At 42.8% G+C, this 144,179-nt stretch overlaps 1 long non-coding RNA gene across 1 annotated transcript; it reads right to left on the bottom strand.

Annotated features, from left to right (window-relative positions):
• Positions 1-47,233: 47,233 nt before the first annotated feature.
• On the bottom strand, positions 47,234-112,855 carry LOC130358068 (uncharacterized). The gene is made up of 3 exons (XR_008889398.1): positions 112,825-112,855; positions 52,761-52,873; positions 47,234-47,644 (listed from the first exon to the last, which is right to left on the bottom strand). It is a non-coding gene; the product is annotated as an uncharacterized LOC130358068 (long non-coding RNA).
• Between the last annotated feature and the right edge of the window lie 31,324 nt (positions 112,856-144,179).

The following is a 144,179-nucleotide window of genomic DNA, read 5'->3' as shown; positions in this document are numbered from 1 at the left end:
TAACTAAACTCAGCAGATTGCAGCTTCTTGACACTGTTCTCATTTAGTCATATCCCCTGTCGAATAAGGTTGCATGCTCAAAAGCCTAAGCAAGGCAACTCCGTGTACGGTATATATAGGTCAATTCTAATGCTTTTAGTCCGCGCTTGTGGAATAAATATCACGCCGCGCTTGATTCAATTTCTCCGTCCGCACGTATTAATGAAAACTAGAGGTTTTAATTTCTCCTCAATAGCCAATTTGATGAGTTACACTTTTTTTCCGCTCGAGATGGGCATTGTTTAGCAATGTAGGTAATTTCTCTGTTCAACTCAAAGTGCCGTAATATTAGGTTGTCATTTTTGATAACACATGGCTTTCATTGCCGCCTAAAGAAAAAGGAGTTTGATTAAAAGCCTGTGGAGGGATGGAAGCAAATAATATCCTAAAGAAATATAAAAAAGTACAGCAAAAATACTTAAAAAGACCATAAAACCTGCAGAATAGATCCTAGCCCCGGGACATTCCACTTATGGGTTTACACTGAACTTATGAGAATGAACAGAATACTTATTTTAAAAAAAAAAAAAAAAAAAAAAGCTTATTTTTTTTATGAATTGGCATTAGAATTTTTCCAAGGTCCACTAGGTGGCAATAATATTCTGTTTTTAAAACTTTTCCTAACTTTACATTTTTTTTGTGTATCACAGAAACAAACGGGATTTTTTTTCATACTAACTATATTGAGGTTCTTTTGAGTATAACATTTTGTGCAAAGCTCTTCAAGTTCTTTAATCTGGATTTCACCTGATGATCTAAAAATTGGAAATTGATCCTATCTTAGAATAGCACAATGCAGGGACAGCTTTTCTTATAACAAATAAATAAATAAAATAATAATAATAATAATACATATAAAACTCATTGTAAGGATCTTAGGATTCTGCTGAGAAATTTTTTTTTCGGGATACATAATCATGGTTTATGATTCATAAGCAATGCATAAAAGGTTTAATAAATTACATAGAAAAATGTGATGCTGCATTTATAGGTTTCAGAGCATTAAGCTATGAGAAATGCAACATTGGGTTAACAAAAACAAACACATGTCTCCACATGTCTCCAGGACAACAAAGGTATAAGATAATTCTCTACATAGGATAATACCATATACCTCTAAAAATAGTCATGTAGTTATCAAATAATACCAGTATGCAAGGAATAAATATTATACGCATACCAACAATACCAATAATACCAGTATATATAGGATTAATAATCCAGGAACACCAGGAACTCACATTACCATCACACAGTGACTGCTTAATGCACCATACTGAATAAAAACACGGTACCCAACCAGTTTCCCCTCCATACAGAGGTAGATACCTGCTGTACACGGGATCTGTATACCATATACATGGTTTTATGCAGGACCATATAGAGGTATATACCAGCACTGAACAGAATCATATAAGTGATTACAGTTACTATCTAGAGACTCACAAGTGACAGCTTCTCTTATCACAGTCGTTCTCTTTCCTTTTTTTCTCTCCATCTGGCTCAGACTACCATGACAACTTATTTCAGCCTCAACTCATCTTTTTAGTATCTGCTGAAAAAATCTTCTTCCCATCTCTACACAATCTCCTGATCTGTAGTCCCCCAAATTATAATAATATCCCCTATAGCGTCCCACACAGCAAAATTAGGTAGGTAAGTAATTGTATTCCCCATAGTAGGCCTGTAGTTCCCCTATTAGGTATGTCTACCCCCATCTTGCATTATAGTTATTATATGTTCCCCAAAAGGGATGTATATCCCCCACATTAGTTTGGTACTTTACTTATTAGGTAGGTAGTAAGGTATAAGGTATGTATGTCCTTTAGTAGGTAGATTTCATCCTCCACTAGGGAGATATGTCCAAAGATAATCCCCACAGTAGGAAGCTAAATTCTTAGGTAGCACCCCAAGTAGGAAGGAATGTCCTTAGGTATAATCCCCCCCCCCCCATTAAGCATGTATGTTCTTAGGTAGTTAACCTCACCGAATAAGCAGGGATGTTTTTAGGTAGCCCTCCCCCCCCCACCACCACCACCACCAGTGTGCAGGTATCTCCCCCCGTCTCCATTTTGACCCTAGAGGGCATTTTATTGTGCTCATTACGCTTCTTCAGGTGCGTATTTGTCCCCAGTGTATCTTCCTCTGAGTAGTGTGAAAGGAATATGTCTATGGTAATCTCAAAATGTACAATTGGTGATAAAGAATAGAACTAGATGTGAATAGAAGTGCTTGATTAAAACTTACCATGGGATGTCTGGGGTGGTAAGAGGATGAATACTTATTTACCTCTGATAAATTAGACAAGTCCATTATTATTAATTATTATTATGGTCCATGGTTATAACCCATTAAGTTATCCATGATAAGATAATTATTGCATTTAGCATATGTGTAACATATTCTTATTGTGAGAATAAGGGAGTAATCATATTGTCTGATTTGTCCAGTGAATAATGTCTGAATATAGGGATATAAATTTATTAGGGTGGTAGACACTAAGAGACTATTCATACTAAGGGTGTCTGGGTTTTTAGTGATTCATTGTGCTTATCTCAAATAAAACATTAGTTGATAGAAAATATGTGTTAATTTCTCTTATCTCTAAACTTAAACATGTATTGTGGCTCTCAGAGACATAAATGTCACTTAATGTGATATAATGAGCAGCTGACTCCATGTTGTCTCAAACAAGGTTTAGATAAGCGTCAGACTTAATCCCAAGTACATTGTTTATTGACAATTAAAGTGAGATATTGTTGACATAAAGTGGATATTTTCTTATTTAACCCTTCATTAGCCAGCAATGGATTAAAAATTAAATTAGTCAAATAGTCAAGAGTGCTTCTCCTGGTTAAATAAGTCAGTCATGTGACACCCATCAGATTCTTAATTGAGGATCTCCTATCAAAGGGGGTGTGTATAGTAGATGACAAAAAAAAGTGACTACATCAAGCAGTTTGCCCTAGATGCCATTTTGAAGAGGCAGATTTTTCACATATTATGTGGGATAGCCCTCCTATTGCCTCATATTGGAGGGAATTAATTTATTTTTTAAACGTTATTCTAGGACAAGAGTTAGGTATTACCTTTATGCATGCTATATTAAGGGGCTCGGTAGAGAACACGCAAAATAGTGCATTGTTATTAAAATTACTCTTTTGTGCTAAAGTTCTCATACTAAGGATATGGTTATCAGAAAGGGTGGTTGAATATGATTGCTAAGATCAGAAACTATGAAATTCTTTCTGTTAAGGGTTAAAGGAAAAGGGAGAATCAAGCCAGAATTAAGAAATTGCTGACATTTGTGGAGTTTTTTTTCCCTCTCTCTCTGGCTCGATTAGGGTGGGTTGGAATGGGGGGGGGGGGGGGGGGTAGATGTGTTATGGTTATTCTTCTTTATATAAACTGTCATTTGGATTTTTTTTTATTCTGTGTTATGTAATTTTATGATTTGTGAATTTACAAAAAATAAAAAATAAATTGAAATACTACAGGGAGATTACACAAATCTTATACTCCACAGATCTTTTACACTCTAGAGAACTATTCCAGAACTATTCTATACTCCTAGAAGGTACCTGAGGGGCAGAGCCATGAAAAATTGGGTGGGAATCCTTTCCAATACAGCTACTCATCTGATATGACTGCATGGTAACAAAACAACGACTACCAACTGAGTTCCTGCCATCCTGTGCACTTATCCTTTAATAGATTCTATATACCCAGCTTAACTGTGTACAGAAGTTATGTCTTTCATGATTCTGATAAGATACAAATGGTTCTTATTTGATTAGGATCATTTAAATATAAATATGTGGATGAATTTATATTAAATAGCATGGTGAACAGATCTTTTTGATCTCCATACAGAGATTGTAAGTCTGGCAAATGGACCATTTCTTCTTCTTCTGCAGAGAACAGGGCATGTTCTATCCATATCAATGCATTCACATAATGCATTATAGCTTAGTCTATGTTTAATTCTTCACCATCTTATTGATATTAATGATATTACCATGAGGAAACATAAGTTTATCTCCAAATTTAGAGCACCATAGATTATATATTTTGCACCGTGTCTCTAAAAGTACTTGCCAGAGTTATGTGTGGTAGTTAGAAGTGGGCAGAATGTTGACATATCACTTCCATTTATATGTCTAAAAATTAGATGTTGCCCATTCTTGATATCATTTGATGTGGAATTCTCTTTTAGAATAATATCTGCATGTAAAATCTCAACAAACCTTGTAACTGATATTATTTGTGACAGATACTAACTTCTATGATTTGTAGTTTTTATATGTAGTTACTAACATAAGCTTATAATGCTTCATTAATATTTTTTATCTTTATATCTGACTAATATGTCATAAATATTTTTACATTTCAGAAAATAAATCTGGAGAGTTAATAGCCTGTACTGTACATCTGTATATTATTTCTGGCATATCTAACAATGCATAAACTGACTTTAAAGCAATAAAACAAAATGGACACTACATGAAACATCTTCTATTCATTTAGCACTGGACACATGTAATAGTACTCTTAGGCTTGAAGTAGAATATATAAAATAAAACACATATAAAATGACACAGAACTATACACACAATCATGTCATTATTCTGCTGTTATTCTGGTCTTTATCTTTCTTTTTGGTAAAGAACACTTTAATCTTCTCCTCAAAACTAGGACACAACTTCATAAGATTGTGAAGTTACTTTGAAGTTATTTTGCTTTGTAGTATAAGATGCACTGTATCAATAGAAATTCTATTTTGTTTTGTTGGACAGATATGCAGCATATACTTGACAAATACTGGTCAATTATTATTATTATTATTATTATTATTTACATGCTGTCAGCACTGTGTGATAAATTAGTTTATTTAGTAATTTACCATTATATTTCTTCTCCATGTTAAATGAAAATATATTATCTAAGAACAATTGCAAACATTGTCAGAGCCACTAGAATAACAAATACACAGCTCCTACAATCACAGGAGTCCCCAATGGTTTCTTACTTAGTTCTGTAGTCCCCTAAAATTGTCATGGATGGAGTAGAGCTTACCTATCAGGATCAAGGGTTTCTCTGGTCCTGATAGTCAGAGCTAGAGATGGTTCTGCTGCAACAGCTGAGCTCTAGCAATACCCATCATGGGAGACCTATGCCAACTTATTCCAACCCCACCATGAAAAGGTGTATTAGTTGGAATAAGGCCCCTTAGTGACCACCATAAAAAAGGTTTTTGGCAGGGGTTAATTAAGGGGTTAATATATCTCTACTACAACATCAATAAAAATGATATAGCCAATAGTATATGGACACTGTTTAGGTTTTTTAGCCACTCCCATTGTAAAGAGGTGCAAAGAAAGTGGAGCTGGAATGTCTATTGAGAACCTTCACAAGGTCTTATTCATACCATCTATTGACTTGCGGTTTTAACATGTATAAATTTAACCTGTATAAATGCCTTTTTGTGACTGCTATAAGAAGGTCACATGTATGCTATATTGCTTGTTACTTCTTGTTGAAATTTCTTGGCATTTAAACAAAATATAAAAACAAAACAAATATATATTACGTTTACATTTATCTGTTAGGTCACATAAACTAACAATTTTTCAATTAAATAAAAAAAAGTTTAAAAAAAAAAGTCTCCTTTGTCAAGTTCAGATAGAACAGCACCCTGTGCAATATCGCTGGTGGGTGATAAAAGAGTCTGTCAAATAGGGGTACTGATAAAATAGTACACCTACCAAGCTGCAGTACTGACTAGGGTTTACCAAAAATGGAGCCTTTCAAAGTAAAACTATGTGAAAGGACAATAACGTGGTTCCCGTTGTCCTGCCTTATATAAATCAGTAAGTGGATTCACATCCGGCAAAACATGTGTTATAATCCCCATTTCAAGACAAGTGTGGTGATTACAGTGTTTGACCCCTTAAGGTCCCAGCCAATTTTCACTGTAGGACAAGGCCATTTTTTGCACATCTGACCACTGTCACTTTAAGCATTAATAACTCTTGGATGCTTTTACCATTCATTCTGATTACAAGATTATTTTTTCATGACATATTCTACTTTATATTAGTGGTAACATTTTGTTGATACTTGCAGAATTTCTTGGTGAAAGATTCCAAAATTTAATGAAAAAATTGAAAATTTTGCTATTTTTTTAAACTTTGAAGCTCTCTGCTTATAAGGAAAATGGATATTCCAAAAAATTATATATTGATTCACATATACAATACGTCTACTTTGTATTTGCATCATAAAGTTGACATATTTTTACTTCTGGAAGACATCAGAGGGCTTCAAAGTATAGCAGCAATTTTCTAATTTTTCACAATTTTTTTTAAATCAAAATGTTTCAGTTCAGTTCTGTTCAGTTTTGAAGTGGATTTGAAGGGAAATACCCCATAAATGACCCCATAATAAAAACTGCACCGCTCAAAGTATTCAAAATGACATTTAAAAGGTTTGTTAACCCTTTAGGTGTTTCACAGGAATAGCAGCAAATTGAAGGAGAAAATTCAAAATATTCATTTTTTACAATGGCATGTTCATGTAGACCCAGTTTCTGAATTTTTGCAAGGGGTAATAGGAGAAAAAGCCCCCAAAAATTTGTAACACAATTTCTCTCGAGTAAGGAAATACCTCATATGTGTATGTCAAGTGTTTGGCGGGAACAGTAGAGGGCTCAGAAGGGAAGGAGTAACAATGGGATTTTGGAGAGTGAATTTTGCTGAAATGGTTTTTGGGGGGGCATGTCACATTTAGGAAGCCCCTATGGTGCCAAAACAGCGGTAAAAACCCCCACATGGCATACCATGTTGGAAACTACACCCCTCAAGGCACGTAACAAGGGGTACAGTGAGCCTTAAAACCGCACAAGTGTTTGACAACTTTCCGTTAAAGTCGGATGTGTAAAAAACTTTTTTTTTCACTAAAGTGCAGTTTTTTTCCCCAAATTTACCATTTGTATAAAAGGTAATGGGAGAAAATGTCCCCCAAAATTTGTAACACCATCTCTTATGAGGGGTATAGTGAGCCTTAACACCTCAAAGGTGTTTCACAACTTTTTGTTAAAGTTGGATGTATAAATGAAAAAAAAAAATTCACTAAAATGCATTTTTTCCCCAAATTTTACATTTTTACAAGGGGTAATAGGAGAAAATGACCCCCAAAATTTGTAACCCCATTTCTTCTGAGTATGGAAATAACCCATGTGTGGACGTCAAGTGCTCTGCGGGTAAACTACAATGCTAAGAAGAGGAGGAGTGCCATTGAGCTTTTGGATAGTGAATTTGTTTGGAATGGAAGTCAGGGGCCATGTGCGTTTACAAAGCCCCCCTTTGTACCAGAACAGTGGACCCCCCACACGTGACCCCATTTTGGAAACTACACCCCTCACAGAATTTTATAAGGGGTGCAGTGAGTATTTACACCCCTCTGGAGTTTGACAGATCTTTGGAACAGTGGGCTGTGCAAATGAAAAATTACATTTTTCATTTTCACGGACCACTGTTCCAAAAATCTGCCAGACACCTGTGGGGCGTAAATGCTCACTGTACCCCTTATTACATTACATGAGGGGTGTAGTTTCCAAAATGGGGTCACATGTGGGGGGGGGCATTGTTCTGGCACTATGGGTGCTTTGTAAACACATGTGGCCTTCAATTCCGGACAAATGTTCTCTTCAAAAGCCCAATGGTGCTCCCTCTATTCTAAGCATTATAGTTCACCAGCAGAGCACGTTACATCCACATATGGGGTATGGTCTTACTCAACAGATATGGGGTTACAAATTTTGGGGGGCTTTTTTTTCCAATTTTCCCTTGTGAAAATGAAAAATTTAGGGTAACACCAGCATTTTAGTGAAATTTTTTATTTTTTTTTCCCATCCAAATTTAACGAAAATTCGTCAAACACCTGTGGGTTGTTAAGGCTCACTATACCCCTTGTTACGTTCCGTGAGGGGTGTAGTCTCCAAAATGGGGTCACATGTGGGAATTAATTTTTTTGTGTTTTCTGTCAGAACCGCTGTAAAATCAGCCACCCCTGTGCAAATCACCAACTTAGGCCTCAAATGTACATAGTGCACTCTCCCTCCTGAGCCTTGTTGTGCATTTTATGCCCATATATGGAGTATTTCCGTACTCAGGAGAAATTGTTACAAATTTTTGGGGGTCTTTTTTTCCTTTTACCTCTTGTGAAAATAAAAAGTATGGGGCAACACCAGCATGTTAGTGTAAAATGTTTTATTTTAGGGCCATTTCTTTCCTAGCAGCCTCCCAGTCTGACTGAGAGAGCATGGTAAGTGAGCTATTACACCTTGTTCACACTGGTGTGATGCTGTGCGGCGTCCGTTGCTGCCGTGGGGCCGTGTCTACGGGGAGGTGCGACCCATAGATTGGTTTGAGTGGCATTGAGGCCGCTCTGCCGGTGGGTCGTTTCCCCCCCGTGGGCACTGGTGTCGCGGCGGTGGTGGTCGCCGCCCAGTGCTACGCCATTTTATGCTAGGGACGTTAGGGACCCACTCTAAATAGGTGGCCTTGACGTGGCGAGTGGGCTTGTACATTTTGATCAAAAATGTATACTAACAACCTGTTAGTTTTTGATATTATGCTGAGAAGCAATCAGATCATTATACAAGATTGTAGATGTGCACCATGTCTGTTTTCTACCCGAATTCACGTTTTATTTTTTTACACTAAAAGGCTGGTGTAGCCCCCAACTTTTCTTTTTCATAAGGGGTAAAAGGAGAAAAAGCCCCCCAAAATTTGTAGTGCAATTTCTCCCGAGTACAGAAATACCCCATATGTGGCCCTTAACTGTTTCCTTGAAATACGACAGGGCTCCGAAGTGAGAGAGCGCCATGCGCATTTGAGGACTACATTAGGCATTTCATAGAAGAGGACATTGGGAATCACTGGCGTGGAATACCCCTAACAGGGTGCATCCAGCTGTTGCTAAACTCCCAGCATGCCTGGACAGTCAGTGGCTGTCTGGAAATGCTGGGAGTTGTTGTTTTGCAACAGCTGGAGGCTCTGTTTTGGAAACACTGCTGTACAATACATTTCTCATTTTTATTGGGGGGGGGGGGGCAGTGTAAGGGGGTGAATATGTGGTGTTTTACTCCTTATTATGTGTTAGTGTAGTGTAGTTTAGTGTTTTTAGAGTACAATCGCACTGGCGTGTTATGGTAAGTTTCCCACTAGGAGTTTGCGCAGCGGCAAAAAATTTGCCCCAGCTCAGACTTCAAGAAACTTACTGTAAACCCGCCAGTGTGAGTGTACCCTGTACATTCACACATTCACATGGGGGGAGGGGGACAAACCTCCAGTTGTTTCAAAACCACAACTCCCAGCATGTACTGGCAGACCGTGCATGCTGGGAGTTGCACTTTTGCAACAGCTGGAGGCACACTGGTTGGAAAACCTTCAGTGAAGTTCTGTTACCTAACTCAGTATTTTCCAACCAGTTTGCCTCCAGCTGTTGAAAAGCTACAACTCCCAGCATGTACTGATTGCCGAAGGGCATGCTGGGAGATATAGTTATGCAACAGCTGGAGGTACGCAGCTACAACTCCCAGTGATCTTCAAACTGTGGCCCTCCAGATGTTGCAAAACTACAAATCCCAGCATGCCCAGACAGCAAACAGCTGTGTGGGCATGCTAAAAGTTATAGTTTTGCAAGATCTGGAGGTCTACAGTTTAGAGACCACTGTATAGTGGTCTCAAACTGTAGCCCTCCAGCTGTTGCAAAACTACAAATCCCAGCATGTCCAAACAGCTGTAAGTTGTAGTTTTGCAACATCTGGAGGTCTACAGTTTAGAGACCACTGTATAGTGGTCTCAGACTGTAGCCCTCCAGATGTTGCTAGGCAACTCACCGGCTTCCATAGAATCCAGGGAGCTGCGTCGCCGTCCTCTTCTGCCGCTGATCTCCGTCACCAATCGTCGCTCCGCTGCCACAGATGGGTAATGGGACTTCGGCGCCGGTCCCCGTCAGTTTAGCTGTTCTGCCCCGCCTACAGTGGGTGGGCAGAACGGGAAAACCGAAAGTTAACCCCCCGCCCCCGATCTGTTATTGGTCGTCGCGTCTATATGACCAATAGCAGAGATAGGAGGGGTGGCACCCCTGCCACCTCACTCCTATACCTTCAGGGGGACCAGGGGTGTCTTGGACAACCCCGATCCCCCTTATTTTCCGGGTTAGCGGGTCACCATAGACCCGTATGATCCGGAATTGTGCAAATCGCAGGTGTGAATACACCTGCGATTTGCTGCGATCGCCGACATGGGGGGTTTGCACGGGATGCCTGCTGAATGATTTTAGCAGGCATCCCGGTCCGATCCCTGCCCGGCGCGCGGCGGGGACTGGAATTCTCCATGATATACGCGTACATCATGGGTCCTTAAGTACCAGGGTGTCATGACATAGGTGTACATCAAGGGTCCTTAAGGGTTTAAAGAATAGATGCCATTTAAGTTTATGTTGGAAAAGATTTAGATCTTTAACCCCTTAATGACGAAGGACGTATCTTTACGTCCTCCACCGGCTCCCGCAATATGCTGCGGGGTCACGAGGTGTCCCCGCGGCATATCGGGTCGTTCCCGGCGGCTATTAACGGCCAGGACCCGCGGCTAATACAGGACATCACTGATCGCGGAAAGATCAAAGCTGACCGCCGCGTCTGAAGTGTAAGTGAAAGTAACCCGGCTGCTCAGTCGGGCTGATCGGGACCGCCGCGACGTCCCAAACAGCTTACAGGACACCAAGAGGGCTCTTACCTGCCTCCTCGGTGTCCAATCGATGAATGACTGCTCCGTGCCTGAGATCCAGGCAGGAGCAGTCAAGCACCGATAACACTGATCACAGGCGTGTTAATACACACCAGTGATCAGCATAAGAGATCAGTGTGTGCAGTGTTATAGGTCCCTATGGGAACTATAACACTGCAAAAAAAAAGTAAAAAAAAGTGTTAATAAAGTTTATTTAACCCCTTCCCTAATAAAAGTTTGAATCACCCCCCTTTTCCCATAAAAAAATGAAACAGTGTAAATAGAAATAAAAATAAACATATGTGGTATGCGTAAATGTCCGAACTATAAAAATATATTGTTAATTAAACCGCACGGTCAATGGCTTACACATAAAAAAAAAAAGCGTATTTTTGGTCACTTTTTATACCATTAAAAAATGAATAAAAAGTGATCAAAAAGTCAGATCAAAACTAAAATGGTACCGATAAAAACTTCAGATCACGGCGCAAAAATTGAGTCCTGTACGTGGAAAATACCGCCCTGTACTTGGAAAAGTAAAAAAGTTATAGGGGTCAGAAGATGACATTTTTAAACGTAAACATTTTCCTGCATGTAGTTATGATTTTTTCCAGAAGTACGACAAAATGAAACCTATATAAGTAGGGTATCATTTTAACCGTATGGACCTATAGAATAATGATAAGGTGTCATTTTTACCGAAATATACACTGCGTAGAAATGAAAGCCCCCAAAAGTTACAAAATGGTGTTTTTTCTTCAATTTTGTCACACAATAATTTTTTTTCCGTTTCGCCGTGAATTTTTGGGTAAAATGACTAATGTCACTGCAGAGTAGAATTGGTGATGCAAAAAATAAGCCATAATATGGATTTTTAGGTGGAAAATTGAAAGGGTTATGACTTTTAAAAGGTAAGGAGGAAAAAAACGAAAGTGCAAAAACTGAAAAACCCTGTGTCCTTAAGGGGTTAATCCTTCCATGTAAACACATTAAATGATAACCCATTCTGAAGTACTGAATTTTCAACGAGTGATAACATCCTGAAAGATAGATTAACCATTTGCAAGCCATCAGAATACAACTATGTCGCTCAGTTCTTTAACTTTTTAGATGCTACTTTAAAATTGAATGGCTTATTATCAAGGTGAATCTGCATTAGGTGAAATAAACCTTCAGCAGACTCTTGTTCCAATCTTTCAAGAAGACATGCAAAACAAAGTCAAGCAACAGGTAATCTCTGACGCTTCAATCCCCCAAAGACAAATTACTCTTTTACCAGGACTTAATTTTATTATGATAACTGAAGACAGTGTCGGGGGAGAAAAAGAGGAATTTTATGTCTGACAGGAGGCTCACATAATTTGCAAATCTTTCTTTACTGGCTCACACAGCAGCGAAGTAGTTAATGAAAGATTACAGGTAAGGAAACAGGTGAAAACAAACACTATTGGTAACAACAGGTGAATCAATCTTGCTTGAGGACAGGTGATAAATAATTTGCTAAGTGTAGCTCCACCCTCTTTCTTTGCTGCACACTCAGAGATATGTATCACTGATTGTTTCTCTCAGTAATATTTATTGTATTGCCATTTATCCTGTTGTTTTATATATTATCTATACATTTCCCCAGTTCCATAAACACTACTGTTACCATTGCACTTTCCCTCATATGCCCCCATCCCTACACATTCCCTTTTCCCCTTTTAATTTCCCACTTCATAAGGCTATTCAATTTACATTGTTTACCAGTTCTCTGCCACTACATTCCCCGTCTTTACGCCATCACTCCGCGCTAGTTCCACATGTCCTCATCCTTTGCCGGCAGCTATCTCGCATATCGCAAGACTTCCGTTACATACACTGTACCTCACGGCGGCTGCACTCTTTCTCCCCAGCCTGCTCTGTCAGTCTCCCACTGCAGCACTCGCTACATACCCGTGTCTGCCACTGTCCTGTCATACTAGTGACAAAGAGTTTTTTGCCCCAATACCTAAGGAAAGTTTACTTTTACTACATATATATATATATATATATATATATATATATATATATATATATTTCCTTATCCATTACTGGATATTTTTGCATATATTGGTCATTATCATTCAGAATTTACCCAATATGTCTACTGAAAGCAAAATATTTAGAGAGGAACACTCCTCTGTCACTAATGAAGATGACATTTTTGACCAAAACATGATTAAAAATATGGTAGACCAATCTATCTCCAAATCAGTTAATTTAGCTATAAAATTGGCCTCTATGTCCTCTATCCGTGACTCCATTTCTGACTCAGTAGCAATGGCCATTTCCCATTCAAAACCAACTACTATTCATACTTAAACTCCATCTGACAACTTCTGGTCAGCAGAGGAGTCTACAACTGATTTAGCAAAGGGACATAAACGTCAGGGGAAATGCACACAGAAAATACATTTTGTGCAAATGAGCGACCAAGAAACCCCTACTAAGTGATATTCTCACATTGGGTTAGGTCAGGTGCTTACAGAAGACTCAGCTATGGCTAGTCATCATAATGATGCCAATGCTAAGCATCCCAGACCCTCTTCCCAAGAGGAAGATAAAATTATCCGGGCTAAGAAGGCTCAAAAAAGAGCCAAACCTGACTCATACGTGGTCCCTTCCTTATCTTCAGATTCAGACTCATACTCAGATGATGAAATGGACTATGAAGAAGGTGAAGTTTCTGATAATTATAATGATGCAGAGACTGGAACAGCCCCAGATTCTGCTATGCTTAAAGGGGTTCTTTGGATAGGGGATAAGATGTCTAAGCACCGGAGAACCCCTTTAATCTTGCCACAAATGAGCTGCAACATTCTTCTGAAGGTCTCCTATTCAGAGATGCTTTTATTAAAGAAGTTGAGAAGTTTGCTGGTATTTTAACATCTCTCGATAAGGCCTTTGGGAGGAAGACTCCAACATTTTCTCCACACTTGGTCTTCCATAACATCAGACCATTGGATTCTAAACACAGTGTCAGGTTTTCAGATAGATTTCTTATCTCCTCCAATTCAACATTCTTTCCCTCATCTGATCCATTTTTCACACACGGATCAAAAACTCATAGATCAAGAAGAGATCAAGGATCTTTTTTCTAAAGGAGCAATTACTCCAATTTCAAATTATACACAAGGCTTCCTCAGCAATCTTTTTCTAGTAAAGAAAAAAGTTGGAGGACACAGACCAGTCATCAACCTACACCTATTGAACAATTTCATTCTGTATCAACATTTCAAAATGGAAGGGATTCATCTTCTCAGAGAAATTTTGATTCAAGGGGATTGGTTAGTGAAAGTAGATCTAAAAGATGCCTACCTCACAATTCCCATTCATCCTTCTCATCAACAATACCTACAGTTTCTTTGGAAAGGTCAAAAATGGCAGTTTACTTGCCTGCCTTTTGACCTATCATCAGCTCCGTGGTGTTTTACAAAACTGATGAAGCCCATAGTATCCATTCTTCGGAGCAGAGATGTTCGTCTAATTATATACTTAGATGACATCCTCATCCTGGCCCAGTCTCATACGACCATTCTTCGTCATCTTCAATGGACATTATCCCTGCTCATTCCTCTAGGTTTTTCCATCAACAACAAAAAATCAATTCTGACCCCTTCAAGGGAAGCAGAATTTTTGGGATTCATGATATATACCCAAAAGACTATTCTAAGTCTGCCTATAAAAAACTAAAAATGATTTGGAAAGAAATCTGATCCATTTTGAGCAAACAGATGATGTCATTACGGATTCTTGCTTGCATAATAGGCCTATTATCAGCATCAATTCAAGCTATCTTTCCAGGCCCTTTCCATTACAACAAAAAATGTGGTCTCAAATGGCTGGAGGTGCTCAACCCAAAATGCAGTTGTGCATTTATACTGGGGGAGCAGATCCTGCCCTTGTAGTCCGTTGCTAGGGGCAATCCCCAGCATAAAAATGCATACAATGGAGGATGCCTGCAGCGGACCACAAGCGCCACAACAAAATCCTACACCAGATAAACGGTGTGGATGTGTAACAATTAGAATCATACAATACAGAAATTTAGGTGCACTACTGTGGGAGATGTATACAATGACATTGGCTATCCCTCAACCCCAATGTCAAAATTGAGACATTCGCCAGCGTATCCCCATATGAAGGACACACCAGAGCCCGCACACCAAGGCTCCTCAAATGGCACGGGACCCAACGCTAACCTACCTGTGCGTAATAAGCAAAAACCAGGGGCCAGTGGGCAATTACAGTAGCATTAGGCCGACATGCAGCCTGCTTCCAGTTCCCTCCAGTGTGACTGAGCACACATACAGTGGGAGGAGGAAGAGACAGGCTACAAGCCCCACCTAAGTTGGCTGATATAGGTGCATGGCCTCACAGGTGCAACCTTAATGCTGCCTGGAAAATGTTCAAGGTGCATTAACATATGGAGTTTACACACCTCCAAGTATAAATTTTTAAACAACAAAAAATGTGGTCTCAAATGGCTGGAGGTGCTCAACCCCAAATGCAGTTGTGCATTTATACTGGGGGAACAGATCCTGCCCTTGTAGTCTGTTACTAGGGGCGATCCCAGCATAAAAATGCATACAATGGAGGATGCCTGCAGCGGACCACAAGCGCCACAACAGAATCCTACACCAGATAAACGGTGTGGATGTGTAACAATTAGAATAATGCAATACAGAAATCTAGGTGCACCACTGTGGTAGATGTATACAATGACATTGGCTATCCCTCAACACCGATGTCAAAATTGAGACATTTCTGTATTGCAGCCCCTTTACATTACCGATGTCAAAATTGAGACATTTCTGTATTGCAGCCCCTTTACATCTCAAAACATCTCAAAATCCAACATTTGAGACAAGGCATCGACTATTCAGACATGATAACGCTATCCTCTAAAGCAAAAGAGGAACTCCTATGGTGGCTTTATCATATACAAGCTTGGAATGGCAAGACCATTTTTCATTACACTCCAGATATCATTATAGAGTCAGATGCCAGCCTTATAGGTTAGGGAGCTTGTTGCGGAGCACTCATCACAGGAGGAAAAAGGTCAGAAAAAGAAGCCAATCTTCATGTCAATTGTCTGGAACTATTAGCAGGTTCCTTCACTCTGAAGAGATTTGCAAAATACAGATCACACTGCTGTATTTTACTTCGTATGGACAATATCTCAGCGTTTCACTACATCAACCGTCTGGGAGGTGCAACATCCAAAATGTTATCAAAATTTGCAAAAGATTTTTGGCTTTCTGTTTGGAAAAGAATATCATCTTAAAAGCAGAATACCTGCCTGGTCTAGCCAACTCGATCGCAGACTATAACTCTCGCTTCCTTACAGATTCCAGCGACTGGAAGCTAAATTCTTACATTTTCTCTTCTCTCAGTTTCATCTGGGGGTCCCTCTATATGGATCTATTTGCTTCTCGCTTGAACAGCCAACTACCTCTGTACTTCAGCTGGTGACCAGACTCGGAAGCTCTAGAAATAGGTGCTTTTCTACAGATTTGACCTCAGGAAACTCTATATGCGTTTCCTCCTTTTGCAATGATTTCAAGGGTTCTTTCTCAGGTGGTAACTCAACGATCGACCATGGTATTGATAACTCCATGGTGGCCGTCACAGCCTTGGTTTCCCCAAGTACACAGCTTATTCCTGGACATTCTGAAGATGTTGCCTATGTCCTCTCTTCTTCTTCAGGATCCTTCAGAGAATCCACATCCTTTAATCCAATCAGGCTCCCTGTCTCTCATCACTTGGTTGATCATGGGTCAATCTCAGTTGATTGCGAACTTTCACAGTCAACTAGAGAAATCCAGGCACCCATAAAGCTTACAGATTGGCCTGGCGGCTTTGGGTTCATTGGTGCTCTCAACGAACTTTGGATCCCATTCGACACCTATCACCCATATTCTGAATTTTCTTTCAGATTTCTTTGATTCAGGGAAAGCCTACAGAACAATAAACCTCTATTGTTCCGCCATTGCAGCAGAACATGAACACATTAATTATTTTCCAATTGGCAAACATCCTCTTGTATGCCGTCTACTTAAAGGAATTTGTTTCAGGAGACCTCCTTGTCCCAAATACGAATCCACCTGGAATGTTTCCCTTATTCTCAATCTTTTTTCCTCTTGGGAAGACAATGATCTTCTCCCTTTAAAAATCTTATCTATTAAACTTACCGTCCTTCTCTGTCTCATCTCGATCAAGAGAGTTTCCGATGTGAAAGCTTTGGATATATCACATAGATCCGGAGTTCATTTCACGCCGCACCAAAACCAATATTCATTCTAAATAATGAATCATCCCAAACTATGTGTGGTCAGATGTCTAAAATCTTACTAACTTAAAACAATTTCTCTCCGTAATCATTCCTATTCCCAACTTCTCATCTCATACTGCAAACCTCATCTGCCTGTTACATCGGCTACTCTAGCAAGATGGGTTAGGCTAGTCATGAGTATTGCTGGAACTGAGATTTCTAAATTTGGTGCCCCTTCTACTCGAGGGGCCATGTCCACTAAAACTATCCAAGCAGGAGGTTCACTCTTTGATCTTCTTAAAGAAGCCAATTGGTCATCTGAATCCACTTTCAAGACCTTTCATTTCAGACCAGATTCTCATGTTTCTATGTCCATACTATAATGTATATGATTTATTATTTCATAATATTGTTACAGCTTTAAACTTGCATATATTGTGAGCCTCCTGTCGTTAATAAAATTTATATTTTCGTCATTAAAACTAGGAAAATCTTCAATGAAACATTAACAACATGGATAAGATGAGTTACACATGAAATAACGCATGTGAATCAGATACAGAAAAAAAAACACTATCAATGATAATAGAGACAATAATAATAATCAAACACAACCTAACTAAAGCTCCATGCAGTGGAAGATGCAGACAATCTAGACTACTGCAAAAATGATTTCCTAAGTGGCTACTGCTCTACAATCTGGCATACATGGTAAGGTAAAGCAATGATGATCAACACTATGATGTTCATCACCGCGTTGGGGGAATTCCTGATATTGATCATAATGTATTTGTTATGTCTAGTAGGGTTCAGTACAGATAAGTGCTTGCCCCAAGAATTGTCCAAATCTACTTGGATGATCAGCCTTAAATGGCAGCCCACAACTGGGTTAATATTCCAACACTTGGCTAAGTGCACAGGGGTGTCAGAAAGGCAAGGTGAAAATACACGGGCAGATAATGTACAAAATCAGAAGACAATGGATTAACCAGGAACAAGCCAGAGAGACAGAAAAGGGGCAACAAAATACCAAATCTAAACCAGAATCTGGGCAACCGATGGTCAAAGCTAGAAAGCAGTGAAGTACAAAATCAGAAGACAAAGGCAAAGTCAGACAATAATTAGAGGTCAATAAAACCACTATCGTGAGCATGGGCTGACACATAGACCACATTAAATATCCTGCCTCTAGAAGCCATGAGTGCCAGCACCACAGATGGTTGGCTTGACACCCACACATCCTAATTGGATGGGCTGGCCATCACTAGGACCACCACCTTCGGACCCCTCTGGGGCGGCTGGCAGCAATTCTCTTTGCCTTAGTCAGCCAACCCGGGTAGGTGCATTACAGTAGTAGCCAGGGAACCTAGTAAACATCACTCGGGACTTTATACGTTTTGAATTATCTATAAGGTTCTTAAAGTATTGGAACTTTCCTGTGTTCCCTGCACCATGCATTATGAATAACAGATCTCAGCTCTAATTTCACTCACATTGTATTGTGCAGTCTCTACCACAAGAGAATTCGATACTGGCACTCTACAACAATCTATGTGCAAGTACCTGCGGCACAAAGTAAATGAAAATTTAGACATGTAATAAAGATTTTCAAGTGAGCCACTTTAAAATCTATAATATTGTCAGATGTTACAATTGTACTTGGTTCAATAGGATCAGGATTGCAATCAGCCATGATTCATAATAAATGTTCAATTAGATTTGTAGAGGAAAATGTGAACAGTTCTTTCTCTTGGATTCGGATGGAATGAGCTGATAAGTCTTGAAACCTGAGGTCATGAAAAAGTTTGTAATAATAATTCAATAAATAATGACTTTCATTGTTTGTTGCCTTTCCAGGATGTTAACGTACAATTTACTAGAAACTTGTAACCATGTACTATCACAGTCAGATCTACAGCGTTGACTGAAGGAAATTGCAGCTACATGGAATATGCTTTTGTTGAATCAAGGTCAATATTTTTTTTTTGCATCCCCTATTTTCATTTTTCTTATTTAAACAAACCCAATAAGGGAGAAGAATAATATTGTATTTTAATTTTGGGTCAATACACATGAATGCAAAAAGGGGTGTAACTATAGTGGATGCAGAAGTAGCAGTCACATCAGTCTAAAGGACCCCAAGGTACCTTAGCCAAACAAGAAGATACCAGTATCATTAAGGGCTCATGGTTAAAGGAGTACTGTGGTGGAAAACAACTTGTCCCCTATCCAAAGGATAGGGGATAGGTGTTTGATTATGTGGGCTCTGATCCCCTGCAATCTCCTGCTCAGCACCCAGCTCCCTGCATGAACCGAGCTGTGTCGACACCCCCCCTCCGCACAAAGGAGTTCAGCGTTCATGTATCTCCTGCTCTCCCATAGAGATACATGAAGGGGGGCAAGTTGACCACAGCTCCGTGCCATGGTCGACACAGAGCAGTTGCACCTCTGCGATCATTCACTTATCTATCTTTTGGATAGGGGATAAATTGTTTTCCACCACAGTACTCTTTTAATATGGGGCGTTGTAACAGGTTTTGTATTAGGGCCCAGAATCTACAAGTTATGCAACTGAGTGGCAATTGTCCGGTGACCAGGAGGCATTACATCTAACTTATATTGGATGAATATTGCAGGAGAATAGGTTTAACTAGATATTATTTTCAATTTTTCTAGCAATGTAACTTTGTTCTATTACTTTATTAGAACAGTATTGTTGGGTGGTTGGAAGCTGTTTTTAGCACTGTGATCATTTATTAGACTATTTCCCACAGTCCAATAAATTAACATGTATTGGTAAATAAAGTCAATGTATTATTTTTCTTTAGTGTTTCATGCTTTCCTTCTGCTATTGATGTAAATTGTCTGCTCTGTTGTCTTTATTGTCCCATTTATAGTTTAGTGTACATCCTGTAACAGACGTTTTATTCCTGTTGCATTAGCGATGAATTCAGCAAACTCTATCTATCTACTGTGGGTGTAGTGGGCAGAGTTTTAGACAACATTGTGCAATTCGATTTTCTTATCCAAATTAAAAACAGAACATGAGAATCACTCACCAACCATACAGTCCACATGCCATTTGTTTATCAATGGTGCACATTATAGATTTCCAACCAGCGGGCATTGGAGCAAGCAAAAACAGGTTACAGATGTTTTAGAAACATCTAGTCTGCCCAACATTCTGAATTCTGAAACTCGCTCTGTGCGTAATGACAGGTGATACAGGAGCCGGAGCATCGTGATGTCACGGTTCAGCCCCTCGTGATGTCACGGTCCAACCCCTTAATGCAAGTCTATGGGAGGGGGTGTGATGGTTGCCACACCCCCTCCCATAGATTTGTATTGAGGGGGTGGAATGTGACATCACAAGGGGGCAGGGCCATGAAATCACGAAGCCCAAGCCCCTGTATCGCCCGTCATTACACACAGAGTGAGTTTGCTCTGTGCAGTGATGACAGTGGGGTACCGCAGCCAAGATCACGGTGGTCCCCAGCGGCAGGACCCCTGCGATCAGACATCTTATCTCCTATCCTTTGGATAGGGGATAAGATGTCTGGGGGCAGAGTACCCCTTTAAGCATAGCCTTATACCTACTGTATTTCTATGCTATATGAAGGATAACCTTATGCTTATCCCATGCATGCTTAAACGCCTTCACTGTATTTGCAACTACCACTTCAGCAGGAAGGCTATTCCATGCATCCACTACTCTCTCAGTAAAGAAATACTTCCCCATATTACTTTTAAATCTTTGCCCCTCTTATTTACAACAATGTTTTGTGTGGAGAACCACACTTTCTCAGACCTGTTGATGAGTTTGAGGAAGCGTGAATCTGAATGCTTAACATCTGAAACCTGTCTTTGCTGGCTCTAATGTCTAGATGTACATTTGTAATGTGCACTTTTGAAATTAATGGAATGCAGACTGCATAGTTGGTGATTTTTCTATTTTTTGTTTGGCCCATGAAAATAAAATTGTCCAACGTAGCCTTCCACACAGTGGGAGGGAGATAGTGTTAGCTGAATTCCCAGCTAGAGTGTACAACGGGAACAGGAAATCTGTTATAGATTGTACACTTAACAGTTCTGTTTGAACTGTTGATTTATTTTGCTGAGCACCTGTATGTCTATATCTACCAGCGAGCATCTACCTGTGACCCAAAGCACCGTTTTTTGTGTCTTTTTAATAGCCATTGTGTAATGCTTAATTTTGCCTTTGGTTGTGCTGTGGTGCCAGGTTTGCTCTGAAATAACAGCTGATAACAGGGGAGGGGGGAGGATGGACCCTTCTGAGAAGCAGGGGCTGCACAAAGCACATATATTGTCCTCAATTTTTTGGTATCATGCATTAAGAAACTGTAAAAAATGAATTAATTTACAATAAAATGTTCAAAAGTATTGAGAAGTATAATTAATAGGTGCCAAGGAATCCATGAAATTCGTACCAAAATCTTAAATGCATTCTAGGCCATTGAAACAGGTATATTATATTTTCCTTTCTTCCCTATCCTGTATATAAATAATTCAGGCTTTATTTTGAGCTCACAATATAGTCTGTAAAAAAGAATGATGGGGATTAAAGCAATCTACAGCTACGCAGAAAATAAAGCGGTATAGGCCTGGCCTGGAGCCACCCGCAGTCATGGCTTGTTCCGTTCCTTCTACAGTTGGTGTGTTTTGCATGAGATACATGAAGCTTACAGACAGTTTACTATCATGTTACCTTAAAACAAGCTCAATATTTGCTTCTTTTTTGCTATTACAAAATTCTGCCAAATGTTGTGCCAGGATATGATAACAATGAAAGCAGTCACAGTGTGGAGGATAAAGGATTCTTCTTTTAGGATGTCTTCCAAACCGTCTGACTTACTTGGAGGCCATTGCATTCATATGCAGAAATGACATTTTCTATCTGCATTTCTGAAATATGAAGCTATAGTCTTATAAGTTGGCATGAATAGGAGAATTTATAAACAACATGGATAAGAGCTCTTGGTATCTTAAGACATAACAAAATGAGTCAGCCAATTAGTGTTTTTGCCACTACAAATTCTGCCTTAGGTGAGAAAGAATTCCAGGCCAGACCTGCTGTTTTTCAACACTTTTTAGAGCATGACAACTATTAAAGTAGTCAGTTTTTAAAGGAAATCTGTCACCAGTGTCACCTGCACTAACCTGTCAGTACCGACAGATAGTGCAGGTGACAATGATGACAACGGTACTCACCTTGTCCTGCTCCGTGGCGGGGATCTTCGGTAATCTCCTCCATTACCTCCGCTCCATGCAAACTGCTTGGGGCATGGGCGGAGCTTACTGATGTCACTGCTGCTGATCTCTCACAGCGGGATCCAGCAGGGAGCAGCAGTGGTGATGTCACTAAGCTCCGCCCATGCACCAAGCCACTGCTGCTCTCTGCAGGATCTCACAGCAGCTGTGATGTCAGGTAATGGAGGAAATTACCAAAGATCCCCACCATGGAACGGGACAAGGTGAGTACCGTTGTCATCAGTTTCACTTGTGTGAGTATCTGTTGGTACTGACAGGTTAGTGCAGGTGACATTGGTGACAGATTTCCTTTAAGCACATTCAGCATGGTCACTAATACATGAATAAATCTGGAATATTTTTCCTTATAGAATTAGTAAACATTCAATAGATAGATACTGTTGATAGATAGATAGATAGATAGATAGATGGATAGATAGAGCAGGCCATATGGTCAAAAGTATTGGGACACCTACACACCTCTAGTAGCTTTTAGAACAACCCATTGTAAATCAATAGGCATTAAAGGAGGACTATCATGTAGAAAAACTATTCCCACATCCAGTAGTGAAACCCCCACAATCTCCTGCATGGGACCTAGGCTCTTTCTGGGAATGGGGTGTGTCGACCCCCGAACAAAGCGAAGGCTGACACACCCCCTCCATGTATCTCTATGGGAGAACCGGAGATGCAGCATTCAGCTATCTCTTGATCTCCCATAGAAATACATTAAAGGGGTGTGTCGACTGACGCTTGGTGCAGGGGTTGGGTTGACACCCCCTGTTCCCAGGTAGAGCCAGGGCCCATGCAGGAGAATACAGGGGGGCCCAGCAGTCTGACCTACCACAATCTAAAACATATACCTCCCCCTTTTTTAGTTTTGAGCTAATACCCGACTACCCCCTGAACACACACACACACAAATATATTCCCATCCTGTGGGAAAAATTTCTACGAGAAGAAAAAAATGTATCAATATTTGGTACAACTGACCTTTTTCTCAAAACAGCATCAGTTCTAGGTACACTTACTTATACATAGTTTGCAAAGGAACTTGGCAGGGAGGTTGTTCCATGCATGTTTAGGAGGTAACAACAGATCTTCTTTGTATGTAGGCTTACTCAAATCCTTCTGTCTCTTCATATTATCTCAGGCAAACTAAATGATGTTGATACCCAAGCTCTGGGGGGGGGGGGGGGGCTATATCATCACTTCTCAGACTTATTCTTTTTTACACTGCAGGAGTCTGCAGGATTTTTTGGCCATTCATTTCAAATGAGCATTTGTGAGGTAAAACCCTGGTGTTGGATGAGAACGCCTGGCTATCAATCTCCATTCTAATTCATTTTAATGTCTTGGATGTGGTTGAGGCCTAAGCTCTGTCTAGTCAGTTAAGTTCTTCCTAACCAAACTCCCCCAACCATGCCTTTATGACTCTTGCTTTGGAGACTGGGGCACAGTCATGCTGGAATAGAAAAGGGTCAAACCCAAACTGTTCTCACAAAGCTGGAAGCATACACTACAAGCCAAGACTTCTCCATCAGATTGCTATGTAGAGATGGGTGATCTGTCACTTCACAGAACACATTTCCACTCATCCATAGTCCAGTAACACCATGCTTTTCACCACTCCATCTCATACTTGGCATTGTGCTTGGTGATGCAGCAGCTTGGCCATATAGATTCTTGCCATGAAGCTCCCAGTGGGCACAGCTTTGGTTGTGGTTTTAATCCCAGATTGGTCTCTGTAGTTATTGAGTCAGCAGAGAGTTGGTGACTTTTATGCACTATGCCCTTCAGCACTTATGGATCCAGCTCTATAGTTACATGTGATCTCCACTTTGTTGCTGAGTTTCTATTGTTTCTAAAGGCTTAAACGTCTAAATAATAACTCACATCGTTGGGAAAAGATCTAGAAGAGGACATTTTTCAGAAACTGACTTGTGGCAGTGGGGGCTTCTATTACAGGACCATGCTGGAATTCACTGACCTCTACAGAATATCCATTCTAACAAACATTTTTGTAAAGTTGACCGCACAGGAAAACATTCACATGCTCATCAAGTTCAACCAAGGAGGTAAAGGAAAGGGTATGGGGGATTAAAGGGGAAGGGATGTAATTCTATATTTCTACATAGTTAATCATATCCCCCTCCCTTAACCCCTTAAGGACGCAGCCCTTTTTCACCTTAAAGGGGTATTCCAGGCAAAACCTTTTTTTATATATATCAACTGGCTCCGGAAAGTTAAACAGATTTGTAAATTACTTCTATAAAAAATTCTTAATCCTTCCAATAGTTATTAGGTTCTGAAGTTTTCTGTCTAACTGCTCAATGATGATGTCACGTCCCGGGAGCTGTGCATGATGGGAGAATATCCCCATAGGAACTGCACAGCTCCCGGGACATGAGTCATCAGAGAGCACTTAGACAGAAAACAACAACTCAACTTCAGAAGCTAATAACTATTGGAAGGATTAACATTTTTTAATAGAAGTAATTTACAAATCTGTTTAATTTTCCGGAGCCAGTTGATATATAAAAAAAAGTTTTGGCCTGGAATACCCCTTTAAGGACTGAGCCCTTTTTCGCAATTCTGACCACCGTCGCTTTATGAATTAATAAAGCGAAAACGCTTTTACCGAATATTCTGATTCTGACAATGTTTTTTCGTGACATATTCTACTTTATTTTGGTGGTAAATTTTCGGCTTTATTTGCATCCTTTTTTGGTGAAAAATCGATAAATGTCATGAAAATTTTGAAAATCTAGCATTTTTCTAACTTTGAAGCTCTCTACTTGTAAGGAAAATGGCAATTCACAATATGTTTTATTTTTATTCACAAATACAATATGTCCACTTTATGTTGGCGTCATAAAATGGACATATTTTTGCTTTTAGAAAAAATTTGAGGGCTTCAAAGTAGAGCGGCAATTTTAAAAAAAATTCATGAAAATTGCTAAATCTGAAGGGACAGATGTTACAGAACTACAACTCCCAGCATGCCTGGGCAGTTCAGGCATGCTGAGAGTTGTAGTTTGGCAACATCTGGAGGGCTACCATTTGGGCACCACTGTAACAGTGGTCTCCAAACTGTGACCCTCCAGATATTGCAAAACTACAACTCCCAGCATGCCCACGCAGCCTTTTGCAGTCTGGGCATGCTGGGAGTTGCAGTTTGGCCTTCCTAGTGGTTGCCACAGTAAAGATCACTTTACTTTCACTTTCAATCCCCCCCCCCACACTGTAGTTTCCCTACCTAACCCAGGATCCAGCAGTGTTCAGCGACGATCGGGGATCTCCAGGAATCTTCTCCTGCAGGAACCGGCCTCCATCTTCTTCCCACGATCACCTCGACATCCAGGGGTGGGCAGAATGGGGGGGTTGCCATGACTTGCTCTTGCTCTTCTGAGTGTTGCTATGTAAGAGGGGGTGTGAAAGAGGAGTTTCAAAAACAGGAGTTTGAAACAGAAGGTTGAGATCGCTGTGAGTGTTAATTTCTGAACCCACAAGGTCTACAAAAAATTTGAAGTGTAATTTTGACTGTCTGTTTTTGCCTATACATTTGTGAAATCCCCATAACTAGATGGCCTCCATGTTGAAAAATGCAGTCCAATGTACATCCTGTTCAATGTATGCAATCCTTGAACAACAGTTTGAGGGTGCATATTGTTGTGCGAGATGTGTGCTAGTTGTTCGTTTGGAAGCCCAGATCCTGCATCTAGAGGAGCGACTGGCAACAATGAGAAGCATTAACAACATTGAGAGGAGTCTCCTGCTCACTGAGCAGGCACTCTCGGGAGTAGAGGTAGGGGAGGACAGTGGGACGGAGTTGCAGGACAGTCAGGCAGTTAGCTGGGTTACAGTTAGAAAGCTGGGTAGGGGAAAAAGTGTCAGGGAGGCTAGTCCACAACTGGCACACCCCAACAAGTTTGCCCACTTGGCAGATGAGGGGGATGCCATTGCAGAGCTAGCAGAACTGCAGCAGGATACTGCCTCTTACCGCCAGGGGGGGTCTGCTCCAGTAAGGAGGAAGGGAGGAGTACAGGGCAGGCCAGATAGGTACTAGCGGTGGGGGACTCAATTATTAGGGGGACAGACAGGGCGATCTGTCACAAAGACCGGGATCGCCGAACAGTGTGTTGTCTGCCTGGCGCACGAGTTCGGCACATCACAGATCGGGTTGACAGGTTGCTGGGCGGGGCTGGAGAGGACCCAGCAGTCATGGTACATATTGGCACCAATGACAAAGTAAGAGGTAGGTGGAGTGTCCTTAAAAATGATTTCAGGGACTTAGGCCGCAAGCTTAACCTCTTAAGGACGCAGGGCGTATGGATACGCCTTGCATCCCGAGTCCTTAAGGACGCAGGGCGTATCCATACGCCCGTGGGAATTCCGGTCCCCACCGCTAGCCGGTTGGGGACCGGAGCCGGATGCCTGCTGAAATCGTTCAGCAGGCATCCCGGCATATCGCCCAGGGGGGTCATTATGCCCCCCCCATGTCGGCGATCGCCGCAGATCACTGGACAATTCAGTCCAGCGATCTGCGGCGATTCCGGGTCAATCGGGTCTCCAGTGACCCGGTGACCCGGAATTACTGGCTGTTCGGGGCCGTCTCTGACGGCCCCGAACAGCCAGAGCCTGCAGGGGTGAGGTGGCACTGGTGCCACCTCACGATCGCCCTGATTCGTCGGCCGGATTACCGGCCGACCAATCAGGGCGCCTGCTGCGGGCGTCTATCCCGCACCCGCTCCGCCCCTCTTCCAGAGGGCGTGAGCGGATGCGGGAAGACGACCCCGGGTGCTGGGGACCCCGATCCCCGGCGTCCATGTTGGGATCGGGGCCCCAGGAGCGACGGCGGCGAGGGACAGCCTGCGATGGAGCAGCAGCAGGAGGTGAGTTACAGCCTCCTGCTGTTGCTTAGCAACAGCTCCCAGCATGCAAAAAGGGCATGCTGGGAGCTGTAGTTATGCAACAGCAGGAGGCAGACCACCACAACTCCCAGCATTCCCTTATGGGCATGCTGGGACTTATGGTTTTGCAACAGCTGGAGGCACATTTTTTCTATGGAAAAGTGTACCTTCAGCTGTTGTATAACTACAACTCCCAGCTTGCACAAACAGCTAAAGTGCATGCTGGGAGTTGTAGTTGTGCATCTGCTGGTTGCATAACTACAACTCCCAGCATGCCCGTTGGCTGTCGGTGACTGCTGAGAGTTGTAGTTTTGCAACAGCTGAAGGCGCACTGGTTGTGAAACTTAGAGTTTTTTTTTTTACCTAACTCAGTGTTTCACGACCGGTGTGCCTCCAGCTGTTGCAAACTACAACTCCCAGCAGTCACCTTACACCATGCACCGTACATGCTGGGAGTTGTAGTTTTGCAACAGCTGGAGGCACACTGGTTTTTAAACACTGAGTAAGGTCACAAACTCCGTGATACATAACCAGTGTGCCTACAGCTGTTGCAAAACTAAAACTCTCAGCATGTACAGTCTGTCAGCGCATGCTGGGAGTTGTAGTTTTGCAACAGCTGGATGTCCCCCCCAATGTGAATGTACAGGGTACACTCACATGGGCGGAGGCTTACAGTAAGTATCGGGCTGCAAGTTTGAGCTGCAGCAAATTTTCTGCAACAGCTCAAACTGCCAGCAAGAAACTACTGTGAACCCCCGCCCGTGCGACTGTACCCTAAAAACACTACACTACACTAACAAAAAATAAAATAAAAAGTAAAAAACACTACATATACACATACCCCTACACAGCCCTTCTCCCCTCCCCAATAAAAATGAAAAACGTCTGGTACGCCACGGTTTCCAAAATGGAGCCTCCAGCTGTTGCAAAACAACAACTCCCAGTATTGTCGGACAGCCGTTGACTGTCCAGGCATGCTGGGAGTTTTGCAACAGCTGGAGGCACCCTGTTTGGGAATCACTGGCGTAGAATACCCCTATGTCCACCCCTATGCAATCCCTAATTTAGGCCTCAAATGCGCATGGCGCTCTCACTTTGGAGCCCTGTCGTATTTCAAGGCAACAGTTAAGGGTCACATATGGGGTATCGCCGTACTCGGGAGAAATTGGGCTTCAAATTTTGGGGGGTATTTTCTGCTTTTACCCTTTTTAAAAATGTAAAGTTTTTGGGAAAAGAAGCATTTTAGGTAAAAAATGTTTTATTTTTTTTACATATGCAATAGTCGTGAAACGCCTGTGGGGTATTACGGTTCACTTAACCCCTTTTTACATTCCCCGAGGGCTCTAGTTTCCAAAATGGTATGCCATGTGGGGTTATTTTGCAGTCCTGGCACCATAGGGGCTTCCTAAATGCAGCATGCCCCCAGAGCAAAATTTGCTTTCAAAAAGCCAAATGTGACTCCTTCTCTTCTGAGACCTGTAGTGCGCCAACAGAGCACTTTTCACCCCCATATGGGGTGTTTTCTGAATCGAGAGAAATTGGGCTTCAAATTTTGGGGGCATTTTCTGCTTTAACCCTTTGTATAAATGTAAATTTTTTGGGAAACAAAGCATTTTAGGTAAATTTTTTTTTTTTTTTTACATATGCAAAAGTCGTGAAACACCTGTAGGGTATAAAGGTTCACTTTACCCCTTGTTACGTTCCCCGAGGGGTCTAGTTTGCAAAATGGTATGCCATGTGGTTTATTTTTGCTGTCCTGGCACCATAGGGGCTTCCTAAATGCGGCATGCCCCCAGAGCAAAATTTCCTTCAAAAAAGCCAAATGTGACTCCTTCTCTTCTGAGACCTGTAGTGCGCCAGCAGAGCACTTTTCACCCCCATATGGGGTGTTTTCTGAATCGGGAGAAATTGGGCTTCAAATTTTGGGGGGTATTTTCTGCTATTACCCTTTTTAAAAATGTTAAACTTTAGGGAAACCAAGCATTTTAGGTAAACATTTTTTTTTTTTTTTACATATGCAAAAGTCGTGAATCACCTGTGGGGTATTAAGGTTCACATTACCCCTTGTTACGTTCCCCGAGGGGTCTAGTTTCCAAAATGGTATGCCATGTGGGGTTTTTTGCTGTTCTGGCACCATAGGGGCTTCCTAAAGATGACATGCCCCCCAAAAATCATTTGACGCTCCTTCCCTTCTGAGCCCTCTACTGCGCCCGCCGAACACTTTACATAGACATATGAGGTATGTGCTTACTCAAGAGAAATTGGGTTTCAAATACAAGTAAAAATTTTCTCATTTTTACCCCTTGCAAAAATTCAAAAATTGGGTCTACAAGAACATGCGAGTGTAAAAAATCAAGATTGTGAATTTTCTCCTTCACTTTGCTGCTATTCCTGTGAAACCCGTAAAGGGTTAAAACGCTTACTGAATGTCATTTTAAATACTTTTGGGGGTGCAGTTTTTATAATGGGGTCATTTATGGAGTATTTCTAATATGAAGACCCTTCAAATCCACTTCAAACCTGAACTGGTCCCTGAAAAAAAGCGAGTTTCAAAATTTTGTGAAAAATTGGAAAATTGCTGCTGAACTTTGAAGCCCTCTGGTGTCTTCCAAAAGTAAAAACTCATCAATTTTATTATGCAAATATAAAGTAGACATATTGTATATGTGAATAAAAAAATTATTTGGAATATCCATTTTCCTTACAAGCAGAGAGTTTCAAAGTTAGAAAAATGCAAAATTTTCAAATTTTTCATCAAATTTTGGGATTTTTCACCAAGAAAGGATGCAAGTTACCAAAAAATTTTACCACTACGTTAAAGTACAATATGTCACGAAAAAACTATCTCGGAATCAGAATGATAACTAAAAGCATTCCAGAGTTATTAATGTTTAAAGTGACAGTGGTCAGATTTGCAAAAAATGTCCGAGTCCTTAAGGTGAAAAAAGGGCTCAGTCCTTAAGGGGTTATGCAAGGACCTCCAAGGTAGTATTTTCTGAAAAACTGAAAGGACCACGAGCCGCACCAGAGAGACAGTGGGAGATCAGGGAGGTAAACAAGTGGCTCAGAAGCTGGTGTAGGAAGGAGGGGTTTGGGTTCATGGAGAACTGGGCTGACTTCGCTGTCGGTTACGGCTCTACCGAAGGTACGGGCTGCACCTCAATGGGGAGGTTGCAGCTGTGCTTGGGGAGAAGATGGCTAGAAGGGTAGAGGAGTGTTTAAACTAGGGACTTGGGGGGAGGGAACCTACAGCAAAGAGGGGGAAGATAGTGTAGATAGAGAGGTGGGAATTATAAATGTACCTGGGAGGGAACGGATGGAGGGGTTAGAATAGTTAATAGGAATAGGCTTCATAGGAATATAAAACTTACACCCTTGAATCCCATTAACACCGTTAACATAAAGGATGAAAATGTAAAGTGCATGTTCACAAATGCCAGAAGCCTAGCAAATAAAATTGGGGAGCTTCAGGCCTTGATACTGGAGGAACATATTGATATAGTTGGGGTCACTGAGACATGGCTGGACTCCTCGCATGACTGAGCTGTCAATCTGCAGGGGTTTACATTGTTTCGCAAAGACAGAACGAACAGAAAAGGTGGTGGAGTCTGTCTGTATGTAAGAAGTGGTATGAAAGTCAGTGTGAACAATGCCATAGTGTGTGATGATTCTGAGGAGGTGGAATCATTGTGGGTAGAATTACAAAAGGAGGGAAATACTGAAAGAATAATACTTGGTGTAATCTACAGACCCCCTAATATCACTGAGGAGATAGAAGGTCGGCTGCATAAACAAATAGAGAGGGCCGCCCGGGCAGGTACAGTGGTAATAATGGGAGATTTTAACTATCCTGATATAGATTGGGGTCCGGGGTTGGCTAAAACTACAAAGGGGCGACAAAAATCCTAAATTTATTGCAGGATAATTTTATGGGCCAGTTTGTGGAGGACCCAACAAGAAGTGATGCCTTGTTGGATCTGATCATTTCCAACAACGCAGAGCTGGTTGGTAATGTAACTGTGCGGGAAAACCTTGGTAATAGCGACCACAATATAGTTACTTTTGACTTAAAATGTAGAAAACAAAGACAGGCAGGGAAGGCAAAAACATATAACATTAAACATTAAAAAGGCAAACTTCCCTGGGCTGAGAGCTGCACTACAGGACATAGCCTGGGGGGAGGTATTCTCAAATACTGATACAGAAGGTAAATGGGACATCTTTAAATCAACTCTAAATAACTATACAGCTAAATATATACCAAAGGGGAATAAAAATAAACAATTAAAACTAAATCCTACATGGCTGACAAATGATGTTAAAAGAGCAATAAACAACAAAAAAATAGCCTTCAAAAAATACAAATCTGATGGGTCAGATATAACATTTAAACAGTACAAAGAACTTAATAAAATCTTTAAAAATGTAATAAAAACAGCAAAAATTCTAAATGAGAGACAGGTGGCCAAAGAAAGCAAAACTAATACTAAATATTTTTTTAGATATATAAATGCAAAAAAACCAAGGACAGAGCATGTAGGACCCCTTAATAATGTTAATGGGGAGGTTGTCACAGGGGATAAAGCGGAGCTACTGAATGGGTTCTTTAGTTCTGTATATACTAAGGAAGAAGGAGGAGCTGACATTGGCCAGGTCAGTGCTGGTAACACATCATGTAATAAACTGAACTGGCTTAATGTAGAGATGGTACAAAGTAAGTTAAGTAATATAAATGTAAGCAAATCTCCAGGGCCAGATGGATTGCACCCAAGAGTTCTTAGAGAACTAAGTTCAGTAATATCTGTACCCCTGTTCATGATATTTAGAGATTCTCTGGTGTCTGGTATTGTGCCAAGGGACTGGCGCAAGGCGAATGTGGTGCCAATCTTCAAAAAGGGCTCTAGGTCTTCCCCAGGAAACTATAGACCGGTAAGTTTAACGTGCTTTGTGGGTAAATTGTTTGAAGGACTTCTAAGGGATTAATACAGGAATACATAGGGGATAATTGTATTATAAGTGATAGCCAGCATGGGTTTACTAAGGATAGAAGTTGTCAAACCAATCTAATTTGCTTTTATGAAGAGGTGAGTAGAAGCCTTGACAGAGGAATGGATGTGGATATAGTGTTTCTGGATTTTGCTAAAGCGTTTGATACTGTCCCTCACAGACGTCTGACAGGGAAGTTAAGATCTTTGGGTTTGAAAATTTTAGTTTTTAACTGGATTGAACACTGGCTCATGGATCGTACCAGAGTAACTGGTAGAGAAGGATCTGGATGTACTTGTAGATCACAGAATACAGAATAGCATGCAATGTCAGGCTGCTGCTTCCAAGGCCGGCAGGATATTGTCATGTATAAAAAGAGGCATGGACTCGAGAGACAGGGACATAATACTCCCCCTTTATGAAGCATTGGTACGGCCTCACCTGGAATATGCTTTTCAGTTTTGGGCACCAGTCCATAAATGGGACACTGTGGAGCTGGAAAGGGTGCAAAGACGCGCAACTAAACTAATATGGGGCATGGAACATCTTAGCTATGAGGAGCGATTAAAGGAGTTACAATTGTTTAGAGAAGAGACTTTTAAGGGGGGATATGATAAATGTATATAAGTATATTAATGGCCCATACAAAAAATATGGAGAAAAACTGTTCCAGGTTAAACCCCCCCCCCAAAGGACGAGGGGGCACTCCCTCCATCTGGAGAAGAAAAAGTTTAGTCTCAAGGGGTGACACGCCTTCTTTACCATGAGAACTGTGAACTTATGGAACAGTCTACCTCAGGAACTGGTCACAGCAGGAAAAATTAACAGCTTTAAAACAGGATTAGATACATTCCTGGAACAAAATAACATTAAAGCTTATGAAGAAATATAAAATCCCATCACTTCCCCAATATCGCGCCACACCCCTACCCTTCAATTCCCTGGTTGAACTTGATGGACGTATGTCTTTTTCAACTGTACTAACTATGTACCTATGTAACCCAATGTCCTGCTCTGCCATTGGTCAGAATCAGTTCTGACCAATGGCAGGGGATAGGAGGAGATTGCAGCTCTGCGACCTCACTCCTAGCTCTCAAGATGATCGGGGCTGTCCCTGACAGCTCCGATCATAGCTATTTTCCGGGTGATCGGGTCACCAGAGACCCGATCAGCCCGGAATAGCAGAAAATGCCCACCCCTATGCAATCCCTAATTTAGTCCTCAAATGCGCATGTGCTCTCTCACTTTGGAGCCCTGTCGTATTTCAAGGAAACAGTTTAGGGACACATATGGGGTATTTCCGTACTCGGGAGAAATTGCACTACAAATTTTGGGGGGCTTTTTCTCCTTTTACCCCTTATGAAAAGGAAAAGTTGGGGTCTACACCAGCCTGTTAGTGTAAAAAAAAAAAAATTTTTACACTAACATGCTGGTGTTGCCCTTTACTTTTTATTTTCACAAGAGGTAAAAGGAAAAAAAGACCCCCAAAATTTGTAACGCAATTTCTCCTGAGTACGGAAATACCCCATATGTGGGCGTAAAATGCTCTGCGGGCACATAACAAGGCTCAGGAGTGAGAGCGCATTATGTACATTTGAGGCCGAAAATTGGTGATTTGCACAGGGGTGGCTGATTTTACAGCGGTTCTGACATAAATGCAAAATAATAAATACCCACATGTGACCCCATTTTGGAAACTACACCCCTCACGGAATGTAATAAGGGGTACAGTGAGCATTTACGCCCCACAGGGGTCTGACAGATTTTTGGAACAGTGGTCTGTGAAAATGAAAAATTAAATTTTTTTGTTTGCACAGCCCACTGTTCCAAAGATCTGTCAAACGCCTGTGGGGTGTAAATGCTCACTGCACCCCTTATTACATTCCGTGAGGGGTGTAGTTTCCAAAATGGGGTCACATGTGGGGGGGTCCACTGTTCTGGCACCATGGGGGGCTTTGTAAATGCACATGGCCCCCGACTTCCATTCCAAACAAATTATCTCTCTAAAAGCTCAATGGTGCTCCTTCTCTTCTGAGCATTGTAGTTTGCTCGCAGTGCACTTGACGTCCACATATGGGGTATTTCCATACTCAGAAGAAATGGGGTTACAAATTTTGGGGGGCATTTTCTCCTAATACCCTTTGTTAAAAAAAAGTAAAATTTGGGGAAAAACCAGCATTTAGTGGAAAAATATTTTTTTTTCATTTACACATCCGACTTTAACAAAAAGTTGTCAAACACCTGTCGGGTGTTAAGGCTCACCGTACCCCTTGTTACGTTCCTTGAGGGGTGTCGTTTCCATAATAGTGTGCAATGTGTTTTTTTTTTTGCTGTCCTGGCACCATAGGGGCTTCCTAAATGGGACATGCCCCCCAAAAACCATTTCAGAAAAACTCACTCTCCTAAATCCCATTGTTGCTCCTTCGCTTCTGAGCCCTCTAGTGCACCCGCCGAACACTTGACATACACATATGAGGTATTTTCTTACTCGAGAGAAATTGGGTTACAAATTTTGAGAGGATTTTTTTCCTTTTACCCCTTGTAAAGATTCAAAAACTGGGTCTACAAGAACATGCGAGTGTAAAAAATGAAGATTTTGAATTTTCTCCTTCACTTTGCTGCTATTCCTGTGAAACACCTAAAGGGTTAACACACTTACTGATTGTCATTTTGAATACTTTGAGGGGTGCAGTTTTTATAATGGGGTCATTTATCGGATATTTCTAACCAGAAGACCCTTCAAATCCACTTCAAACCTGAACTGGTCCCTGAAAAATTCCGATTTTGAAAATTTTGCAAAAAATTGGAAAATTGCTGCTGAACTTTGAAGCCCCCTGATGTCTTCCAAAAGTAAAAACTCGTCAATTTTATGATGCAAACATAAAGTAGATATATTGTATATGTGAATCAATACATAATTTATTTGGAATATCCATATTCCTTATAAGTAGAGAGCTTCAAAGTTAGAAAAATGCAAAATTTTCACCTAGAAAGGATGCAAGTATCGCCGAAAATTTACCACTAACATAAAGTAGAATATGTCACGAAAAAACAATCTCGGAATCAAATTTATAAGTAAAAGCATTCCAGAGTTATTAATGCTTAAAGTGACAGTGGTCAGATTTGCAAAAAATGCTCCCGTCCTTAGGGTCATAATGGGCTCCGTCCCCAAGGGGTTAAAGAGGTATTCTGGTGGAAAACTTTTTTTTTTTCATATCAACTGGCTCCAGAAAATTAAACAGATTTGTAAATTACTTCTATTAAAAAACCTTTATCCTTCCAGTACATATCAGCTGCTGTGTAGTTTTTTTTTCTGTCTGACCACAGTGCTCTCCGCTGACACCTCTGTCCATGTCAGGAACTGTCCAGAGCAGAAACAAAGCTCCATAGCAAACCTCTCCTGCTCCGGACAGTTCCTAACATGGACATAGGTGGCAGCAGAGAGCACTGTGGTCAGACAGAAAAGAATAACTCAACTTCCTTTGGAGCATACAGCAGCTGATAAGCACTGGAAGGACTAAGATTTTTTTTAATGGAAGTAATTTACAAATATGTTTTACTTTCTGGCACCATTTGATTTGGTAAAAAAAAATAAAAAAAATTCTCCGGAGTATCTCTTTAACCCCATAATGACCAAGCCAATTTTCCCCTTAAAGGGGTATTCCAGCAGTTGTTTTTTATTTGACTATGCTACAGGGGCTGTAAAGTTAGTGTAGTTCATAATATAATGTCTGTACCTGTGTGTGACAGTTTTCTCACAATTCTTCTGTGATTTTAACTCCAATATTTATTTTTATTAAAACAAAATTAAAAAATATGCCCACCTAAACCCTATGCTCTGAATCATCATTCTGGAAATGTGATGTGTGTGGCCGCCCCTATTCTGTTGGTCCCTGATGATAGTGACTCAGTGACTCATGACCCATTTTTGAAAAAAATAGCCCCAGAAGTATTATCAGTTTTTTTTTTTTTTTTTATAAAAGAGTTTTTTTGGGCAATTTAGTGGCTTATGGGGTTAAAATTTGGAAAGTAATTGGTACATAGGGGTCAAATTATAGGAAATTAAAATGAAACGGGAAAATTTAGTACTGCATGGAAGTGTGATACTCCCTGAAGCAGTTTTTAACACAGAGGCCCGGTTGATTAGGGCAAGTGTCACACTGAGTGGTGGTGTCCTTCCGAATCCCCCTCCTGTTACACACTCTGCATTTTTTCTGGGATCGTCCCTTCTTTCCAGTGTGGGGGACCTCACCTGGAAAGTGCTGGCCGGGGACGATTCTGGCACCTATAACTCCAGTTTCTTGGGAAGTCCGGCCTGCTCTTTCCCGGTCTCCAAAGATCAGGGCCCTGAGGATTTCTTCTTGGAACTGGAGGAATGTCCCTGTGTTGCCAGCATACTGGGACAGTACAAAAGAGTTGTACATGGCAACCTGTACCAAGTAGACAGCAACTTTTTTGTACTATACCCGGGTTTTCTGCATGGCCATGTATGGCTTGAGGACTTGATCAGAGAGATCAACACCCCCCATATACTGATTGTAGTCCAGAATACAATAAGGCTTGAGGACCGTTGTTGTGGTACCTCGCACAGGGACAGGTGAGCTCCTGTTACCATGAATAGTGGTCAGCATAAGGACATCCCTCTTATCCTTATACCTGACCAGCAACAGGTTTTCATGGGTATGGGCACGGGACCCTTGGGCGTAGATGTCTGCAGAAAATTTAGAGGGAGGCCTCTCTGGTTCTTCCGCACAGTCCCACAAGCGGACGTGGATCTGGTGGCAAGGGATGTGAACAGAGGGATGCTGGTATAAAAGTTGTCCATGTACACGTAGTAACCCTTATCCAGCAATGGGTGCACAAGGTCACAAACGAGTTTCCCGCTAACACCCAGAGTGGGGGGACATTCTGGGGGTTCAATACGGAAATCTGGTCTGTCATATACTCTAAACTTGAAAGTATACCCGAAGGTACTCTCGCAAAGTTTGTGGAGTTCCACACCATACTGCGCCCGCTTCGATGGAATATACTGGCGGAGAAGTGTGTATGTGCTTGGTATATACTATATATAACGGTGTGTGATTAGAAATCACACACCATTATAATAAAAAAATAAAAAAAACGCTGCACCCCCCCCCAAAGAAGAGCGGCAAATCGCTGAGCCCTGAAACCCTAATAGGGCCGTGTCGTGCTGCAAAATCTGCGGCGGACCCTTGAGGATCTATTAGGCGGTCGGGGGGGGGGGGGGGTTGAATTTTATTCTTACTTTTTTTTTTTTTTTTTTTTTATATACCTCAACCTTTCCCTAACAGAAAAACTCTCACTGACTACAGGTGGCAGCAGTCCACTTCTTCTGCCCTGAAGGGCACAGATCTTGGCAGAGGGGGGTCCCTGGCTTATTCTCTCAGCTAGGTGGGCGAGCAGAGCTGAGGGAAGTTGACATTAAACCCCTCCTCTGCCAGCTGCTATTGTTTGGACAATCGTCCGACCAATTGCAGTGCTCCTGGGGGGGGGTGACAGGATCGCCCCCCCCCCAGCAATAGGAGATGATTGGCGTTGTATACTTTACTGCCAATCACCTTCTAATTCCGGGTCATCGGGTCACATGTGGGAATTCACCGGTGATCTGCGGCGATCGCCAACATGGGACGTCTTAGGACCCCCCTCGGCGTTGTCACAGGATGCCTGCTGAATCATTTCAGAAGGCATCCCGGTCTGGTCTCCGCCCGGCATGCGGCGGGGACCAAAATTCCCATGGGCGTACAGGTAAGCCCTTGGTCCTTAAGTAACAGGGTGTCAGGGCGTACTCATACGCCCGTGGTCCATAAGGAGTTAAGCCAGTTTTCAACCCAGTTACAAAATTAAAATTGTAAACCTAAAGACCTTAAGATTCAATGATTAAGAGGGGAGACCATATATTTTTGTCTATATAGTGTACAGATACATAGAACACAAGATAAAAGATAAAGATAGATATGAGATAGATATTAGATAGATAGATATGAGATAGATATGATATAGATATTAGATATATAGATACACAGATATGAGATAGACAAATATGAGATAGATCGATAGATAGATATGAGATAGATATGATATAGATATTAGATAGATATTAGATAGATAGATAGATAGATAGATAGATATGAGATAGATGAATATGAGATAGACAGATATGAGATACTGTAGATAGATAGATAGATAGATAGATATGAGATAGATATTAGATAGATAGATATATAGATATGAGTTAGATAGATATGAGATAGATATTAGATAGATAGATATGAGATAGATATGATATAGATATTAGATATATAGATACACAGATTTGAGATAGACAAATATGAGATAGATAGATAGATAGATATGAGATAGATATAATATAGATATTAGATAGATATTAGATAGATAGATAGATATGAGATAGATGAATATGAGATAGACAGATATGAGATACTGTAGATAGATAGATAGATAGATAGATAGATAGATATGAGATAGATATTAGATAGATAGATATGAGATAGATAGATAGATAGATAGATATGAGATAGATATTAGATAGATAGATATGAGATAGATATTAGATAGATAGATATGAGATAGATAGATAGATAGATAGATATGAGAGATAGATAGATAGATAGATAGATATGAGATAGATACATATGAGATAGATATGAGATAGATATGAGATAGATATTAGATATAGATATTAGATAGATATGAGGTAAGGTAGAAAGATTATACAGTATTGTTTTTCAATCCTTTTCACTGCCTGTTCAGTAGAAAATATTGGACTGATGTGTATCTCTCTAATCCCTTTATATCAATGGCCTTTTAGTTCCAGCAATGTGTTATAAAGGAATGTTTTTAGCTTTTTTTTCAAGTACATATAACAGTTGCCTCGGGTGTGTGAATGCCAGTGTCACTCTCTAGTGCTAACAGGTTCTCTGTGGGATACATATTGTAAAGTTATAAAAAAAATGTTTTTTTTTCATTTTAAATAAAGGTTTGCTCCGGCTACATGTGATTCACCCAAATGCATCCCCCATGATTCTTTATTTACAGCTATCATTGTATCCAAAACACTATCTGGCATTGGGTGTAGGGAAAGCTTTTAGTTTGCAATTTGCAATTGTGTAGAACAGGCTATGACATTTTTAAGTCTTTGTATGTGACCATCTGTTCTGGAGTATAATGGTGGCTGACCCCCGGTTGAACAACTGCAGATATCTGAGTGGGAGGTGTAATGAAGTCTTACATGAGTCCCAAATGAGAGAACAGAGCGAGCGCTAGTGACAGATTTCATTGTACGGCAGCAATTTCATCTGGACAGAACATCAATTTAAAACAGCTATATACCAAGTGCTGCTACTGACTAAAATAAACTATATATATACAGTATATACATATATATATATATATATATATATATATATATATATATATATATATATGTGTGTGTGTGTGTACTGCTAAAAAAATAGACAGGTGTTTATTATAGTTATAGTTTTTTTTTTTTAACAATTAATAAAATGCTTAGTTAATGACCACCATTGTCCTCAAAACAGAATCAATTATTCTAAATACTTGCACACAGTTTCCACAATTTCTGAAGGAACTGAGCAGTGAGGTTGACCATATTTCTTGAAGAAGTAACTACATATATTTGGTGGATGTAGGCTCGCTCAGATCCTTCTGTCTCTTTTTGTAATCCCAGACTCAATGTTGTTGAGAACAGAACATAACATCACTTCTAGGACTCCTACACACACACACATATATCTACACTGCTCAAAAAAATTAAGGGAACACTAAGATAACACATCCTAGATCTGAATGAATGAACTAATCATATGAAATACTTTCGTCTTTACATAGTTGAATGTGCTGACAACAAAATCACATAAAAATTATCAATGGAAATCAAATTTATCAACCCACGGAGGTCTGGATATGGAGTCACACTCAAAATCAAAGTGGAAAACCACACTACAGGCAGATCCAACTTTGATATAATGTCCTTAAAACAAGTCAAAATGAGGCTCAGTAGTGTGTGTGGCCTCCACGTGCCCGTATGACCTCCCTACAATGCCTGGGCATGCTCCTGATGAGGTGGCGGATGGTCCATAGCATCAATGCCTTCCTCTTGCAGGAACTGCTGACACACTCCAGCCACATGAGGTCTAGCATTGTCTTGCATTAGGAGGAACCCAGGGCCAACCGCACCAGCATATGGTCTCACAAGGGGTCTGGGGATCTCATCTCGGTACCAAATGGCAGTCAGGCTACCTCTGACAAGCACATGGAGGGCTGTGGAGCCCCCCAAAGAAATGCCACCCCACATCGTTACTGACCCACCGCCAAACTGGTCATGCTGGAGGATGTTGCAGGCAGCAGAATGTTCTCCACTGTGTCTCAAGACTCTGTCATGTCTGTCACATGTGCTCAGTGTGAACCTGCTTTCATCTGTGAAGAGCACAGGGCGCCAGTGGTGAATTTGCCAATCTTGATGTTCTCTGGCAAATGTCAAACGTCCTGCACGGTGTTGGGCTGTAAGCACAACCCCCACCTATGGATGTCGGGCCCTCATACCACCCTCAGGGAGTCTGTTTCTGTTTCCGTTTGAGTGGATACATGCACATTTGTGGCCTGCTGGAGGTCATTTTGCAGGGCTCTGGCAGTGCTCCTCCTGTTCCTCCTTGCACAAAGGCAGAGGTAGCGGTCCTGCTGCTGGGTTGTTGCCCTCCTACAGCCTCTTCACATCTCCTGATTTACTGGCCTGTCTCCTGGTAGCGCCTCCATGCTCTGGACACTACGCTGACAGACACAGCAAACCTTCTTGCCACAGCTCGCATTGATGTGCCATCCTGGATGAGCTGCACTACCTGAACCACTTGTGTGGGTTGTAGACTCTGTCTCATGCTACCACTAGAGTAAAAGCACTGCCAGCATTCAAAAGTGACCAAAACATCAGCCAGGAAGGATATGAACTGAGAAGTGGTCTGTGGTCACCACCTGCAGAACCACTCCTTTATTGGGGGTGTCTTGCTAATTGCCTATAATTTCCCCCTGTTGTCTATTCCAATTGCACAATTGCATGTGAAATTGATTGTCAATCAGTGTTGCTTCCTGAGTGGACAGTGTGATTTCACAGAAGTGTAATTGACTTGGAGTTACATTGTGTTATTTAGGTGTTACCTTTATGTTTTTTTGAGCAATGTATATATACACTGCTCAAAAAAATAAACAAAGGGAACACTTAACACAATGTAACTCCAAGTCAATCACACTCATCAGGAGCATGCCCAGGCATTGTAGGGAGGTCATACGGGCACGTGGAGGCCACACACACTTCTAAACCTCATTGTGACTTGTTTTAAGGACATTACATAAAGTTGGATCAGCCTGTAGTGTGGTTTTCCACTTTGATTTTGAGTGTGACTCCATATCCAGACCTCCATGGGTTGATAAATTTGATTTCCATTGATAATTTTTGTGTGATTTTGTTGTCAGTACATTCAACTATGTAAAGACGAAAGTATTTCATAAGATTAGTTCATTCAGTTCTAGGATGTGTTATCTTAGTGTCCCCTTTATTTTTTTGAGCAGTGAATATTTACATAAGTGTGAGCAGCTAACTATATGCAAAGGGATATTTATGAAAAGTATTTATATCTAACCAAGGTTTCTGATGTAAAAGCCTTCTAGGCTCTTAGAGAAAAAAGTAGAAATAAAGAACAAAGAATTAATTTAAGACCTCTGAGTTAGAGCTAAAAAGATTACCATTATTTAATAAATAAATATTATAAAATACCTATAAACACAAAGGCAAGATTGAAATGGCAAATGTAGTAAAATAAGATATTGAAACCATAGGGCCTTTATGGAGTTAAAAAATAAAATAAAATAAAATAAAAAAAACAAAAACATAATTACCACCTGTTCCAATGAAAAAACTCTTAAAATACAATAAAAATAAGACAATTTACAGGTATTCCTAGAAGGATATAAAACAGAATCTATAGAAAAGTGCATTATAGAACAGACATCATACATTAGTATATGTTTATGTGCAGCAGCAAACAATATGTATTCAAGCCCATTTCAGTCTTTAATTATAAAAATATATGCACTGTAAAAAGAGTCTGTGTCAGGAACTGTCTGGTACAAGTGATGTTTGCTATGGGGATTTGCTTGTACTCTGGATAGTTCCTGACATGGACAGAGGTGTCAGCAGAGAGCACTGTGGCCAGACTGGAAAGAACTACACAACTTCCTCTCGAGCATACAGCAGCTGATAAGTACTGGAAGGATTAAGATTTTTAAATAGAAATAATTTAAAAATCTGCATAACTTTCTGGCACCGGTTTATTTGAAAACATTTGTTTTCCACCGGAGTACCCCTTTAATATCTATATTTGATAACTACATATAAAAGTTCATGTGGCTGTCAAGCTTTGGCTGCAGGTACACTTTAAGGAGATTTTTTGTGTGATTAAATTGTTCTTGTTCAGTTAAACAGGAGAATAAATCAGCTCACAGAGAAGAACGTCTGCATCACAGCAGGAGATGTTGTTTTAGATCAATGATATTTGGCAGATATGACCAGAAGTGATAATGCTGCTCTATTAATAACTGCACTAAACCTACGATGCAGGAATTAGAATCGCTAAATGGCAAAGTGTAAGTTATCAAACTGCATTTAACACTTGTCATAAATTATCCAAGGGGCATGTATCACGAGCAGACGTTCATTCCTAACTTTTAGTCATGCGAATTCTCAGTGGTGAATAGTGATAGCATGCTTGTAGTCATTCTAGTAAATCATTTTGCACTATTTCCTGTGGCAAGGGGTTGACAAACAAAAGTCCAAAAAATTATTTGGAATTGATAGGAGAGTCCGTTGTTCAGCAATCTTATTTAGTAATCACTAGTATAAGTGGTTACAAAAAAAGGATTTGCACCTCTGCAGGACCTTGCTGGTCCATGCGTTACACGAAGAGTCCATTGGTTGTATTAGGTGCTAAGTCATCCTTCATAAATGTGCCATCTCATCTGTCAAGCAGCCAGGCCTTGTCCACAGGCAGCTCTGTCTTGTCCTAATCACTGTGTCCTCCTTCTTTACCCTGTCAGTCATCTATTGGGAAATCTATGTCATAAAGACAACAGTATTTGGCCAGTCCACCTGTTGTAGTGGGTTTTAATTCACACCTGGCCAAATTGTTGGTGGTGCAGGCTCTACTGTATCATCCTGTTGACTGTTGGCCTTTAGGCAATTCATATGCTGTGCCCATCCCAGTGGGTACATACCTAGTTGCATACAATAAAGAGAAAGAATAGTGGCACCGATACCTGTAGAAACAACTCCTCGAGATGGAAGTGTGGACGCTCGAGCAACCAACCAGATTGACTCACCTGACGGCGGTGCTAGGACAATGGGAAACCCAGTAAGTATAATATATAACAAAGAAAAAACAGGCGTGCTGCACTCACCGTCCAGAAGCTGAAAATTCAGTTCCCATCTCGGGCTGCTTGAACTGGCATGGTAAACGAGAGTAGTGTGGGGCGCTAAGAGGCGACTGCCGGCGGTTTTACGCATACAGGTGCGCTTCTTCTGGCCGCTACTCTCGTTTACCATGCCGGTTCAAGCAGCCCGAGATGGGAAATGAATTTTCCGCTTTTGGATGGTGAGTGCAGGATGCCTGTTTTTTCTTTGTAATATAACATGCCTAGTTGCCATTATTTTACAAAAAAATTTTTTTTCCAGCTTTGAACAATCATGTGGTGGAGAGGGTGGCCCATTCCATGCAGGAATAGTTGCTATGGCCAGGGTCAATACATGTTTTATGACCCCCTCGTTAAACATCTTGCAGAACAAATCTTCACCTCAACAAAGTCAGAGAACAGATCTGACTCCCCCATGGTTGTGCTGATTCTGTTCAACTTCTCAAACTTGCCGCTTATCTATCTTGAAGTCCCTCAAAGGACAGAGTGTAACTTACTCTCCTCCTCCTTCCTCCTTACATTGGTGCAAATTGAAAGCTGCCATACTGTATTACATCTGCTAAGCCTGTGCGAGAAAAGCCACACAGTGGAGGACTTGCTGCCCTGTCTGCAACATGAAGTTTCACACCGCCTCTCTACTCACCGTAAACTTCATTATCTCATCCAGTCTTCCCATTGGCAGATTATCAGAGACACGTGTTCAGACTTTTCACAAAGGCAACAAGATGGAATTATTGATGTTATGCCGCTGATATTCCTTCTGAAGCAAACACAGTAATGATTATGCAAGGAGGGATAGAAGAAACATCCCATCTGTCTGGCAGCTCTAAGGGCTTTAGAGCTCTTAGGTAGTGTTATAAATGTTTTTTGAGGGTTATTGCATTGCCACTTCGCGTAGAAGTTGCTTGATGCTAACTGAACTTTTTAGAAAAATTCTGCAAGTCCAGCGAACCAAACTTTTGAAAAGCTCACTCAACTCTAGTGGATACACAACCATATTAAATTTGACTAAAATCAGTCAAGCAGAAGGGGATGACTACCCAACTAATTTGTTCTAGATAGTACAAGTAAGTACGTTGAAACGTCGCTGCATCTGGTGAATAAAGCCTGGCACTTATTCATCTACATCAGTGTGCTGCTGTTTCTATTTGGACTAGTACAAGTAAGCCTATGTGATACTCTGTCGGATCAATCCCCTGTTGCAGGCAGTGACCGTATATTACTTTAATACACAGTTAACTGACAGGCAGTTGGGGCAGTTTATTGGATTAATTCACACTTGTAGGTAGTGATTGCACATTGGTTTGGTCCACAGTTAGTTTACAGACAGTTTGGACAGTTTTTTGGATTGGATTAGTCATTGTGTATTGGTTCTTTCCACACTTGGCTAAGGTCAAGAGAGGAACAATGGTTTGAATAAACCAAGCAATTGTCAAATGCTGAAAAAATGTGTGGCAAGATGAGCTGAAGAATCTGAAGAAGAAAGGGCACATACACTGGAAGATAGGAGAAAATATGAGCTTGGTTATTATTCATAGACTTAGATGAGACCAAAAGCAGGGCTGGACTGACAACACTTGGGGCCCCCGGACCAAAAAATGGTAAATGCCCCAGCTATTCTTTGCAGCTCATGAATCTTCTGCCACGCCCCTATTCCACCCAAATCCCACAAACAATAAACTAAAATGTATATATGTAAGAAACACTTAAACATAAAGAAATTTCCATGAACAATAATACTGGTATACAAGGAGTAAATATATACCACCACACAATAACTGGATAATACCGCCATACTGTACTGAATAAAACCACTATACACATACCAGTATACTATAAAGGATCTGTATAAGTGATTATATACAGCACTATATGGCAGTATATATCAACTGTACAGAGATCTGTATACAATATAAGTGATTATATACAGGGCCATATGGTGGTAGATATCAGCTGTACACAGGATGTGCATACCATATAAGTGATTACAGTTACATTTTGGGACTCACAATTACGTCTTTTTTGATCAGTGGCATCCTCTTTCCTTTTCTTCTCCATCCGGATAAGACCGCCATGTGGATCTCTTAACATCTGCAGGACAAACATGTCAGACTCTGTATTTTTCCAGTGCCCTCCCCTCCTATACACAATCTTCCCATCTATAGGCCCACAAACTGTAATAATGCTCTCCTTGGTGTCCTGCACAGTAAAAGGCAGGTAGGTAGGTAGCCAGGTAACTAGGTAGATAGATCAGGAAGCCAGATATGTAGGTAGGTGACAAGCCAGGTAGGTAGGGGGCTAGCTAGGTAGTTAGGTAGCCATGTATGAAGGCCAGGTATGTACATAGTTAGGTAGCTGGGTATATAGGCATTTAGATAGCCTGGTATGTAGGTATGTAGTTAGGCATCTAGGTATAAAGTTAGGTAACCCCTCCTTCCCTGTAGGTATAGGCAGCAGAGTTAACCCCCCTTCCCTGTAGGTATAAGCAACAGAGTTAACTCCCCCTTCCCTGTAGCTATAGGCAGCAGAGTTATCCCCCCTTCCCTGTAGGTATAGACAGCAAAGTTAACCCCTCCCCCTTCCCTGTAGGCATAGTGAACCCCTCTTCCTCAAAGGTATAGGCAGCAGAGTTAGCCCCCCACCCTTCCCCAAAGTTATAGGCAGCAGTGTTAACCCCCCTTCCCAATAGGTATAGGGACAGAGTTAACCCCCCTTTCTCCTTAGGCATAAGCAGCAGAGTCCCCCCCCCCTTTTCCCTGTAGGTATAGTCAGAGTTAACCCCCCCATTCTCCATAGGTAAAGGCAGAGATCAACCCCCCTTTCCCCATAGGTATGGGCAGAGTTACCCCCCCTGTTCCTCATAGGTATATGCAGGATCAACCCCCCTTACCCATTGGTATATGCAGAGTGACCCCCCTCCCCCATAAGTATAGGCAGAGTTACCCACCCCCCTCTTCCCCATAGGTATAGGCAAAGTTAAAAAAAAAAAAAAAAAAAGATGCTCCCCTGATGGCCCACCCAGCAATCTCCTCAACAGCAGGGCCCGCATCTTCTCCCCTCCACAGTACAGGCGCCAATGAGTGACATAATCGGCGCCTGTACTGCGTGCTGCGTGGGGGTGGAGGTCCTAAGGAAAATGCCAAAATGGGCTTGGTCCTTAAAGAGGTACTCCAGCCCTAATACCTCTTATTCCCTATCCAAAGGATAGGGGATAAGATGTCTAATCGCGGGAGTCCCACCGCTGGGGACCCCCGCAATCTGTCAATCAGCACCCACCTTTGCAAGTTCTCCACAGCGCTGGAGGCTCCAAGTGTGCAGTGTGACGACCACTGGGCCGGAGTATCGTGATGTCACGACTCTGCCCCCATGTGATGTCACACCCCGCCCCCTCAATGCAAGTCTATGGGTGGGGACGTTGATAAAAACTTTAATGAGAAAAAAATTATGAAATTCTGTAATTTAAAGGCTCACAATAACTGTGTCTCGAAGAGGTTAAATGTACCATATCAGAGCGTGACAATTCACAGTTAATTGTCATCGTTGTCCCAGATGCTTCATTTCAGATGCTCATCCTCGACTTTCCTTCTTCTTACAATGCCCTTTTGACTAATCAGCCATTAATAATGATGCATTAACATGGCACTTCCTCATTAGCATTGTCTTTCCACCGCTACCCAATACCAGGTGGCATTTCAAAACAAAGCCAGTTTACTTAATTGGAAAACAAAGGACAAAGTTGTCTTCTGGCAGCTCCAGTTTCATCCCAGTTTTTATCCTGTTTTTTTTTTTTTTTTTTTTGCAGCTTCCAATTATTATGATTTTTTTTCTACCTAGAAAAATAAAGGAGGAATTCACAATTAGACTCAGAAAGCAAATACATATATAATGACATTTACTGTAACTGAGCAGCCTAGGATCAGATTACATTCATGCTGACATGCTTCATTGGCAAACTTAATCAATTTAGATATTTAACACAGGTTCAAATATTGATTTTTTTTATGTATTTATTTATTTATTTATTGCTAAGCTAGTTCTAGAAATATCCACTTGAGCATATTTTAAAAATACCATAAAACGTCATGCACATGGGTGTATTATGGCTTCATATAACTACCAGGTTGTGTATGGAGCCTAAAGGTATACATAGTGGTGACAAAAAAGTCATCACTTCGGTAGGCGACAACGGGACGTGTTTCGCACAGGTCTTTGTGCTTCGTCAGGGCGGGTGGGTGAACAGAAGTAAGCAGTGCGGGATATCTTTACCTTACCCATAATAGTGTGCCTATTGTGCTCCTTGTACTGTGCATGTTAAAGAAGTAGATACGATGCGGAATGGGTAGAGAAGTCTCTTGGCATTGGGCCCCCAGCCCACAGAAGCCATAGCAACCATTAGAGACAAACCACTGAGAAAGCAGTCTATGTGTTATATGCTACTATACTACCATACTAGAAAGGGCGGGCACTTCCACTCCAGGTTGCAGTGCTTGCGGAGTAGAGAACAGTCCCGTAGTACCCAATAAAAAGCAAGTGTCGACACTCGCATGAAGGTGAAAGCAGTATGGCTTTTAGCATCACAGAAAATTGCATCTATCTATCGATATATAGATTCCTTCATATACCTCTGCCCAATCATAAGAGCGCGGTAGAGCTATGTTCAGTAAAGGAGAATTCCGGTGAAATGTGTTCTTTTTAATCCATTATGCCCTGTTTGCCGGAATAAAAATAATATGTTAATCTAACTCTGCCACTCCCCTGGGGCTACCGATATCATCGTCCCATCCTTTGACCCCAGTCTTGCTCCGGCTTTTGGTGCCCAACCCGTCACAGTGTGGCTCATCTAATCGCCAGCCGCAGTGTTATCCCTACTTGGCCAGTGATGGGATGAGCGGCAGTATTGGGCCTGGGCACCAGGCAGAAGGCTGGGCCCGGGCCCTTTACATGACACTGCTGCTCAGCCTATCACCGGCCGAGGTGGGACAACACTGCGGCCGAACCACAGTGTGACATGATGGGCACCAAAGACCTGAAAAAGACCAGAGCCAAAGGGCAAAGCGGTGATATCGGCAGCACCTGGGGGAAGTGGTAGAAGGTAAGAAAAGTTTATTTTCCAGCAGCCCGGGCATAAACAATTAATTAAAAAACTGGAGTTCTCCTTTAAAGCTTTACCATTAAGTTCATGGAAATGAATCTATTGAATTTATCTATCACACCTAAATATAAAGGTACAATGGCATATAAAGGTACAGTGGAGCCCTTACAGAAGCCTATGGGTGCTGTAGTGTAGCTCTGTATAACCTAGAGGCTACATGTAACCATAATACACTTATGTGCAGGACCCCATTATAATGGTCATTGAATACCACCACAGGCATCATTGGTTAGCAGCCATTTATATGAGAGCACATGGACAAAGTGAATTTAAGTGACTGACATCTTCCTCAACCACTTCAAATTATTCAGTGTAAATCACATTTTTATTAGAAAGTCCTTTGACAGTTTTAGTTTTATAGATCTAAGTTTGTCATTAGCAGCGTCCATGTATCCAAATGCACTGAAATGACTTGTCAAGCCATTGACTAAAGCATATGTAAGAAAGAAGCTAAGCAATTTCAAAGTAACCAAGCCTGGACTTATACAGAATACATTAGAGTTCTTTTTAATATCTATTTAGATTTTCGAAGACAGATTGACATAAAAATATATAATATATGGGGATTTTTCTTGGAGTCTATCAGCTAAAAGGTCAAAAAACAGGCTGAATTTATTGCTATGTATAATTATACTGACAGATCTCAGTAACAACCTATCATCAATGATAATTTGCAAACTTTAAAACAGTAAATCATATATTTGATGCACCGCGCTCTTATTTTTATACTGTTAATGTATTCTTGTAATAGCGCTATAGAATTACTGCCAAGTGCAGGAACTGTTTGATCATAGGAAATAATAGCAATAAATAGAAACAATTCATTAAAATTGTTATTTAGTTTTTTCTGTATCTCCATTTGCACAGTAATGGGAGGAAGTTGACCCTTTTAAAGTGGATGGAGGAACGGTAGAGATGAGACACAAGCTGGAAGGGGTTCTGCGGAGATCAATGGAGATATAGTAGGGACAGCGGAAGAGGAATAGTGTTGATCGGTATAGGCCATATTCGAATTTGCGATATTTCGTAAATATATTGACGCATATTCGTCATATATTCGCAAAATTTGCATATTCAGAATATTTGCGTTTTTTTCGCATATGCGTAAATTCGCATATGCAAAAATTCGCATATGTGAAAATATATGAACTTTATAGCAAGTATACCAGTGTTACTTGATAGAAGCAGCAGAAGGAAGGGATCAATATTCGTGAATATTCGCATATGCGAATATTCGCCAGGTGATCTCACACAGTAGTATTAGAGCCTTCTTTAGACCACACAAGCTGGAAGCAGAGAGGGATGATGTGTACTGTGGAAAAAAAAGCGAATATTCGTAATTTCGAACATATAGTGCTATATTCGCGAATATTCGTGAATTCGCAGATATGTGATATTCGCGAGTAAAATTCGAATTGCGAATATTCGCAAGCAACACTAAAGAGGAAGCAATTCGGTGGCAGGGGCTATGTTGAGGTGAGCGAGGGTTTGAAAAATAATAAAAATCAGAGGCCGAGGCTGGGAGAGAGACATGTTTGACAGGGGTTCTTAGGAGGGGCATAGGAAAGACAACAAGAGTTCAGGTGTTCTGTTTGGGTATGGCGGTGGGGGGGGGGGGGACAGGCAACATGTCATTCTACTGTTTGCTTCTGCCAACGTAATGATCAGAGCCACCAATTTACTTTTGCTATATACAGTGCAATCCATGTTCCCCCTCACTACCATACACATACACTTGGAGCTGCTGATGGTTCTTTCCATTGGGTGCACAGACACTCCATTCCTGCATGTTAAAAAGTACCTGTCATGAGCTTGACAAATTTTATAATCCTTCCAGTTCCCTCCTCCCATCATGATAAACCACCCTTGTCTTTATTTTTATTTTTTTTATTTTTTCTACCTTGATATTGTTCTGTATCTTCTGCTCAGTTTCAGTCAGCTTCACAAACTAGAAAGGGGTGTTCTTCCCTGCTGGTGAGATCTTCCTCCTTCACTCTGCTACACACAGCTGAGAGCAGTTCAGTGCAAGATGCGATTGGCTGAGACTGCTCAGCCCCCTCAGCTTTATGGACTGAACTCTACAGTGTGTCAGCTCTGCACAGCAGCTTGCAAAAGGAGGAGGAATATTCAGCACAATATTCAGCTCAAAGGGAAAGGCAGCTGAAATATTCAGCTCAATACACTCTTTACTGCTGAGTTAAGGTCCCGCCTGCATTTCCTGAGTTTTGTCTCTGCCAGGCCAAAATGCATAAACAAAATCAAAAATCATTTCTAAAAATCTTTAAAAAAAAAAATCTAAACTATCAAAACTATTTTACATGTTGTACATTTTGCTAAAACATTAACCTTTCATAGTATGCTTATAATGGCTTATAAACAAGACCCCTAGGGGTCCCCATACTATCCAGAACATGATTTCTTCTGGCTGCAGCATCATCTTTGTCCCAGCTGAAGCACAGGCAGGGACAAAGTCCAGGAAGAGAGGGCAGGACTAGCACTCCTCTGTGCTCACTGCTGTCCTGTCTATCAGACTACAGCATGAAAACTGAGAGGAGGGGGTTACATAGAAGCCTACAGTGTTTGGATGAAGAGACTCAGCATATCACAGCAGACTAAGGAAGGAAGTGAATGCATGGTGAGTGAGGGCAGGCTCAGTGCTCACCTAGGACATGCCCCTTCCTGAGCAGTGGATTTCATGATGACTGAACAGCAAAACAGAGGGATTAGTGGGCCGAATACAGAAGCTAGACACATTAAAATACTTTTCTCTGACAGGTATGCTTTAAAGGGGTACTCCGGTGAAAACCTTTTTTCTTTTAAATCAATTGGTGGCGGAAAGTTAAACATATTTGTAAATTACTTCTATTAAAAAAGCTTAATCATTCCAGTACTTATTAGCTGCTGAATGCTACAGAGGAAATTCCTTTCTTTTTGGAACACTGATGACATCACGAGCACAGTGCTCTCTGCTGACATCTCTGTCCATTTTAGAAACCATGCATAGCAGATGTATGCTAAGGACAGCATGGTGACTCAGTGGTTAGCACTGCTTCCTTCAGTGCTGGGGACTTGGGTTCAAATCCCACTAAGGACAACAAGAAATAAAGCATTATTATTATTATAATAACGTCAGCAGAGAGAACTGTGCTCGTGATGTCATCAGAGAGCATTCCAAAAAGAAAAGAATTTCCTCTGTACTATTCAGCAGCTAATAAGTACAGGAAGGATTAAGATTTTTTAATAGAAGTCATTTACAAATATGTTTAACTTTCTGCCACCAGTTGATTTAAAAGAAAAAAAGGTTTTCACCAGAGTACCCCTTTAAAGTGGTTGTGCCACAGGGGCATCTCAACATTGAGGACCCCAGTTTCCCTTTAGAATGAAGTAGTGAGTTGGAACTAGCTAAACACTTTACTTGGCTGTTTCTAAGGCTTCCTTAGAGTATGACCAGAGCAGTGATCCATTCTAATGGTAGACTGGGGTCCCTATTTTCAAGATCATAGGGGGCTCTAGTGGTTGGACTGTGTATAGGGGAGTTCTACATGTGAACATTTAAAAAAATATAGATAATAAATATGTACATAACACATGACCACAGATCATTCTCCTTACCAAGGCTTTTTTTTTTTTTTTACCAATATGTTCGACCAGATTCAGTAAATTTATATTAGGGTAGAATTTTATCCATTTTCTCATTTTTAGTTTGGTGAGTAATGCTTTGACACACCTGCATTACAACCGGAACTGACATTCCGAAAAACGGAGACTGTGACATTTTTCAGACAGGAACTTACCTGCAGTTTCACATTTCATAGATCCCCTGACAGCTGTTTCTGAGTCAGGGGAATGATTTGGCAGGTTTCAGAACTCGTTCACATACATTGCAGGCACAATTTTGGGATCATTACTGTTAAAGAGATACAAATCAGTTTAAAAAAATTTAACAGAGATTTAACTTTTTTTTTTTTTAGATAAAGATTTTCTCGCAATCTTGTGTATGTTAAAGCTAAAACTTCAATAGCAGCGCAAGTGGTCATATACAGGTCATTGACACACTTAGGCAATCAACTATTATACTGTATATTTAAGTATATATTAGAAATAGTTTGAGTAATTTTTATATTATTTTGTTGTAGTCATAAGCACATGATTTTGACATGATTTTGTTTTCCATTGATTCCAGAAGAGGGATGAAGGGCAGGGAAAAATTAATGGATAAAAAAAAAGAAAAGAAATCTGGGGGTGGGAGGAAATCTGGAGCACGTATTGGAGCAAGTCTAAAGTAGATTTGTGATTTTCCATCTAACAGCTACAGTACCTGGGCGAACTTTATTTGAGGAAGTTGGGAAAAGATGCATTTTTGTATCTTTTGGCTTAAAGGGTTACTTTGGGGGAAAACTTTTTTTTTTTTTTTAGAAATCAACTGGTACCAGAAAGTTCAACAGATTTGTAAATTAAGTATGCAAATTTAACCACACCTCAAGAATATCACCCTACTGGGTACACAATGAATAAAAAATGAGACAGATGGTTTCTGAAAAAATGCAAATTTTTATAAAAAACAGAAATATCAATATAAAATAGTAGTTAAAAGATCAGAGCATTAGTAATAGTAAACTGTCATTAAGCCTTAATGACAGATAGATGTTGAAGCAACTACCTAAACAATTTTAGGATAGTCCATGGATATTGCTCCGAATTGGACCGTTAGTCTGGCAAAAAAATACAGTAGATGTTTCAATGATGGCACAATTTTTAAAGAGGCATTAGATGGATTCGCTCACAGTTTGTATAGAATGAATGGAACAGTCTCACCCTGGCTGCTGGTTCCGCACTGCGGCGGGCCAATGGAAACAAGTGCTGTATTCTCTGCGATGTTCTCGGCGTGAATGCCTTGGCAGCTGGAGGGTACCGGCAAGGAGCTCTCTCGTAGGTGTCAGCAAACACCGATGTCGGTAACGGACTCACACTAGAAGCAGCAGACTTGTGGTAGGCTCGGTGAGCGAGATCAGTAGTTAGTGCAGCAGGTGGTTTGGGTTGCGAACTTCCGTGCCGGCTAAAGTTCAGATGTTGTTGGTAATTAAGGTAGTGCTTGTATAGCGCTCTGTTCAGATGAAACGGCCTAAACGCGTTTCAGGGTGCTCAAATTGACCCCTTCTTCAGTAGGCAAGTATAGAAAATAGTGCCTATGCATCCTTTATATGCTGGATACACATGTGTCCTTCATTAGTGAGACAGAGAAAAACTGTGGAATAGACTTGGAGATAAAATAAAACCAGGTTTTATCTCCAAGTCTATTCCACAGTTTTTCTCTGTCTCACTAATGAAGGACACATGTGTAAATTAAATTATTTTCAAAAAAAGGTCACCATAAGCAAACAATGAAATGAACTTGTAGAGTACGTTCACACACGTGCATATTTTTGCTGCAGATCTGAGGCAGCTTTGCTGCTGCACAATTTCCTGCCCATTGACTACAATGGGAATCAGTGTTCGTGACCTCACCCCATGCCCCCTTCATTCATATCTATGGGACGGGGCGTGGCAGTTAGTTTGGGGATAAGATGTTTTCCGGGGGAGTACCCCATTAAACTAATTTATAATTTTAATAAAGGTTGATGCAACATAAAAACTACACAAGCCAAGGAGGGAACAGCGAATTCAGCATCAATTAAATTCAGTCCGAAATTCAGAAAAACTTTGCATTTAATACATTTTAACTCTTTGTTATCTATTGCTAATACCCCAAAGGTAAATCAGAAAAGACATTTGCTAATTGAGACCCAAAATGAACATCGGGAGGTTTGCACATTTCTAGTTATGACAGTGGAGACACCTTATGACTATAAACTTGCTCAATATAGAAAGTACCTTAAATATCTTCTCTTCTCCTATTGTTTCTCACAATGCAGTCATGACTGTATGAAGAACATAAAACATAAGGTGACTGGCTGCAGAAGAGACTTTCCTTCTCTGCCCTGTTTGCCATGGAAACCATGAATGGAGATCATAAATGATGATCAAGACCAGTGGTCTCCAACCTGCAGACCTCCAGATGTTGCAAAACTACTATTCCCAGCATGCCCGGACAACCAACGGCTGTCCGGGCATGCTGGGAGTTGTAGTGTTGCAACATCTGGAGGTCCGCAGGTTGAAGATCACTGATCTACTCTTAAATGGATGGAGATAATGGAAATGAACATTTCATCCTTTGATTATTTACATGCTGCAGACAAAACAAACAAAAAAAAAAAAAACGTAATTGTCAGGTAATTATTACTTCCATCCTGTATATGCAGAATTAAATGATAATGTTTTTTTTTTTTTTTTTTCCAGGACTGTCTCTAGGTATATACAGGGCCGGTGAAAGAATTTTTGCCACCCTAGGCAAAAGCTCATTTTGCCACCCACTTTACTCCGCCCATTTGCTCCTTCCTTTTACACATTTCACCTACTACTGGGGTGACACACTGTAACAAACCTCCTCATGTAATCTCCTTATTAATGGGGGGGACACACTGTAACAAACCTCCTCATGTAATCTCCTTACTAATGGGGGGACACACTGTAACAAACCTCCTCATGTAATCTCCTTACTAATGGGGTAACACACTGTAACAAACCTCCTCATGTAATCTCCTTACTAATGGGGTGACACACTGTAACAAACCTCCTCATGTAATCTCCTTACTAATGGGGTGACACACTGTAACAAACCTCCCCCTCATGTAATCTCCTTACTAATGGGGGACACACTGTAACAAACCTCCTCCTCATGTAATCTTTTTATTACTAGGGTGATACACTGTAACAACCCCCTCCCCCTTTCCTCATGTAATCTCCTTACTATTGGGGTGACACACTGTAACAAACCTCCTCCTCATGTAATCTCCTTACTACTGGGGTGACACACTGTAACAAACCTCCTCCTCGTGTAATCTCCTTACTAATGGGGTGACACACTGTAACAAACCCCCTCCTCATGTAATCTCCTTCCTACTGGGTCGACACATTTTAACAAACCCCCTCCTCATGTAATCTCCTTTCTACTAGGGGTGACACACTGTAACAAACCCCCTCCTCATGTAATCTCCTTCCTACTGGGGTGACACACTGTAACAAACCCCCTCCTCATGTAATCTCCTTACTACTGGGGTGACACACTGTAACAAACCCCCTCCTTATGTAATGTTTCTACTACTAGTTAGTGATGAGTGACAGGGGCCATATTCGAATTTGCGATATTTCGCGAATATATGGACGAATATTCGTCCTATGTTCGCGAAATTCGCATATTCGCTGCAAAAATTTGTTGAGAAATTTGCATAGTGCGCATGCGCAATTATATCTTTCACCTAAAAGAAGGGAGGGATCAGCGACCAGTCTGGAAGTGCCGATATTCACATAAATTCGCATAAAAACGGGAGTACCCCTGTAAAGAATAGTGAGAACACGTGGGGCAAATATCCCACACCCCAAAGTAGTCAAGAAATGTTCTATATTACACCATTTTTATTATACATTATGGTGGTAATTTATCATTAGTGGTGGAAGCTTTTTCTTTTCTATATGTAGCACAAATGTTTGCACAGTGAGTTATTTTGCATCTCTTTTGTGCATTGTTGAATGCATTTTGCAGTGGATACTAATTTATCATGTGCCTTTTTTTTTATACAAAAATACACCATCAAAAAGGACAAGTAGGAAAGTGTTCTACCGAGACAGCCGGGGGATGCAGGAGCCGTCCCTCAACACAGCTAAACTACAACTACTACCATCATGGGACAGAGTCTGTCACATAATGGTAGTAGTTGAAGTACCACACCGCTGAGGGATGGCACTTGCACATCCCCTGGCTGCGGGACTATTTTGGGACAATTAGGACTACTACTCCCATCATGCACGGACTCTGTCCATGATGTGAGTTATAGTCCAGGGGCTGAGGCACAGATCGCGGCAGGTCATTCTCCAGAGACCTGCTGCAATCCTCATTTATTAACTGTACAAGCCGGCTGAACATGCGGCCCCACTGCACTCCCCGCTGGCTCCTGTATACAGCTCTCACATTTCATAATCCTCGCCGCCGGGAGAAAGGAGCTCTGATTGGTTAATAGCTTTTCACCAATCAGAGATCCTATCTCATGTTAACTTAACCCCTTTAGGACCCAGGGTGTACCCGTATGCTCGTGGGAATTCCGGTCCCTGTCGCTGCTGAAATCATTCAGCAGGCACCCCGTGCAGACCCCTCCATGATCAATTCAGATCGGTGATTTGCGGCAATTCCGAGTCAATCGGGTCCCCAGTGACCCAGAAATAAAGGATGATAGTGCCGTCCGCGACGGCACCTATCACCCTTTAGCAGCAGGAGTGAGGGGACAAATCAGGACTCCTGCTGTGGGGGTATCCCTAACTGCACCCGTTCTGCCCCTATTCCGGAGGACGAGAGCGGGTGCTGGGAGTCCTCACCTGGACCTGGGGCCGCCGATCCCCGGCATTGTCGGCGGGATCGGAGGCCCCAAGAGCACAGACAGCGGTGGCGGCGTCAGGCAGGATCCAGCAGAGCAGCAGCAGGAGGCCATCCAGCTGTTCCATAACTACAACCGCCAGCATAAACAGACAGCCAAAGGGCATGCTGGGAGTTTCAGTAGCGTCCCTCCAGCTGTTGCATAACTACAAGTCCCAGCATGCCCTTCGGCTGTAAGTGTATGATGAGAGTTGTAGTTTTGCAACAGATGAAGGCACACTGGTTGCGAAACACTGAAAGTTTGTTACCTAACTCAGTGTTTTGCAACCAGTGTTCCTCCAGCTGTTGCAAACTACAACTCCCAGCATGCACTGGTAAACCGTACATGCTGGGAGTTGTAGTTTTGAAACAGCTGGAGGCACATTGGTTGCGAAACCCTGAGTTAATTAACAAACTCTCAGTGTTTTGCAACCAGTGTGCCTCCAGCTGCTGTATAACTACAACCCCCAGCATGCATGGACAGCCAAAGGGCATGCTGGGAGTTGTAGTTTTGCAAAAGCTGTAGGTTTGAGATGCAGCAAATTTTCCGCTGCAGCTCAAACTCCCAGCAGGAAGTTCGCTGTGTACCCCCGCCTTTGTGAATGTACCCTAAAAGCACTAATCTACACTAACACAAATTAAAAAGTAAAACACTACATATACACAAATTCCTACACCCCCCCCCCCTCCCTCCCAATAAAAATGAAAAACATCTGGTACAGCACTGTTTCCAAAACGGAGCCTCCAGCAAAACAATAACTCCCAATATTGTCGGACAGCCATTGACTGTCCAGGTATGCTGGGAGTTTTGCGACAGCCGGAGGCACCCTGTTTGGGAAACACTGCCGTGGGATAATTTTAGAATGGGAGGCAAAAGTCAATCTTGCATCCGGGTCGGTCCCTATGCAAATCCCTAATCTAGGCCTCACATGCGCATGGCGCTCTCTCACTTCGAAGCTCTGTCTTATTTCAAGGCAACAGTTTTGGGCCACATATGGGGTATTCCGTACTCGGGAGAGATTGCCTAACAAATTTTGGGGGGCTTTTTCTCCTTTTACCTCCTATGAGAAGGTAAAGTTGGGGTCTACTCCAGCATGTTATTGTAAAATGTTTTATTTTTTATACTAACATGCTGGTATTGCCCTATACTTTTCGTTTTCACAAGAGGTAAAAGGAAAAAAAGACCCCCAAAATTTGGAATGCATTTTCTCCTGAGTACGGAAATACCCCATATGTGGACATAAAATGCTCTGTGGGCGCACAACAAGGCTCAGGAGTGAGAGCGCACCATGTACATTTGAGGTGATTTGCACAGGGGTAGCTGATTGTTACAGCAGTTCTGACATAAACAGGAAAATAAAAACACCCACGTGTGACCCCATTTTGGAAGCTACACCCCTCACGGAATGTAGCAAAGGGTATAGTGAGCCTTATCACCCCCAAAGTGTTTGAAGAATGTTCATTAAAGTTGGAAGTGAAAAATAAATTTTATTGTTTTTTCACAAAAATTCAGGTGTTATCCCTAAATTTTCATTTTCACAAGGGGTAATAGGAAAAAGTCCCCCACAATTTGTAACACCATTTCTTCTGAGTATATAAATACCCCATGTGTGGATGTAAAGTGCTCTGTGGGTGCACTACAGGGCTCAGAAGAGAAGGAGCGCCATTGGGCTTTTGGAGAGAGAACTTGGCTGGAATTGAAGGCCATATGCATTTACAAAGCCCCCATGGTGCCAGAACAGTGCCCCTCCCCCCCACCACCACAGGTGCCCCTATTTCGGAAACTACACGTGATGGGTGTAGTTTCCGAAAAAGGGTCACATGTGAGGGGGAGGTTCCACTGTTCTGGCACCATGGCTCCCGACTTCCATTCAAAGCAAATTCTCTCTCTAATGGTCCAATGGTGCTCCTCCTCTTCTTGTAGTGCGCCAGCAGAGCAATTTACATCCACATATGGGGTATTTCCATACTCAGAAGAAATGGGGTTACAATTTTTTTGGAGGGGGCGCATTTTCTCCCTTTACCTCTTATAAAAATGGTAAATTTGAGGAAAAAACTGCATTTAAATTATGTCATTTACACATCCGACTTTAATGAAAAGTAATCAAACACCTGTGGGGTGTTAATGCTCAAAGTACCCCTTGTTACATGACTTGAGGAGTGTTCTTTCCAAATTAGTATGCCAGTTTTTTTTTTGCTTTTCTGGCACCATAGGGGCTTCCAAAATGCGACATGCCCCCCAAAAAACATTTCAGCAAAATGTACTTTCTAAAGACCAAATGTGACTCCTTCTCTTCTGAGCATTTTAGTGCACCAGCAGAACACTTGACGTCCACTCATGGGGTATTTTCATACTCAGAAGAAATTGCGTTACAACTTTTATTTTTATTTTTCCTATTACCTCTTGTAAAAATGGTAAATTTGAAGAAAAAAATGCATTTTAATGAAAAACAATAATTAATTTACACATCCGACTTTACCAAAAAGTCGTCAAACACCTGTGGGGTGTTAAGGCTCACTGTACCCCTTGTTACATGCCATGTGCTGTTCTGGCCCAATGGGGGCTTCCTAAATGTGACATGCCCCCCATAAACCATTTCAGCAAATCCCATTGTCGCTCCTTCTCTTCTGAGCCCTCTAGTGCACCCACAGAGCACTTTACATTCACATATGAGGTATTTCCTTACTCAAGAGCAATTTGCGTTACACATTTTGGGGAGCTTTTTCTCCTTTTTACTCCTTGTAAAAATTCAATAACCGTCCAGGCCTGACTCTGTTTTCATTATGCGTTTTGCATAATGGGAACAGAGCCTTTCTGGCAGTGTGTTCCCAAACACGGAGACTCCAGCTGTTGCTTAAATATATCCCCCCATGATGGGAGGTGCATTTTAGCAACAATTGGAAGCTCCCTGTGTAGGAACATGATGCATTATGTGCTCTCTCCCCAGGGGAGAGCGCAAAAACTGTACTAACCCATTTTTCGTGTTTTTCTTTTCTTCTCATTTCAGATACGTAAATGCGGAGGAATACGTTGGATTGGGTGGACTGAGACGATGACCAGCGTTTTTTTTTATTACAATAAAATGGTTAACGAGGGCTGTGGGGGAGTGTTTTTTTATTTTTTTACGTTTTTTTTTGAATGTGTCGTGTTTTTTATAATTGAATTTACAGGCTTAGAAGTGGAAGTAGTCTTGTAGAAAAAATCCATTACTAAGCCAGGGATTAGCATTAAAATAGGGGGAACCCTATGTGGTTTTTTCTTTTATGTAAAAATTGTGTGTGATTCCCCCTATTTTCAGTATCAGCCAGATACCAACCAAGCAGCAACAGCTTGACATTACCAGGATGGGTGAGGACCATTGTTACTGGCCCTCCCCAGCCTAAATAACGCCAGCCTGTTACAGCCTAGGCCAAGGAGTGCCATTTTTGATGCTCCGGGCCTGTTGGTATCGGCTTTTCCCGACACCCCTGTGGCGGTGAGTACCGAGGTAATAGTTGGGGGTTAGCGCTAAGCCTCGGCTTAGTAACGGATTCCGTCTACAAGACAGCTTCCACTACTAAGCCTGATAATTTAATTATAAAAAACATGACACATTGAAATTTTTTTTTTTAAAACACTCGCCCACAGCCCTCGTTAACCCTTTTATTGACATGGTTACGTATCTGCATTCCCATATCTGAAATGAGAAGAAAAAAAAAAGGTTAGTACATTTTTGACACTCTCTCCCCTGGGGAGTTTGCCCATACTGCAGTGTGTTCCTAAACAGGGAGCCTCCAATTGTTGACATGTGCCTACTGTATCCTGTACATTCAGTCATCTCTAGACAGCTGTATATACAGGATAGCGCACAAAAACTTAGCCCAGTACTGCTCAGCAGCGTAGGTTAACACTTTCCTTGCTGGTCTCCTGTATAGTATACATGGGTACACTATGCACCCCTGTATACTATACAGACGGCGGAGGTAAGTAGTGATGCTGTGCACCCTGTATATGTATATGCTATACATCACTCCTTATCTCCTTACATTCTGTGGACCGGTTGCTTTGCATCCGACCCATAGAGTGGTATCCTGAAGGCAGTGAAAAAATTGCCACAGTGTACAAAAATGGATGTTTCCACACACCAGCAAAAAAGCAAGAAAAACTGCCAAAATAAAGGAAAAAGCAGTGATAGTCTTACTGGGGTTTTTGCTGGTGGTTAAAAAACCTCAATGGAATCCGAGCCTCAAAGCAATAGAACAAAATCCCCTTGTCCACGTTTCCTGTGAGGTGCAGCTCAGGTGTATAAATAGAACTGTGTGGAGATTTAGAACTTTGCACAAAAATTTTCACAAAACTTTGCACAAAAGTATGGTGAATTTGGTGCAATTGCACCAAATTTAGACCAACCAAAATGATCTACAAAAAACTTCTACCTACACCAACATTGACACATTTCCCCCATTTGTCTATATTTGTCTATATTATCCAAACTTTTCCCTATAATTTACTTTAGAGCACTGCTGTTTTCATTTACATAGTTACATAGTTAGTACATTTGAAAAAAGACAAATGTCCATCAGGTTCAACCAAGGAATTGAAGGAAAGGGGTATGGTTGGCTGAAGGGGAAGGGATGTGATTTAATATTTCTGCAGAAGCATTTATGTGCTAAATTAAGTTATCACATCATTTGATACTAAAGTATGTACTACCCTCAAATTTATGCACTTTATAGGCCTACAGTTTTTTTTTTTTTTTTTGCACAGATTGATACATGAGCTCTCGGTGTGGGGTCACTTGATTGTATTGGTGGTCTGTACTTATAGATTCATATTTGTTTTTTCTATTTCATGCCAGTTCCAGTTGGTTGTTCATTTTGTAAATATCCTTAAAAAACTTAACTAGTAGCAATTTGATATTTACACAATTTTAAACACTTTTGGGGGGAGATTTATCAAAACTCGTCGGAGGGAAAGTTGTTGAGTTGCCCATAGCAACCAATCAGATTGCTTCTTTCATTTTTCAGAGGTATTTTCAAAAATGAAAGAAGTAATCTGATTGGTTGCTATGGGTAACTGAGCACTTTTTCCTCTACACAGGTTTTGATAAATCTCCCCCTTGGCCTGTATTTTTGTAACTATATGTACAGTATATTGTAAGGTACCATTTGTTGATCTAATTTTATTTCCCTTTGACAATTCATTCAAGGGTAATTGTTCATTTACTCACTTTTAGTGCTCCTTCACAGCACACGGAACAAAGTAGAAAGCTAAATCAGCGATTAATTGCGTAAAAAAAATCTATTAAACCAAGGTTGCAATATTTATTTGGATCATGTTAATGGTTCTGAGCCCTGGGTAATTTTCAGTCGATCGTTCCTTCTGTCAACATTAATGGTTTCTAATAATGTGAAATTGCTTTCAGTCTTCATGTATGAACTTGCTGCTTTTACGAGTCCAAATGACCTGCTCACAAATGATGTGATAACTGAGTATAGCACATAAATTAGAGGAAGGAACTCAACCAGAACGAAGAAGAAGTTAGCTTCATCAACATTTCACAGGCCCGTTCTAAAAAATCAGAAATGGTAACAGATTAAGCCTTTTGAATAAGAAGCTCATCAAGCATGACTACAGACAGGACATCTGACTGGTTCAGATGTCAGCCACTTATGTACTGTAGTCATTACCCAAAATGACTGAGTAATGAGATAGTAGAGTTAGGTAGCCATAGAAAAATTAACATTTTGCATTGTAAACGTACCAGATTCTAAGCAAGTTCAGGAAAAAAAAAAAGACAGTAGAGAGCACAGAGGAGTGCTATCAGACAGGAGAGCACAGAGGAGTACTATCAGAGAGGAGAGAGCACAGTGGGGTACTATCAGACAGGAGGGAGCACAGAGGAGTGCTATCAGACAGGAGAGCACAGAGGAGTACTATCAGAGAGGAGAGAGCACAGTGGAGTACTATCAGACAGGAGGGAGCACAGAGGAGTACTATCAGACAGGAGGGAGCACAGAGAAGTACTATCAGACAGGAGAGAGCACAGAGGAGTACTATCAGACAGGAGGGAGCACAGAGGAGTACTATCAGACAGGAAAGAGCACAGAGAAGTCCTATCAGACAGGAGAGAGCAGAGGAGTAATATCATACAGAGGAGAGCACAGAGGAGTACTTTCAGACAGGGGAGAGCACAGACGAGTACTATCAGAGAGGAGAGAGCACCGAGGAGTACTATCAGACAGGAGAGCGCACAGAGGAGTGCTATCAGGAGAGAACTCAAAGGAGTACTCTCAGACAGGCAAGAGCACAGAGGAGTACTATCAGACAGAAGAGAGCACAGAGGAGTCATGTCAGACAGGAGAGAGCACAGAGGAGTACTATCAGACAGGAGAGAGCACAGAGAAGTACTATCAGACAGGAAAGAGCAAAGAGAAGTCCTATCAGACAGCAGAGAGCGTAGAGGAGTCCTATAAGACAGGAGAGAGCACAGAGTAGTGCTAACAGACAGGAGAGAGCACAGAGGAATACTATCAGACAGGAGAGCCCATAGAGGAGTCCTATCAGACCGGAGGGAGCACAGAGGAGTACTTTCAGACAGGCGAGAGCACAGAGGAGGGCTATCAGACAAGAGAGAGCACAGTGGAGTGCTATCAGACAGGAGAGAGCACAGAGGAGTACTATAAGACAGGAGAGAGCATAGAGGAGTGCTATCAGACAGAATAGAGCACAGAGGAGTCCTATCAGACAGGAGAGAGCACAGAGTAGTACTATAAGACAGCAGAGAGCACAGAGGAGTGCTATCAGACAGGAGAGAGCACAGAGGAGTACTTTCAGACAAGCGAGAGCACAGAGGAGTGCTATCAGACAAGAAAGAGCACAGTGGAGTGCTATTACACAGGAGAGAGCACAGAGTAGTGCTATCAGACAGAATAGAGCACAGAGGAGTCATATCAGACAAGAGAGAGCACAGGTTAGTACTATCAGACAGCAGAGAGCACAGAGGAGTACTATCAGACAGGAAAGAGCACAGAGAAGTCCTATCAGACAGCATAGAGCACAGAGGAGTCCTATAAGACAGGAGAGCACAGAGGAGTACTATCAGATAGGAGAGAGCACAGAGGAGCACTATCAGACAGGAGAGTGTACAGTGGAGTACTATCAGACAGGAGAGCACACAGAGGAGTCCTATCAGACAGGAGAGAGCACAGAGGAGTCCTATCAGACAGGAGAGAGCACAGATGAGTACTATCAGACAGGAGAGAGAACAGAGGAGCCCTATCAGACAGGAGAGAGCACAGAGGAGTACTATGAGGCAGCAGAGAGCACAGAGTGCTAGCCCACCCTAACTTACTGGACTTTTTCCATGCTTGTGCTTCAGCTTGGACAAAGCCATGATTTTATAAGCCATGATTTCTATAAAAAGGTAATACAATTTTCTTATGAGGTATTTTAGAAAGGTTAATATTTTTCCAAGATGTACAACATATAAAATGTTTTTGAATCTGATATTGCCCATTTAAGTAACAGTTGGAAGGACACTCCAAGGGAAAAAAGGAACAGATGCAGATATAAGGCTACCATATGAGGAGGAGCTCCATTAATCTGTTTAAAGCAATTGTTAGGGGAATTGTGAAATCTAAGATTGCATTTAGGAGGTCTGTGAGGGTAGGATAAAGGAAGAAGTTAGGTGGCAGAGGGGGTGGACAATTTTAAGGTACGGAGATGGTTAGAAACTTAAAGGGGTACTCCACCCCCAGACATCTTATCCCCTATCCTAAGGATAGGGAATAAGATGTCTGATAACACGGGGGTCCGGCCACTAGGACCTCTACGATCTGAACATAAATGTTCAGAACGTCAGTTTTGGGTGGCCCTGGTTGTGACGTTGCGCCTTCTCCATTAATGTCTATGGGAGACATGAATGGAGGGGGTGTGGCATGACATCATAAACACGCTTGCCTAAAGTCAGCTTTCTTAACATATTGTTTAGAATGCCTGGGTGCTGGCTTGGAAATTTTAGGGGTTCACGGGGGATCCTAGTGACCGGACCCCCCTGCAATTAGACATCCTATCCCCTATCCTTGGTAAATGGGACAAGATGTCTAGGGGGGGAGTACCCCTTTAAGAGAAGAAGAAGGAACTTGTTCAGGTGTCCTTGTCTGCAGGATGTATCATAGTCGAATGGTAATAATCAAATAATGTAATAATTCCTTGGTGCAAGTGGGTTGTGGGTGTGGAGTTGCCAAAGACTTCTAATATTTTGCAGTTAGGTACCTGGCCCTTAAAATAACTTGACCCATGACCTTTTGGGATCAGGGAATTTTTTTGGGGATGTCGATGAAGTAGAAGGCCAACATTGGGCAAGGGAAAGTGAGATGTGTAGTAGGTGAGAAAGGTCAGAAAAAATCGATTTCCAAAATGAGTTTACCATGGCGCATTTCCACCATACATGAAATTAATTTATGTGCTGTTGCAGTTCCTTTAACCATTAGAAGAGTAAGGTTTTGTTTAAACAGTGTATTTTCAGGTGTATTTAACTTTCAAAATGTATGAAAATGTTTGCTAAATTAAAATGATTTATGTTAGTCTAAAGGAAAGTAGTTGTCTGTGCACGCAGTGTATAAAAAATTTGTGTATTTTTTATATCTGTAAAAAGAAGTAACGTATCACTTATTTTTTCAGATGAAAAAAATGCTACAACGCTACATAAGCCACTGCAGTCCACAAACTGTGTTTCATTAGTCTTTAATTTGGAATAATATATGTTATGTCCGGGGTAGATATCTGTGCAGACTAGTGGTAACCTTAAAACACTGTCTCTATCTACTTGAACAATCTGCCCTAAACAGCGGCTTCACACTGGGAGACGGTCCCTACGCTCACTAAGTACATGGAGCGTCAGAGAAGTCAGACAGGCCAGGAAAGCAACGTATGGGCAGAATAGGTACAAAATCAGCAGACAAGGGATTAACCCATATATTAAAAACCTAGAGGGGAGTGCATTATAAAATCAGAAACAACAAGCTAGTCAGGACATTCCAGGGACAAATCAGGAGGATAGCATTGCACACAGTCAGCAAGCAAAGGTAGGGTCATAAGCAGAGGTCAGAGGTCACAGAAGTTCAGGTAAACAGGGAATACAGGGGTAAGGAACCCTGGTGATGACTAAAAACCTTAACCACAGGCACACGCAAAAGATACTAGGAAGTTTAAAAGGGTATTCCGGTATTAGGCAGCTTATCCCTGTCTCAGGAGCAGCGCCCGGCACATAATGCTGGGACCCCCGTGATCAGACATCTTATCCCCTATCCTTAGGATAGGGGACATAATGTCTAATACCCCTTTAAATAGCACCAGGGCTTATTGGCTCGGGACTCAGCCCTCTTTATTGTCTGGGCAAGGCACACCATGCATGAAGCCACAGCAATGAAAAATGTAGCTGAAATGGCTGGAAGGAACTGGAAGCAGTGCTGGAGTTAGGCAAGGAAAAATCACTACACCATAACTGGAGTGTGGTGTCTTTTTAATATCCCGGACCACCTTGTCATCCTTGCCAATCATAGTTGTCAGATTAAATCTGGGATGTTTGTTTGTCCAGATAAATTTAGTAATAATGAGTTGTAACTTTCCATATAACCTTTTAACTCTGACAACAACTAATAGTAATTGATCTAAAAGGATTGAAATTTGAAAGCCTTCAAAACCTTTTAAAAGTATTTCCTATTTTGGAGATGTATTGTCTACATATAAGACAATTCATGTAGTTGGGCATGAGCATGAGTCATTCACCTAGTTGGGCTATACAATATATATATATATATATATATATATATATATATATATATATATATATATATACTATATTGAAGATTTAGTTCATCTAAACCCAGTCCTGTGAGACAAAGTTGAATTATTTTTTTATTATTTACTGGATGATGTGCTCTTCTCTTGCGGACACTATAGAATTTAATTTCATTATTAGAATTATTAGAATTGAATTATAATATTTAAAATACAGCCATTTTTATGCCTTTTTTATATAGCATTTTATTTTACAGTGTGAGGCCAGCCTTAAAGAGGTACTGCACCCCTAGACATGTTATTCACTAGACAGGGGATAATCATTACGAGGGGTCCAGCTGCTGGAACAACCCCCCTGCGCGCGTGCGATATCTGGCCGGTGCTGTGGTGTTCATGAACACAGAAGTCTGGGGCTTCTGTGTTTTTGAGACGTTACACCACACGCCCTGCATTCATGTCTATGGGAGGGGGCGTGTCAGCTAGTACACAGCTGTCATGCCCCCTACCATAGACATGAGTAGAGGGGCGTGACGATGATGGTCGCCCATCATCCGGAACAGCGTGGAGTTCGATCTGTGCATCGTATTATAAAGTGCCGCTTCAGAGATTGCAGGGGGTCCCAGCGCCCGAACCCCCCACGATTCGACATGTTATCCCCTATCCTTTGGATAGTGGATAACATGTCTAGGGGTGGAGTACTCCTTTAAAGTGAGAGGCGAAAATGAACCAAGGGAAAGGCGAAAATGCGGGTGAATGGAAGGGGTATAGGTAACTTTAGTGCAAGAGTTTCTTTACTTTTCCATTAGTTTTAACATTATTTTCCCTTGTGAAAGTGAAACTCACTGCGCTATTGGAAAGAACATATTTTCAATATATTTATTTTCTACTTAAGAAAAAAGAATAAAGAAACAACAACTCCAATGCTCAGTCCCAAAAATAGAAAAGGTTCCTACATTGACCCAGCTGCACAAGACGTTTATCTTAGATTTATTTCCATCTTTCACCGGATGAACTGACAGGTACAATACAGAGAGCTGGCTGTAAAGCATGTAAGCAAGACAGTCAGGAGGCAGTAATACGCTGACGTGTAAACTCCTTCATTTACTGTTCTCAGATACAAATTTTGTGGAGAAGGCTGTAGACAAAAAAAAAAAAAAAAAACACAGCGTAGAACCAGTAAAAATAACTGAATAAAATGATTTCAAGAATGAGAAGAATCTACTAATACAAAACAAATAATAATAAAAATAATAAGAATTATTATTATTATTATTAACTTGAGGACTTAAAGGGGTACTCCCACCCTAGACATCTTATCCCCTATCCAAAGGATAGGGGATAAGATGTCTGATCTCGGGGGTCCCGCCACTGGGGACCCCCGCAGTATTGCATGCGGCACCCACCTGTTTTTTGTCCGGAAGCGCTGGGGGGCCTGAGTCGCCACTATGGGAATGGAAGTCCGTGACATCAGGACTTCGCCCCTGTGTGACGTCACACGGGGTTGGAGTCCTGACGTCATGGACTTCCGTTCCCGTAGTCGCGACTCAGACCCTCCAGCGCTTCCGGACAAAAAACGGGTGGGTGCCGCATGCAATACTGCGGGGGTCCCCAGTGGCGGGACCCCCGAGATCAGACATCTTATCCCCTATCCTTTGGATAGGGGATAAGATGTCTAGGGTGGGGGTACGCCTTTAAGGCCCATTTTGCAAATCTTACCTGTCCCACTTGTTGTGAGATGCTCTAACCTCCTAATGAACACCTTTTTTGTGGCATTGAATATAAAGCAGGCTCACAAGCTGAGCCCACTCTTTATGCAGCTGGTACTGGGCTGTACATTATTTAAAAAATGGACAATACTGTATATATTTTGCCGTACACAATAACGTAATTGACTTCATTTCTGATTAAGGTCCACAAAAATTATAAAAAAACATGACTTTGTGAATTGTCAAAAATTATAAACCATGTACAGTAATTGACATGTGAGCTAACTGTTTTATTGTTACTCACATTTAGCAAGTATATATATATATATATATATATATATATATATATATATATATATATGAAAAGAGTTAATTGAGCCGAACCCACCGAACCCTGATTCAATCCAAACTTCGGTGGGTACTCGGCTCGCAGAACTTACGAACATTGCCAGGTTAAGCCGAATGCTTGATCTAAGCTGTGCCTACCCCCCCCCACGATCTCCGTACAGCACACGATATTTGGTATCACCGCGTGTGTAAATGTACAAACTATTAAAATATAATGTTATTGATCCCGTACGGTAAACAGCGTGAACGTAAAAATAAAAAAAGAGCTAAATTGCTACTTTTTTGTCACATTTTATTCAATAAAAAAATTATAAAAAAATGAATAAAAGTTTTATAAACACAAATGTAGTATCAATAAAAAGTACTGATCATGGCGCAAAAAATTTGCCCTTATACCGTCGCTTATACGGAAAAATTAAAGTTATAGGTTGTCAAAATAGAAGGAGTGTCGGTCCAGACACTCATCAACGGCCGGGACCCGCGGCTAATATCACACATCGCCGATCGCGGCGATGTGCGGTATTAACCCTTTAGAAGCGGCGGTCAAAGCTGACCGCCGCTTCTAAAGCGAAAGCGAAAGTGAAAGTGACCCGGCTGCTCAGATCTGTGTAAAAGATCAGTGTGTGCAGTGTTATAGGTCCCTATGGGACCTATAACACTGCAAAAAAAAAGTAAAAAAAAAGTGTTAATAAAGGTCATTTAACCCCTTCCCTAATAAAAGTTGAATCACCCCCCTTTTCCCATAAAAAAAATAACAGTGTAAAAAAAATAAATAAACATATGTGGTATCACCACGTGCGTAAATGTCCGAACTATAAAAATATATCATTAATTAAACTGCACGGTCAATGGCGTACGCGCAAAAAAATTCCAAAGTCCAAAAAAGCGTATTTTGGTCACTTTTTATACCATTAAAAAATGAATAAAAAGTGATCAAAAAGTCCGATCAAAACAAAAATCATACCGATAAAAACTTCAGATCACGGCGCAAAAAATGAGTCCTCATACCGCCCTGTACGTGGAAAAATAAAAAAGTTAGAGGGGTCAGAAGATGACATTTTTAAACGTATAAATTTTCCTGCATGTAGTTATGATTTTTTCCTGAAGTGCGACAAAATCAAACCTATATAAGTAGGGTTTCATTTTAACCGTATGGAACTACAGAATAATAATAAGGTGTAATTTTTACTGAAATATTAACTGTGTAGAAACGGAAGCCCCCAAAAGTTACAAAATGGCGTTTTTTCTTCGATTTTGTCGCACAATGATTTTTTTTTCCGTTTCTCCGTGCATTTTTGGGTAAAATGACTAATGTCACTGCAAAGTAGAATTGGCGACTCAAAAAATAAGCCATAATATGGATTTTTAGGTGGAAAATTTAAAGGGTTATGATTTTTTAAAGGTAATGAGGAAAAAACGAAAGTGCAAAAACGGAAAAACCCTGAGTCCTTAAGGGGTTAAACATACTAATTTGGTTAAAAAGTTTAAGATTTTCTTTAAGCGCAAGTTAAGGTTGTTCTTTTCTGTCTAAATCCTCTCTGATGACACCTGTCTCGGGAAATGCCCAGTTTAGAAGAGGTTTGCTATGGGGATTTGCTTCTAAACTGGGCGTTTCCCGAGACACGTGTCATCAGAGAGGATTTAGACAGAAAAGAACAACCTTAACTTCAGAAGCTCATAAGTACTGAAAGGATTAAGATTTTTTAATAGAAGTAATTTACAAATCTGTTTAACTTTCTGGAGCCAGTTGATATATAAAAAAAAGTTTTTTTTCTGGAATACCCCCTATAAATTTCCCTCTATGTGCTCAACTCAGCAAGGAGTTAGAGCTACAGTATTAAAAAACAACTTTTGACATGTCAATCAGACAAATCAAAAGTTGTTGATCGCAGCCGATCTCGCTCTTGAGACCCTCTATGATCATGAGTTATTGGCCAGGGTAGCAGGTGGCATTGTGCTCAGCTCCCTGACCACCAGATCATCAATGGCTCTTCTGTAGCTCTGCCTCTAATGACATCATCATTAGAGGCAGGGCTATAGAAGAAGACCAATGGACAAAGAATAAGGTTGGCTGTAAGACTGTAAGGCTGTATACTGTAAACAACACCTCCAAAGGGTTAATTATTGTTCAGTAGCGCTAATTAACCCTTTCATTGCCTAACTGGCGCATAGAGCTCAGCCCAGCAAGAAAAAACTTTTGACTTGTCAATTAGACATGTCAAAAGTTGTTTTGATCTCCATCCTGAGACCTGCTGCAATTGTTAATGACAGGCCGGGGAAGCGGGCGGCATTGCTGAGCTCCCCGTACGACAGAGAGATCTGCTGGCTGGAGAGCCGAGCACAATTCAGCCCGCTTCCCCGGCCTGTAATTAAAGATCGCAATGCTCCAGACAAAGTTAATAAAAGTGAATTAACCCCTTTCCTAATTAAAGTTTACCCCCCTTTTCCCATTTTTTCAATAAAATAATGTAAACAAACATAGACATATGTGGTATTGCCACGTGCAAAAATGTCTGAACTGTTGAAATATAATATTAAATTGCATGGGCTATGGTGTACACGTAAAAAATACCAAAGTTCAAAATTGACCATTTTTGGTCACTTCATATACCATAAAAAAATTATTAAAGAGTGATCAAAAAGTCCTACAAAATAAAAATGGTGCTGATAAAAACTACAGATCGCGGCGCAAAAAAATTATCCATTATACATCCCAGTATATGGAAAAATAAAAGAGTTATAGGGGGTCAGAAGAGGACAATTTTAGGCATACTCATTTTTGGATAAAAAGTTATAATTTATAGGTAGTAAAATAAACATAAGACCTATTTATATTGGGTATTGTGGTAATTGTATCGACCTTTAGAATAAAGGTGTCATTTTTACAAAAATGTGCACTGCATAGAAGCTAAAGCCCACAAAAGTTACAAAATGGCGTGTTTTTTTTTCAATCTCGCTCACAAATAATTTTCTGTTATGAAATGATTGATGTCATTACAAATTACAATTGGTGGCGTTAAAAATAAACCCTCATATGGGTTTATAGGTGGAAAATTAAAAGCGTTACGGGTGAAAAAAATGTATTGGCCCAGTCCTCAAGGGGTTAATGAAATATGAAGAAATTGTAGTTGACCTTGCTTAGATGTCTAAGATGTCTAACAATGTCCAACATGGATGCCGCAATTTTGATCATCAGGCCTTTGGCTCATTTTTAAAAACCCTGACATAAAACGGAAATGGTGAAACTGAGACAAAAAAGTATGGTGAATAATAAGAATTTGACATGTATTGTTTCTTTCAAAAATAAAAAAAATTTAAAATAAATGTATGGCTAAGAAGTCTAAGAAAAATAAAGAATTTTGCAACTCCACATGGCACTGAACATATCTTTCTTTTCATCAAATCTACAGCTAATAAGAATTGGATTAACACGTCTACATCTAATCTTGCTCTATTGAGGACGGAGACTTAGAAAGCTTTATAAGAGAACAATGTCACATTATCCAGTTGGCACTGACATTTTTTAAAAGCCATTATTGACAAGTTTCTGCTAACAATGATACAATTGACCCTGGCGAGCCGATCTCAATGTTACATTCTACTTCAGTCATTAGGTTTTCTTAATATAATTGCTTCCTATTTTTCCTTTGCAAATTAACATTTAACTATCCAATGAATATTGTGACCAATGAGCTTGGTATATTGTCAGTGTTTTTATTGGAAATGTCTAGATCGGGACTTTTTTCATAGAGTCAAATTTGCTAGAACTTTGAGATGCCTAGGCCTCCTGGTGGTAGTAGTTGCAACTGCAGCAGCAAGTTCTCACTCTCTTTTAGAGGAGTGGTGGGTACAATGAGGAGGAGTTTGATGATGGTGATGATTTCAGCCATCCTGTTAGTTTGCTCAGCTCAGGAGCAGGTGTTCGCAATGCTGCTGCATTTGCAGGCTTAAAGGGGCACTCCACTGCCCCAGCGTTCGGAACATTTTGTTCCGAACACTGGGGCAGTGGAGTATACCCCTTTAAGTAAGCCTCCCAAAAGAGGGACACAGTCTGGTGGTGGTGTACCTATCTCTTTACAATATGCTGTCATGTGGAAATATTTTTCTATATTACAAGATGCAGAAAATTAAGTGCAATACCGACTCTGCAAAAAGAAAGTAGATATAGACCGGATCCAAGTTTCGGAATTACGACTATATGCAAGCACATAGAGTGGTCTCACCAGACCTGGGTAGAAGTAACACTAGTTCACCACTGCTTTATTTCCGTTTACTACTATAACTACCACCAGTGCACCAATACCTGCTGTCTACTGGCTACTACTAGCACTAGTCCACAACTGCCTGCTGTTCCCTGGTTACTACAACCACTACCAGTTCACCACCCTTTCTGCTGCTATCTCCAGTAAGACCTACACATAGACACCTACACATAGGGGGAGATTTATCAAAATCTGTCAGAGAAAAGTTGCTTAGTTGCTCAAAGCAATTAGTCAGATTTCATCTTTCATTTTTAAAAGCATTTTAAAAAATGAAAAAAAGCTATCTGATTGGTTGCTATAGGAAACTCAGCAGCTTTTTATCTGGACATCCCCAAAAAGCGATACTTTTTTTCTGACTTTTCCTACAAAAGCTTTTCCTACAAAAGAGATATTTTTTTTTTAGTTTTTTTTATACAAAACCAATTTTTTTCCTTCACCATTTTGGGACCTCAATCCAGTTGCAACTGCCAAGAGGGAGAAAGCTTAGAAAGAGTAATGGTGTCTTCTTCACTTGCAATCCTCAAAAGATAATTTTTGATACTTAAAAAAAAAATTTATATTTACAAAAGTTATTTCTTCCTTATTTACTGTGTCACCAATCCTCTTGCAACTTTCAAAAAGGGAAAAATGTTGGAGCGCTTGAAAAAATTCATTCTGTCTTCCGATACTTCGGTGTGCATTTTAACACAAGCAAAACGTCCCATGAGGCATCTCTACCCATCCCCGCTTCCTGTCACATTCATATTGCTTTGCTTGACAGTAATGGACCTATTGATAGGAAATACATTCTGTGTCAACTTTTATGACCATTTAACATCAAGAAAACACCAGTCGATAAACACAATCTCTTTTAAAACCAAAATCTTTATTAATATCAATATCATAAAAAAGAACATAAATGGTGCTCAATAAAATTACAGACAAAAAATAACCTAGCGAACAATAGGGGTCAAGATATAATCACACTGTAAAGGGATAGTAAAACAGCACTGTGAAGGTACCTAGGACCTACACAATGGGGGGGGGGATCCTTCCTCAGGGGACTGAGAAAGGAGCAAAAGCATGCTCGGGGTTCAGGAGAACACTTTGACATACAGCATGGGTGAGTTGTAGGATCCTTATGTATGAGCTAGTTTACAATACAGTTTTGCACTTTATATGGTTGTGGGTGACGGAGGGTCATAGCCCATAGTGGTTTGATCCTGAATGACCTCAATCTCTCTGCTGGTTTACTAGTGCTGTATTTAGTTTACATTGTGCTCATATGTAGCTACAAACATTGTGGATATGTTCATATGCTTTCTATAACACCCCCATTGTGTCGGTCCTAGGTACCTTCACAGTGCTGTTTTACTATCCCTTTACAGTGTGATTATATAGCGACCCACAGTGCTCTCCTGGCTATTTTCTGTCTGTAATTTTATTGAGCACCATTTCTGTTCTTTTTTATGATATTGATATTACTGTATATACTCGAGTGTAAGCCGACCCGAATCTAAGCCGAGGCCCCTAATTTCACCCCAAAAACCCAGGAAAAGTTATTGACTCGACTATAAGCCTAGGGTGGGAAATACATCATCCCCCATGTCATCATCCCCCCTGTCATCATCCAGACCCCCGTCATAAACACCCCCGTCATCATCACCCCCATGATCACCCCCATCATCATCCCCCCCTTCACCATCACCTCCTGTCAATCCATTGGTCTTCAACCTGTGGACCTCCAGATGTTGCAAAACTACAACTCCCAGGATGCCCGGACAGCCATCGGCTGTCCGGGCATACTTGGAGTTGTAGTTTTGAAACATCTGGAGGTCCGCAGGTTGAAGACCACTGTGGCCTTGGTCATCATCCAGACCCCCCTTTATTTTTCTACTCACCACCCCTCGGTGGGAAGGAAGGGTGAGCTGGTCCGGGCCATCTATGCTGCAGGGACCATCCGGTGGGGAGGGTTAGTCGTTCCGGCCTGTCCATTTTCACCGGGAGGCCCTCTTCTCCCCTCCGGGCCGGCCCCGGCCTAGGGACGTTGCCTTGATGACGATGCACAGGGATGTTCATGCACAGGGACGTCTGCTGCGCATGAATGTCCCTGTGCATCGTCGTCAAGGCAACATCACTAGTCCGGGGCCGGCCTTGAGCGGAGAAGAGGACCTCCTGGTTAAAATGGACAGCCCGGAACGACTAACCCTCCCCACTGGACGGTCCCCGCAGCATAGATGGCCTGGACCAGCTCACCCTTCCTTCCCACCGAGGGGAGGTGAGGAGAAAACTAAAGGGGGGTCTGGATGATGACGAAGGCCGCAGTGGTCTTCAACCTGCGGACCTCCAGATGTTTCAAAACTACAACTCCCAGCATGCCCGGACAGCCAATGGCTGTCTGGGCATCCTGAGAGGTGTAGTTTTGCAACATCTGGAGGTCCGCAGGTTGAAGACCACTGATGAAGGGATTGACAGGCGGAGAGTTCACTCGAGTATAAGCTGAGGGGGCGTTTTCAGCACGAAAAATTGTGCTGAAAAACTCGGCTTATACTCGAGTATATACGGTAATAAAGATATTGGTTTTATACTGAGATTGTGTTTATCAACTGGTGTTTTCTTGGTGTCATTATTACAAGTTGCTGTTTTTGCACTATTTATTTGGATGTCTAACGCAAAACATATTATTTTAGCTTAATTCTTATAATCCAAGATCCCTTTATGACATAAGGCACACAGTCTGCTTGAATTCTGCACTCAGATAAAAATGTCAGCATTACATAAATGTCTGAACAGAAAATAAATGCTGGTTTTACCGAATCAAATAAAATCTTTCTTCAGTATTTTCCACTAAGCTAAATAAAGTCCCATATCCATCACATAACACATTTGAAAATGTCAGATTACTGCTCCTAAGATTTAAACGTCTTATGATACATTAACTTAGTAAACCACAAGGGGAAATGGTGAACGTCGTTAGAAATCTCTCCCAGCAATGCACACAATCTATCAGTATTCATATGTGTCAAACCGATGATACATTGTGGCCATATTCTGTATACATGTGAATTCTGCCCCCTGACAACCTCTGCCTGGTCCAACATACTGAAGGAGATAAAAAAGCGCAAGACAGAATCTCACCGTGAAGAAGATAATATTGCGGCTGTGAATCAACATTGACAAAATGCCATAAATGGATTTAAACATCATTTGGCAGTAGACTCCTGAGAAAAGCCATTTTTTTGTTTTCAGGATTGTTGCATGTCAGATGTGTGTCCTGTCTGAATTTATTATAATCACTAACAGAAAAAAAATTACTTTATTTTCAAGATTCATCTTCTGTATACGGCTATTGATTCATCATTGTTATTCTATAGCACAAGTAAGATGAGCCAAAAGCAATAACTTCATCATGGGTATATGTGCATGGTCTATCTATCTATCTATCTATCTATCTATTTATCTATCTTCTATCTATCTATCTCATATCTATCTATCTATCTATCTCATATCTATCTATCTATGTATCTGTCTCATATCTATCTATCAATCTGTCTCATATCTATCTATCTATCTATCTCATATCTATCTATCTATCTATCTATCTTCTATCTATCTATCTCATATCTATCTATCTATCTATCTCATATCTATCTATCTATCTATCTATCTATCTATCTATCTGTCTCATATCTATCTATCTGTCTCATATCTATCTATCTATCTATCTATCTATCTATCTAGACAAAGAATAAGTCAGCCAGCACTTTAGTTGATACCAAACTATTACATGGACCTGGCCTGCAGGTGCACGCTACTAGGCTAAATATACAGCAACAGAAGAATGCAGCAGCACACTGCCAGCACAAGGATATAGGTGAAACATGAACATGCAGATAAAACATGGAGAGCTATACAGCTATGGTGTAACAGATGCAAATGTGAAACTATGAGATAGTGAGGTAAGTGAGCTATGAGATAGTAAGATAGTGAGCTAAGTGCCTCACTATCTCATAGTTTCACATTTGCATCTATTACACCATAGCTGTATAGCTCTCCATGTTTTATCTGCATGTTCATGTTTCACCTATATCCTTGTGCTGGCAGTGTGCTGCTGCATTCTTCTGTGTATCTATTCTGCTGTGTATCTATCTATCTATCTCATATCTATCTATCTATCTATCTATCTATCTCACATCTATCTATCTATACTATCTAATGTACAGTGAATTGGGTTGTTTTTCAAACCACAAGTGGCTACAGCCATAACTCAAGAATTGCAGGAAATCTACCTAAGATGTATTTTTTTAGTTGCTGCCATTATTGGGTCATAGTGGGACTTTTTTACTTACCATAGGTGCAATGCAGCACGATCCAAAAAATTTGGCAATGTGATCTTTGGCACAAAAACAAAGTTTAAAGGGTTACTCGGCTCCCCAGTGTTCAGGAACTCAATGTTCACATTGAGTTCCTGAATGCTGTGTGTAGGCTTCCGTGTTCACGCCCGCCCCCTCGTGGAAAGTCATGGCCTGCCCACTCAATGAAAGTCTATGGGAAGGGGGCACGACAGCCGGCACGCCCCCTCTCATAGACTTGCATTAAGGGGGCAGGACATGACATCACATGACGGGGTGTGACGTCACGAGGGGGTGGGCGTGAACACGGAAGCCCGCACTCAATGTTCAGGAACTCAATGTTCCGGACGCTGGGGAGCAGAGTAATGCTTGAAGTGAAAAAAAAATGATACCTCCCTTGTCCCTTGAAGTAAGTAATGGTGGAATTACCCTCAAATTATAGGGAATCTGTCAGCTTCAATTCATGTTCTAAAAAATGACACTATTCTCCCTCCCATTTCCCTCTCTGTCCTTGCTTGTTTGACAATCAGCTGGAAGCCGAGCCTTGTTTCCAAATGTTATTCCTGTGCTGTGCATACAAATGTGTGCAGGTGGGAGATTTGGAAACATGTTTTGACTTCCAACTGACTATTAACCAAGAAGAGACAGGAATGAGGAGGAATAAGGATGATGAGTGTTCCAGCCCTCAGCATTTCAGGAGTTGGGAACGCCTCTATGTCATGGAAGCAAAAACAGAGATATGAAAGGTACTATGTGTCTTCTTGCCCTATATAACAGTGTCAGTAGTCTGGGACATAAATTACAGCCCAAAAAAATGTCATTTAAGTAACATTAGTACTACTTTTGAAATAGAAAAAATATGTACTCCGGTGAAAACCTTTTTTCTTTTAAATCAACTGGTGGCAGAAAGTTAAACATATATGTAAATTAGGCAAAGCGAAGATGTGATATTCGGCATTGCTACTACTGGCTAAGCTGGACTGTAAGATTATTCCTTAATAAAAAAGTATTTGAGCATGATCATTGTGAGGCGGACTTACCGGTAGAGACTAATAATTTAGTTTTTTTTTTTCCGAAAGAATGTACCCAATTAGAAATAGAATGCTTAGAGATGCTAGCTAATGAATTCAATGAACCGAATAATGAGTATGGGTCTAAAGCTGTTTGTTTTTCAAAAGGGAAGAGATCCAGGTTTAACCCCCTGATTTTCCCGGGGAGTAGCCTGGACCTGTTCCAGAATGCAGTAATGCAGGACATGAAGTCTATAATTTACAAAGAAGCCCCACTAAATTTATCGACAGTTGAAACAACAGCACTCAATACCCTAAAAAACAAGGATGACTTACAGGTGGTTCGGGCGGATAAAGGTGGGGCAGTTGTTCTAATGTGTAAGTCTATGTATATAGCTGAAGCCGAAAGGCAACTTCAGGATACTGCCACATACACCTTGTTGAAATCCGATCCCACAAGTAAAATCCTCTCTAAACTAACCTCTTTTCTCCATTCAACAGTAGAGAAGGGTATTTTATCCAAAAAGAATGCAGAGCGTCTCACTCCAGAAACACCGAAGCCTGCCACCTGGTATCATTTACCAAAGGTTCATAAGGGACAGATCCCGCCCCCGGGGCGACCTATTGTCTCGGGGGTGGGATTTGTCACTGAATACCTTTCACATTATTTGGAATGGCTATTGAGCCCAATGTTAAAGGTAATACCTGCATACATAAAGGATACTTTGCATCTTTTACAGATGATGGAAGATTTGAATTGGGAGAGCGAATGGAAGCAATGTTCAATAGATGTGGTCAGCCTGTACACCCGTATACCACATGATACGGGTGTACAGGCTGTCAAGGAAGGACTAAGAAGGTCCAATAAGTCTGAGGAGTTTATTGGGTTCATAGTAGATGCACTTTCTTTTATACTAACTAACAGTACATTCATGTTTGGCGATTGTTGGCATAAGCAGGACACCGGGACCCCGATGGGTACCCCGGTGTCCTGTACTTATGCAAACCTCTTCTTGGCCGAATTTGAGAGGCAATACATATATTCTTCTACGAATCCATTTATCGGGTATTTGAAATTTTATGACCGTTACGTGGATGACATACTAATAGCCTGGGCAGGGACCGAGTCACAATTTGACAGCTTTGTTAGACATCTAAATGAAGTTAATAAAATGAATCTTGCTTTCACATCTCAATTCGGAGGAGTACCCATCCAGTTTTTAGATGTGAAATTGTCAGTTATTGGTAATAAGATTTTGAGTGAAGGATATAGAAAAGATATGTCCAGGAACACCCTTCTTCACTGTCACAGCTCCCATCCAGCATCAGTGAAGAAGGGTACTCCTTATGGACAATACATTCATCTTAAACGTAACAATGCACTAGAAGAGACATTCAACAAACAAGCCGATGATTTACAAAAAAGACTCATAGAAAGACAATACCCATTGCAACTAATAAAGGAAGGTAGAAAAAGAGCAACTGAAATGCAAAGAGTTAATTTACTGAAAAATAAAAATAAGAATAAGAAATATATACTAGAACAGAAACTAATCACTTTCACATTCCAGAATACTCCCTTGAATAAGACTATAGAACAGGCAGTAAGATGTAATTGGCACATAATAGAAAGCGATGCAGAATTAAAAGAAGTCGCCAACAAAAAAAACATTAATTTCATACAGAAAGAACAAAACTATAGGAGGCATCCTAAAAAAACAAGTAAAAGCAAAGACAAACACAGAGAGCACATGGCTAGAGAAGTATACCCCGAAAGGGAATTTTGCATGTAAGTCATGTAATTTCTGCAAATACAATGCTGAGTTAAAAACTATGAGACTGGGTGCAATTACACACACTGTGACGGATTTAATTACGTGCAGAACTAAGTTTGTCGTATATGTCATTTACTGCCCCTGTGGGTTCTACTATATCGGCAAAATAATAAGACAGTTATGTGCTCGGATTAGGGAACACCTATATTCGTTCCGTACCTTAAAGGGAGCACCATGTCTTATTGCCCATATGATGGAAGCCCACAGGGGACAATTGGATCATCTAAAGTTTTCTGGGATAGAAAGAGTTAAACCCAGACCGGGGATTAGCTTGGATCAATACCTACTGCAAAGAGAAACATACTGGATCGTACAAACAGCAGCAGCAGGTCCCCTTGGTCTTAATGAAAAAGTAGATTATGCACCTTGTTTTTAAACTATTTAGTTTTTAATATGCACGTGTATATATACAAGTTTCTATGTATATGCTTTCTTATATTGAAGTACTTACACAAATGGCGATGGTTAGCCTATGACGAGACTCTAACGAGAACTCGCCAGGTGCGTCAGGTAAGGAGGACGGTCCTGAGCGTCTGCGATTGGCCACCCACCTGTATAAGAAGCAGCACAGAGTTCCAGGTAGATATGGCCAGATGAAGCTTGTGTAAGAGTGAAACAGAGTCTGTTGCCTACTACTTACCCCCCCCCCCCCCTGCACAGATCCCTCTCCCTGACTGCATTTCATGTTGTGAGTATGTATCAATAAAGAAGCTTTTTAAGAGAAGACCGGTGAGTGCCGATGTTTTTCTAATTCTCCACTGTATTGAATATTTGTAAATTACCTCTATTAAAAAATATTAATCCTTCCTGTACTTATTAGCTGCTGAATACTACAGAGGAAATTATTTTCTTTTTGGAATGCTCTCTGATGACATCACGACCACAGTTCTCTCTGCTGATGTTATAATAACACTTTATTTATTGTCGTCCTTAGTGGGATTTGAACCCAAGTCCCCAGCACTGCAAGGCAGTAGTGCGAACCACTGAGCCACCATGCTGCCCTTACCATACATCTTGTACAGACATGGTGCACATCTACAATCTTACACAATGATCCAATTGCTTCTCAGCATAATTTCAAAAACTAACAAGTTGTTAGTATATACGTTTTGATCAAAAAGTACAAAGCCCACTTGCCACGTCAAGGCTACCTATTCAGAGTGGGTCCCTAACGACACGGCAGCAACGGACGCCGCACAGCACCACACCAGTGTGAACAGGATGTAATAGCACACTTACCATGCTCTCCCAGTCAAACTGGGAGGCAGCCAGGAAAGAAAAGGCCCCTGTGTAGCTAACTACTACTTATATAGGGTTGGGCTGAAGGGGTGGGGAAGAGTGCAGACAATATGTTAAAAAAAAAATAAAAAAGAGGGGATAGAAAACACAATGTGTACTCAAGTAGAAAACAGACATGGTGCACATCTACAATCTTGCACAATGATCCAATTGCTTCTCAGCATAATTTCAAAAACCAACAGGTTGTTAGTATATATGTTTTGATCAAAAAGTACAAAGCCCACTCGCCACGTCAAGGCCACCTATTCAGAGTGAGTCCCTAACGTCCCTAGCATAAAATGGTGTGCTATGCATGGTTGCTAAAATGGACAGAGATGTCAGCAGAGAGCACTGTGTTCATGATGTCATCAGTGTTCCAAAAGGAAAGGATTTTCCTCTGTAGCATTCAGCAGCTAATAAGTACTGGAAGGATTAAGATTTTTTTATAGAAGTAATTTACAAATATGTTTAACTTTCTGCCACCAATTGATTTAAAAGAAAAAAAGGTTTTCACCGGAGTACCCCTTTAACCCCTTAAGGACCAGGCCATTTTATACCTTAAGGACCGGAGCGTTTTTTGCAATTCTGACCACTGTCACTTTAAACATTAATAACTCTGGAATGCTTTTAGTTATCATTCTGATTCCGAGATTGTTTTTTCGTGACATATTCTACTTTAACTTAGTGGTAAAATTTAATGGTAACTTGCATCCTTTCTTGGTGAAAAATCCCAAAATTTGATGAAAAAAATGAAAATTTTGCATTTTTCTAACTTTGAAGCTCTCTGCTTGTAAGGAAAATGGATATTCAAAATATATTTTTTTGGGGTTCACATATACAATATGTCTACTTTATGTTTGCATCATAAAATTTATGAGTTTTTACTTTTGGAAGACACCATAGGGCTTCAAAGTTCAGTAGCAATTTTGAAATTTTTCACAAAATTTTCAAACTCACTATTTTTCAGGGACCAGTTCAGTTTTGAAGTGGATTTAAAGGGTCTTCATATTAGAAATACCCCATAAAAGACCCCATTATAAAAACTACACCCCCTAAAGTATTCAAAAAAACATTCAGTAAGTGTATTAACCCTTTAGGTGTTTCACAGGAATAGCAGCAAAGTGAAGGAGAAAATTCAAAATCTTCATTTTTTACACTCGCATGTTCTAGTAGACCCAATTTTTGAATTTTTGCAAGGGATAAAAAGGAGAAAATTTTTACTTGTATTTGAAACCCAATTTCTCTCGAGTAAGCACATACCTCATATGTCTATGTTAATTGTTCGGCGGGCGCAGTAGAGGGCTCAGAAGGGAAGGAGCGACAAATGGTTTTTGGGGGGCATGCCGCATTTAGGAAGCCCCTATGGTGCCAGGACAGCAAAAAAAAACACATGGCATACCATTTTGGAAACTAGACCCCTCAGGGAACGTAACAAGGGGTAAAGTGAACCTTAATACCCCACAGGTGATTCACGACTTTTGCATATGTAAAAAAAATATATATTTTTTTTACCTAAAATGCTTGGTTTCCCAAAAATTTTACATTTTTAAAAAGGGTAATAGCAGAAAATACCCCCCAAAATTTGAAGCCCAATTTCTCTCGATACAGAAAACACCTCGCATGGGGGTGAAAAGTGCTCTGCTGGTGCACTACAGGTCTCAGAAGAGAAGGAGTCACATTTGGCTTTTTGAAAGCAAATTTTGCTCTGGGGGCATGACGCATTTAGGAAGCCCCTATGGTGCCAGAACAGCAAAAAAAAAACACATGGCATACCATTTTGGAAACTAGACCCCTCGGGGAAAGTAAGAAGGTGTAACGTGAACCTTAATGCCCTACAGGTGTTTCACGACTTTTGCATATGTAAAAAAAAAATTTTTTTTTTACCTAAAATGCTTGTTTTCCCAAAATGTTTACATTTTTAAAAAGGGTAATAGCGGAAAATACCCCCCAAAATTTGAAGCCCAATTTCTCCCGATTCAGAAAACACCCCATATGGGGGTGAAAAGTGCTCTGCTGGCGCACTACAGGTCTCAGAAGAGAAGGAGTAACATTTGGCTTTTTGAAAGCAAATTTTGCTCTGGGGGCATGCCGCATTTAGGAAGCCCCTATGGTGCCAGAACAGCAAAAAAAACCACATGGCATACCATTTTGGAAACTAGACCGCTCGGGGAACGTAACAAGGGGTAATGTGAACCTTAATACCCTACAGGTGTTTCACGACTTTTGCATATGTAAAAAAATATATTTTTTTTTACCTAAAATGCTTGGTTTCCCAAAATTTTTACAATTTTAAAAAGGGTAATAGCAGAAAATACCCCCCAAAATTTGAAGCCCAATTTCTCCCGATTCAGAAAACACCCCATATGCGTGTGAAAAGTGCTCTGCTGGCGCACTACAGGTCTCAGAAGAGAAGGAGTCACATTTGGCTTTTTGAAAGCGAATTTTGCTCTGGGGGCATGCCGCATTTAGGAACCCCCTATGGTGCCAGGACAGCAAAAAAAAAACACATGGCATACCATTTTGGAAACTAGACCCCTTGGGGAACGTAACAAGGGGTAATTTGAACCTTAATACCCTACAGGTGTTTCACGACTTTTGCATATGTAAAAAAATATATATTTTTTTTACCTAAAATGCTTGTTTTCCCAAAAATTTTACATTTTTTAAAAGGGTAATAGCAGAAAATACCCCCCAAAATTTGAAGCCCAATTTCTCCCGAGTACGGCGATACCCCATATGTGGCCCTAAACTGTTGCCTTGAAATACGACAGGGCTCCAAAGTGAGAGCGCCATGCGCATTTGAGGCCTAAATTAGGGACTTGCATAGGGGTGGACATAGGGGTATTCTACGCCAGTGATTCCCAAACAGGGTGCCTCCAGCTGTTGTAAAACTCCCAGCATGCCTGGACAGTCAACGGCTATCTGGCAATACTGGGAGTAGTTGTTTTGCAACAGCTGGAGGCTCCGTTTTGGAAACAGTGGCGTACCAGACGTTTTTCATTTTTATTGGGGAGGGGGGTTGTATAGGGGTATGTGTATATGTAGTGTTTTTTACTTTTTATTTTATTTTGTGTTAGTGTAGTGTAGTGTTTTTAGGGTACAGTCGCATGGACGGGGGTTCACAGTAGTTTCTCGCTGGCAGTTTGAGCTACGGCAGAAAATTTGACGCAGCTCAAACTTGCAGCCGGATACTTACTGTAATCCTCCGCCCATGTGAGTGTACCCTGTACGTTCACATTGGGGGGGGGGGGGGGGGGGGGGAACATCCAGCTGTTGCAAAACTGCAACTCCCAGCATGTACGGTCTATCAGTGCATGCTGGGAGTTGTAGTTTTGCAACCGCTGGAGGCTCCATTTTGGAAACAGTGGCGTACCAGACATTTTCATTTTTATTGGGGAGGGGGGTTGTATAGGGGTATGTGTATACGTAGTGTTTTTTACTTTTTATTTTATTGTGTGTTAGTGTAGTGTAGTGTTTTTAGGGTACAGTCACACGGGCAGGGGGTTTACAGTAGTTTCTCGCTGGCAGTTTGAGCTGCTGCAGAAATTTTGCCGCACCTCAAACTTGCAGCCGGATACTAACCGTAATCCTCCGCCCATGTGAGTGTACCCTGTACGTTCACATTGGGGGGGGGAACATCCAGCTGTTGCAAAACTACAACTCCCAGCATGTACGGTCTATCAGTGCATGCTGGGAGTTGTAGTTTTGCAACAGCTGGAGGCACACTGGTTGTGAAACACCGAGTTTGGTAACAAACTCAGTGTTTTGCAACCAGTGTGCCTTCAGCTGTTGCAAAAGCTACAACCCCCAGCATGTACGGACAGCGGAAGGGCATGCTGGGTGTTGTAGTTATGCAACAGCTGGAGGCATACTACTTTGGCTGGGGATGCTGGGGATTGTAGTTATGCAATAGCTGGAGACACACTGGTTTACTACTTAACTCAGTGTGCCTTCAGCTGTTGCAAAACTACAACTCTCAGCAGTCACCGACAGCCAACGGGCATGCTGGGAGTTGTAGTTATGCAACCACCAGATGCACTACTACAACTCCCAGCATGCACTTTAGCTGATTGTGCAAGCTGGGAGTTGTAGTTACACAACAGCTGAAGGTACACTTTTCCATAGAAAGAATGTGCCTCCAGCTGTTGCAAAACTACAAGTCCCAGCATGCCCATAAGGGCATGCTGGGAGTTGTGGTGGTCTGCCTCCTGCTGTTGCATAACTACAGCTCCCAGCATGCCCTTGTTGCATGCTGGGAGCTGTTGCTAAGCAACAGCAGGAGGCTGTCACTCACCTCCAACGATCCTCGCCGCACCAGGTCAGTCCCTCGTCGTCTCCGCCGCCGCCGCTGCTCCTGGGGCCCCGATCCCAACAGGGGCGCCGGGGATCGGGGTCCCCAGCACCCGGGGTGCACGTCCCGCACCCGCTCACGTCCTCCGGAAGAGGGGCGGAGCGGGTTGCGGGAGTGACACCCGCAGCAGGCGCCCTGATTGGTCGGCCGGTAATCCGGCCGACGAATCAGGGCGATCGTGAGGTGGCACCAGTGCCACCTCACCCCTGCTGGCTATGGCTGTTCGGGGCCGTCTCTGACGGCCCCGATCAGCCAATAATTCCGGGTCACCGGGTCACTGGAGACCCGATTGACCCGGAATCCGCCGCAGATCGCTGGACTGAATTGTCCAGCGATCTGCGGCCATCGCCGACATGGGGGGTCATAATGACCCCCCTGGGCGATATGCCCCGATGCCTGCTGAACGATTTCAGCAGGCATCGGGGACCGGCTCCGCTCCAGATGGTTGCGGGGGGCCGGTAAAACACATGACGTTCTCATACGTCATGTGTCCTTAAGGACTCGGAAATGGAGACGTATGAGAACGTCATGTGTCCTTAAGGGGTTAAGCAAATAAAGTCAAAATGATGGTATGGATGGAGCCTGTTTTAACAAGATTGGGATGATCATGTTGAATTTAAAAATGTAATTTCAACATTTTACCATGAGGTGGCGCATTGTGCTCTACATTTTTATATTACTGCATCTGCAAAGTTACATGCAAAGGGTTTCCCACCCAAGAGCAGAAAACATTTTAGGCTGTGTGCCAGAAACTGCTTCTTCTTCTGTGGCAGAGGAAGCACTAGAATAAAGATTGGTAAATTTTGGTTTTGATTTCTTCTGTCTTATACTTTTTCTTCTTTTTTACAGGATGAAGGCTACTTCAGGATAAGAAGAGAAATTTAATTTAATAAAAGGGTTTATGATGGGGACTCTTATTTTTAATAAAATTTAAGAAAAACAAAAAACATGTGTGGGTGTTTTCCACATGATACTTTTTCTAAACGCCCCTTAAAAGAAATTAGAAGGGTACCTCCCTTGCATATAATAAAGATAGAATTACTAATTAAATAGCAATTGGACTACCTTCAAAAAAATAAAGAGGGAAATTTATCAAGAGATTTAAGCAGCTTTTTTTGCTTACAAAAGTCGGGTAAGCAAAAAAATACCAATCTGCCTTAATTAAAGGGGTATTCCAGAATTTTTTTAAATTTGACTATGCTACAGGGCTTTAAAGTTAGCGTAGTTCATAATATAGTGTATGTACCTGTGTGTCAAGGTTTTCTCACAATTCTTATGTGATTTTCAACCCAATATTTCTTTTTAACAGCATACGGAATTACTGTAAGTCGCACGTAAGCAAATAAAAGCCGCAAACCCCCTTCAAAAAGTCGCAAGTGTAAGCAAGGTCAGACCTGGCTTACAAACTTGCCTATGACAGCATTTTCAAAAAGTCGCACAAAAAGTCGCATGTGAGACTTTTTGTGAAACTTTTTGCACAGCTCCACTCCCCGGCACCCACTCACATCTACCACCGGCCTGCAATATGTTGGGACTACAACTCCTCACTGTAAGGGCATGCTGGGAGTTGTAGTCATGTAGTGGGGGCTGGTGACAAGCTTGTCACCCGCTAGCACATCTCCCCCCAGCCCTGTTAGATGACTACAACTTCCATTATGTCCTTACTGTAAGGGCATGCTGGGAGCTGTAGTCATGCAGTGAGGTGCGGGTGGGAAATGTGTGGGTGGGTTACAATAAATGTACTAACTTCTCCTTTTTTTTTTTTTCCTTCTCATTTCAGATCTGTGTATTCTGTGGACAATGACAATGACCAGTGATTTTTTTGTTGTTGTTTAATGTTAATAAAATGGTTAACAAGGGCTTGTGAGGAAGTGTTTTTTGGAATAAAAGTTTTTTAAACATGTTTTTTTATTTTATTTACTTTACAGGTTTAGAAGTGAAAGATGTCTTATAGACAGAATCCAATACTAAGCCAGGGCTTAGCGTTAGCACCAAAAACAGCTAGCGCTAACTCCCAATTATGACGCCAGTACCCACTGCCACAGGGGTGCCGGGAAGAGCCGCTACCAACAGGCCCGGAGCATTAAATATGGCACTCCTGGGCCTAGATGGTAAAAGGCTGGTGTTATTTAGGCTGGGGAGGTCCAGTAACAAGGTCCTCGCCAGCCCTGGTAACGTCAGGCTGTTGCTGCTTGGTTGGTATCTGGCTGATACTGAAAATAGGGGGAATCACACACATGGTCAGTATCAGACAGATAACAACCAAGCAGCAACAGCCTGACGTTACCAGGGTGGGCGAGGACCATTGTTACTGGACCTCCCCATCCTAAATAACACCAGCCTTTTATCGTCTAGGCCCAGGAGCTTCATTTTTGATGCTCCAGGCCTGTTGGTACCAGCCCTTCCCGACATCCCGGTGGCGGTGGGTACCGGGGTAATAATCGGGGGTTAGCGCTAGCTGTTTTTGGGGCTAACGCTAAGCCCCGGCTTATTAATGGGCTCCGTCTATAAGACGGCTTCCACTACTAAGCCTGTAAAATAAATCAAAAAAAATAAAAAAACATTTAAAAAATTTGTATTCCAAAAACCACTCCCACACAAGCCCTAGTTACAAAATGTTGTTAATATTAAACAAAAAAACACTGGCCATCGTAGTCCACCAAATGTGAAGTAACCCACAGGATAGACGGATCTGAAATGAAAAGGTAAAAAACAATGGGTTAGTAGATTTAGGGAGGAAAAAAGTGGTAAAAAATGTAATAAATACACATACATTTTTTTTTTGCTTATGTGTGCTAAGAAAATGGTATTTCAAAGTGATTTTATTGGTTTTTGCTTATGTGAGCCAAATGTATCAACTCCCTGAGATAGTATGATAAATATGTCACACATAAGCAAACCCAAAGCAAAAAAAAAAAATGTCCCCCAAAGATGGTACTTCTGCTACAGAATGTAGAAATGGTTCTACCCTTGAAAAAAGTTGGTACTTCCCCTGAAATAAATAAAAATGTTACTTGATTTGAAGGCAAAAAAAAAAACCATGGTACTTTTCTTAAAAGATATAAAGATGGTTATTCACTTGAATAAAGGTTATAACCCCTTAAAGGGGTACTCCACCCCTAGATATCTTATCCCCTATCCAAAGGATAGGGGATAAGATGTCTGATCGTGGGGGGTCCCGCCGCTGGGGACCCCCGCAATATAGCATGCAGCACCCACCTGTTACTGCTCCGGAAGCGCTGGCGGGTCTGGCTCCCGACCACGGGGACAGAAGATCGTGACGTCACGACTCCGACCTCGTGTGATGTCACGCCCCGCCCCTCAATGCAAGATCAACGGAAGACCGTGACATCATGACTCCGCCCCGTGTGAGGTCACGTCCCGCCCCCTCAATACAAGTCTATGCGAGGGGGCGTGACAGCCGTCACGCCCCCTCCCATAGACTTGCATTGAGGGGGCGGGGAGTGGCATCACACGGGGCAGAGTTGTAACGTCACGATCTTCCGTCTCCGTGGTCGGGAGCCAGACCCTCCAGTGCTTCCGGAGCAGTAACAGGTGGGTGCTGCGTGCTATATTGCGGGGGACCCCAGCGGCGGGACCCCCGCAATCAGACATCTTATCCCCTATCCTTTGGATAGGGGATAAGATGTCTAGGGGTGGAGTACCCCTTTAAGAATATAAACATATTTCCTTTTTTTCCCCTTTGAGCAGTTGCTTCTAAATATAAGGCTAGTATATAGTGTAGAACTTTTTGGGTTCTCCCGAACTACAGAATGTAATTTCAGACTTTCCAGCATTGCTTCTCCGTGAGTTAAAAGTTAATCCCTTCTGACATGTAGATGAATATTTTCAATGTATTTGGCAGTTCATCCTTCCCTAAGATTACTACTCAGGTGTGAAAATCTTGTTTCTGCCTACACATTACCGAGACATGTAATACCACGATTATATTCGACCCTTAAGACTAATGTTGCCAAATGCAGCTATTTAATGTGATAATACTGGCTTGTTTCTGCTAAAGTTAGCATGGCCTATATCTGTTTTTGATGAGCTTGATTTTTTACTTAACAAATGAAGCAGTCTCGGAAATTATCAGATGAAGCATACAATTCTGAATGTCACCCACAGATGAGTGCTTAGATTCAGGCTATCACGGACTAGTCCTCAGCAGGAATGACATTTGTTCTGACATTTCCAAAACAAAAAAAAAAAATATATATTCCACCCTGACTGAGAAGAAAATTTGCATCTTATTCTTGCTTAAATAGGAAACATCATCTATTCAGATGGCATTTACCTTTTTTCAGATAGTTCATCTCAAAGACTGCAAAAGTAAAAAAAAATAAAAATAAAGGTATTTTACCTCGAAAGGTTAATATTTATGAAAAATAATAGAGAAAAAAAAGTGAGAAAAATAAAGATACTCTGACTAATTTTTCATTTAAGCCAAAGGTTGAAGTACAGTTTTATGTCTTAATAATTATCCCCGCATTCATTTATAAATAATATATTCCAAGCAAATGAATAAAATATAATGCTGGAAAAATTCCACCGATGACCAGAAGCTTTTTCAAACATTGGATTATAGAGATGAAGTGCTTAATGGCAGGGGTCTATGTAATGTGCGACATTGCCGGTTAGTCTTTCTATGCTGATTGAATTTGGAAGATGTCATCGACTTTAAATTCCAGGAAAGCCAATTCATGAGGCTACAAATATACCACGGCTAGACAACATAGTGGTACACAAACATACCTGCATAACAAGACTGCTCTGAGCCATGGATTCATTAAAGGGGTATTCCAGGATTTTATTATTATTTTTATTTGACTATGCTACAGGGGCTGTAAAGTTAATTTTTAACAGCGTACAAAATGAGTGTTGTCAAGTTGCAGTGCAGCCCGAGACATTACATCACTAGTCAGGTGTTGAAAGGGAGCATGGCAGTGCATTAATAGATAGAGTGACTGTTGGGTGGGAATGAGATCATTCTTCCCAGGGCTGCAGGGAATTGTAGCTCAGCTGTGCTGCAAAGGGTGGGGTGACTGATGTGTGGGAGGGAGAAAAGTGAACTCACACTTACAAACAAGGGATCCTGATACTTGTAATTGGAGGGAGGGAACTCAAACAGGAAATAGCCATTTCACAAAAAGAAAGCAGCAGTGTTATAGTGGACTCACAAAACAGCCATTTAGCCCCAAGACCAGCGCAGATCCTTCCTAAGCATGTCCATTACTGTCTGGCAGGTAAGTACTAAAATCACCTCATGGTGGATAACCCCTTTAATCCTATTTTAGCTCCTTCCTGAGATACCCTGCAGAAATGGAACCAAAAAGTAATTTATTGATGAATTCAAACACAGGATTAGGCAAAAGGGGGCTTAATGAGTGTAGTTTTCTATATTCTGCTGATTCACATGTATCACATTGTGGTGGACCACCGGGTGAATGGCGGGACCACGAGTGTTGCGGTGTTAGTGGTGTGATCTGATGTTATTAACCCCAGGGGTCGGATGGTATTAACCCCTATGTGTTTGTGACGCAAGTGTGGTTTTCGGGTTCCGGAACACCACACGCCCTGAATCTCCACTATCCCACAGGTTAGTAGTAAATAAAGAGTCCACAACCAGTTATGGTCAAACAGAGGCTTTACTGAGTAGAAGACAGGTGTAATTATTTTCACAGCTAAGGCCAGATTTCCCAGACAGGTGGCCAGGACCCAGAGGACCACGCAGCTTGCTGGACCAACACTTGTAATTAACTTGACTTTGACTTGTAATTAGACTTGACTTGACTATGTGCAGGACTTGACAAGTTGTAGTGAAAGCAGACATAGACTTGTAGACTTATTGGAGAGACTGAAGCTTTTGTGGCCTCCAGATGCTGATTACTTGCTCTGAGTTCTCTGGTGGTTGCTGCCTCAGCAAAGACTTATATATTACTCTCAGAAGAGTCTGAGGAAGGAGACCTAATTGCAATGGCTGCCCTTTTATATGGTGGGGGGCTGGACTAAAGCCCATTGGTCAAGCTGTGGGTCAAAGGTTAAGCTGGTGCTCTCTAGGAGAACATGTGACAACAAACCATGTGACCACATAACATAACATGTGACAGGCTTACTCACAGGTCCTAGAGACCTCCCACAGGTCCTGTAGACTATCTATACATAGGGATCCTGTATATGCATTAAAGTGACATACACACCACATAAAACAACAGGGAGAACACAAAGGGAGACCCTGCAGGGGAGCCCCCAGGTAACTGAGGGACTCAACCTGACAGGGCCTACAGGAAGTATAGGACCATGATAAACACAGCCAGTGCATTTGTTTTTGACTAAGCAATATCACTATACAATGTATATCAATTATTCTGACAGGTGGTTTGGGTAGCCTTGTAGCGATGGGGTACTAGGTTCAAATCCAACCAAGGACAACTTCTGCAAGGAGTTTGTATGTTCTCCCAATGTTTCCGTGTATTTCCTCCAACACTTCAAAACATACTGATAGGTGAATTCAGATTGTGAACCCACAAGGAGACAGAGACCAAGCTTTGTATAGTGCAAGCTTAGTAGCAAACATTTTAATAGTGCTGCAAAATATGTTGGTGCTATATAAACAAAGATATTGATTACCTGTGCACATGACTATTACCACCAACTAGTACACATATATGAAGTTGCCATATTGTACAAATAAATGATACCGTTATATGGCACACAAATAGCACAGCCATATAGTAGCATCTATAGAGTCCTGGATTAAAAAACAGAGCTAATTTCTTCCACAAACAGCACCACACCTGCACTCAGGTTGTGGGTGATATTACAGCTCAGTTCCTTTTAAATGAATGGAGCCAAGTTGTAATACCACACATAGCCTGAGGACAGGTATGACATTGTCTTTGGAAGAATCAGCTCTATTTTTATATTTCTGTATAATCCCTTTAACCCCTTCATGACCCAGCCCATTTTCACCTTCATGACCTGGGCATTTTTTGAAAATCTGACCACTGTCACTTTAAACATTAATAACTCTGGGATGCTTTTACTTATCATTCTGATTCCGAGTTTTTTTTTTCGTGACATATTCTACTTTATGTTATTGGTAAAATTTCACTGATATTTGTATCCTTTCTTGGTAAAAAATCTAAAAATTTCATGAAAATTTTGAAAATTTAGCATTTTTCTAACTTTGAAAGTCTCTGCTTGAAAGGAAAATGGATACTCCAAATAAATTACATATTGATTCACATATACAATATGTCTACTTTGTGTTTGCATAAAAAATTGACAAGTTTTTACTTTTGGAAGACACCAGAGAGCTTCAAAGTTCCGCAGCAATTTTCCAATTTTTCTCAAGATTTTCAAAATCGTAATTTTTCAGGGCCCAGTTCAGATTGGAAGTGGATTTTAAGGGTCTTCATATTAGAAATACCCCATAAATGACCCCATTATAAAAACTGCACCCCCCAAAGTATTCAAAATGACATTCAGTAAGTGTTTTAACCCTTTAGGTGTTTCACAGGAATAGCAGCAAAGTGAAGGAGAAAATTCTAAATCTTAATTTTTTACACTCGCATTTTCTTGTAGACCCAATTTTTGAATTTTTACAAGGGGTAAAAGGAGAGAAATCACCCTAAAATTTGTAACCCAATTTCTCTTGAGTAAGGAAATACCTCATATGCGTATGTAAAGTGTTCGGCGGGCGCAATAGAGGGCTCAGAAGGGAAGGAGCGACAATGGGATTTTGGAGAGTGAGTTTTTCTGAAAGGGTTTTTGGGGGGCATGTCCCATTTAGGAAGCCCCTATGGTGCCAGAACAGTGGACCCCCCCCCCCCCCACATGTGACCCCATTTTGGAAACTATACCGATCATGGAATTTAATAAGGTGTGCAGTGAGCATTTACACCCCACTGGCGTTTGACAGATATTTGAAACAGTGGACTGTGCAAATCAAAAATTTTATTTTTCATTTTCACAGACCACTGTTCCAAAAATCTGTCATACACCAGTGGGGTGTAAATGCTCACTGCACCCCTTATTACATTCCGTGAGGGGTGTAGTTTCCAAAATGGGGTCACATATGGATATTTATTGTTTTGCGTTTGTCAGAACTGCTGTAACAATCAGCCACCCCTGTGCAAATCGCCTCAAATGTACATGGCACACTCTCCCTTCTGGGCCTTGTTGTGCGCCCCCAGAGCACTTTGCGCCCACATATGGGGTATCTCCGTAGTCGGGAGAAATTGCGTTACAAATTTTGGGGGTCTTTTTTCCCTTTTACCTCTTGTGAAAATGAAAAGTATAGGGCAACACCAGCATGTCAGTGTAAAAAATTTATTTTTTTACACTAACATGCTGGTATAGACCCCAACTTCACCTTTTCATAAGGGGTTAAAGAAGAAAAAGCCCCGCAAAATTTGTAAGGCAATTACTCCCGATTACGGCGATACCCCATATGTGTCCCAAAACTGTTGCCCTGAAATACGACAGGGCTCCAAAGTGAGAGAGCGCCATGCGCATTTGAGGCCTGAATTAGGGATTTGCATAGGGGTGGACATAGGGGTATTCTATGCCAATGATTCCCAAACAGGGTGCCTCCAGCTGTTGCAAAACTCCCAGCATGCCTGGACAGTCAATGGCTGTCCGGCAATACTGGGAGTTATTATTTTGCAACAGCTGGAGGCTCCGTTTTGGAAACAGTAGCGTACCAGACGTTTTTCATTTTTTGGGGGAAGGGGGGCTGTGTAGGGGTATGTGTATATGTAGTGTTTTTTACTTTTATTTTAGGTTAGTGTTAGTGTAGTGTAGTGTTTTTAGGGTACAGTCACATGGGCAGAGGTTCACAGCAAGTTTGCCGCTGGAAGTTTGAGCTGCAGCGCAAAATTTGCGCCATCTCAAACTTGCAGCACTCACTGTAAACCTCCGCCCATGTGAGTGTACCCTGTACATTCACATTGGGGGGAGGGGGCAAACATCCAGCTGTTGCAAACTCCGAGCATGCCCTTTGGCCGTCCGTGCATGCTGGGAGTTGTAGTTTTGCAACAGCTGGAGGAACGCTGGTTTGGAAACACTAAGTTAAGTAATAAACTTTCAAGTGTTTTGCAACCAAACTTAGTGTTTCCAAACCAGTGTGCCTCCAGCTGTTGCAAAACTACAACTCCCAGCATGCATGGTCTGTCAGTGCATGCTGGGAGTTATAGTTTTGCAACAATTGCAACAGCTGGAGGCACTGAGGTAGGAAACGGACAATGTTTCCCAACTAGTGTGCCTCCAGTTGTTGCAAAACTACAACTCCCAGCATGCCCAGACTGCCCAGGCATGCTGGAAGTTGTAGTTCAGCAATATCTGAAGGATCAGATGTTGCCGAACTACAACTTCCAGCATGCTTGGGCAGTCTGGGCATGCTGGGAGTTGTAGTTTTGCAACATCTGGAGGTCCACAGTTTGGAGACCACTGTATAATGGTCTCCAATCTGTGCTCTTCCAGATGTTAGAGAACTACAACTCCCAGCATGCCTGGACAGACTGAGCATGCTGAGATTTGTAGTTTTGCAACATCTGGAAGAGCACAGATTGGAGACCATTATACAGTGGTCTCCAAACTGTGGGCCTCCAGATGTTGCAAAACTACAACTCCCAGCATGCCCAGAAAGCCAAAGGCTGTCTGGGCATGCTGGGAGTTGCAGTTTTGAAACTCTCAGAGGCAGCAGTGAGATCGCTTTACGGCGATCTCACTGCTGCCAATGAAGATGCTGCACTGCTGCTGCAAACTCACCTCCGGGACGCAGCGCAGCCAGGACCGCATGGAGGACGCCGGGACCGCTCGGGACACCGCTCGGACAGGTAAGTGACACCGGGGGACGGGTCAGGGACACTTAGCAGAGCGGTGTGTGTCCCGATCCCCGTGATCGGAACTCACACACCGCGCTGCTAAGTATTTTCATAGCGAAACGCTGCGATCAGCTAGTCAGATTTGACCAGCTGATAGCAGCGATCGCTGGGGGGGGGGGTGGGGGATGAAACCCCCCGTGGTCGCATGGTAAGATGGCTGGCTATCAGTGATAGCCACCATCTTTCCGGGCGCTGCGGGATGCCGCGAGTAGCGGCAGTAATGTTCATGACGTACCTGTATGTCATGGGTCGGGAACACCTTGCCACCCATGACGTACAGGTATGTCATAGGTCGGGAAGGGGTTAAGGCCTTGTTCACACAATGGGGAACCTGCATAGGATATCCATGAGGAATTCTAAACGAATTCCGCTTTGCAGCAACTTCCCATTGAATTCAATGGGATTTCCGCTGCTCAGTCACACGTCGGAAGTTCGGCTGCAAAACTTCTAACAAGAAATTGGATTTAGGAAGAAGATCAAACATGTTCAATCCACTAGAGAAGTCCCATCTGTTAATTATTTTGAACAGCGCAAATCTACTGATGAATTCAAGAAAGGGAAATGTTCTCGCTGAATTTCCTCAGTGTGAACATACCCTAAGAGTATAGTAACAGATAAACAATAGTGCCAGCTCAGTGTGTTACCCCCATAACAAACAATGCCAACAGAAATAAGTGGTATAATCTGAGGAGGTCTTAGTAAACAAGTTAAAGGGGTACTCCAGTGCTCCAGCATTCTGAACATTTTGTATAGAACACTAGGAGCTGGAGGCCGTGATTGTGACATCACGGCCACAGCCCCTCCATTCATGTATATGGGAGGGGGCGTGTCGGCAGACACGCCCCCTACCCTAGACATGAATGGCAGGGGGGTGGCCTTGACGTAATGAGGGGGCATGACTGTGAACTATTGATTGTGATGTCACGGCCACATATTCATGTCTATGGAAGGGGGCGTGTCTGTGACATCACAACAACTGCTGCAGGAACTCCGGATGCTGCAGGAGATTGCAGGGTGCCCCAGCAGCGGGACCACCATGATCAGACATCTTGTCCCCTAGCCTTTCGATAGGGGATAAGATGTCTGGCAACAAAGTGTCCCTTTAAAGGGTACATCCCTGGTGGTCTTGGGTACAGAAGTGTTGCTTTGTTTTTAAAAAATATTCCAAATTGTTTGTTGTTTAATTTTTATGTTAATATGAATCAGCATTTGAAATGAAAAGAATATCCACATCTAATAATGTTATTCCCTAAGAATGGGGAATAATGAACTGATCTATGGGGTACAACTTCTGGGACACCCACCAAGAATTGGAATAACATTGTCCTGGGAATAATTGATATGCACATTGCATCACTCTCAAACACTAAAAAATACCTGCATTATATTACAAATGATAACATTATTCCTGTTCTAATTAATCTCACCACATCCTGCCCACTACCATTATTACTACCTTATGACTTATAATAATTTATATATATATATATATATATATATATATATATATATATATAATAACTTACAGTGATCCCTCAACTTACAATGGCCTCAACATACAATAGTTTCAACATACAAGGGTCTTTTCTGGATCATTGTAACTTGAAACCAGACTCAACATACAATGTACAGACAGTCCAGATCTGTGAAACGTGTCAATGCCTGGAAGAACCGACCAATCAGAATGGGCATTTTACTGGTATAACCCCTGTTTTGCTGAAGTGCATGCACAGACTTGCTGTCTGGTAGCGCCCCCTACAGTACAGGGAGGTATTACATGTTCTGTAGTCCTCTTTACCTGTGCCAGGGTTAGCTGCTCCTTTGGACACCAAGTAAGGGTGGCTCCATGTTACTTTTTAGGACACTGTGTGTACTGTACAGGACCCTGAAGAAGCTCTTATCCTCTACATAGACAGTGATTTACAGCTCCCAGCAGATCTTTCTTACTTTTATATGTAAGGATTTGCTTTATCTGTATTAGTTATATACTTATTTTTCTTTAATCCTCACTTTTTCCAATTTTTGGACAAAATTTTGGTGGCTTCATAACCAATTACCAGGTTTCCATAGAGTAATGGTCTCAACATACAATGGTCTTAACATACAATTATCGTCCTGGAACCAATTAATATTGTAACTTGAGGGACCACTGTACTATCATATCACCAAAAGAAAACTATTATACACCATAGACCAATATTAGTAGCATACAGTGACCTGGAATTAGTACAGTCTGTAAAAGGGGACACAGGAAAGACAAATCCCATGAATCACAATTTTATATTGAAAGATTTATGGTACAAGCAAAATATGTGCAGGCTTAGTGATCGATAAGTAAGAATAAACAAGGAAAGGAAATGGGGAAAAATAAGCAGGGTGGGGGAGCAGGAGAAATGTACGTCAAAGAATCTGTGAGAAAATGACAAGACGCCGACAGTGACTGTGGAGAGGCCCATCATCCCTGACACATGGAAGGTCACATAAACTAAGTGGTGCGGCTCCTCACATCCGTGACCTTACATAATAGGATTATAGTAGCTATAAAAATCAGTTGAGGAAGGAAAAAGATCATGAAGAAAAAAATGGCTAAATATAAAGTCCACGGTAGCCAGGAAAACAAGTTCATTTTAAAAGCAGTAGATCTAGCAGAGGATAGCCGCGGAAGATAATTCGGAGGGGGAGCTGAATGTCAAACTCCAGATATGGAAGGAGGTTCGGAGGAATTCTATTTTTCCTATTATTAGCGTTACAGCTAGAATAAAATTGCTTATATCCATTAAAGCTTTGAAGGGAAGATTTTTAGCTGCTATAAAGCAGAGCACCAGAGGGGTTGGCTTTATATTGAGATTCCAATGGGTGCCTAGAAGAAGTAAAGCAAGTTAACTTCTGTTATTTTTTTAATTTTGGACACATGCACAACATTTCCGGTGTAAACCATTTATTGATGCTTCATGCACAGACTGGAGTTGGCTTTCTAATTAATGTTTGAAAAATTGTTTGAATTCCAGATGGAAGGGTATATAGTCATTGAATCTCATAAGAGAAGGAGAGGAATGAGTTAAAGCTTAATGAAGCCCCAAATCTCAGTGCTGTTAGTGTTTAGTGGACTGTGGAAACATTTAAGAACAAACCATGATGACAAAATAACACTGTGGGGAGTTATGTAGCATTGTAGTTAGGGATGAGCGAATTGAATCTGATAAATCCGAATTCGTTAAGAATTTCAGGAAAAATTTGCTTTGCAACAAATGCGAATATTGTCGCAATTCTATTACACAAATCATTTCATTAAACTCCATTTAGTGCCGTCCAGGCTCCAGGGCATCTAAGATGTTGGCTCCACATGTCAGGACATGGGGCAAGGAATGCTAGGAAGGCGGGAACAAGGGTAGGCGGGATGAGCCTGAATCACACGCAGCATGCAGCCTATCAGCAGCCAGCCATCCCCGTATATAATCGTCATCCATCTTGCGGCCACTCACATTAGTGTTCTATTGCAGAGAGAGAGAGACAGAGAGCAGTGTGTGTTGCACAGAAAAGCATTTTTATAGCAGCAATTCACCTCAAGCCCAAATCCAGCCTAGAAGTGCTGGTAGGGAAGGGAGAGATATTGAGAGAGAAAGTACAATTCTGGGTGTTTTACAGCAGCAATTTACCTCAAGCCCAAATCCTGCCTAGAAGCACTGAAAGGGAAGGGAGAGAGATTGAGAGAGAAAGTGCAATTTTGGGTGTAGTACACAGCGACTGTGTAATGCAGCACTGGTGTGTACAACAACTAAAAATCTAATAGTAGCCAGCCAGCACAAAAAGCCATAATCACCTGCTATTAGTGCCTAATACTGATTGAGTAGCGGAGCTTATTGTCCTCTATTAAGTGTAACCTCTGCTTACATAGGTGGTGTACCATGTTGTTCCTGTTAAAGTCCTAAGGGCCTAGTTACTGTGAAAGGCCAGCCAAAAGTACACACCTGCTGCTGTTCTAGACAAATTATGTTTTAAGCGTAGTGGAGCGCATTGTGCTCCCCTCATAAGTGCATACAACGTACGTACATCTAAGTGGTGTACCATTTTGTTCCTGTTAAAGTCCATACGGAGATGAGCAGCTGAGAATAGAATTGTCCCGGCGGTGCGCTGTTTGTTCTAGGAGCAAGGCAGCAGGGGGGACATGTCGGGCGGCGGCGGTGAATGAATGAAGCCTACATGCTGGATGTGTCGGCTTCATTCATTCACCGCCACCGGTTCCTGACATGTTCCGCTGCTGCCCTGCTCCAAGAAGATGAGAAGTAGGCAGCGGGAGGGGAACTAAGGACACTGGGGGGGGGGGGGGGGGGGTTATAAGGATAAACAAACTGGGGCCAGTTAATTATTATAAGCACACTAAGGCCGATGATTATTATAAATATGCATGGGGGGCATACATTTGGGGGTCAAATTAGTAGTTTAAAAACCCAGCCGGGAGCCCTGAATGGCTCCTTGGTGGCAGACATTCAGGGCTCCCGGCGGGGAATTTAAAAGTGAAAGTAAATATACACCATACATCGCAGGGGAGCGGAGCATGCCACCCGCTCCCCTGTTTAATAACTTCTGATCGCATCAGAGTCTGGTCCATGATGGGTGTAGTAGTACAAACACTAATGTAGCCTCCCCAGCCACCGGCAGACTCCTGCAGCCAGGAAACTACTAATCCCATCATGGAAACAAATCTGTTCCATACTGGGAGTAGTAGTAGTCCCAGCTGTGGGAGTCTGTAGGCAAAGGTGTTAAAATGGCATAAAATACAGGTACATGACGGATGTTATAACAATACAAAGCAACTATATCTATATATCCATATAACTATACAAAAAGAAGGTTGCAGCAGCAATCTTGGTAAAAAAAATTGAGGCTCTTAGTGTACTTTTTGATCAAAACGTGTCCCTCATCCAGCATGCGGAGGAGGCCTTATTTCGGATGGAACCCTAACACTCATTTCACGCACCTCTGCTGGGCATATAGCCTCTGACTGGGTGACATGCTGGATCCACTATCAATTTAAAAAACCTCCTGTGAAACAGGGAGGGGTGCACGGCTACAGAGGGTGCCACTCCCCCTAAACTGCACAGCAATAACAAAAAGAAAAATAGCCAGCACAACTACCTAATGCACGGGTGAACACTGCTGTGGCAAATACATAGTAAACAAAAAAGAAGGTTGCAGCAGCACTTTTGGTAAAAAAATGGAGGCTCTTAGCGCACTTTTTGATCAAAATGTGTCCCCATCCACCACGTGGAGGCAGCCTCATTTCGGATGGGACACTAACACTCATTTCACTCACCTCTGCTGGTATGTTATAACAGGTCTTAATGGATGAATATGCTTTTTATTTTGACAGACATTATTTTCCCGTTAGCACCTGTTATTTCATCCGTAATTATACATCCGTTTTTTAAGTATACAATACAGAAAACTGTTGTTTAATAACGGAATACTCATAGCGTGAAAGTAGCCTAAAATGTAGACTCCAATCTTGGGTGAATAAAAAATTATAAAGCCACCAAAAAAAAAAATATGTTAATGTTCATTCTTAAATGGGGATCAATTTATGTGGGCGGGCAGGGACCTAAAAATTTAGCCGACAATAATAAAAATGTAGAAAGGGGCCATTTAAATGTAAAAATAATATATTTTTTACAATTAATTTTTACATTTTTTTGTTCAATTTTTTCTAAATTTTTGAAATTTTTTAGGTAGTACTACTACTCCCAGCATGGAACAGTCTGTTCCATGATGGGAGCTGTAGTATGTTAACTAATAGACAGATCACAGCAGGTGTCACTCCTGACACCTGATGCGATTGTCCTTTATATTGCAGAGATGGAGCGGCTTTCTCCTGCGCTCGCATCTCTGCACTATACTCCGGCTGGCCAGTGATGGGAATAGAATTCACATTACTTATTCATATTTCCCACAGAGAGCTGTGATTGGCCAGATGGTTCCAGCCACTCACAGCTCTCTACGGGAAATACGAATAATAGGTATATATATGGCATATACTCATACTACAGTGGGACCAGAGAAGAGCGGCCGGCCACCCGCATCTATACATTATACAGAACGATCACATCAGGTGTCAGTTCGCATTGGGTGTCAGATCGCATTGGGTGTCTATTAAAGCAGGTACCACAGCTCCCAGCATGGAGCAGAGTGTCCTATCTAGATGCGATCATCCTATCTAGATGCAAGAAAGCCGCCTGCATCTATACATTATACAGGACGATCGGTACGGGTGTCAGGAATGGTGCCTGGGGCGATCTGTCTATTAGCACAGGTACTACTACTCCCATCATGGAATGTTCCATGCTGGGAGTAATAGTACTACCTAAAAAAATTTGAAAATAGAAATAGAGAAAAAAAAGTTAAACACACACACTTTATTAATCACATCATTAAAATACATTAGGAATCAAAATTTGCAGATAATTATTTCGTATTGAATCAATTTTTTTATTTGACGAATCGGATGATTCAAATATTTAAAAAATTCATTAATCTCTAGTAATAATAGGCATAACCTCTGTTATTACATTCGGGTCCACTGCAACATGCGCCTATAGATCTGTGATTGCCCATGGGATACAATACTGGGACCTGTAGTGCTCCTAAGATGTCAATGGTCCTGCAGTGTGTAGCAGTCCCTCCGAGGGCAAACAGCTTTTGTCAATAGAGGGCTGCACATGTTGAAACAGTAGCGGAAACCCTCAGGCCACATCCCAGTGTACATGTGTGTCGGGATGCACTTGGTTTTGTTTGTTAGTGCAGATAACCGGCCACAGGGAAACAAGAAGAAGGTGCAAGGCAATTTAGCTTAAAAAATTCCAAGTAGTAAACAGCAGTGACAGTTCATTTCACAACACCCAGACTGAAAATACTGCAGAGAAAAGGTGCCCATTACATGACTTGGCCTCTATATAGAATGCAGTTCGATTTGTTCCTTGACTCTGAGAATATGAAAATGACATGTGGGGTCTCTTTACTACAATCCAATATTGTACTCAATGAAGCAGGCAGGGTATTGAAGACTGTAGTTGAGATAACTGTACCACAGGATCCCATACTAACAAAGTTGATCCTGTTGAGACACATTCCAGCTGGCGTATCCAGGTGGATATCTCCTTATGAACGACCGATCTGCTTAACCAGGTCTAGGACCTAGAGGCAAGAGATGCCCGGTTTTGTTTATGTGCAATCCGGCCTTTAAACAAATTCTCCTGAAAACTCCCTTTTGACTGTAGTCGACAGTGTGGAATAGACTAGGTGACAGACAATCTCGGTCTCTCTCTCTGGTATTCACCCCCCTTTCAAAGTGTACTAAACTCGTTCTCAACTCAGGATAGGATAGCAGGATTTTTTGTAGACTCTAACTCAACTTCACGTGACAAAGCTCTTAAAGGGGACCAAATCCTTTGTGTAACTGCTGGAAACGTGTGTGTGGTGCATTATCCCTTGTGTTACCATGCAGTGACAGCTGAACCAAGTGTAATAGAGAGAATCACACATATGGAATAAATACACCTTTATTTTAGATATTAAGGGCAAAAGCTTTTACCTGCCACCCAAAGCTTTTCACTGTTATGGGACACCAAAAGGATACATGACTCCCATGGTCTTTAACATAAGTTACCGCTCCTATCAGCAATTCATACGAGGTAAATACTAAAAAAAAATTGGATTTGAACAGATCCCAATTCTTTAAAATTTAAACTAATTCACTCTTCTCTAATATTTACCTGATACCACAATGAGCAAAGGCGCTGAAGTCAGTGGTCCAGTGCTGGCAATGCAATACAGTGGCATCATTGCTCCAGAAAACTGAAATCCTATGCATGTTACCCAGAATCTTGTCACAGTGGCATTTGGCAGTCGAGAGAGAAAATGCCAGGGAAGGAAGCTGGTTGCTCCAGGAACTCAGAGAGCAAACCCAATAGTTTGGTTCTAATAATGACATTAAATTCAAAAATCCAAAAAATTCCCTTTGGAAATGGCCATGAAAAATTCCCCACAACCCCTTGATCCCCATATCAGCCTTACACCTAGGCATGGCAAATTTGCTACTGCTGGCCAGTGAATTCTTCGATAATCACTATGGAATAGCCCAAGAATATTAACCCATTCCCCATTATACTGTATTACTCAAAAACCTACAAGAAACACCAGAATTTTCCTGGGCCATATAATGTTCCTGGGATGTAAAAACTGGAGATATTCAAGAGGAGAAATATGCAGCAAAATATACAACCAAAGTTCTGGAGGGTAGTCCTGGACTCTTGCTATTTATTTTCACTCTTTTGCTGGAGTATTTTGCCATGGTTATATATGTGGATTGCCCAAATGAGGTTAATCTGTGCGAATTACAAACATAATAATTGACATGTGACCTATTTACTCCATTATACTACATATCTATTGTAAAATAAATTGCAAACTGTTGCCTGTACAGTATTTTTCTAATAATAGAATAGGTTTTAAGAGTTTGGGTAGACATGAACATATACTTGCAGCTATGATTTAGGCAGGTTTTTCATTTGCACTGATATGAATAAAACATATTAAGAAATAAAACATATGTTTCATTAAAAATCTTGACATGTATTTTAGGGTTTCATCACAGGACTGTCATGTTTTTCACAAGCTAACATCTTTTACCATTCAGCAAAGAACATGAATACAATGACATGGATTCTTATTAAAGCCGAAAAAATCCAGGTGCTGGTGTGATGATGTGAAGTGAAGCCTATCAAGTAGAGATGAGCAAACTTCTAGTAATTCGATTTGTCACGAACTTCTCGGCTCGGCAGTTGCTGACTTTAGCCTCCATAAATTAGTTCAGCTTTCAGGTGCTCTGGTGGGTTGGAGACTCTCCTAGGACTGTATCCACCTTTTCCAGCCCACTGGAGCACCTAAAAGCTGAACTAATTTATGCATGCTAAAGTCAGCAACTGCCGAGTCGAGAAGTTTGTGACAAATCGAATTACTGGAAGTTCGCTCATCTCTACTATCAAGTCTACACACCACTACTCGTCTGCCTCAAATGAAGTGTTTTATTTAACCCCTTCCCGCTATTGGACGTATGCATACGTCCAAGCGATCTCCTGCTTTGCCGCGGGCAGCGCAGGAGATCGCGGGTGGGACTCAGCTGTCAATCACAGCCGGAGTCCCACCGCAGCTGCCGGGGCCGCGATCGCGCCGGTCCCGGCAGCATTAACCCCATAGATGCCGTGATCAGTTCTGATCACGGCATCTATGGTGTTTGCAGGGGGAGCGCTCTCCCCCTGCCCATCAACGGCGGCGCCGCGATAAAATAAGGGGGATCGGGGGTGTCCAAGACACCCTCGATCCCCCTTGAAGAGATAGGAGTGAGGTGGCAGGGTTGCCACCCCTCCTATCCCTGCTATTAATCGGCGGAGCGGCCGACCAATAGCAGACTGGGGGCGGGGGGGTTAAAGTTCGGTTCCCCGCGCTATACCCGCCCATCGGTGTCCGGGCACAGCAGGGGGAACCGTGTAGCAGTGGCGGCGGCGGCAGCGGCGGTCACTTACCCGGCGGAGGCTGTGATCACGGCGGCGGTGGAGGTGAGTATGACGCCGCGTGTCCGGGAGTCTGTTGCCTAGCAACATCTGCAGGGCGACAGTTTAGAGAGTGGTCTCTAAACTGTGGCCCTCCAGATGTTGCAAAACTACAACTCCCACCATGCCTTGACAGCTGGTTGCTGTGTTGGCATGCTGGGAGTTGTAGTTTTGCAAGATTTAGAGGGGTTCAGGCTGGAGATCACTGACAGTGGTCTCTAAACTGTAGCCCTCCAGATATTACAAAACTACAACTCCCAGCATGCCCAGACAGCAGTTTGCTGTCTTAGCATGCTGAGATTTGTAGTTTTGCAACATCTGGAGGGCCACAGTTTAGAGACCACTGTCAGTGATCTCCAGCCTGAACCCCTCTAAATCTTGCAAAACTACAACTCCAAGCATTCAGGAACAGCAAATGGCTGTCTCGGCATGCTGGGAGTTGTACTTGCGTGCCTCCAGCTGTTGCATAACTACATCTCCCAGCATTCCCTTTGGCAATCAGTACATGCTGAGAGTTGTAGTTCTGCAACAGCTGGAGGCACACTGGTTAGGAAATACCGAGTTAGGTAATAGGTTCTATTACCTAACTCAGTATTTTCCAACCAGTGTGCCTCCAGCTGTTGCAAAACTACAACTCCCAGCATGCACGTTCTGTCAGTGCATGCTGGGAGTTGTAGTTTTGTCCCCCCCCCTCCCATGTGAATGTACTGGTTACATTCACACTGGCGGCGGATTACAGTGAATTCCCTGCTTCAAGTTTGAGCTGCAGCAGCCGCAGCTCAAACTCCTAGCGGGAGACTCAGTGTAATCCGCCGTCAGTGTGAATGTAACCTAAAAACACTACACTAACATAAAATAAAGAGTAAAACACTACATATACACACGTACACTGCCCCCCCCCACCACCACCCCTTCCCCCCCAATAAAAATGGAAAACGTATCCTACAGCAGTGTTTCCAAAACGGAGCCTCCAGCTGTTGCAAAACAAAAACTCCCAGCATTTCCGGACAGCCATTGACTGTCCAAGCATGCTGGGAGTTTAGCAACAGCTGGAGGCACCCTGTTTGAGAATCACTGGTGTAGAATACCCCTATGTCCACCCCTATGCAAATCCCTAATTTAGGCCTCAAATGCGCATGGCGCTCTCACTTTGGAGCCCTGTCGTATTTCAAGGCAACAGTTTAGGGCCACATATGGGGTATCGCCGTACTCGGGAGAAATTGCCTAACAAATTTTGGGGGCTTTTTCTCCTTTTACCCCTTATGAAAAGGTAAAGTTGGGGTCTACACCAGCATGTTAGTGTAAAAAAAAAAACATTTTTGTACACTAACATACTGGTGTTGCCCCATACTTTAAAATTTCACAAGCGGTAAAAGAAAAAAAGCCTCCAAAATTTGTAACACAATTTCTCCTGAGGACGGAGATACCCCATATGTGGGCGCAAAGTGTTCTGGGGACGCACAACATGGCTCAGTAGGGAGAGTGCACCATGTAAATTTGAGGTCTAAATTGGTGATTTGCACAGGGGTGGCTGATTTTACAGCGGTTCTGACATAAGTGCAAAACAATAAATACCCACATGTGACCCCATTTTGGAAACTACACCCCTCACGGAATGTAACAAGGGGTACAGTGAGCATTTACACCTCACAGGTGTCTGACAGATCTTTGAAACAGGGGTCTGTGAAAATGAAAAATAAAATTTTTAATTTGCACAGCCCACTGTTCCAAAGATCCGTCAAATGCCAGTGGGGTGTAAATTCTCCCTGCACCCCTTATTACCTTCCGTGAGGGGTGTAGTTTTAAAAATGGGGTCACATGTGGGGGGGTCCACTGTTCTGGCACCACGGGGGGGGCTTTGGAAATGCACATGGCCAAATTCTCTCTCCAAAAGCTCAATGATGCTCCTTCTCTTCTGAGCATTGTAGTTCACCCACAGTGCACTTCACGTCCACTTATTGGGTATTTCCATACTCAGAAGAGATGGGGTTTCAAATTTTGGGGGGTATTTTCTGCTATTATCCCTTGTAAAAATGTAAAATTTGGGGAAAATAAGCATTTTAGTGTAAAAAAAATATTTTTTTTTTTACATATGCAAAAGTCGTGAAACACCTGTGGGGTATTAAGGTTCACTTTACCCCTTGTTACGTTCCCCAAGGGGTCTAGTTTCCAAAATGGTATGCCATGTGTTATTTTTTTTTCTGTCCTGGCACCATAGGTGCTTCCTAAATGCGGCATGCCCCCAGAGCAAAATTTGCTTCCAAAAAGCCAAATGTGACTCTTTCTCTTCTGAGACCTGTAGTGCGCCAGCAGAGCACTTTTCATCCCCATTTTGGGTGTCTTCTGAATCGGGAGAAATTGGGCTTCAAATGTTGGGGGGTATTTTCTGCTATTACCTTTTTTTAAAATGTAAAATTTTTGCTAAACCAAGCATTTTTGGTAAAAAAAAAAATTATTTTTTACATATGAAAAAGTCGTGAAACACCTGTGGGGTATTAAGGTTCACTTTATCCCTTGTTACGTTCCTCAAGGAGTCTAGTTTCCAAAATCGTATGCCATGTCGTTTTTTTTGCTGTCCTGGCACCATAGGGGCTTCCTAAATGCGACATGCCCCCCGAGCAAAACTTGCTCTCAAAAAGCCAAATATGACTCCTTCTCTTCTGAGCATTGTAGTTCGCCCGTAATGCACTTCAGGTCAACTTATTGTCACGATTCGGCAGGCTGGAGGTGGATCCTCTGTGTCAGAGAGGGTTTGGCGTGGACCGTGTCGGTGGACCGGTTCTAAGTAGCTACTGGTTTTCACCAGAGCCCGCCGCAAAGCGGGATGGTCTTGCAGCGGCGGTAGCAACCAGGTCGTATCCACCGGCAACGGCTCAACCTCTCTGACTGCTGAGATAGGCATGGTACAAGGGATAAAGCAAGAGCAAGGTCGGACGTAGCAGAAGGTCAGGGCAGGCAGCAAGGATCGTAGTCAGGGGCAACGGCAGGAGGTCTGGAACACAGGCTAGGAACACACAAGGAAAGGCTTTCTCTGGCACAAGGGCAACAAGATCCGGCAAGGGAGTGCAGGGGAAGTGAGGTATAAGTAGGGAGTGCACAGGTGGAAACTAATCAGGCTAATTGGGCCAGGCACCAATCATTGGTGCACTGACCCTTTAAGACTCAGAGAGCTGGCGCGCGCGCGCCCTAGAGAGCGGAGCCGCGCGCGCCAGCACATGACAGCAGGGGACCGGGACGGGTAAGTGACTTGGGATGCGATTCGCGAGCGGGCGCGTCCCGCTGTGCGAATCGCATCCCCGATGGCCATGTCAGTGCAGCGCTCCCGGTCAGCGGGACTGACCGGGGCGCTGCAGGGAGAGAGACGCCGTGAGCGCTCCGGGGAGGAGCGGGGACCCGGAGCGCTCGGCGTAACAGTACCCCCCCCTTGGGTCTCCCCCTCTTCTTGGAGACTGAGAACCTGAGGATAAGACTTTTGTCCAGGATGTTGTCCTCAGGTTCCCAAGATCTCTCCTCTGAGCACTCAACTACAAAGGGTCCAAGATAACGTGGTCCCAGATTAAAACTGGGGACACGGAAGCGGATATACTTGGTGGAGAGCCACACAAAAACAGGAGGAGTTCTTCTTTTTTCTTCGGCAAGCTTCTTCACCCGGGATGAGGCTAGTATGAGGGATTTTAGAGTCTTTTTCCAGATGGTGGCGAAGCCCATGGAAACCTCATCAACAGCGGGCACACAAGAAGGCGTGGGGGTGGGGAGGGAGGGAAGAGGGTCAAGCTTGGCACGGGGCAGAGTGTTAACAGGACGGGGGCTGTGAGGAGGAGACACAGCATAGTCCAGATAGGCCTTGGGGAGACCAGGTAAAGGGTGAGACACAGAGGTTTGACTGACGGGACTGGGAGCAGACGTGAGGCATTTTCTGTGGCAAGAAGCACCCCAGCTCATGATCTCCCCGGTGGTCCAGACAAGGGTAGAGGAGTGGCGTTGGAGCCATGGCAGACCGAGGAGGACTTCAGAGGAGCATTTGGGCAAAACAAAAAGTTCCATGCTCAAGAGCAGGGGTTCTGTGCGGTAACGCACAGTGCAGTATAGAAGTAAATCTTCTTTCTTTCTGCGGCGAGTCCTCTCTTCAGGGGTCAGGCGAGACCGATCCACTTGCATAGCCTCCTCGGCGGGAGGCACAGGGGTGGATTGCAAAGGATACTGTGAGAGAGGTGCTCCGAGCGGTGTGGCACATGGCAGGGCCTTCCCAGGCAGGAGACCACGGCAGAGTCTAGAGTCCCCATCAAATTTGTCCGGCAGGGACAAGCAGGGGTTAGGAGCGGCCGGTCGCTGCGGAGGAGTTGCAGGAGCCGGCGGAGGAGATGGTTGTTGCTGTTGCAGCTGCTGTGTCTGTGACTGAAGTTGCTGTATCTGCGGCAGCAGCTGCTGTATCTGTGATTGAAGTTGCTGTGTCACGGTGGTCAAGTATGCCAGCTGGTGATTTCGTTGGGTGATCATTAGGGATTGCTGGGCAATCACCGTGGAAATGTCGGCAAGACTTTACAGCGGCACCTCAGCGGAATCCATGGCCGGATCTACTGTCACGATTCGGCAGGCTGGAGGTGGATCCTCTGTGTCAGAGAGGGTTTGGCGTGGACCGTGTCGGTGGACCGGTTCTAAGTAGCTACTGGTTTTCACCAGAGCCCGCCGCAAAGCGGGATGGTCTTGCAGCGGCGGTAGCAACCAGGTCGTATCCACCGGCAACGGCTCAACCTCTCTGACTGCTGAGATAGGCATGGTACAAGGGATAAGGCAAGAGCAAGGTCGGACGTAGCAGAAGGTCAGGGCAGGCAGCAAGGATCGTAGTCAGGGGCAACGGCAGGAGGTCTGGAACACAGGCTAGGAACACACAAGGAATGGCTTTCTCTGGCACAAGGGCAACAAGATCCGGCAAGGGAGTGCAGGGGAAGTGAGGTATAAGTAGGGAGTGCACAGGTGGAAACTAATCAGGCTAATTGGGCCAGGCACCAATCATTGGTGCACTGGTCCTTTAAGTCTCAGAGAGCTGGCGCGCGCGCGCCCTAGAGAGCGGAGCCGCGCGCGCCAGCACATGACAGCAGGGGACCGGGACGGGTAAGTGACTTGGGATGCGATTCGCGAGCGGGCGCGTCCCGCTGTGCGAATCGCATCCCCGATGGCCATGTCAGTGCAGCGCTCCCAGTCAGCGGGACTGACCGGGGCGCTGCAGGGAGAGAGACGCCGTGAGCGCTCCGGGGAGGAGCGGGGACCCGGAGCGCTCGGCGTAACACTTATGGGGTACCACCATACTCAGAAGAGATGGGGTTACAAATTTTGGGGGGTATTTTCTGCTATTAACCCTTGCAAAAATGTGAAATTTGGGGGGAAACACACATTTTAGTGAAAAATGTTTTTTTTTTTTTTTTTTTTACATATGCAAAAGTCATGAAACACCTGTGGGGTATTAAGGCTCACTCAATTCCTTGTTACGTTCCTCAAGGGGTCTAGTTTCCAAAATGGTATGCCATGTTTTTTTTATTTGCTGTTTTGGCACCATAGGGGCTTCCTAAATGCAACATGCCCCCAAAAAAACATTTCAGAAAAACGTACTCTCCAAAATCCCCTTGTCGCTCCTTCGCTTCTGAGCCCTCTTCTGCGCCCACCGAACAATTTACATAGACATATGAGGCATGTGCTTACTCGAGAGAAATTGGGCTACAAATTCAAGTATAAATTTTATCCTTTTACCCCTTGTAAAAATTAAAAAATTGGGTCTACAAGAACATGCAAGTGTAAAAAATGAAGATTTTGAATTTTCTCCTTCACTTTGCTGCTTTTCCTGTGAAACACCTAAAGGGTTAAAACACTTACTGAATGTCATTTTAAATACTTTGGGTGGTGCAGTTTTTGTAATGGGGTCATTTATGGGGTATTTCTAATATGAAGACCCTTCAAATCCACTTCAAACCTGAACTGGTCCATGAAAAATAGCGAGTTTGAAAATTTTGTGAAAAATTGTAAAATTGCTGCTGAACTTTGAAGCCCTCTGGTGTCTTCCAAAAGTAAAAACTCATAAATTTTATGATGAAAATATAAAGTAGACATATTGTATATGTGAATCCAAAAAAAAAATAATATTTGGAATATCCATTTTCCTTACAAACAGAGAGCTTCAAAGTTAGAAAAATGCAAAATTTTCAATTTTTTCATCAAATTTGGGGATTTTTCACCAAAAAAGGATGCAAGTTACCACAAAAATTTACCACTATGTTAAGGTAGAATATGTCACGAAAAAACAATCTCGGAATCAGATTGATAAGTAAAAGCATTCCAGAGTTATTAATGTTTAAAGTGACAGTGGTCAGATGTGCAAAAAAGGGCTGCGTCCTAGAGGTGAAAATGGGCTGTGTCCTTAAGGGGTTAAGAGGACCTGTAGCCTTTCCTGGCTTTCTTTGTTTTGTTTTGTTATTAATATGTATGTGCTGTGCCATTCCTCTTTTTTTCTTACTAGGCATTTATGGCTAAATAGCCAACAGTGTGTTACTAGCTGGGGAAGTGTCCCTACACTGTCTTACACTGTCTGCTATGATTGGATAATGTCAAGCAGTACATGAATAGTGTTGGGCGTGAATATTCACAATGCAAATATTTATCACGAATATTGCATATTCGCAAATTCGCAAATTTTGCGAATATAGCGCTAAATATTCACAATTACGAATATTCACATTTCTTTTTTCACAGTACACATCACAGTGATCATCCCTCCATGCTTCCAGCTTGTGGTATAAACAAGGCTCAAATACTAGTTACTGGGTCAGACAGGTGGATGCCCGAAAATTTGCACATATTAATCCCTAGAGACACCCACCCCCCTACACCCTTTCTTATGAATAATGCCCCCACTGTGCCCCACATGTAGTCATATTACCCCAACTGCCCTCCCACATAGTTATAATACCTGCCACTGGGCTCCATATGTAGACATAGTATCCCCACTATGCCCTAAATGTATACACAACCCCCACTGTGCCCTCAATTAGTTATAATTCCCCCACTTTGTTCAATGCCGCACATTTAGTTATAATACCCCCACTGCCTCCCATGTAGGCATAATGGGGGAGATTTATCAAAACCTGCGCAGAGGAAAACTTGTAAAGTTGCCCATAGCAACCAATCAGATTGCTTCTTTCCTTTTTCACAGGCCTTCTTAAAAATGAAAGAAGAGATCTGATTGGTTGCTAGGGGCAACTGGGCAAGTTTTCCTCTGTACAGGATTTGAAAAATCTCCCCCAATGTCTACACTTGGCTAGGTAGATTAAAAAAACAAAAAAACTATATCCTTTAATCTTGATGCCACAATGAATGGCCTGCAGCCTGAGAGATGCCTTAATGGCTCATGACGTCATATTCTAGCGCTGGCTCTGTACATGAATGGCGAAATAGCAAGTTGATAGCTCTCTGCTTCATCATTCCATTCAACTACATCTGTGTCCAGTGGATGTATATGGGCTTTGCTAAAGGAAAGTTCCCAGGTCACAGTCCCTGGAATAGTCTCAGATAGCAAATAGGGTACAGAAAAAAGACACATAGTCATATGTAGCTGAGGTCATAACAAATGGTCAATGTGACGAGGGAGCAACATTATCTGCAACAAACTAGGGTTAGTAATCTGGTGCAGAGGACAAAAAGCAAATGTGCAACAAATCCGGGGATGACATGAAGGATGAGGTCAGGTTAAAACAATGTCAAGATGACATCCAAAGAATGTGATACAAATTCACTAACCAATCCAGGAAAGGTATATCCCTCCATCACCAGGCAGTGGGTGAGAGATCTGCCAGAGTTTAAATAACAACTTGACAAGATCATTCAGAATCGCTGAGCAGCAACAGAGCTCAGAACCAGAATAAATAACATTGCTTTACGACAGCGGAGAATGAACAATGAAAGGCACAGACTTACACAGGAACATGGAGAGGGATGTAGGATAACATTTGTGCAATTAGAAATTTTAATTCTTCTTATTTTCTTCTAATACATTTGATAATTACTTTTTAACCAGATAATACAGCGTCGTAGAGGCGGACCTACTTAGGGAGAGACTGAGAGTTGACAGTCTAGAGAGACAAGTGCGGGCAGCTGCAGCCCCTCGGTGGCAGGACTCAGGAGGCTGGTGAGTGGGTCAGTGTGAGTGACAGCTGGACTGTACATTACTACAGATGGGTAACAACATGTGGTAGGCGGCTTGGGACTCCCGAGTCCCTACATCTGTATCGGTATGGGTAATAACTCACCAGCCTTGCTCCAGTAAGGAGGCTGGTGAGTGACTATATCCATTTCGATACAGATGGGGTTAAAAGGCCTCAGAGGATCACAAGGTGTGAGGTGTGTAGTTTGGGTGAGCTATCTGTGCTCACTCACAGGCAGGTCATTTGCACAAGGTGCCTGCACCAAGACAGGAGCCAGTCCAGCTGCAATCTTCTATACAGTGGTCCCTCAACATACTATGGTAATCCATTCCAAATGGACCATTGTTTGTTGAAACCATTGTATGTTGAGGGATCCGTGCAATGTAAAGTATAGGACAGTGGTCTACAACCTGCGGACCTTTTCAACATCTGGAGGTCTGCAGGTTAAAGACCACTGGTATTGGCGGTTATACTCACGTGTCCCAGCCGCTTTGGACCGTCACCGCTGCTCTGGATGTCGCCGTCCATCGCTGTCGCCGTGTCCCCGGGAAGTCCCCGATGCTCCAGTTTTTAATGAAAACCAGCATCAATTTTCCATAATAATATATTATAAACATTATACATTTGCTTTTCTCAGTAACATATAAAAAGTTTTTTCACAATGACAGATCCTCTTTAAGAAATGAGGAATCAATGGGAAGGACATCACCGAAGAAAATTGTGTAAAAAATAAATACTGACTTCACCACATGATAACAACCCTTCAAAAAACCAGTCTTTTGTAACATGTTTCCATTCTTTATTTAATCCTTGATTAAAGGTATTATTTTCTGTCTGATCTGAACATGCGATATTGCAGAACTGGAAACCGAACTTATGTTTCAGATCTATAGGGCAGTTTTCCAATATGATGCTTTGAACTAGAAGTAAAATGCTTGACTTTAATGCTTAGCTTTTGGCCACAGGGTCATCCATTCCAATCCCTTAAAAGTTGTTGAAAGAAAAAAAAAACACTTTTGCCATTGTTTAACTGAGTTTTCAATTCTCAATCTTCCCAAGAGAGAAAAATGTGTGTGTGTGTGTGTGTGTGTGTATATATATATATATATATATATATATATATATATATATATATATATATGAATATGCAAAGCAGCTCATTACATCACCTTTTCAGGTAATGTTCCCTGGTATTAGCTTGTTAAGGAATATAAAAAGCTGATCAGGATTTATGCCAAGCCAGACTACTCCCCAAAAGGGAAGTTTCTACCCATCTGCAGACAGCTGTTTCATGGGTGATTGAAAGAGCTTTATTGTCCGTTCAGTCATTACAAGTCATACAATAAATTACAGTCACACAAAGCATGACAGTACAATACACAGCAAAGGTTCCGTAAGCTATACATCGCACATCCTGCTACTCTAACACTCCGCTCAATCCTGTAATAAAAAGCACAAGAGATCGAACAACAAAACAATACAATCTGTGATCGGGGTAGGGGTGTGGGCGACTATGTGGGGGTGGGGTGGTGGTGGGGAGGGGGCGGATCACAGGGCCAAACTGCTGGGCTGTATCTTCAGGGAGACATGGGAGAAGGAGAGGGGTCTTCACTCCTCTTCTTCCTCATCAACGGCCGGGCTGTCCAAGATGGAATAGTCTCTAAGCAGGCTCTTGATGAACCTGCGGCAGTCCCGGACGGACATGTTTTCCCTGTTGATCACGAGGCGGTTCCTGGCAAGCCACACTGCGTCCTTAAAACAGTTTATAAGGCGCCAGGCCTCCTGCAGACAGCTGTTTCATGGTGTTTTCCACTCGTCAGTACAGAGCAGGGTGATCTGGCTTGGCTGAGGTAAGAGGCCTGAGAGCAGCTAAAGGGGATGAGTATTTACCTCAGGGAGAGGCCACCACATCTGGTGTAACGGAGCTTCAGAAGGCCATTTAGCACTCTGCGGGCATTCTGGGTAGGGGAATATGCAAAGCAGCTCCTTACATCACCTTTTCAGGTAATATTCCCTGGTATCAGCTTGGCTCCTGTTAAGGAATATAAAAAGCTGAACGGGATTTATGCCAAGCCAGACTACTCCCCAAAAGGGAAGTTTCTACCCATCTGCAGACAGCTGTTTCGTGGTTTATTGAAAGAGCTTTATTGTCTGTTCAGTCATTACAAGTCATACAATAAATTACAATCACACAAAGCATGACAGTACAATACACAGCAAAGGTTCCCTAAGCTATACATCGCACCCCATGCTACTCTAACACTCCTCTCAATCCTGTAATAGAAAAGCACAAGATATCGAATAACAAAATAATAAAATCTGTGATCGGGGTAGGGGCGTGGGCTGTGGGGCGGGGGCATGGGGGGTGTGGGTGACCATGTGGGAGTGGGGAGGGGGCAGATCGCAGGGCCAAACTGCTGGGCTGTATCTTCAAGGAGACATGGGAGTAGGAGAGGGGTCTTCACTCCTCTTCTTCCTCATCGACGGCCGGGCTGTCCAAGATGGAATCATCTCTAAGCAGGCTCTTGATGAACCTGCGGCAGTCCCGGACGAAATGTTCTCCCTGTTGATCACGAGGCGGTTCTTGGCAAGCCACACTGCGTCCTTAAAACAGTTCATAAGGCACAAGGCCTCCTGGATGGCCTACACGTCGTGGGTCTCAGGGAACAGACCATAAAGATCCGAGTGGTACGATAGGCAGTTCCTGGGTATAGAGTCTCTGAGTTCACGTTCCAGGGCGTCCAACAGACCCTGTGCAAAGGGGCACTGCCAAAACACGTGCAAAGATGTTTCCTCCACATAGGGGCACCGGGAGCAGTTCCGGGTAGTGCACAGGTTGCGGGCATGCATGAATGACCTGAGAGAGAGTCCTCCCTTGATGGCAATCCACGACAAGTCCTTGTGTCCATTGGTAAGCCGCTTTGAGGCCACATTAGTCCAAACTGTCTCTGCAGTGGCTGTGGGGAGTCCCGGAACCAGCTCAGTCAAGTCCTTAGCTCGGATGAGCTTGTAGATTGTCTTCCATTGGCTTCCATAGGTCAGGTTTCAGTCCTTCCAGCTGGTGCTCCCTCACAAACCGAGCAACATCCCCATAGAACCAGGGAGCATTCCAGTTGTAAGGGATGGAGCTGTCCCACCTGTCCCAGCCCAGCTGTCTCCAGAGGGGCATGAGAAACAAGCAAGACATGAACCTGCCCGCTTAGCCAGTCTTTTAAACAAGAGTCTGCTGCACGCTGACACATGCAAAGGAGGCCCTCAGCAGAGTGGGGATATCGGGTATGCCCTTCCCACCCTTGCGGGGCTCCTTGTACATCCCAGTCCTCTTGACTCTGTCCATTCTATATTAAAATATAGGATAGTTAATTTAACCCTTAACTACCCCCATTTGTGAGGGTCAGGGTTTTTGTTTAAAGTCCCATGCAAATCAATGGGAAATGTATGTTCCCACATAACTTCCATACGGCTGGAGATATTTCAATACCTGGTACATATATTACGGGTTGGGATAGGAGGACGGGATGGGAGGTCGGGATAGGAAGTCGAGATTGGAAGTCGGGATAGGAGGACGGGATATGAGGTCTGGATAGGAGGACGGGTAGGAGGTCGGGATAGGAGGATGGGATAGGAGGACGGGATATGAGGACGGGATAGGAGGACGGGATATGAGGACGGGATAGGAGGTCTGGATAGGATTTCGAGATAAGAAGATGGGATAGGAGGTCGAGATAGGAGGTCGAGATAGGAGGGTGGGATAGGAGGGCGGGATAGGAGGATGGGATAGGAGGTCGAAATAGGAGGTCAAGATAGGAGGTTGAGATAGGAGGTCAAAATAGGAGGACGGGAAAGGAGGATGGGATAGGAGGATGGGGTAGGAGGACGGGATAGGAGGTCGAGATAGGAGGTCAGGCTAGGAGGTCTGGATAGGAGGTCGGGATAGGAGGTCGAGATAGATTATCGAGATAGGAGGTTGGGATAGGAGGTCGGATATGAGGACGGGATATGGGGTTGGGATATGACAATAATATATGAGGACGAGATATGAAGTCAAAAGCTTCCTCCGTTGTTTATTTTCCTCCTCAACAAGGATTAGGAAAAAAAAAACTGGATACTCAGCTAGTCTATATATATATAAAACTCAACGTGTGTGTGTGTGTATGTAAGTATGTAAGTATGTATGTATGTATGTATGTTCCACAAAAACGTCCAAACGGCTGAAGATATTAACATGAAACTTGGCACACATGTTACTTATATGTCAACAATAAACATAGAATTAGGTGATTTAACCCTTACTCACCCCCATTTGCCAGGGGTGGGGTTTTTGTTTAAACCCTTAAGGACCGGGGGGTTTTCTGTTTTTGCATTTTCGTTTTTTGCTCCTTGCCTTTAAAAAATCATAACTTTTTCAATTTTGCACATAAAAATCCATATGCTTTCTTATTTTTTGCGCCACCAATTCTACTTTGTAATGATGTCAGACATTTTGCCCAAAAATCTATGATGAAACGGAAAAAAAATCATTGTGCGACAAAATTGAAAAAAAAACCCGCCATTTTGTAACTTTTGGGGGCTTCTGTTTCTATGTAGTAATTTTTTCGGTAAAAATGACACATTATCTTTATTCTGTAGGTCCATACGATTAAAATGATACCCTACTTATATAGGTTTGATTTTGTCGTACTTCTGGAAAAAATCATAACTACATGCAGGAAAATTTATACGTTTAAAATTGTCATCTTCTGACCCCTATAACTTTTTTTTTTTTCCGTGTATGGGGCGGTATGAGGGCTCATTTTTTGCGCCGTGATCTGAAGTTTTTAATGGTACCATTTTTGCATTAATAGTACTTATTGATCTTATTGAATTTTTTTGCGCGCACGCCATTGACCGAGCGGTTTAATTAATGATATATTTTTATAATTCGGACATTTCCGCATGCGGTGATACCATATATGTTTATTTTTATTTTTATTTACGCTGTGTTTTTTTTATGGGAAAAGGGGGGTGATTCAAACTTTTAATAGGCGAGGGGTTAAATGATATTCATTCACTTTTTTTTTCACTTTTTTTTGCAGTGTTATAGCTCCCATAGGGACCTATAACACTGCACACACTGATCTTTATCATTGATCACTGGTTTCTCATAGGAAACCAGTGATCGATGATTCTGCCGCATGACTGCTCATGCCTGGATCTCAGGCACTGAGCAGTCATTCGGCGATCGGACAGCGAGGAGGCAGGTAGGAGCCCTCCCACTGTCCTGTAAGCTGTTCGGGATGCCGCGATTTCACCGCGGCTATCCCGAACAGCCCACTGAGTTAACCGGCAGCTTTCACTTTCGCTTTTTGCCACGCGGCTCAGCTCTGAGCGCTCGGCTAAAGGGTTAATAGCGCGCGGCGCCGTGATCGGCGCTGAACGCTATTAGCGGCGGGTCCCGGCTTCACTATGACGCCGGGCCCGCGGTGATACGATGCGGGGTTACCGTGTAACCCCGCATTATATCACCAGAGCAGGACCAAGGACGTACCGGTACGTCCTTGGTTCTTAAGGGGTTAAAGTCCCATACAACTCTATGGGAAATATATGTTACTGTATAACTTCCAAACGGCTGGAGATATTTCGATAATACTTGGTCACATGTTACTTATATGTCCACTCAAAATATAGGATAGTTAACTTAACCCTAAACTAGCCCAATTTGTGAGGGTTGGGGTTTTTGTTTAAAGTCCAATGAAAATCAATGGGAAATGTATGTTCTCACATAACTTCCGTACGGCTGGAGATATTTCAATACTTGGTGCACATATTACGGGTCGGGATAGGAGGTCGAGATAGGAGGTCGGGATAGGAGGTCGAAATAGGAGGACGGGATAGGAGGTCGAGATAGGAGGACGGGATAGGAGGTCGAGATAGGAGGAATGAATATGAGGACTGGATAGGAGGTTGAGATAGGAGGACGGGATAGGAGGTTGGGATAGGAGGTCGAGATAGGAGGTCGAGTTAGGAGGTCGGGATATGAGGACAGGATAAGAGGATGGGATAGGAGGTTGAGATAGGAGGTGGAGATAGGAGGACAGGATAGGAGGATGGGATAGGAGGATGGGATAGGAGGTCGGAATAGGAGGTCGGGATAGGAGGTCGGGATAGGAGGTCGGGATAGGAGGTCGAGATAGGAGGACGGGATAGGAGGTCGAGATAGAAGGAGGGGATAGGAGGATGGGCAACGCCGGGTACTCAGCTAGTTCAAAATAAATCTCCAGTCAACCACATCCCATATAAGTCAGAGAGTAAAAATAATGGCAGCCAGCTCCACCGGATTCCATATATATGGAGGAATGAGGGAGCAATGCTTCTAGGGAAGAAAGGAGGATATGGCACAGACATTTTGGGGGGCAGGGTCTCAATTGATAAAAGGCATCATAATGATTCCCCACTGTACAGTGTCAAAAGGGCAGGGGCTCGAGCCCCCCTTTCTTGTCAATGTGTGCACGTCCCTGGTGGAAGAAGGATTAAATGTAGCAGGTATAGCAGCAGGGCCAAATGGGCCTTGGTACCAATGGGAGCTGGAAGATCTATCTGCAACATAAGAAGACACTCCGATCTCTGATGACACCTATTGACTGTTGATATGCTGCTGTCGAAACTGACTGTGGCATGTAAGCAGCGTTCAGCACACGTCACTGGTGTAACAGTGGCTGGATGGCATCACTGGCACAAATCCATTGTCATGCCAATCGAGGCCTGTACTAGGCCTCTGTGGCTAACATTATCTATTGCTACAGCCTGTAGAGTGCTGATCTAATGGCTCAATGTGATAATTAAATGTGGAACTCCGCCCCTAGACGGATAGGAGGTCGAGATAGGAGGTCAGGCTAGGAGGTCTGGATAGGAGGTCGGGATAGGAGGTCGAGATAGATTATCGAGATAGGAGGTTGGGATAGGAGGTCGGATATGAGGACGGGATATGGGGTTGGGATATGACAATAATATATGAGGACGAGATATGAAGTCAAAAGCTTCCTCCGTTGTTTATTTTCCTCCTCAACAAGGATTAGGAAGAAAAAACTGGATACTCAGCTAGTCTATATATATATATAAAACTCAATGTGTGTGTGTGTGTATGTAAGTATGTAAGTATGTATGTATGTATGTATGTTCCACAAAAACGTCCAAACGGCTGAAGATATTAACATGAAACTTGGCACACATGTTACTTATATGTCAACAATAAACATAGAATTGGGTGATTTAACCCTTACTCACCCCCATTTGCCAGGGGTGGGTTTTTTGTTTAACCCCTTAAGGACCGGGGGGTTTTCTGTTTTTGCATTTTCGTTTTTTTCTCCTTGCCTTTAAAAAATCATAACTTTTTCAATTTTGCACATAAAAATCCATATGATTTCTTATTTTTTGCGCCACCAATTCTACTTTGTAATGATGTCAGACATTTTGCCCAAAAATCTATGATGAAACGGAAAAAAAAATCATTGTGCGACAAAATTGAAAAAAAAAACGCCATTTTGTAACTTTTGGGGGCTTCCGTTTCTATGTAGTAAATTTTTCGGTAAAAATGACACATTATCTTTATTCTGTAGGTCCATACGATTAAAATAATATCCTACTTATATAGGTTTGATTTTGTCGTACTTCTGGAAAAAATCATAACTACATGCAGGAAAATTTATACGTTTAAAATTGTCATCTTCTGACCCCTATAACTTTTTTTTTTTTCCGTGTATGGGGCGGTATGAGGGCTCATTTTTTGCGCCGTGATCTGAAGTTTTTAATGGTACCATTTTTGCATTAATAGTACTTATTGATCTTATTGAATTTTTTTGCGCGCACGCCATTGACCGAGCGGTTTAATTAATGATATATTTTTATAATTCGGACATTTCCACATGCGGTGATACCATATATGTTTATTTTTATTTTTATTTACGCTGTGTTTTTTTTATGGGAAAAGGGGGGTGATTCAAACTTTTAATAGGCGAGGGGTTAAATGATATTCATTCACTTTTTTTTTCACTTTTTTTTGCAGTGTTATAGCTCTCATAGGGACCTATAACACTGCACACACTGATCTTTATCATTGATCACTGGTTTCTCATAGGAAACCAGTGATCGATGATTCTGCCGCATGACTGCTCATGCCTGTATCTCAGGCACTGAGCAGTCATTCGGCGATCGGACAGCGAGGAAAGCAGGTAGGAGCCCTCCCACTGTCCTGTAAGCTGTTCGGGATGCCGCGATTTCACCGCGGCTATCCCGAACAGCCCACTGAGTTAACCGGCAGCTTTCACTTTCGCTTTTTGCCACGCGGCTCAGCTCTGAGCGCTCGGCTAAAGGGTTAATAGCGCGCGGCGCCGCGATCGGCGCTGAACGCTATTAGCGGCGGGTCCCGGCTTCACTATGACGCCGGGCCCGCGGTGATACGATGCGGGGTTACCGTGTAACCCCGCATTATATCACCAGAGCAGGACCAAGGACGTACCGGTACGTCCTTGGTTCTTAAGGGGTTAAAGTCCCATACAACTCTATGGGAAATATATGTTACTGTATAACTTCCAAACGGCTGGAGATATTTCGATAATACTTGGTCACATGTTACTTATATGTCCACTCAAAATATAGGATAGTTAACTTAACCCTAAACCACCCCAATTTGTGAGGGTTGGGGTTTTTGTTTAAAGTCCAATGAAAATCAATGGGAAATGTATGTTCTCACATAACTTCCGTACGGCTGGAGATATTTCAATACTTGGTGCACATATTACGGGTCGGGATAGGAGGTCGAGATAGGAGGTCGGGATAGGAGGACGGGATTTGAGGACGAGATAGGAGGTCGAGATAGGCGGTCGGGATAGGAGGTCGGTATAGGAGGACGGGATAGGAGGTCGAAATAGGAGGACGGGATAGGAGGTCGAGATAGGAGGACGGGATAGGAGGTCGAGATAGGAGGAATGAATATGAGGACTGGATAGGAGGTTGAGATAGGAGGACGGGATAGGAGGTTGGGATAGGAGGTCGAGATAGGAGGTCGAGTTAGGAGGTCGGGATATGAGGACAGGATAAGAGGATGGGATAGGAGGTTGAGATAGGAGGTGGAGATAGGAGGACAGGATAGGAGGATGGGATAGGAGGATGGGATAGGAGGTCGGGATAGGAGGTCGGGATAGGAGGTCGGGATAGGAGGTCGAGATAGGAGGACGGGATAGGAGGTCGAGATAGAAGGAGGGGATAGGAGGATGGGCAACGCCGGGTACTCAGCTAGTTCAAAATAAATCTCCAGTCAACCACATCCCATATAAGTCAGAGAGTAAAAATAATGGCAGCCAGCTCCACCGGATTCCATATATATGGAGGAATGAGGGAGCAATGCTTCTAGGGAAGAAAGGAGGATATGGCACAGACATTTTGGGGGGCAGGGTCTCAATTGATAAAAGGCATCATAATGATTCCCCACTGTACAGTGTCAAAAGGGCAGGGGCTCGAGCCCCCCTTTCTTGTCAATGTGTGCACGTCCCTGGTGGAAGAAGGATTAAATGTAGCAGGTATAGCAGCAGGGCCAAATGGGCCTTGGTACCAATGGGAGCTGGAAGATCTATCTGCAACATAAGAAGACACTCCGATCTCTGATGACACCTATTGACTGTTGATATGCTGCTGTCGAAACTGACTGTGGCATGTAAGCAGCGTTCAGCACACGTCACTGGTGTAACAGTGGCTGGATGGCATCACTGGCACAAATCCATTGTCATGCCAATCGAGGCCTGTACTAGGCCTCTGTGGCTAACATTATCTATTGCTACAGCCTGTAGAGTGCTGATCTAATGGCTCAATGTGATAATTAAATGTGGAACTCCGCCCCTAGACGGATAGGAGGTCGAGATAGGAGGTCAGGCTAGGAGGTCTGGATAGGAGGTCGGGATAGGAGGTCGAGATAGATTATCGAGATAGGAGGTTGGGATAGGAGGTCGGATATGAGGACGGGATATGGGGTTGGGATATGACAATAATATATGAGGACGAGATATGAAGTCAAAAGCTTCCTCCGTTGTTTATTTTCCTCCTCAACAAGGATTAGGAAGAAAAAACTGGATACTCAGCTAGTCTATATATATATATAAAACTCAATGTGTGTGTGTGTGTATGTAAGTATGTAAGTATGTATGTATGTATGTATGTTCCACAAAAACGTCCAAACGGCTGAAGATATTAACATGAAACTTGGCACACATGTTACTTATATGTCAACAATAAACATAGAATTGGGTGATTTAACCCTTACTCACCCCCATTTGCCAGGGGTGGGTTTTTTGTTTAACCCCTTAAGGACCGGGGGGTTTTCTGTTTTTGCATTTTCGTTTTTTTCTCCTTGCCTTTAAAAAATCATAACTTTTTCAATTTTGCACATAAAAATCCATATGATTTCTTATTTTTTGCGCCACCAATTCTACTTTGTAATGATGTCAGACATTTTGCCCAAAAATCTATGATGAAACGGAAAAAAAAATCATTGTGCGACAAAATTGAAAAAAAAAACGCCATTTTGTAACTTTTGGGGGCTTCCGTTTCTATGTAGTAAATTTGACACATTATCTTTATTCTGTAGGTCCATACGATTAAAATGATACCCTATTTATATAGGTTTGATTTTGTCGTACTTCTGGAAAAAATCATAACTACATGCAGGAAAATTTATACGTTTAAAATTGTCATCTTCTGACCCCTATAACTTTTTTTTTTTTCCGTGTATGGGGCGGTATGAGGGCTCATTTTTTGCGCCGTGATCTGAAGTTTTTAATGGTACCATTTTTGCATTAATAGTACTTATTGATCTTATTGAATTTTTTTGCGCGCACGCCATTGACCGAGCGGTTTAATTAATGATATATTTTTATAATTCGGACATTTCCACATGCGGTGATACCATATATGTTTATTTTTATTTTTATTTACGCTGTGTTTTTTTTATGGGAAAAGGGGGGTGATTCAAACTTTTAATAGGCGAGGGGTTAAATGATATTCATTCACTTTTTTTTTCACTTTTTTTTGCAGTGTTATAGCTCCCATAGGGACCTATAACACTGCACACACTGATCTTTATCATTGATCACTGGTTTCTCATAGGAAACCAGTGATCGATGATTCTGCCGCATGACTGCTCATGCCTGGATCTCAGGCACTGAGCAGTCATTCGGCGATCGGACAGCGAGGAAAGCAGGTAGGAGCCCTCCCACTGTCCTGTAAGCTGTTCGGGATGCCGCGATTTCACCGCGGCTATCCCGAACAGCCCACTGAGTTAACCGGCAGCTTTCACTTTCGCTTTTTGCCACGCGGCTCAGCTCTGAGCGCTCGGCTAAAGGGTTAATAGCGCGCGGCGCCGCGATCGGCGCTGAACGCTATTAGCGGCGGGTCCCGGCTTCACTATGACGCCGGGCCCGCGGTGATACGATGCGGGGTTACCGTGTAACCCCGCATTATATCACCAGAGCAGGACCAAGGACGTACCGGTACGTCCTTGGTTCTTAAGGGGTTAAAGTCCCATACAACTCTATGGGAAATATATGTTACTGTATAACTTCCAAACGGCTGGAGATATTTCGATAATACTTGGTCACATGTTACTTATATGTCCACTCAAAATATAGGATAGTTAACTTAACCCTAAACCACCCCAATTTGTGAGGGTTGGGGTTTTTGTTTAAAGTCCAATGAAAATCAATGGGAAATGTATGTTCTCACATAACTTCCGTACGGCTGGAGATATTTCAATACTTGGTGCACATATTACGGGTCGGGATAGGAGGTCGAGATAGGAGGTCGGGATAGGAGGACGGGATTTGAGGACGAGATAGGAGGTCGAGATAGGCGGTCGGGATAGGAGGTCGGTATAGGAGGACGGGATAGGAGGTCGAAATAGGAGGACGGGATAGGAGGTCGAGATAGGAGGACGGGATAGGAGGTCGAGATAGGAGGAATGAATATGAGGACTGGATAGGAGGTTGAGATAGGAGGACGGGATAGGAGGTTGGGATAGGAGGTCGAGATAGGAGGTCGAGTTAGGAGGTCGGGATATGAGGACAGGATAAGAGGATGGGATAGGAGGTTGAGATAGGAGGTGGAGATAGGAGGACAGGATAGGAGGATGGGATAGGAGGATGGGATAGGAGGTCGGGATAGGAGGTCGGGATAGGAGGTCGGGATAGGAGGTCGAGATAGGAGGACGGGATAGGAGGTCGAGATAGAAGGAGGGGATAGGAGGATGGGCAACGCCGGGTACTCAGCTAGTTCAAAATAAATCTCCAGTCAACCACATCCCATATAAGTCAGAGAGTAAAAATAATGGCAGCCAGCTCCACCGGATTCCATATATATGGAGGAATGAGGGAGCAATGCTTCTAGGGAAGAAAGGAGGATATGGCACAGACATTTTGGGGGGCAGGGTCTCAATTGATAAAAGGCATCATAATGATTCCCCACTGTACAGTGTCAAAAGGGCAGGGGCTCGAGCCCCCCTTTCTTGTCAATGTGTGCACGTCCCTGGTGGAAGAAGGATTAAATGTAGCAGGTATAGCAGCAGGGCCAAATGGGCCTTGGTACCAATGGGAGCTGGAAGATCTATCTGCAACATAAGAAGACACTCCGATCTCTGATGACACCTATTGACTGTTGATATGCTGCTGTCGAAACTGACTGTGGCATGTAAGCAGCGTTCAGCACACGTCACTGGTGTAACAGTGGCTGGATGGCATCACTGGCACAAATCCATTGTCATGCCAATCGAGGCCTGTACTAGGCCTCTGTGGCTAACATTATCTATTGCTACAGCCTGTAGAGTGCTGATCTAATGGCTCAATGTGATAATTAAATGTGGAACTCCGCCCCTAGACGGATAGGAGGTCGAGATAGGAGGTCAGGCTAGGAGGTCTGGATAGGAGGTCGGGATAGGAGGTCGAGATAGATTATCGAGATAGGAGGTTGGGATAGGAGGTCGGATATGAGGACGGGATATGGGGTTGGGATATGACAATAATATATGAGGACGAGATATGAAGTCAAAAGCTTCCTCCGTTGTTTATTTTCCTCCTCAACAAGGATTAGGAAGAAAAAACTGGATACTCAGCTAGTCTATATATATATATAAAACTCAATGTGTGTGTGTGTGTATGTAAGTATGTAAGTATGTATGTATGTATGTATGTTCCACAAAAACGTCCAAACGGCTGAAGATATTAACATGAAACTTGGCACACATGTTACTTATATGTCAACAATAAACATAGAATTGGGTGATTTAACCCTTACTCACCCCCATTTGCCAGGGGTGGGTTTTTTGTTTAACCCCTTAAGGACCGGGGGGTTTTCTGTTTTTGCATTTTCGTTTTTTTCTCCTTGCCTTTAAAAAATCATAACTTTTTCAATTTTGCACATAAAAATCCATATGATTTCTTATTTTTTGCGCCACCAATTCTACTTTGTAATGATGTCAGACATTTTGCCCAAAAATCTATGATGAAACGGAAAAAAAAAATCATTGTGCGACAAAATTGAAAAAAAAAACGCCATTTTGTAACTTTTGGGGGCTTCCGTTTCTATGTAGTAAATTTTTCGGTAAAAATGACACATTATCTTTATTCTGTAGGTCCATACGATTAAAATAATATCCTACTTATATAGGTTTGATTTTGTCGTACTTCTGGAAAAAATCATAACTACATGCAGGAAAATTTATACATTTAAAATTGTCATCTTCTGACCCCTATAACTTTTTTTTTTTTCCGTGTATGGGGCGGTATGAGGGCTCATTTTTTGCGCCGTGATCTGAAGTTTTTAATGGTACCATTTTTGCATTAATAGTACTTATTGATCTTATTGAATTGTCTAATGGAAGGTTGCTTTGCTTTATAAGCCAATCTTAGACTTTCCATCACAAATTTGCAAGCTAAGTACCTCATAATTTCATAGTTTCATATCTTCATTTATTGCATTACAGCTGTATAGCTTTTCATGTTTTATCTTTATACTCATGTTTCATCTATATCTTTGTGCTAGCAGTGTGCTGCTGTATTCTCCTGTTGCTGTATATTTAGCCCAGCAGCCTGCACCTGCAAGCCAGGTTTTTACAATAGTTTGGAATCAATAGTGCTGGCCAACTTATTCTTTGGTTTTATTACACATACGGAGGAGTGGCTACCTCTATGTTGGCTTCTGCACCCCACCCACCTCTATTAGGTGTATATTAGGTGCCTTGGATGTTTCAGACCTTGCATGCCTGCTTTACTGTTCACACAGAGGCATATTCACAGTGTAGGGTCCGTCCCAGAATGAGGTCACCTTACCGTGGTGGGACGGTCCACGCTATTTGGCGCCAAATTTGCAAGCTAAGTACCTCATAATTTCAGAGTTTCATATCTTCATTTATTGCATAACAGCTGTATAGCTTTTCATGTTCTATCTATATACTCATGTTTTATCTATATACTCATGTTTCATCTATATCTTTGTGCTAGCAGTGTGCTGCTGTATTCTCCTGTTGCTGTATATTTAGCCCAGCAGCCTGCACCTGCAAGCCAGGTTTTTACAATAGTTTGGAATTAATAGTGCTGGCCAACTTATTCTTTGGATATATATATATATATATATATATATATATATATATATATATATATATATATATATATATATACTATATATATATATATATATATATATATATATATATTTATTTGGAAAACACATAAAATACTAAACAAAATGGAATAAAGCTACAGCAAGTATAAAACAGAGATAGCATCAACTCTTCTGTAGAAAAATATGCTGCACTTACACAATATGAAGTAGAAATACAGTTTTTCTAACCTAGAAGAAACTTTAAGCTTTCATATTTTTCCTGAATACACCATTTCTTTTGCTACTGTACCAGCCGTGAGGCTTGCCAATGCAATTTCTTTACATAAGCAAGCCCTTAGAAGCGGGAAAGCCTATTATATACGCAAGAGATTATTTCGGTTCTCCTCCAAACATCCTTTTTTCCATTATTTTAAGTTATTTCACAGTTGGAGAGTGCAGATTTCTTTCCTTTTTAAAGAAATTAGTTTCTCTTAGTTCATCTGACTCAATAGTACAGGCCAATGGAGCAAATTGATATGCTTGGCTACCTTTTATAAAAGAAAATATCTGTTATATCGTTCAAGCTAAAACCAGGTTGGCTGTTCTTTTTAATATAGTTTTCAATAAAGTAATTATTCTGAATGTGTCTGGTTTGTCCCTCAAAGCTACTGCACCATTTTTTTTAATAAAGAAAATTCTTCAAATTGTTTCACTACTTCACTTAGAAGTTATTACTACTGACTATGCATGATCAACTCCTACAAGACCTACAGCTAGGCGTAACATGAAGCCCCTGGGGCCTAATCTGCAGACTGGCACCTACCAAATGTATTAGTCGTGTCTCCTTATGTGGCTAAGGGTACTTTGCTCCCTTAGGAGTCCCTGTTAGACTGCTACCTGTGCAATTCTGTAGTTATTCTGCTGAAAAAAAAATGGTGGATATCACAAGCACATTAGGCAAGATAACTAAAGAGTTTTTCCAGTTTTCTCTAAATCACATTGCAATTCTCCCTTATTAAACTATATTGATTTTACACATAGTTGCCTATGGTAGTTGACATTAAAGAAGTAGTCCGGTAATTAATTTATTTTTAAAAACTGGTTGAGGATGGGGTGATTGAAAAAAAGAACCCACTCTTAACTTTTCTGCTCTCGTGCCACCACCGGTATAATTGAGCTCCACTCCCTTCTGTCCGGTGTTTTAGGGTATGGAGATAGTGATGTCACTCAACCGGTGGGCCAATCAGGGCTGAGGCTGGACACCTCTGTGGCAGTGTCTCCAAACCCAGAAGTGCCAGACAGTGGGAAGCTGAGCTCTGTTATACCAGCGGTGGTGTGGGAGCAAGGAAGGTAGGGGTGGGTTCTTTTTTTTACTGAGCCCTTGTTATTGGCCCTCCCCAGCCTTAATGAGCGCCAATTTTGATGCTCTGGGCCTCTTGGTACTGGGTCTTTCCAGTAACCCCTGTGGCAGTGGGTACCGGCATAATATTTGGAGGTTAGTGCTAGCTGTTTTTGAGGCTAACGCTAAGCCCTGGCTTTGTGATGAACTCTGTAAGGGAAAAGTGGAAAAGCCGGCACTGCACTGCGGATTCAATGAAGCATGGGTTCACTAGATGACAACCAGTGTTGCTGTGGACAATGATGCTGATTCTCCGAGGTGCTCAGTCCAAAGTAACACAAAAACAATATAGAATATGTAGAGGGAACCAGACGGCACTAACCAGACAAATGGAACAGCGATACTTTAATTTGTCATGCACGGAGCCGCAGGCGGGTAGGACTTAGCGGTCGGCAGGGGAGCGTGTGGGACGTTTTGTGCTCAGTGACGCACTTCCTCAGCCAACGCTGTCATCCTCCTCCCCGTCGGCATTTACATACACCAACAGTGAGTAGTCATGGCAACATATCAACTACTAGATAAAATCAATACAAAATGTAAGTGGGTTAAAAACAATTACAAATAACCACATTGATCTACAGCAGTGATTCCCAACTGCGGTGCTGTTCAGCACTGCCCGTGGTGCCGCAGATTTTGCCGTGATTTTTTTTATTTTTTACTATTATTTTTTTTTAAATGTCCCGCCCAGGCCTGACGGCGCAGGGGGGAGGGAAGTCTGCGTGCGCACTGCGCGCACAGCGTCCCCCTGCATCTCCTGCGTCTCCTGTGTTCCCCTCCGTCCCCTGCGTCTGCCCCGTGACCCATGTTTCCCTGCTTCCCCCTCTGTTCCCTGTGTCCCCCTCCTTCACTCTCCGTCTCCTGCGTCCCCCTCCGTCCCCCTCTCCCTTGCGGCGCAGTGAGCCGGAAATGGTGCCCTGGGACGGAACGAGCTGCACCTGCGCCGGACTACAGTGCCTCCTGTGGAACTGCAAGCTGCGTGGGCCGGCTTGCTTAAGGTACTGTACCCTTTCCACCCCTCTGTTCATCTTCTCAACCCTGTCTAAATCCCCCCACCGTCACCCAGGCACACCCTCTACCCCCCCCTGTCACCCATGTCCACCCCCCCTGTCACCCATGTCCACCCCCCCTGTCACCCATGTCCACCCCCCCTGTCACCCATGTCCACCCTCCCCCGTCACCCATGTCCACCCCCCCTGTCACCCATGTCCACCCCCCTGTCACCCATGTCCACCCTCCCTGTCACCCATGTTCACCCCCTCAGTCACCCATGTCCACCCCCCTGTCACCCATGTCCGCCTTGTCCACCTCCCTGTCCATCTCTATCACCCATGTCCACCCCCCTGTCACCCATGTAATCCCTCCCTGTCACCCATGTAATCCCTCCCTGTCACCCATGTAATCCCTCCCTGTCACCCATGTAATCCCTCCCTGTCACCCATGTCCACCCCCCCCTTTCACCCATGTCCACCCCCCCTGTCACCCATGTCCACCCCCCCAGTCACCCATGTCCACCCTCCCTGTCACCCATGTCCACCCCCCCTGTCACCCATGTCCACCCCCCTGTCACCCATGTCCACCCTCCCTGTTACCCATGTCCACCCCCTCAGTCACCCATGTCCACCCCTGTCACCCATGTCCACCCCCCCTGTCAGCCATGTCCGCCTTGTCCACCTCCCTGTCCATCTCTATCACCCATGTCCACCCCCCCTGTCACCCATGTAATCCCTCCCTGTCACCCATGTAATCCCTCCCTGTCACCCATGTAATCCCTCCCTGTCACCCATGTAATCCCTCCCTGTTACCCATGTAATCCCTCTCTGTCACCCATGTCCACCCCCCCCGTCACCCATGTCCACCCCCCTGTCACCCATATAATCCCTCCCTGTAACCCATGTAATCCCTCCCTGTCACCCATGTCCACCCCCCCTGTCACCCATGTCCACCCCCCCTGTCACCCATGTCCACCCCCCCCCTGTCACCCATGTCCACCCCCCCAGTCACCCATGTCCACCCCCCAGTCACCCATGTCCACCCCCCAAGTCACCCATGTCCACCCCCCAGTCACCCATGTCCACCCCCCCCAGTCACCCATATCCACCCCCCTCAGTCACCCATGTCCACCCCCCTCAGTCACCCGTTTACACCCTCCCTGTCACCCGTTTACACCCTCCCTGTCACCCATGTTCACCCTCCCTGTCACCCATGTCCACCCTCCCTGTCACACATGTCCACCTTCCCTGTCACCCATGTCCACCTTCCCTGTCACCCATGTCCACCCCCCCTGTCACCCATGTACACCCCCCCTGTCACTCATGTCCACCCCCCCTGCCACTCATGTCCACCCTTCCCTGTCACCCATGTCCACCCTTCCCTGTCACCCATGTCCACCCTTCCCTGTCACCCATGTCCACCCTTCCCTGTCACCCATGTCCACCCTTCCCTGTCACTCATGTCCACCCTTCCCTGTCACTCATGTCCACCCTTGCCTGTCACTCATGTCCACCCTTCCCTGTCACTCATGTCCACCCTTGCCTGTCACTCATGTCCACCCTTGCCTGTTACTCATGTCCACCCTTGCCTGTCACTCATGTCCACCCTTGCCTGTCACTCATGTCCACCCTTGCCTGTCACTCATGTTCACCCTTCCCTGTCACTCATGTCCACCCCCCCTGTCACCCATGTCCACCCTTCCCTGTCACTCATGCCCACCCTTCCCTGTCACCCATGTCCACCCTTCCCTGTCACCCATGTCCACCCTTCCCTGTCACCCATGTCCACCCTTCCCTGTCACTCATGTCCACCCTTGCCTGTCACTCATGTCCACCCTTGCCTGTCACCCATGTCCACCCTTGCCTGTCACCCATGTCCACCCTTGCCTGTCAACCATGTCCACCCTTGCCTGTCACCCATGTCCACCCTTCCCTGTCACCCATGTCCACCCTTCCCTGTCACTCATGTCCACCCTTCCCTGTCACTCATGTCCACCCTTCCCTGTAACTCATGTCCACCCTTCCCTGTCACTCATGTCCACCCTTCCCTGTCACTCATGTCCACCCTTCCCTGTCACTCATGTCCATCCCCCCTGTCACCCATGTCCACCCTTCCCTGTCACACATGTCCACCCTTCCCTGTCACCCATGTCCACCCTTCCCTGTCACCCATGTCCACCCTTCCCTGTCACCCATGTCCACCCTTCCCTGTCACTCATGTCCACCCTTCCCTGTCACCCATGTCCACCCTTCCCTGTCACCCATGTCCACCCTTCCCTGTCACCCATGTCCACCCTTCCCTGTCACTCATGTCCACCCTTGCCTGTCACTCATGTCCACCCTTCCCTGTCACTCATGTCCACCCTTGCCTGTCACTCATGTCCACCCTTGCCTGTCACTCATGTCCACCCTTGCCTGTCACTCATGTCCACCCTTGCCTGTCACTCATGTTCACCCTTCCCTGTCACTCATGTCCACCCCCCCTGTCACCCATGTCCACCCTTCCCTGTCACCCATGTCCACCCTTCCCTGTCACCCATGTCCACCCTTCCCTGTCACCCATGTCCACCCTTCCCTGTCACTCATGTCCACCCTTGCCTGTCACTCATGTCCACCCTTCCCTGTCACTCATGTCCACCCTTGCCTGTCACTCATGTCCACCCTTGCCTGTCACTCATGTCCACCCTTGCCTGTCACTCATGTCCACCCTTGCCTGTCACTCATGTTCACCCTTCCCTGTCACTCATGTCCACCCCCCCCTGTCACCCATGTCCACCCTTCCCTGTCACCCATGTCCACCCTTCCCTGTCACCCATTTCCACCCTTCCCTGTCACCTATGTCCACCCTTCCCTGTCACTCATGTCCACCCTTGCCTGTCACTCATGTCCACCCTTGCCTGTCACTCAAGTCCACCCTTGCCTGTCACTCATGTCCACCCTTGCCTGTCACTCATGTCCACCCTTGCCTGTCACTCATGTCCACCCTTGCCTGTCACCCATGTCCACCCTTGCCTGTCACCCATGTCCACCCTTGCCTGTCACCCATGTCCACCCTTCCCTGTCACCCATGTCCACCCTTCCCTGTCACCCATGTCCACCCTTCCCTGTCACCCATGTCCACCCTTCCCTGTCACCCATGTCCACCCTTCCCTGTCACTCATGTCCATCCTTGCCTGTCACTCATGTCCACCCTTCCCTGTCACTCATGTCCACCCTTGCCTGTCACTCATGTCCACCCTTGCCTGTCACTCATGTCCACCCTTGCCTGTCACTCATGTCCACCCTTGCCTGTCACTCATGTCCACCCCCCCTGTCACCCATGTCCACCCTTCCCTGTCACCCATGTCCACCCTTCCCTGTCACCCATGTCCACCCTTCCCTGTCACCTATGTCCACCCTTCCCTGTCATTCATGTCCACCCTTGCCTATCACTTATGTCCACCCTTGCCTGTCACTCAAGTCCACCCTTGCCTGTCACTCATGTCCACCCTTGCCTGTCACTCATGTCCACCCTTGCCTGTCACTCATGTCCACCCTTGCCTGTCACTCATGTCCACCCTTGCCTGTCACTCATGTCCACCCCCCCTGTCACCCATGTCCACCCTTCCCTGTCACCCATGTCCACCCTTCCCTGTCACCCATGTCCACCCTTCCCTGTCACCTATGTCCACCCTTCCCTGTCATTCATGTCCACCCTTGCCTATCACTCATGTCCACCCTTGCCTGTCACTCAAGTCCACCCTTGCCTGTCACTCATGTCCACCCTTGCCTGTCACTCATGTCCACCCTTGCCTGTCACTCATGTCCACCCTTGCCTGTCACCCATGTCCACCCTTGCCTGTCACCCATGTCCACCCTTGCCTGTCACCCATGTCCACCCTTCCCTGTCACTCATGTCCACCCTTGCCTGTCACCCATGTCACCCATGTTCACCTTCCTGTCACCCATGTCCACCCCCCATCACTCATGTCCACCCGCACTCACACATGTCCCCCCACCTATCATCCCCGTCACCCATGTCCACCCTCCTGTCATCCATGTCTGCCTTGTCCACTCCCCTGTCCATCCCTGTCACTCATGTTTACCCCCCTGTCTACCCCCGTAGTCTACTCTGTCATCCATGTCCACCCTCCTGTTCACCCATCTGTCCCTTTGTTACCCCAGTCCACCCCTCTCTGTCACTCCTGTCCCTCTTTTACCCCCTTGTCCACCCCTCTGACCCCCTGTCTCCCCTGTCCACCCTCCTGTCACCCATGTCCACCCCCTGTCCACCCCTCTATCACCCCTATGCCCCCGTCACCCATGTTCACTCTTCTACACCCATCTATCACCCTTGTACACCTCTCTACACCCCTCTGTACACTACTCTACACCCCTCTGTCACCCATGTACACTTCTCTACAACCCTCTGTCACCCATGTACACCCATCTGTCACTCATGTACACTCCTCTAAACCCCTCTGTACACTCCTCTACACCCCTGTCACCCATGTACGCTCCTCTACACCCCTGTCACCCATGGATGCTCCTCTACACCCCTGTCACCCATGGATGCTCCTCTACACCCCTGTCACCCATGGATGCTCCTCTACACCCCTGTCACCCATGTATGCTCCTCTACACCCCTGTCACCCATGTATGCTCCTCTACACCCCTGTCACCCATGTATGCTCCTCTACACCCCTGTCACCCATGTACGCTATTCTTCACCCCTGTCACCCATGTACGCTCTTCTACACCCCTGTCACCCATGTACGCTCATCTATACCCCTGTCACCCATGTACGCTCCTCTACACCACTGTCACCCATGTACGCTCCTCTACACCCCTCTGTACACTCCTCTACACCCCTCTGTACACTCCTCTACACCCCTCTAAACCCCTCTGTCACCCATGTCCACCCCTCTACACCCCTCTGTCACCCATGTCCACTCTTCTACACCCCTCTGTCACCCATGTAAAAAAAAGAAAAAAAAGTTGGCGCCTAATAGGTTTGTTTTGCAGGTTTAACGGTGAAGAATTGTGTGGAAGAAATCGTGATGATGGCCCAGACCAGATGGAGAAGAGAAGGCAACGATGCAAATTAGAGAAGACGTCATTGGTGAGTTACTGTATAAAGCAGCACTTTAAACTACATACCCACTGATAAATAGATATAGTGCATTGCGTTTTTTACCGTTTTTTCCTTTTTTTTTTTTTTTTCTTGCTCGTCAACCTCGGTAGCGGTGCCCCGTGGAAAAAAAATTTTCCGAGGTGTGCCCCTACCCGAAAAAGGTTGGGAAACACTGATCTACAGGAAAGGACTAAGATCGTATCGGTCATAAAGACCTAAAGGGCCGAGAGCTCCCAGCTGGAGAATCCAGTGGGCCTCTCTTTGTAATAGGAGATTATGCCTATCTCCACCGTATTTAGGCATGTAAACCTTTTCGAGGCCAGCAAAATGTACACCACTGCAGTCTGAACTGTGCGGAAATCCATCTAGGGGCACCCTTACATGTAACAAGGGAATGTAGGTGCTCCCGTAAACGGATTCTAAGTTGCCGAATGGTCTTTCCCACATAGAAGCGATCGCACGGGCAGAACAGGACATAGACCACATAGGTGGTACGGCAAGTAATCAGTTGTTTCACTGTATGGTGCGTACGCCCTATTTTTATGGTCCTGCTGCTGCTGTTGGATTTGCAGAATGAACAATTCATACAGGCATGATTGCCCTTGGGACCCAAATCATGTAACCAATTGCTTTTTTCTATTACCTGGTGTATGCCGGACTTCAACTTATCTCCCAAAGAAAACATAGTCCTCTGCATACACAGATCTGAAACGAGAAAAAAAAGTACACGAAAAAATTAAGCAGTGGGCCTCCAGCTGTTGCTAAAATACATCTCTTATTATTATTGTTATTATTATAATGATGAGTGTTAAAGTTTAGCAACAGCTGGAGGTTCCCACGAGTTTTAGTTTATCTGGAAGCTCCTTGCTGCTAAACTACAACCCCGATGGGCAGCTGTAGGCTGTCTGAAAATGAGGGGGGTTATAGTTTGGCAACAGCTGGGTGATCCCTATTGCTAAACTACAACCCCCATATTTCCCAGACAGCAGAAGTTTGAAGGCTCCCTGTTTGGGAAGAAAGGGTCTATTCACATTATATAAAACAAAAAGGCATGCTAAAAATGCATAATGTGACAAGAATCATACTTACCATACCTGACCCCAGGCCCTAAGTTTCTTCTTGTGTAGTGATATTATCGCTAGAGATGGAGATACACAGCAAGAAGTCTGTATAACACTACAGGCTAGATATGTGTAACTTAAACACGTGGCAGGGATAATGCGTACTGTTTGCGGAAATATGTTATATTCACTACTGTGTTGACAGGCCCCATATAGTTGCTATTTGAATACACTTTGTGGGTGGGTGGCACAGATCAATGCACCTCACTGGAGCTGGTTCAGGAACACTATTCAATTCAGGTATATACAGGTTTGAGCCTTGAAAAAGGCTTTGGATTTGTGGTAGCAAAATATGAGCCCTTCAGAGACTTTGATTAAGATGTCCCCTCCTTATATGCTGTTTTGAACTATAGGAGCCCCTATAGGATTCTTCTTGTATGGGGATTGAATCCTGTTCACACACACACACACACACCCACCCTTTCTTTCTAATCTTTATTTCTATCTTTCTAACCACTAACTTTCCCTATGTCTGGCTCTCTCCCTCTCTCATCTGTGTCCCTGGCTGTGTCCTATTGATTTTTGTACTTGATTGATAAAGTAAGCAGCAAATCACATGATAGACCTGGGTTATCATGTGATCTGCTGCTTTCCCAATGTCATCTCACTGCCCCCTGCCCGCCCTGCTTCTTTGGTCTGCCAAAAGAACATGCTTTCAGGTTATCTAAAGTCCAGGTTAGCTGGATTCGGCTCGCTCATCTCTACCCCTTAGCTATTTTCCATATCAGAAATAATCTAGATTGTTCAGGAGATGACTCATTAAGTTTTGCGAGCGTTCTGAAGTACACCACAGGCAGCAATCCTTTCAGATGATGTTAATATTGGAATCACTCGGGAACATACTGATTGTACATTACCCTGCAGGCATCTGAAGAATTTGAAATCCCCCCATGGTGGCCCTGTAGATCCATCAGTAGGCTATAAATTGACATAGAACAGCAAAAGTTTGCTGATGGATCAGCAGGGCCCCTATAAGAGTCAAAAAGATTATCCTCATTTCCCTAACACACTCTTGCCAAATAGATTGCTCCTGCTCAATGATGGAGGAAATTGTGATCAAATCCCCAAGGTTGACCCTGCTTTCTGGAGTCTACTGCTTGTTGTCATTACGTCTGGAATCCTTGCCTGAGTGAAAATCTTGTAGGGAATCACAGATAACGCAAATCTCTAATATTATTCTAGTATGTTCATCGAGAAGTACAATATCTTATTAAAAGATATGCAGACTTTTCTATTAAAGGGGTACTCTGACGCTAAGACATCTTATCCCCTATCCAAAGGATAAGGGATAAGATGCCTGATCACGGGGGTCCCGCCGCTGGGGACCCCTATGATCTTGCAGGCAGCACCCCGTTATAATCAGTCCCCGGAGCATGTTTGCTCCTGGTCTGATTACTGGCGATCACGAGGGCTGGAGCATTGTGACGTCACGGCCCCGCCCCCTTGTGATGTCACGCTCCACCCCCTCAATGCAAGCCTATGGGAGGGGGCATAACAGCTGTCACACCCCCTCTTATAGACTTGCATTGAGGGGGCGAAACGTGATGTCACATGGGGCGGGGCCGTGACATCACAATGCTCCAGCCCCCATGATGGCCAGTAATCAGTCCTGGAGCGAACATGCTCTGGGGACTGATTATAATGGGGTGCTCTGTGCAAGATCACGGGGGTCCCCAGCGGCGGGACCCCCGCGATCAGGCATCTCATCACCTATCCTTTGGATAGGGGATAAGATGTCTTAGCACCGGAGTACCCCTTTAATGTGTATTTCTACAACATAAATCATGAAGCATCTTTGCAGTCTTATTAAGAAACAATCTAATGTCTGTAGCTTCTATGTAAACCGTGGTGTCTCCAGAGGCTAGAGGTCACTACACTGCATTTATGTGATATTTTCTTCACCCTGTCCCTTCTTTACTGCCTTTAGGTTAATAGAGAGAGAGAGCAGATGACAGGGAGCAACCTGTTACTGCAGGATCAGAGCCTCTCTCTTCTGACTTGAAGTAAATCTCCCTTTCGGAGTAGGAATAAAGGATTAGTAGATGCCCCATGGAATGGAGACAATTCATATTAACGCCACATGTTGCAGCGGTTCACTGTAAAAGACCCAGAGCTGACATGAATTGGCAAGCAACTTGAACAGGATTAGAATTCTCCAAAAGAGCCAGGGCTATGTAACCTCTGCAAAGCAGGAAAGCCGACTGGGACTGAGCAAAGCTACAACTAGAATTGAAGAAGGAGTGAAAAGATTCTTATTTTTGCTTAATAAAAGGGTTAAATAAAAATGAAACAATGCTGCTACTGGACCGGGCGGTAGCAGGCTGGTATTATTCAGCTTGCGGTGGCCAAAAAAATGGCCCTTGCCATGCTAGTAATGTTAGAATGCTACTTTTTTTGTTTTGTACCTTGCTGGTAATGGAAAATAAGGGGACCCCACATTTTTTTTTTTTTGTTTTGTTATAAATGAATACATAATTACCTCTGGGTAAAGAGGTAATAAAGGGGGAGGGTAGCCTTAGCTATTTTACAGGCTAACGTTAAGTCTGGCTTAGTAATGGATGCTGTTTTTCAGATGGCTACCACTACTAAGTAGGGATGAGCGAATCGAATCTGACAAATCCAAATTTGTTACGAATTTCAGGAAAAATTTGCTTCGCAATGAATCTGAATATCACTGCAATTCGATTGCACAAATTGCTTCATTAAACTCCATTTAGTGCGGTCCAGGCTACAGGGCATCTAAAATTGCGGATCCACATGTGAGGACATGGAGCAAGGAACGCTGGGAAGGCGGGTAGGCGGGTTGTCCCTGAATCACATGCAGCATGCAGCCTGCAACCCCTGTGATATAACAGCCCTGTATAATTGGCAGCCATCTTGCGGCCAGTCACTTCAGTGTTTTATTTCAGAGAGAGTGTTTCACTGCAGGGAGAGATAGAGCATTATGGACAGAAAAACAGCTTCACAGCAGTGATTCACTACAATCCCAAATCACTGCAGAAAAGCACTGAAAGAGAGAGAGAGAAAGTACACTTTTGGACGTAATACACAGCGACTCCACTGCTGCGGTTGGGTGTACAGCAACACTGGGCTCTAGACACAGTGATTCTGTACTGCTGCAGTTGGTTGCACAACAACTGTACAGCTAACAGGGGCCAGTTAGGGTGAGCACAAAAAGCCATAGTCACCTGATTACAGTGCCTAGTACAGGTTGCGTAGCAGAGCTTATTGTCCTCTCATAAGTGTAACCTGTGTGTACATATGTGGTGTACATGTTTTTTTTCCTGAAAAACTAATTTTGGCTCATTTACTGTGAAAGGCCAGCCAAAGCTACACCCTTGTTTCTGTAGCCTTATACAGTTTGCAGTGGAGCGCAGAGTCCTCCTCTCATAAGTTTAAACTGTAAGTATACCTACGTGGTGTACGTTTTTTTTCCCCCTGAAAAACTAATTTGGGCCTAATTACTGTAAAAGGCCAGCCAAAGCTACACCCTTGTTTATGTAGCCTTATACAGTGTTAAGCTGAGCGTATTGTCCAGCTCTAAGGCTGTCTAATGCTGCCACCATATGTTCTCCTCATGCTGATGCCACCTATAGGCTGTCTCATTCTGCCACCATATATGCTCCTCATGCTGATCCCAGCTCAAGGCTGTCTCATACTGCCACCATATGTTCTCCTCATTCTGATGCCAGCTCCAGGCTGTCTCATTCTGCCACGGTATGTTCTCCTCATGCTGATACCAGCTCTAGGCTGTCTCATACTGCCACCATATGCTCTCCTCATGCTGATGACACCTCCAGGCTGTCTCATTCTTCCAATATATGTTGTCCTCATGCTGATGCCAGCTCCAGGTGATCTCATTCTGCCATCATATGTTCTCCTCATGCTGATGCCAGCTCCAGGCTGTCTCATTCTGCCACCATATGTTCTCCTCATGCTGCCACCTACTCCAGGCTTTGTCATTCAGCCACTATATGTTCTCCTCATGCTTCTGCCATCTCCAGGCTGTGTCATTCAGCCACTATATGGTTTCCTCTTGCTGCCGCCAACTCCAGGATGTATCATTATTCCAGATTATGGTCTCCTCATGCTGCTGCCACCTCCAGGCTTTGTCACTGTGCTGCCCTGTGGACCCGTCATGCTGCTGGCACATTAAATACAACTTTTTTGGTTCATCAATTTGAAATCTTCAATTTAAATGTGAAAAAATATCTTTAATCTTTTCAATTGTGAGGCCCTATGGTCTTGTCAGGCTGTTGCCACCTCCAGGCTGGGTATTTCAGCCACTATATGGTCTCCTCATGCTGCTGCCACCTCCACACTGTGTCATTCTTCCGCCATATGGTCTCCTCATACTGATGCCACCTCCAAGCTCTGTCATGGTGCCGCTCTGTGACGGTGATTTTAATAGCGATGCCTCTAATCTGCATGTCATACTGAATAACAGTATTATTTCACTAACACAGCACACACCCTATGCATATTATGGCAAGGCAAAGTGTTCTACACCCCTACTGAGGCTCTCTGTAGTGCAGAAATAGCCATTTTTAATAGCGAACCTCATCTCTACTACTAAGCCATAAACAAGTATTAAAAAAAGACACACACACGATTATAAAACTTTATTAAAATAAAAAACCTTAACCCCTTAAGGAATCAGGGGGTTTCAGTTTTTGCACTTTCATTTTTCTCCTTACCTTTAAAACATCATAATTCTTTCAATTTTGCACCGCAAAATCCATACAATGGCTTATGTTTTTGTGCCACCAACTCTACTTTGTAATGATATCAGTCATTTTACCCAAAAATCTATGACAAAATGGAAAAAAAATATTTGTGCAACAAAATTGACGAAAAAAAACGCCATTTTGTAACTTTGGTGGGCTTCCGTTTCTACGCAGTGCATTTTCAGGAAAAAAATGACACCTGCTCTTTATTTATTGATACCCTACTTATATAGGTTTGATCTTGTCGCACGTCTGGAAAAAATCATAGCAACAGAAGAATGCAGCAGCACACTGCCAGCACATGGATATAGGTGAAACATGAACATGCAGATAAAACATGGAGAGCTATACAGCTATGGTGTAATAGATGCAAATGTGAAACTATGAGATAGTGAGGCACTTAGCTCGCAAATTTGTCTCCGCCGGTGGTCAAATAGCTTGGACCGTCCCACCGCGATAAGGTGGCCTCATTGGGACGGACCCTACACTGTGAATATGCCTCTGTGTGAACAGTTCAGTAAGCATGGCAGGATCTGGAACATCCAAGACACCTTATATACACACCTGATAGAGGTGGGTGGGGTGCAAGGCCAACATGGAGGTAGCCACTCCCCTGTATGTGTAATACAGACAAAGAATAAGTCAGCCAGCACTTTAGTTGATACCAAACTATTATCTGGACCTGGCCTACAGGTGGCTGTAGGCAAGGCCCATATAATAGTTTGGTTAACTTAAGTGCTGGCTGACTTATTCTTTGTCTGGAAAAAATCATAACTACATGCACGAAAATTAATATGTTTAAAATTGTCATATTCTGACCCCTATAACTTTTTTATTTTTCCACGTATGGGGCTGTCTGATGGCTCATTTTATGCGATGGGATCTGAAGATTTTAGCGGTATCATTTTTGTATTGATCAGACTTTTTGATCGCTTTTTATTCATTTTTTCATGATATAAAAAGTGACCAAAAATATGCTATTTTGGAATTTTGAATTTTTTTGCACGTACGCCACTGACCGTGCAAATTAATTACCAATATATTTTAATAATTCGGACATTTCCGCGCACGGCGTTACCACATGTGTTTATTTTTATGTACACAGTTTTGTTTTTTTTAAGGGAAAAGGGGGGTGAATCAAACTTTTATTAGGAAAGGGGTTAAAAGATCTTTATAACCTTTTTTTTTTCACTTTTTTTTTGCAGTGCTATAGCTCCCTTAGGATAACAATGATAAATGATTCTGATGCTTGACTGATTATGCCTGGATCTCAGGCACAGAGCAGACATTCGGCGATCGAACACGCAGGAGGAAGGTAGGAGCTCCTGGTTTTCAGGACACCGCGATATCACCAAAGGGTTAATAGCTCCTGGCACCATGATCAGTGCCACGCACTATTAGCCACGGGCCCCGCTTTATAGAAAGGGAGCGGAATCAGGGCATACAGGTATGCCGAGTCCTTAAGAGGTTAACCCCTTAAGTACCCAGTCATTTTACACATTAGGACACGGCCATTTTTTGAACATCTGACCACTCTCGCTTTAAACATTAATAACTCTGGAATGCTTTTAGTTATCATTCTGATTCCGAGATAGTTTTTTCGTGACATATTCTAATTTTATGGTAACTTGCATCCTTTCTTGGGGAAAAATCCCACAATTTGATGAAAAATTTGAAAATTTAGCATTTTTCTAATTTTGAAGCTCTCTGCTTGTAAGGAAAATGGATATTCAAAATAATTTTTTTTAATTCACATTTCCAATATGTCTACTTTATGTTTGCATCATAAAATTGACGTGTTTTTACTTTTGGAAGACACCAGAGGGCTTCAAAGTTCAGCAGCAATTTTCCAATTTTTCACAACATTTTCAAAATCACTATTTTTCAGGGACCAGTTCAGTTTTGAAGTGGATTTGAAGGGCTTTCTTATTAGAAATACCCCACAAATGACCCCATTATAAAAACTGCACCCCCAAAGTATTCAAAATGACATTCAGTAAGTGTGTTAACCCTTTAGGTGTTTCACAGGAATAGCAGCAAAGTGAAGGAGAAAATTAACAATCTTCATTTTTTACACTCGCATGTTCTTGTAGACCCAATTATTGAATTTTTACAAGGGATAAAAGGAGAAAATTTATACTTATATTTGTAGCCCAATT

The sequence above is a fragment of the Hyla sarda genome, chromosome 2 (assembly GCF_029499605.1).
Source record: "Hyla sarda isolate aHylSar1 chromosome 2, aHylSar1.hap1, whole genome shotgun sequence".
Taxonomy (NCBI): Eukaryota; Metazoa; Chordata; class Amphibia; order Anura; family Hylidae; genus Hyla; species Hyla sarda.
Note: the sequence above shows the minus strand (reverse complement) of the source record. Positions and strands in the feature narration are given on the sequence as shown.